Source organism: Microcaecilia unicolor, chromosome 5 (assembly GCF_901765095.1).
Source record: "Microcaecilia unicolor chromosome 5, aMicUni1.1, whole genome shotgun sequence".
In the NCBI taxonomy this organism is placed as follows: Eukaryota; Metazoa; Chordata; class Amphibia; order Gymnophiona; family Siphonopidae; genus Microcaecilia; species Microcaecilia unicolor.
Window position 1 is genome coordinate 85,426,491 of NC_044035.1, and position 132,226 is coordinate 85,558,716.

Sequence of the window (132,226 nt, forward strand, 5' to 3'; positions counted from 1 at the left end):
AATCACTTAAACCTTGATTACCTCAAGCACAAAAAATCTTAGGCCCTAATGAAATAAACTGCTGATCTCAGCACAGTTGTTTACTTGCAATCAGGACCGCACCAACCTTCAGACATGTAAAGCAGCTCAAGGATTCCTATTCCCCCTCCCTCTCTGTGGTATCCAGCACCTCCCCACTTTCCTATTCCCCCTCCCCCTCTGTGGTATCCAGCACCTCCCCACTTTACTAGTCCCCCTCCCCCTCTGTGGTATCTAGCACCTCCCCACTTTACTAGTCCCCCTCCATTGTATCCTGCATCTCCCCACTTTCCTATTTCTCCTCCCCCTCTGTGGTATCCTGCATCTTCAACCCGAAGGTGCTCAGCGGCTTCTCTAGGTTGCATTGCCCCCTCTGTTGCAGCACTAGAATGCCAGTCAGCATGTTGCCAACACTTGTTGAACTCTGTGCAGGTCCTTGAGCATCTGCACATGCTTGAGGCCCACTAGGTTCTGCCCCTTCTGAAACGCGAAGTTTGGAGGAGTCAGGACCCATTAGGACTTGGGTATGCAAAGGACCTGTACCGAGTGCAAATGACTGTTGTGTCAGCAAGATGACCAATATGCCTGTGCTGCTGCTGAACGGGTGAGGCAGACTAGGGAAGTCACAGAACATTTTGAGGGAAGGATGGGGAGATGTTGAACAAACATTACATTCAGAAATTTAGAACAAGGGCAGTGTTGGGGAAACTTTTACAGTCTATGCCCTGAAAATGGCAAGGACAAATCAAGAGCAGGTATACATATGAAGAATCACATACCATATGTAATGAGTTTATCTTGTTGGGCAGACTGGGTGGACCAATCAGGTCTTTATCTGCCATCATCTACTGTGTTAAACATGTTTTCTGTAACTGTGCCACCTAATCGCCTTATTGGTTGGGCTAGCCCTGCTTCCAAGGTAAAAAGTATGTTGGTGCATGGAGGAAGTGGAAGGAACAGTGCTTAAACCAGAATAAACTACCACACTCTTAGTGCAACAAGTAAATGCATGCTACTCAGTTACATACAGAATCACTTGTCATGCAAGAATGTTTTCGTTTTTATTCTCCAAATTACAGCAGAAACCTTATTTCACTTTCAGAGGTAACAAAATTTTTAAAACATCCATCAATTTCAATAAGAAGTTTAAAAACAAAACAAAAAAACATTAGATCCCCAAGTAAGGAATTCATATTTCCCAGGTAACCCCTTGGCTCAGGCAGGTTCTTGAGAAGCAAGACTCCAAACATCTGACACCTCTACAACAAACCAGTAATACCTACCTGGTCTTAAGTGCATGCTTTCCAGCACCTTCTTGGAAAATGGCAGCTGTTCGGCTGAAGTTAAGCTGGCATCCTTAACCACTGCCCTTTTCCAAGATTGTGCTTCCCCAGGTCCATGGAGAAATTATTGTGGAGATGCCAGATTTTTAGGGACTTGCTAAAGTACCTACTAGACCAGATATGTCCTATCTTGGGGATCCAAAAGCTAAATAAAAGTTAGGTAGAGTTAGAACTTAATGTGCTTACTTCAAAGTTAAAAGTAAAGTTTATTTCTGGTTTAGTGCAAGTTTTACTCTCCACTGCTTTTTTGTATATATCTAGCTTATTAGATCAGAAGCAAAACTAAACAAAAAAGTTAAAAACTGTATGAAAAATAAAAATTGCGAGAAATATTGTAAGCCCTTTAGATCAGGGCACTATCTACTGCACTTGTATCTAAATTTGTTTTCAGCTTAGACTTGTAAAGGCAAGTAAATATAATTTAGTATTATGACCAGCATTCCAATTTCATAATAAAAGCAGAATTATTTTGCTAAGTAAACTTTCAATATCGATTTCAACAGATGCAAATAAATTACTGATCTCCTATAATTAGAATAAATTGTATAGTTTATATATAACACAAAAATTAATTTTGCTACACAGAAACCAACTAAATTACACGAAACAGAAGCAAGCAATACCTTAAAACACACCACTTAAACAGTGAGGCAACGAGATTTTGTAAACCTCTACAGATATGAAGACTTGGTGCATTTATTTGGAAGACCTTGAATATGACGGAAACCAGTACTTAAATTCTTTTCACAACCGTACATCAAACACTGCAACCTTGCTGTCCATACACTTGATAAGCCATGATTTCTTCAAGATGTGACAAGTACAAAAAGTGATTTTCCCCTTGAACTTCCAAAACCTCTGCTTAGGTGTAGAGTAATAAACCTAATAATGATCAGTGCAATGACCTGAAAACCAGGGGAATTGGGTTTGATTCCCACTGCAACTCCTTGTGACTCTGGGCAAGTCACAAGCCTCCAATTCCCCTGGTACAAAATAAGTACCTGTATATAATATGTAAACCAATTTGACTGTAAACATAGAAAGGCAGTATATCAAATCCCACCCCTTTTCCATTAAGTTAATAGCCTCTGGAAATAAATGGCTCAATTGAAACCAGTATTCTACAGATATAACGGGAACCAGTAATCTACTGATATAACAGATCAAAAATAAACAAGTTACAAGATGTCAAATTATAGAATGCTATTTAGTGGAAATACACATTTAAAATACATTCTCATCATAGTTGCACCCAGTCATTGGCTCTAAGATCTTGGTAGCCTCAAGACTGCATGTAGTTGGCAGGTCACTGTATGTATATACACACACAAAAAGCAGGCAGGAATCTTTTCTTTGGCTAAAGTGAACCTTACTCTTAACATTTTAAGAAAACCACTATAGTTAAATGGCCCGCTCTTACCAATAAAAACTACCATCATAAGTACATAAGTACATAAGTAGTGCCATACTGGGAAAGACCAAAGGTCCATCTAGCCCAGCATCCTGTCACCGACAGTGGCCAATCCAGGTCAAGGGCACCTGGCACGCTCCCCAAACGTAAAAACATTCCAGACAAGTTGTACCTAAAAATGAGGAATTTTTCCAGTCCATTTAATAGCGGTCTATGGACTTGTCCTTTAGGAATCTATCTAACCCCTTTTTAAACTCCGTCAAGCTAACCGCCTGTACCACGTTCTCCGGCAATGAATTCCAGAGTCTAATTACACGTTGCGTGAAGAAAAATTTTCTCCGATTCGTTTTAAATTTACCACACTGTAGCTTCAACTCATGCCCTCTAGTCCTAGTATTTTTGGATAGCGTGAACAGTCGCTTCACATCCACCCGATCCATTCCACTCATTATTTTATACACTTCTATCATATCTCCCCTCAGCCGTCTCTTCTCCAAGCTGAAAAGCCCTAGCCTTCTCAGCCTCTCTTCATAGGAAAGTCGTCCCATCCCCACTATCATTTTCGTCGCCCTTCGCTGTACCTTTTCCAATTCTACTATATCTTTTTGAGATACGGAGACCAGTACTGAACACAATACTCCAGGTGCGGTCGCACCATGGAGCGATACAACGGCATTATAACATCCGCACACCTGGACTCCATACCCTTCTTAATAACACCCAACATTCTATTCGCTTTCCTAGCCGCAGCAGCACACTGAGCAGAAGGTTTCAGCGTATCATCGACGACGACACCCAGATCCCTTTCTTGATCCGTAACTCCTAACGCGGAACCTTGCAAGACGTAGCTATAATTCGGGTTCCTCTTACCCACATGCATCACTTTGCACTTGTCAACATTGAACTTCATCTGCCACTTGCACGCCCATTCTCCCAGTCTCGCAAGGTCCTCCTGTAATCGTTCACATTCCTCCTGCGACTTGACGACCCTGAATAATTTTGTGTCATCGGCGAATTTAATTACCTCACTAGTTATTCCCATCTCTAGGTCATTTATAAATACATTAAAAAGCAACGGACCCAGCACAGACCCCTGCGGGACCCCACTAACTACCCTCCTCCACTGAGAATACTGGCCACGCAATCCTACTCTCTGCTTCCTATCTTTCAACCAGTTCTTAATCCATAATAATACCCTACCTCCGATTCCATGACTCTGCAATTTCTTCAGGAGTCTTTCGTGCGGCACTTTGTCAAACGCCTTCTGAAATCCAGATATACAATATCAACCGGCTCCCCATTGTCCACATGTTTGCTTACCCCCTCAAAAAAATGCATTAGATTGGTGAGGCAAGACTTCCCTTCACTAAATCCGTGCTGACTTTGTCTCATCAGTCCATGTTTTTGTATATGCTCTGCAATTTTATTCTTAATAATAGCCTCCACCATCTTGCCCGGCACCGACGTCAGACTCACCGGTCTATAATTTCCCGGATCTCCTCTGGAACCTTTCTTAAAAATCGGAGTAACATTGGCTACCCTCCAGTCTTCCGGTAAATATTTCTGATTTAACATTTCTACTGTCACTACTACATTTATATAAGAAAATATTTAAAATCAGACATCTTTTTAGCTAGTTCAGTTATCTGAAATAAAACTCATTTCATTCTCAAAGAATAACTATAAAAGAAGCAAACAAAAACAATATGAAAATGCAACTGTGAAGAAAAAAAACAACAAAAAAAGAGTCTTAAAAGGTATTCGTTTTAAATAATGCACAAATTCCTGGAGGAAATGTCCATAAACAATTAAGATAGACTTTGGGAAAGTCACTATAGAGGCATATTTTCAAAGCCTTCCAAAGTTCCATAGAAACCTGTGAAACTTTGGAAGGCTAAGTGCTTTGAAAATATGCCTCTATGTCCCTGGGGTTAAGCAGCAGACTTGCTACTTTTTGGAATGCTGCCAGGTGCTTGTGACCTGGATTTGGTCACAGTTGGAAACAGGATACTGGGCTAGATGAACCTTTAGTCTGACCCAGTTAAATTTAAAAAAAAAATGCCTAAATATAATTTTAAACATGAATTATTTTTGCCATTATCTACCATGTTACCTAAAATCTTTTCAAGCTCAACCATTCATAACTGACAAATGCAACTAAACATGTAAATTAAAAAAGTGAATTTCTAACTATACTACCACCTTCACAGTGCCTCAGAATTAAGACTAACACGAGTTACAACTATAGCATTCAAAGGATTTATGCTTATTCTATTAGGGCCCTGTTTACAAAGGAACACTAGCGTTTGTTAGCTCATGCTAAAAATTAGCGTGTGCTGTGTAGGCACCCATAGGAATATTGTGCGCACCTACAAAGCACACGCTAATGGACGCTAGCGCACCTTTGTAAACAGGGCCCTTAAATTGTCTCTTTGAAAATCTACTAGAGCAAGATTTATACTAACATTTCACTAAACTAAATGTTTTAAAAATAAAGTGGGTGACAAAGGCAGATTATAAGGCAACAACAACAAAAAAAATTAAAGAGTTCAGCCTCTTTTTCAGTATTTTTTTGCATTCATCTGACAAGCACGTAAGAGAAAACCTCCAAACTGGAACTTTAAACTACCCACACCTAGGGGTCCTTTTACCAAGCCGCACTAAAAAAAGTATCTGGCGCTGGTTATCAACATGTGAGTTTTCCGCACACTACAGCCACTTTTAGCATGATAGGAAAATGGCCACCTCACCATATTGTTGTAATGGCCATGCACTAACTCCCCCCCCCCCCCCCCATTTACTAACCACACAGCAACACCAACACAAGCCAAAGTGAATGGGCTGTGTCATCATTAGTGCACCACCAGCCTCTAGCACATCTTAGTAAACAGGGGGGGGTAAATATCCCCATTAGCGTGTGACCATTACTGTAGGAGCCCTTACCACACCACCTATTTAGGAGGCGGTAAGGGCTCCTGTGCTAATCAGGTAGCACACGGTAATGTGCCTGTGCTACCCGATTTAACGTAGGCACGCTTACTCTCTGCCCATGGGCACACCTCCCACGCTGGAAAATAATTTTTTTTTCAGTACAGTATTAGCACATGCTGAGCAAAACTACCACAGGACACCTCAGCTCATCCCACAAATGACCTTTTAGCACACGGTAAGCCCAAGTTAGGCCCACCCAACCTCACTAAAAAGGGCCTCAAAGAAAAGAAATGTTGCAAAGTTATTTATAAAGTCCTGTGAAATACCCAACTGTTCAAAAAGTAACTGAAAATATCATTTAACACTTCATATAACATATTTAGCACACGCTTATATTAACACTACATTGAAAATATAACTGAATTAACGGACCTGATTTTTACAGTATGAATTTACAGTTCACACAACTAAATTATTCAACAGAAATTCACATTTATCAATATTATGAGAACTAAATGGTCATTTTCAAATCATAGGATCTATAAATATTTTTCTCTTAATAGTTCATAATTTTATACATACATTAGGTTTTAAGACAGCATACCACTAACAGTGAACTTGATTTTAACTTTCATGTAGCAAAACCTGACCCAGCAATACAATTACCAAAATAAACCAGTCAGCAAAACAACACTACACAAATAACAAAAAAGCTATACCAAGTTTGTATTAAAAAAAAAGTATTGCAAGATTTATTTTTTTTTTACTTTGAGGACTAAAAATCTATGTAATTTTGTAAGTCTGTGCGCTTTGGAAATTAGACTTTTAGTCTTTCCACACAAAAAAAAACACAGCAAGTGCATACTGCAAACCATAATTCTGATATACTTAAATATAAAATTCCAAACTAATATGTATTTAACAGCAAATACCAAGGAGAAAAAAACAAAAACCCAAATACTAATAATCAAGTAAATTAAAAAGGTAGTAATTGATGCACACAAAACAAGTTCTAGTTAGCTGCTTCTTTCCAATAATTACTTACAAAAACTCCTTCTGCAATTATCATCTTCCTATTTCTGAAAGTTCCTGAATTGTCAAATTAGCTTTAAGTATCTACTTATGTGCTACCAAGGAAACGAAATGAAATCACTGCAAGGTTCTGATGCAACACCAATTTTCATTTTGATTTGATCCATATTCATAATCTATGGCCTAGGTTCACCGACTTCGCATAATTAGGCCTCTCATTTTAGGAGCTAGCAAAAGACACACACTTTTAATTTACATGGCAAAATCGTCGATTTTAAAACACAATGGTCTTGGACCAGTGTTACAACCAAATGCATACGAGACCATTATACACTGACAGCTCACACTGCCCAGACTTTCTATTTAAATGAACACACCCTTAAATGCCAATCAACGCCAAACAAATCGTGCAAAAATAGAATACAAAAAGCAAAGTCTAATATAAGTTTTTTATTACAATCCTGCCCCAATCTAGAAACATGAACCAGAACCAAATAAATCGATCGGAGGGGAGGGGGTTGCATGGGTAAAGGGATACAGGTCAAGTCTAAATCAAATCCATCCTCTTGGTATCTCCTTTTGTTTCTGCTAACCATTTCTTTGATAATGGCAGTCATGTCTGGGAAACTGGTGCTGGCACCTCTGCGGTGCGGCGGCGGCGGCTCGGCTCCCTGGCCTCGGCGCGCACGGGGCCTGCGTCTCTCAGCCCAAGGCCCGGCCTTGCAAGACGGAGAAGCCCAACGGCCTCTTCTTCCAGGAGCTCGCTTCGGCCGCCCAAGCCTCGGCCTCTCCTGCCACCGCCGCCGCCGCCGTCTTTAAGGCGAAAGGAGTGGAGAGGAGAGCTCCCCCAGTCCACTCGCTGAGCCCCCCAAAAGAGGGGGCCGGAAAAAGATGGGGAAGAGCAACCGCGGCTCACACAGCGTAACACCAGAAGAGAAAAATGTCTTGATAATAACTGTCAAAATATCCACAGAAGTTCCACGTCGCTGCTGTTACAACTTTTCCTCCACCACCAACCGATACCACTTTCCGCGTAAGATCCGGGTGAAAAACCGCTAAAGGCCTGCAAGAGCGGGCGCTGGCGTAAGAGAGGCCGCCCGCCACTCATCTCCCTCACACCAACTCCTCCACTTCCATCATGGCTTCCGCAAGCCGAACAGAGAAAGAAAAATCGAAAGCTCCACCAACACAATCCCTCCGCCGGTCCGACAAAGTAGTTCCGCCACATCATCTCCCGCCTCCTCGGAAACCGCTACCCCAATCCGTGCCTCCTCCGCCCTCTCATTCTCACAGTTCCCCTGCCCCTACAGCTCTATCCATGCCCTATTCAGTTTCAGGCGGAGAGATCAAGGGGGCTTTAAAAAGGATGTTGTTTTGTACTGATTTGGGGTTTTTTTTTTAAGAGCAGATGCAGAAGTTCTAATTGTGGTGGAGCAATACAATTAACGTTTCAAAAAGAACTATACTCCTCCTTTCTCTAGGTCACTTGGACCCTAACTAGGGAACTTTGTGGACTTTTTTGTGGCTTTTTTTTTTTGCATTTATTGTAGTGTGCGATGTTTCATTCTGTTGTTGGCTGATGTCACAAACATAGGTAGTAGCGCCTGTCCTAGGGGTGCACGCATAGCTCGCACTGACCTATAGATCTTCGGGACCATTCTCATCACATGTATGTGTCTCAGCTCTCGTTTTTAAAGAAACGTCAACAAATGGGCAGTGTCCGAATTTCAAAAGCAAGAATTCATCAACTTGCTAAAAACTGTGGACAAAATTATGATAAAACTAAAAGCGACTCCAAGCGTGGTAATATAAAACAATCAACGACAGAACAGCATTAAGACCTAGGGCCAGGCCCGAAGGGAGGTATGAGGGCTGCCTCTTACTAGGGACGTCGAGCTCGTGCTTGTAGAAGAAGCGGAAAAGTAGGGGCACAGGACCCGGGCGCCACCTGCCGGTCTGCGGCCAAACCCCCGCCCCGAAGTCGTGCGGTAGCACGGAAATCTGAAGGGGTGGGGGCTGAGGTCACTTGTTGCTAATAAGAGAAGGGTGATCGGGTGTGGTGCTGAGGATGGAACGGATCTTCCTAGGCGCAGCTTCCACGCCCCAAGCACGGCGAAAGAGTGGGGAGTAAAGCGAAGTTGTGCTTCTCATTTAATTTCCACGTGGCTTTGTTTTTAAGGTTTTTCCGGTTACAGATGCACACATTTGCATGTACTTTAAGAACATAAGAGTAGGTCAGACCAATGGTACATCTAGTCTAATATCCTTGCTTCCAACTGTGAGTGATATACTCGATCAATGACTTACTTCTGTCAAATTTATATAAGGTACCATAGGTGTATACAATATATAGTTCTTGGGTACCTAACCAAACTCCAATAGACCAATTCTTCAATCAGAAAATTTCACATATATATATTCTTCAAATTAACACCTTTCACTTTCACGTTTACTTTCTTTAACTTTTTATATAGTGACCTCAGGTGCTCATCGCCAACAAAAAATTTTTGGCAATGTAAACAGCAACCACCCTGTTCATCGGTTCACTTAATTTATCTTTTAGATCTTTTTCCGATCGGACCCAGAGGTTCTACTGTCCGACATGCATGTTTTGCTCAGAAGCGAGCTGTCTCAAGGACATTCCCCCCTGACTCTTTTAGCGCCAGCTCTGCTATAATTCTTCGGGACCAACCCCCCACAAAGATTTGCGGCTGGTGCTAAAAGAGTCAGGGGGGGAATGTCCTTGAGACAGCTTACTTCTGAGCGAAACATGCATGTCGGACAGTAGAACCCCTGGGTCCGAACAAAAAAAAGATCTAAAAGATAAGTTAATTTATATATATATATAACATTTCAATAAAAAATGGAGAAATACAATTAAGTGAACCGATGAATAGGGTGGTTGCTGTTTACATTGCCAAAAAGGTTTTGTTGGCGATGAGCACCGCTGAGATCACTATATAAAAAGTTAAAGAAAGTAAATGTGAAAGGTGTTAATTTGAAGAATATATACGTGAAATTTTCTGATTGAAGAATTGGTCTATTGGAATTTAGTTGGGTACCTAAGAACTATATATTGTATCCAACTGTGAGTGGCCAGGTCACAAGTACCTGGCAGAAACCCAATTAGTATCAACATTTCATGCTACCAATCCCGAGGCAAGCAGTGGCTTCCATGTCTAGCTCAATAACAGACTGTTAAATAATTTAGTATATACGTAGAAATCACTTTTTTTACATTTGAAAAAGTAACAGTTTATGGATATGGTTTTTCATTTTGGATTGCATTTATTACTTTATATACCACTTTGTACATGGTGTTAAAGTGGTTTACAAACAAAATACATTGGTAATAGGTAGTATATAACAATATTGCCTACAATCCAAAAGCACAGGTTCTACAAAAATTAATTAAAACATTGCTGAAACAGCCAAGTTTTTAAAACTTTTCTCATGCCTTTGCCCTGTTTTTACTCTTTGTTTCTTTTTTTACTCTTTGGCTGGCTGGCTGGCTGGCTGGCTGGCTGGCCTCTTTTCCTTGTTTCTAAATCTCTCCACTTTCTTCCCTGTATGCCTAATAGTTAAGCTGGCCCTGCAGTCTAGAGGTGTGGGGGAATTATTTTTTTTCTTCCAATTCCCTTCTATTCATCTTTCCCATTTCTCATTCACCTAAGCCATGGCTAATGCATTCATTCCTTACATTCTTATTAGTTGGTCCCAATTCCCTCTCCTTTCCATCCCATATAGCATAATTGTATGTTTTGTCCATCGCTACACCCAGGTTGCAAATAGTGTAGGAGAATGTAATGTAACCAGAGGCTAAACTTGGGGGGGGGGGGGGTTGTTTTTTTTTAACCTTTGGGGGTCCTGAAACTAAATTATTTAAGTTCCTGGGAGGTCTGGCTGTGCCCATATCAATGGCAGCATTAAAGAGCTGCGAATAACACTTGTACGTGTTAGTGCATGCATGGAACTGAGCCAAAATGCAGGCAACAATGCCTCCGAGCAGAATGGGAGTGTGGGGGGGTGGGGAGGGCCTGCAGGAGCCTGAAGACGGCGTGAACATTTGCGCCTTCCACGGACACCGACAGGGACACCTGATGTAAATAAAAGTATGTTTAAAAGAGAGGAAGAGATCTGGCCAGCAAAAATATATATGTTGGGGTGAGGTGGTAGATGTAGGTGGAGGAAGTGACGTCACCTGTAATCTGCTATAATATGCACAGCCGATGGCGGATTTAAAATCCACTATCATTGCGATACAACAGGAGTTGCATAATGATGTCAAGGGTATACGCAAATCCATTGAGGGTATGGTCCAGCGTCTCGAATTTGAGGAGCGAGTTATAGACTATGATGGCGACATCTTATCTCTGAAGAAACGCTGTACTGATTTGGAAACTAAACAGGAGGACCGTCTGGCTAAGCTGGAAGATGGTGAGAATAGAGCCAGGCGTAATAACTTACATGCTTGGGGCATACCTGAGGCACAAGGAGATCAATCTGTGGAAGTTCTAATGCAAAAAATCTGCCATCAGTTTCTGCGCGCAGCCAACCCCGGGGCTGAACTACCGGCGATAGATTATGAACATGTGCATAGGACCCTCGGCCCAGAACCAGCGAATTGCCCACTGGATATTGTGGCTTACTTCCTCCGCCACCCAATAAATGAGCATGTCCTTCGAGCTACTAGACAAGTGGGTCATATCACTTGGGACAATGCCAAAGTAGAAATCTTTGCAGATAATTCACCTATTACATTGCGCAGGCGCAGAGACTTTTGCAAAGTGATGAGATGCCTTGCCTCCCATAATATTCGGTATAGGTGACTATATCCCTTTGGCCTATCGTTTGCGATACAAAATCAACTCCATACAGTTACCACACTACACGTGGCCCAGACCATACTAAAGGCACTATGGAAGGAGCAGATCATGGAAACTCAGGGAGTGACAAAATGGGTGCCTCGGGCCAAAGGTGTCATTGGGGCAACTACAGCGAGGTTCTGTGGCTACCTCAGATAGCCCCACTTGACTGTCTCTGTGCTCCATCTTTGATGGCTATCGGTACCAATTTTCACCTATATACTTGTGTGAAGTTGCTCTCTGTGATTTTCTCTGTATGATCTTAGCAATGCAAACGGGAATACCGATTGTTTGTTTGTGGGATATTCCTGCTGGAGAACTTGCGACTTGTCTGTAATGAGGGGAGGGGAAAAGACCTTGTAAGCTGTATTCTCTTGTAAGGCCCGATTATGCTGAGCCCTTTTGTTGGATTGGGAGTTAGGGGAATGGTTGGAGGGTTAGGTATAAGGGATAGCTGTGAGAGTGGGGGAGATGGGAGGGATGGGTTGGGGTATGGGGATAGAGCTATTTCTATGTTTTCTATTCTCGGGGGGGAGGTATGCTGGGGCGATAGGAGGATAGGTTTCTGACTTTGGAATTACAGTTCTTGCAACATTAGTAGTTTTTTTGTTATGTCCTTATCAGTTAATCAGCTGGTTCTTTTCACCTTGAATGTGCGTGGACTTAATACTCCCTGCAAGTGTCAGCTGTTATTTAAAGAGGCTGAACGATTACAGGCAGGAGTTGGGTTCATTTAGGAAACGCACCTTCGGTTGAAACCTGAATACCTATTATGCCATAAAAAGTAACCCCATATATTTATGGCATCAAATAGATCTAATGCCAGAACTAACGGAGTGGGGATCATTATTGCACGTTCCCTTAATCCAGAGGTGCGAGAGAAATCTGGGAGGTATATTCTTCTGAAAGTCCTCTTGGGTAAGTCTCTCTACACCTTGGTCAACATCTATGCACCGAATTCAGAACAAAAGAGTTTTTACCTGGAAATTGAGAAATTATTAGGTTCCTATTTGGAGAGCCAGTTGCTCATAGGGGGCGATTTCAACCTGACTCCTGACCCATTTATAAATAATTCAGCTGGTGGGATTCACTATGGTCATGCAGATAGGAGGTAACTGAAAAAGCTGTTTACTAATTTGAATCTGATAGATCCCTGGAGGCACCTTAATCCCACGACACGTGATTATACTTGCTATTCAGGAGACCAGGAGTCCCATTCCCGCATTGGCTTTTGGGTTGATAGGTGCCTCACTCATCACTAGATTGCATTGAACCTTGTCTATGGTCCAACCACGCACCAGCCTGGATCTCGCTGTCAGAGTCCTTTGACTGCTTTGGCCAGCGATATTGGAGGTTTAATGATGGACCTCTCGGAGATCCTCAGAATGTTGCCCAAATAGAAACAGCTATTAAAGAGTGTATTACCTTCAATGACTTGCCTGAGATTTCTCCAGAAGCTGTCTGGGAGGGTTGAAGTTTGTCATTCGGGGGCAGGTGATCTCATTGGGAGTCTATAGGCGAAAGCAAAGAGCCCAAAAGCACGCAGAGTTAACCAAAAGATTGGGAATTCTTGACCAGCAGCATAAGCAGGGTAGAGGGAACAAGACTATATTGGCCAAGCTGGAATCTATACGCAATTCTATTCAAGAATTAGACTTGGAAGATATAGCCGAATGCCTGCAAACTCTGCAGCAGGAATATTTTGAAATGGATAACCGGGCAGGAAGGCTATTAGCTTACAACTTAAAACAGAGACAGATAAGAAACTTTATTCCAGTTATCCCGGATCTGGCGGGTGTTGAGCATAGGGATTCCCCACACATCAGTTCTGTCTTTACTCAATTCTATAGGGATCTCCACACCCCGGAGTCCAGTCCAGCACAACAGGAGGTAGACCAATATCTGGCCCAAGTGCAGCTTCATAGTTTAACGTAGAGGGAGGCCTCTCATCTTTCAGAACCTATTACAGAGGAGGAGACTTTAAATGCTATTAGGTCACTATCCACTGGTAAGGCTCCAGGCTTAGATGGCTTTTCCAATGGTTTCTATAAATGTTTTCGCACCTTATTGGTGCGCCCGCTGACAAGATTGTTCAATAGCTTTCATCAAGATGGTATGCTTCCTTGTTCATGGCGACTGGCTGGAGTGTCACTGATCGTGAAGCCTGGCAAGAACCCCTCCTGCTGTGGTTCTTACTCCCTATTGCATTGTTAGGTACAGATTACAAGATTTTTATAAAATATTAGCCACGCGCCTCCAGTCCTACATGCCCAGATTAATTCAGGACAACCAAACGGCTTTTATAATGGGTCACCAAACTTTCGATAACATCAGACGAGTGTTACATGTGCTGTCCTTATCCTGCAAACAACATGTTCCTGCACTGGTACTGGGAATCGATGCTGAAAAAGCATTTGATAGGGTCTCATGGGATTTCTTATCTAAAACCCTTAACCAAGTGGGGATAACGGGTCAGTTTCCAACCTGGGTAAAACTCTTATACACTAAACCCTTATCCACTCTGCAAATTAATGGGGCCTATGGAAATAGCTTTGAGCTTTTTCGAGGCACCCATCAGGGACGTGCCCTGTCACCTTTACTGTTTGCTTTGGCTATGGAACCACTAGCTGAGCTGATTAGAACTAGAGTAGATATAAAGGGTATCCAAGGAGGAGGATGCAACACCAAAGTGTTATTATTTGCTGATGATATTCTCCTTACCCTGATCGATCCCCAAGTATCGCTCGCAGGGGTGATGGAGGTCCTAGTCGCTTATGGAAGGGTCTCTGGGTTTAAAATCAATATAATTTAATTAAATCAGAAATTCTAAATATTTCCCTAGGGAAAGAGTCCTCGGATTGGATTCGTGCCCACTACCCCTTTGGGTGGGTGGGAGAATCTTTGAAATATCTAGGGGTCCAGCTCATGGCCAAGAAGGGGAATCTCTATGCAGCCAATTATCCACCGCTGTTACAAACACTATGGGAAGACCTAGATAGATGGGCCTCCCTTCGTGTTTCCTGGTTGGAGAGGGTTCAAGCGATCAAAATGATGGTGTTGCCCAAACTCTTATACCTGTTTACAGCGCTCCCTATCACTCTCCCAGATGTACTTTTTAGGAAACTGCATCGAAAACGTTTCCAATATATCTGGTGACGCAAGCCACCTAAAGTCCCAAGATCTGTGATGTTTTAGTTGAAGGCTAATGGAGGGATGGCAGTTACTTTCAAAGTTACTACTTAGCAGCTCAAATGAAATACATGGTAGCCTGGCAGAGGGACGCTCATAAGAGTTGGGTACAGATGGAACAACACATGCTGGGAGAGAGACCTTTGGCTTGGATCCCTTGGTTATCTATGGATGAGTTACGGGTGCTATGTAAGCGGGTTAACTCCATCATTGCTGTACCTATCTGGATTTTGTTGTGCACTAGAAAGCGCTTTTTTCCTGGGAGGTCCTATTTCTAAACTACACCGATCTGGGTAGTGGAGGGTTTTGAGCCGGGTAGATCAGATATTCGCTATACCCTCTGGGCCGACTCTGGTTTATCCCAGTTGGGCCAGATAGTTGAAGAAGGGCAGGTGGTTCTCTTTTCAGCCCTAGAAGAAAACTTTGGGGTGCATAAGGAAGATTTCTATCAATATAGACAAATATCTAATTTCATACACCGACGAGCACTAAGACATCTCAGCCAGGACACTACACTGATGGAAAGGGCAATGCAGGGGGGTAGTGGCAGGGGGAGTATCTCCAGATTCTATTGAGCCTTGCTCCAACAAGTTGCCCCCCCCCCCCATTAAATATGTCCAGAAATGGGAACGTGCCTTAGGGCGAGATTACCCCAAACAAAAACGGGAACAAATATATTGCAGGTTGCTTAAGGTTTCTATAGGAAGTAATATGGTAGAAAATGGGTATAAAATGCTATATATGTGGTATCTCGCCCCAGAACGTTTACATAAAATATATCCCTCCTCTTCTGGTCAATGTTGGCGTAATTGTCGCTTACGAGGGACTTTTGTATATAGCTAGTGAGACTGCCCCCAAGCACAGACCTTTTGGATAATGGTTTTTGAACTTCTTCAAGATATTTTGGGTGTACCAATCGAGGCAAACATGGGATGTGGACTTCTGCATATTAAAACTGCGGATCTACCAAGGAAATATTGTAAACTAGCTTTTAATGTCATGATGGCAGCCCGCTTAGCTTTGGCATCTCTCTGGAAACAACCATAGACCCCTACACATTAACTTTTAATAGCTAAAATGGACTTTGTCTGCTGTATGAATAAACTGACAGCACTTTGCAGGAACCTGGGACCCCTTTGTGAAATGGCGAACTGGGGTGCCACAACAATAACTTGCTGTTTGAAATGTCCTCAGTTTTCCATCCTACTGTCCTCAGGGAGGGTGGGGAGGGGGGAGGATTAATTCCACGGGAAGTGTTAATTAGGGGAGGGAAAGTTTCTGGGGGGATAATGTAATGGTATCAGTTTAATTGTCAGGATTATTGAAATATATGTAGCATGATGTTGTGTTGGATCAGATACAAATATATAAGAATATAAAAATACAATTTTAAAAGACTTATTGAAACTGCAGCAGAAACTGGCTTTCAGTTCAAGCCCCTCTTACCCCTCCCTTTGGGAACATTTAAAAGGACAAAAGGCACTACTTCAGAAGTCTTCAAACTTCCTCTCCCCCTCCCACTTGAAGGACTGGTAACAAAAGCATGACTAAGGTGGGCACCTGAAGGCTCATCAAGACATCTCCACCAGCAGACAGAGAGTCTGGAAAAGTGTAAATCCAGATACTGAAAACAAAGGAAAACCATAAACAAGGCATTTGCTTGTTAATTGCCTCAGATATGTATATCTGCCCCCTCCCATCAGCTATCAGACATGAAGACGCCAAGACATGTGCAGAAAGGAAAGACTTATAATGTGATCATGTGAACAGACTACGATAACCATAATGCCTTGCAAAATATCCAGTGCAAACCAGGAAGCAAATGATCCAGGACATGCACCCACCATGCTTCTCTGCTAACTATAAAAAGCCTGGAAATAGCCCAGCTCGTCTCTTGGGACCTGCCTCTTTCTTTGGGATCTGCTGCTCTGGGAACCTGTAGCTTGTCTCCCTGCTGGGAAGACATCCCTGCAACCATGTGCTCATCAATCTGCTGGACCACAGCATGCTTGTAACAAGGACTGTAACCTGCTTATAATCGAACGAGAAAAACGCCCAAGTTCCGACCTAAATCGGGAGATGGACGTTTATCTCACAAAACCGAATAAAGCGGTATAATCGAAAGCCGATTTTTGGACGTTTTCAACTGCACTCCATCGTGGATGCGGACAAAGTTGATGGGGGCGTGTCAGAGGTGTGGCGAAGGCGGAACTGGGGCGTGGTTATCTGCCGAACAAAGATGGGCGCATTTCACTGATATTGGGAACAAAGTATGCGTTTTTAGCTAGAATTTAGGACACTTTTCCTGGACCCTGTTTTTTCACGAATAAGGCCCCAAAAAGTGCCCTAAATGACCAGATGACCACTGGAGGGAATCGGGGATGACCTCCCCTGACTCCCCCAGTGGTCACTAACCCCCTCCCACCACAAAAAAATGATGTTTCACAAATTTTTATTTTCACCCTCAAATGTCATACCCAGCTCCCTGGCAGCAGTATGCAGGTCACTGGAGGAGTTGTTAGGGGGTGCAGTGGACTTCAGGCAGGTGGACCCAGGCCCATCCCCCCTACCTGTTACAATTGTGCTGCTTAATGCTTATTAGTCGTCCAACCCCCCCAAACCCACTGTACCCACATGTAGGTGCCCCCCTTCACCCCTTAGGGCTATAGTAATGGTGTAGACTTGTGGGCAGTGGGTTTTGAGGGGGATTTGGGGGGCTCAACACACAAGGGAAGGGTGCTATGCACCTGGGAGCTCTTTTACCTGTTTTGTTGGTTTTGTAAAAGTGCCCCCTAGGGTGCCCGGTTGATGTCCTGGCATGTGAGGGGGACCAGTACACTACGAATCCTGGCCCCTCCCACGAATAAATGTCTTGGATTTATTCGTTTTTGAGCTGGGCGCTTTCATTTTCCATTATCGCTGAAAAACAAAAACGCCCAGCTCACACATTGTTGAATAAAACATGGGCGTCTATTTTTTCGAAAATATAGTTCGGTCCGCCCCTTCACGGACCCGTTCTCGGAGATAAACGCCCATGGAGATAGGCGTTTTCGTTCAATTATGCCCCTCTAAGTCAACCTAAAAACCTTTGATTTGAACCTGTTGCTTTGTTTTATGCACAAATTCTCTGTAACAATCCTTGAAGCTATCTCTCGCTTCAATATTTGTATTTTGAATAAACCCTTTTGAAGCTAAAAATATAGTCTCTTTGTGTTCTGAGCATATGGTATCTTTTAAATTTATACTGATAGCGCATGGACACTCTTAAAACTTAGTGCCAAGGCCGTGCCAACAGGGTAAGTGTGGTAAGCACCGCAGGGGGGCGCCAACTTCTGGAGGGTGCCACCGCGGTGCTTACCCTCGCCGCTTACCACAGCTCCGCTCCGCCCTGGGGGCTTTAAATCTTTTACCTCCGACAGTTGCAGCAGCTGAGCAGTGTCAGTGAAAGCGCTGCCGACGTCTCCAGCCTTCCCTGCTCATTTGTTCCCTCAGTGTCCCACCTTCTTCTGACGTCATTTCCTTACGAGGGCGGAACACTGAGGGACCGAACGAGCGAGCGTGAAGGGAAGGCTGGAGACATCGGCAGCGCTTTCACTGATGCTGCTCAGCTGCTGCAACCGTCGGAGGAAAAGGATTTAAAGCCCCCAGGGCGGCGTGGAGCTGAGGTAAGGAAAGGGCAGAGAGGGACATGGATGGGAGGGCAGGGCCCAGGGAGAGGAGAAATTGCTGGAAATGGAGGGGAGGGGAGAGAGGAGAATTGCTGGATTTGGATGGAGGAGGGCAGAGAGGGACAAGGATGGACATGGATGGGAGGGCAGGGTCCAGGGAGAGGAGAAATTGCTGGATATGGAGGGGAGAGAGGAGAATTGCTGGATATGGATGGAGGAGGGAAGGGCAGAGAGGGACATGGATGGACATGGATGGGAGGGCAGGGTCCAAGGAGAGGAGAAATTGATGGAAATGGAGGGGAGGGGAGAGAGGAGAATTGCTGGATATGGGTGGAGGAGGGAAGGGCAGAGAGGGACAAGGATGGACATGGATGGGAGAACAGGGCCCAGGGAGAGAGGAGAAATTGCTGGACATGGAGGGGAGGGGAGAGAGGAGAATTGCTGGGTATGGATGGAGGAGGGAAGGGCAGAGAGGGACATGGAGGAGAGGGCAGGGCCCAGGGAGAGAAGAAATTGCTGGAAATGGAGGGGAGGGGAGAGAGGAGAATTGCTGGATATGGATGGAGGAGGGAAGGGCAGAGAGGGACAAGGATGGACATGGATGGGAGGACAGGGCCCAGGGAGAGAGGAGAAATTGCTGGACATGGAGGGGAGGGGACAGAGGAGAATTGCTGGAGATGGATGGAGGAGGGAAGGGCAGAGAGGGACATGGATGGACATGGATGGGAGGTCAGGGCCCAGGGAGAGAGGAGAAATTGCTGGACATGGAGGGGAGAGAGGAGAATTGTTGGACATGGATGGAGGGGAGGGAAGGGAAGACAGAGGAAGGAGATGCACATGGATCGAGGGGAAGGGAGAGAGAAGAAATGCTGGGCATGGATGGAGGGAGGAAAGAGAGAGAGGAAGGAGATGAGATGAGGGAAAAGGAAGAGAGGAGAGAAACTGCACATGGATGGAGAAAATAGGCAGAAGCTGGATCCACTGGACAGTCAAGTCTGCGGAGGACCCAGCTTTTACTTATGGATATAGAGCAAGAAATGAAGAAGAAAGGAGGAATGGAAAGGAAGCCCTGGAAACGGAGTTAAGAGGACAGATAGCAGCAGAATCAGATACTGGGCCAGCATGATCAGAAAAAGAAAGTCACCAGACAACAAAGGTAGAAAAAAATAATTTTATTTTCATTTTAGTGTTTGGAATATGTCCACTTTGAAAATTTACATCTGCTATCTTATTTGCAATGTATAGCAATTTGTTTCTAAGAATACTGCTGACAATTCCTGTCAGTGTGGCAAGTGGTGAGCGATCATGATTGCTATTGAGAATGATATATGTGCCCATTTAGATATCAAAGATTTAATTACTAATTTCGTAAACATGAAAGCACGAAAAGCTAAGTGGTTGTAAACCCTCTATTTGTTGAGCAATCCCACAAAGATGCACTCCATCTTTCAACTCCTATTTCCTTTGCATCTTGTGCCACACGGGGCGGGGGGGGGGGGGGGGCACCAACTGATAGTCTGCAGGGGGGCACCAGAGACCCTAGGCACAGCCCTGCTTAGTGCCATGCTCTGAGCACATAATTTTAAATCTTGCAGTACATGCTAGTGAAATTACAGAAATATAGCATTTAATTCCTTTGTATTCTTGCAATTGTAAATCATTCTTACCTTATAGGTAAGTGGTGGAGAAATATTAGCGAGTGCTCTTAAAATATTCCCTGCTCTTTGTTCTTAAATATCATATTAGGACTGTGACAATTTTGTAACATTTTTAATGGATATTAAGAACATTTAAATTATTTCATGTAACAGTAAGAAGAAGACGACTATATAGGGGCGCATTTTGAAAGCAGTTAGACTTTCAAAGTTCCATAGGTTACTATAGAAGTTTGTAAGTCTAAGTGCTTTGAAAATATGCCTCCGCATCTTGCTTTGAATATGGGTAATAGCATCATGCCAAAGAGTTATGATTTGAAGTTTAGACTGCCTAGCAAGATATATTGCATAGTGACATTTCCGTTTTGTCTTGTTCCTGATTGTATTTTGGGTTTCATCCTTTAATAAAAACTTTTGCATTAAAAAAAAAGATGTGGCAGATGTGCACTGTGACCTTTTTGGTGCTGTGTCTGTGCTCAAAAAGTTGATAAATATTTGTCACCCATATACAGTGAATTTGAACTTTAAAGGTTGGGATTTTTGTGTTGTTCTCATTAGAACCTCCTAGTAACATTATATCTGGGATTAAAAACGAACACAAAATTTATTTATTTATAAAAGCTGTGGTTTTATGTATGTTTCAGTGACGCTTCAGTTTCAATGTTATGAGAGCAAGAATCTGATTGGGCAAGGTCACATAAGGATCTTTTTATGGGGAAGATTATGGAGATCACAAGGGGAAGGAGGTTGAGCGTTTTTGTGTGTGAGGCTGTAAGAACTGAAAATATTTAAAAATTATCATATTTGGTTAAGATTTGAGAGAAAATGTAAGATTAAGGGAAGAGGGATATTAATTTTATTTAAGACATATTTTTCTTAAACTAATATAAGTTGTTAGGTTGGGGATTCCTAGCGTATAGATTCAATAGATTAGATTCAATGTTGTAATTCTTTATATTGTTACTATGTAAGCCGCATTGAGCCTGCCATGTGTGGGAAAGCGTGGGGTACAAATGTAATAAATAATAATAATAATAGAGTCACTGAGGGGAGTGACTGAGAGGTCCCAGGGTGGAAAGAAGCCCAGCCCATGGGGAGGGTATATGGAATAGATGCAGAACTATAGTACCCTTGTTGGGTAGCGTGAAAGTTCTGGGAGGAGTTATGAGGAAATAAAAAGGGAGAAGAAGAGCAGGAAAGGGTCTTTGGTTGCCTGCAAGCCCCTGCCAAGTGACCTGAAGAAGGAAAAGGGGGGATCTTGAAGTGCCATCTTAAGCCTGGGCTGAAATTAAGGAGCAATAATTCTCCTACTCACAATAACCATTAGTCTAACCCAGTAAGGCTGTTCTTATGTAACTGGTGAAGGAGCCAGAGCTTCAGGCAGATTGGGGAGTCTGACTCGTATGCAGGGTTTAGGGCAGGAAGAAGCCTGCTCAAGGCTAGGGTGCATCCTGTGAGGTACACCCTTGGAAGGAAGACAGCCATAAGGGACTGTGCTGCTGCTAGTGGAGTGATTCAGTGGAAGAACAGCCCCTGAGGTTACATCTGGCTTTCAGGATAGGCATGGACAGGAGTGCTTGTTAATATGTAAATAACCCTGACTAAAAATCCCCTGTAAATACACCTGTGAAAAAAGTGGTATAGGTGTTCCCCAGTTTGAGACTGTTTTAAATAAGAGTTTACAAAATTGACTGTGGTGAAGAATTATTGAAGTTGCAATCTGCTTGTTGTGGAAGTTACAATAAAAGTTGAGTTTGTTACTAAGCCTTCTGGAGTGCTGCGTGGTTCCTGGACTGAACAGCTGAGTAGAACCCAGAACTGGAAAAAGTGTCTCCCAAACCCCTGGATCACTATTCCAGACCATTGACCCATCCCAGCTTGACTGTAAGTGGACTGGAATTGAGGTGTGTGATAAGAATGGCCTGAGAGTGAGCGGAGACTGAACTGTGAAGTTATGTTTTGTTTTGTTTTTTTTCTGGCCTGGGGCTGGAGCTAGCACACAGGTGAGAAAGACCCGGTTACACAAAGTTAATGTAGAAACTGCAATTTCCTTGTCATCAAGCAGATGCAGCCATTTCAGATGGGTTGTGTCCATCAACCAGCAGAGGGAGATAGAGAGCACACTTTTTTCAGTGCCTCATACCAGCTTACTCCACTGCCTCTCTTCAGTATTCTCTATCTCCCCTAGCAGAGTGGCTGTAGCTTCTTCGAGCTCCATCTAAAATCTGCCTGGAGGTTGCTCCTGTGCTTTTGCCAGTTGTTAGCAGGGGTGTTGGAGGCTATAGCAGCTTCACTTTAAAGGCACATAGGTTCGTTCGCCCTTTCCCTGCCTTACCCATACCTCCGTGGATGTGGACACATTGCTTAGCTTTCCCTGTCCTTCCCCACCAACAGTGGATGCAAGCACATAGGTTCGCCCTTTCCCTGCCTTTCCCACTCACCTGAGCCTCCGGAGTTCTATTTACCTCTGCTTTCCTCACAGCGTTAAAAAAAAAAAAAAAAGTCGCGACGTTAGAGCCAGCCCGAGCATGGCGAGCGACGATTCTTCGCGCTCTGAGCTGGCAGCGGGCGCCATTTTGAATTTACCACATGGCACGACCTCCGCTGAGACGGAGAGTCCTGAGCCCGGGGAGAGGCCTCGGAGTGAGGCTGATATGGGAGCTACTAGCCCCGGCAGAGATCCGGGTGCCCAGGGTGAGTTTTTCTCCCCTGATTTTGTCTTATTAATGCATAAAGCATACATGCTTAAAAGAGCTCTCCCACAAAGCCCGGCATGGGCCTCTTCTAATGCCCCCCTGGTGGATTCTAACCTGGGTATGCCCTCTGAGGAGTTATTCCCTGATAATTGGCAGAATATGAAGCGCAGAAGGGCTCATTCCCCTTCAGAGAGTGCTGCCAGGGCCGGTCTTAGGCAGAGGCGACCGAGGCGGCCGCATAGGGCCCCGCGCGGCCCGCCTCAAGTCTGCCTCGCCTCTCCTACCACCGCCACTGCTCGCCTGCCCTCCATGTCCAGCGACGCGACTCTCCAGTCCTCGTTCCCCTGCTCCACCTCCCTCCAGCCGTCTGAGCCCCTCCCCATCTGAGCCCCCCTTGCCCAACCCGCCAAATGACCCTCGTCTACCACCCGACCCGCCGGCACCTCACCTGACCCAGCATTTTTTAAAAAGCTACAAGCGGCAGTGCCTCCTCGCATCTGTAAAAGAAGAAAAGTTGCTTCGTCCATTGGCCGGCCTTCCCTCATGTCCCGCCCTCTGATGTAACTTCCGCAAGGGCGGGACATGAGGGAAGGCCGGCCAATGGACGAAGCGACTTTTCTTCTTTCACAGACGCGAGGAGGCACTGCCGCTTGTAGCTTTTTTAAAAATGCTGGGTCAGGTGAGGTGCGGGCGGGTCGGGTGGTAGAAGAGGGTCGTTTGGCGGGTCGGGGAGGGGGGCTCAGGTGGCTGGAGGGAGGGGGAGCAGGGGAACGAGGAGAGTCGCGTTGCTGGACATGGGTGGAGGGCAGGGGGCACAGGAGGGTCGCTGGACATGGGGGGATAGCAGGGGAGGGGGTTTCTGGACATAGGTGGATGGCAGGGGAGGGCAGGGGGCACAGGAGGGTCACTGGACATAGGTGGTTGGCAGGGGAGGGGGTTTCTGGACATAGGTTGAGGGCAGGGGGCACAGGAGGGTCGCTGGACATGGGTGGATGGCAGGGGAGGGGGGCTTCTGGACATAGGTGGATGGCAGAGGAGGGCAGGGGGCACAGGAGGGTCACTGGACATGGGTGGATGGCAGGGGAGGGGGTTTCTGGACATAGGTGGAGGGCAGGGGGCACAGGAGGGTCGCTGGACATGGGTGGATGGCAGGGGAGGGGATTTCTGGACATAGGTGGAGGGCATGGGGCACAGGAGGGTCACTGGACATGGGTGGATGGCACGGGAGGGGGGTTTCTGGACATAGGTGGATGGCAGGGTAGGGGGGTTTCTGGACATGGGTGGATGGAGGGGAGGGGGGGTTCTGGACATGGTATGGCATGGAGGGGGTTTCTGGACATAGGTGGATGGCAGGGGAGGGCAGAGGGGACAGGGGGGGTTATTGGACATAGATGGATGGCAGGGGGGACAGGAGGGTCGCTGGACATGGGTGGATGGAGGAGAGAGAAGAAATGCTGGACATGGATGGAGGTGAGGGAAGAGTGAGGACAGAGATGAGGTGAGGGAAAAGGAAGAGAGGAGAAAAAGTGCACATGGATATAGAAAATAGGCAGAAGCTGGATCCACTGGACAGTCAAGTCTGTGGAGGACCCAGCTTTTACTTACGGATGTAGGGCAAGAAATGAAGAAGAAAGGCGGAAAGTAAAGAAATAAATGGAAAGGAAGCCCTGGAAATGGAGTTAAGAGGACAGATAGCAGCACTATCGGATACTGAGCCAGTATGATCAGAAAAACAAAATCACCAGACAACAAAGGTAGAAAAAATTATTTTATTCAGGATTTATTAATTGGAATATGTCAGTTTTTGGAAATGTGCATCTGTGATATTTTTCATGTACATTTCAATTTTTGTAGTATTGCTGCATGCTGAGTCTGACTTCTTGAGGTAACTTTCCATTTCAGTATTTTGCCTTCATGTATTTTTCAGGTGTGATCAAGGAAGGTGCAGTATTCTGCTAGCGTATAGTTTGAATCCCTTTTTGTTTGTTTTTTTTCACTAGGTTGTGCACTGGTGTTTTAGAGCCAGGTGTAATTACAGTTGCCTTTCCACGCCACGCATAAGGTTGTAGCTCATTCTGTCCTTGGAATTAGTGCTGTTTATGGTTTGTTAAGGTTATGAGTGTGTTTTTGCACAAGTTTGTGTATAGTGTTTTGCAGTGGAGAGATTGTGTGTTGGCCTTACTAAGGTGGCACCAAACATCAGAAAGGGTGTAGAGCCTAAATCATGACACACTACCTCTAAAAGGGTGTTTTGTGGCTCTGCATGAGAATTGTGGTATTATGATCCCTTGCTAGCTTCATATTGTTGACGGTCTGCATTTTCCGTATGGCTGGTATAATGGTGTATAAGGTATTAATTGTGACAATTTGTTTTTACTTATTTGTTTTCTGTGTGTTGTCAGACAGTTATGGATGACAGACAGAGTCGGAGTCTTCTTGAGTCAGAGAGCTGTGGTATATATTTTAAAACAATTTTAATACCTTGGTGGTCTATATGTTTTTATATTGTACATTATATTTCACACATCACTTTATTTTATTGTATATCTTTTCATTTCATTTTTATTTTATTGCATATATGGGTTACAGAGTAATAGGGGAATTTGAAAGTACTGAATCTTTTCTTAATATTTTTCCTTTATTCTCCTTTGTTATGAGAATTGGAACTACTAATTGTAGTGGACTTGAACTGAATAATTTCTGGGGAGGGGAGGTTTCATGATAGCATTGTGCTTATTATTTCAATCAGTTTTTTTGTACAAGTTTAGCTTCATTTGTCTTTATTTGAAATTTCATAAATAAAAAATGTTCTAAAAATGGAATAATCTTATCAATGGGGTGGAGCTAGGGTAGGGGCGGGGCTACAGTGGGGGCGGGGCTAGGATGGGGCCCCACCATATTGGTCTGCATAGGACCCCGCACTTGCTAAGACCGGCCCTGAGTGCTGCACCTCCATTCCCCCCCCGTCCCCCGAGGTCGGGCTGTGAGGATTTGGAGGACTCTGGCAGGCCTTCATGGTCTGAGGAGCCAGAGTCTGGTGCAGAAGTGACTCAGGATCTGGACGATCCCTCCGCGGTGAGGATTTTCCACCGTGATGAGCTGCCAGCGCTTATTTCTGATGCCCTGCAGGCTCTCTCTATTGAGGACCCTGCCAGTGGCACAGCCTCTTCTGTGAATCCTAGGATGGCTAGTACCAAAAAGCCTGCTCGAGCCTTTCCTTTGCATGACTCCATCCAAGAGCTTATTTCGGCTCAATGGGCTGACCTTAGGGACCTTTGAAAGTTTCCAGGGCTATGGGGCAATTATACCCTCTGAGTGAGGAGCATATGGCTCGCTTTGCTATGCCTAAAGTGGATGCCCTAGTCACAGCTGTGACAAAGAGAACTACCCTCCCTGTTGAAGGAGATGTTGCCCTGAAGGATATTCAAGGCCGTAGACTGGAATCAGCACTTAAACGGTCATTTGAAATTGCAGGTCTCACTATTCGGGCGTCTGCATGCAGTTGTTATGCTGCTAGAGCCTGCCTGGCTTGGTTCAACAGGCAGTGGAACAGCCCGGTGATGGAGCGGAGCCCTTTTCAGATGTGGCTCCGCGGATGGAGTCGGCCTTGCCCTTTATGATATTGTCAGAGCTTCGGCTAAACACATGGCAGTAGCAGTGGCAGCTCGCCGTCTTCTTTGGCTACGGCATTGGGCGGCGGACATGGCCTCTAAGCAAAGGTTGGTGAAGTTGCCCTTTCAAGGCTTTCTCCTGTTTGGTGAGGAGTTGGAAAAAATTGTGAAGGGCCTGGGTGAGACTAAACCCCAGCGCTTGCCCGAAGATAGGCCTCGGCCTTACTCTAAGGGTGCGGCAGTCCACTCCTCTTACAGACCTCGCTTCCGTGAAGCTCGAAGGTACCGCCCGGGGCGTTCTGCTGGGCTCACTTCTCATGCCCGTTTTCAGCAGAGGAACTCCTTTCGCTCGGACAAACGTTCCACAGCCACTGGCTCAAGGCCTGGAGTTCAGGGGCGACCCTCTCAATGATGGTGCGCTGGCCCTCTCCTCGAGTCCTGTCATCGGAGGACGTCTTTCCCTCTTTGCCGAGGAGTGGGCCAACATTTTCTCAGATCAGTGGGTCTTGGACCTGATCAGAGACGGTTACAGAATAGAATTCGACGCCCCTGTAAGAGACGTGTTTGTGGATTCCCGATGCGGTTCTGCCGCCAAACGGGCGGTGGTAGAGGAGACTTTACAAAGTCTGATTCAGATAGGGGCCGTGTCCCCGGTACCTCCCGCCGAACACGGCTGCGGCCGCTACTCCATCTACTTTGTGGTGCCGCGAAAAGGAGGGTCTTTTCGCCCTATTCTAGACTTAAAAGAATTAAACAAGTCCCTGAGAGTGCGGCATTTTCACATGGAAACCCTGCGCTCCGTCATTGCGGCGGTACAGCCAGAAGAGTTTCTCACGTCTCTGGACCTGAAAGAAGCTTACTTGCACATTCCAATTTGGCCCCCGCACCAGAAGTTTCTGAGGTTTGTGGTGATGGGAAAACATTTCCAGTTCCGGGCCTTGCCTTTTGGCCTCGCCACAGCTCCCCGCACCTTTTCGAAGGTTATGGTGGTAGTAGCTGCCTTTCTAAGGCGAGAGGGTATTCGGGTTCACCCGTACCTGGACGACTGGCTCATTCGAGCAAACTCTGCTGCAGAGAGTCAGCATGTAAGAGCCAGAGTGGTCTCAGTACTTCAATCTCTGGGCTGGGTCGTCAATTTGGCCAAAAGTCACCTGACCCCCTTGCAGTCTCTAGAATATTTGCGGGCCAGGTTCGACACAGCCTCGGGGTATGTGTACCTACCCGAGCAAAGGCGGTGCAAGCTTCAGAATTAGGTCCGTCTGCTCCTGAGGATGCCCCGCCCGTGAGCTTGGGACATTGTCCAGCTGCTTGGATCGATGACGGCCACCATGGAACTGGTGCCTTGGGCGAGAGCGCACCTGAGACCTCTACAGTATGCTCCACTCCAAAGATGGTCTCCAGTATCTCAGGATTACCAATGCAGACTCTCTTGGCTCCCTGCGGCCCGACTCAGCATGGAGTTGTGGCTCTCAGACAGCATGCTGCGGCGAGGAATGCCGCTGGCGCTCCCCGATTGGTGCCTAGTGGTGACAGATGCCAGTCTGAAAGGCTGGGGTGCACATTGCAAGGGGAAGCATGCCCAGGGTCTATGGACACCCGAGGAGTCGGAGTGGTCCATCAACCGCCTAGAGTTGAAAGCGGTGTTTCAGGCGCTTCTGGCCTTTTGAAGTGACCCTGGAAGGATTGGCTGTCAGAGTGATGTCGGACAACACGACAGCAGTGGCCTACATAAATCGACAAGGCTGCACTCAGTGTAGAGCTCTAGCTGCACAGGCCGAACAAATTTGCCACTGGGCCGAGCTGCACCTACAGTTTCTGTCGGCAGCTCACATTGCAGGTCAGAGCAACGTGCAAGCCGATTATCTAAGCAGGCATCAGATCGATCCAGCGGAGTGGGAACTTGCAGACGAAGTGTTCCTGCAGATATGTGCCAAGTGGGGCAAGCCCGTGATCGATCTAATGGCGACAAGCACCAATGCCAAAGTCCCGTGCTTCTTCAGCAGACAGAGAGATCCTCGCGCGGCGGGGTTGGATGCCTTGGCTCAACCCTGGCTTCCGGGCCTACTGGATGTGTTCCCTCCGCGGCCCTTGATAGGGCGAGTGCTCCTGCGGATTCGGCTGCATCCAGGAGAAGTGGTTCTCGTCGCCCCAGATTGGCCCAGGAGGCCTTGGTATGAGGACCTCCGACAGATGCTCGTAGAGGATCCCCTTCAGTTACCTCTGGTTCCCAACCTGTTGTCACAGGGTCCGGTGACCATGGAGGACGCCGGCCGATTTGGTCTTATGGCCTGGCGATTGAGAGGGCGCAATTGAGAGGTAGAGGCTATTCCAATAAAGTAATTACCACTCTCCTGCAAGCCCGCAAGCATTCCACTTCCGTGGCTTATGCTAGGATTTGGTGCCAGTTTGAAGTCTGGTGTGCTTCCAGAGAGATCACACCCCTGCGGGCTCCTGTCTCGCCGATTCTGGACTTTTTGCAGGATGGTGTACAAAAAGGCTTGGCCTATAATTCCCTGCGGGTGCAAGTGGCAGCGTTGGCCTCCCTGCGTGGCAAGGTTGAAGGCGTGTTTTAGCTGCTCATCCGGATGTGGCACGGTTTCTTAGAAGGGTGCTTCGGCTCCGTCCTCCCGTGCGTGCACCTTGTCCAGCTTGGAACCTGGGGCTAGTGCTGAAGGCCCTTCAGGGTGCTCCCTTTGAACAGCTTCGGCGTGCTTCAGAGAAAGATTTGACACTGAAGGCCATCTTGTTAGTGGCCATTACTTCGGCGAGACGGGTGTCAGAGCTCCAGGCGCTGTCCTGTAGAGACCCTTTTCTGCAGTTTTCAGAATCCGGGGTCACGGTTCGGGACCGTGCCTTCCTTCTTGCCTAAGGTGGTTTCAGCGTTTCACCTAAACCAACCTATTTTCTTGCCCTCCTTTGTCGAGGAGGAGTTTCCAGAATCTTTTGGGCAATTGCACCTGTTGGACGTGCGCAGGACTCTGCTGCAGTATCTGCGAGTTACTAACTCTTTCAGGACCTCTGATCATCTGTTTGTTTTGCTATCAGGTCCTCGCAGAGGGTCTCCAGCGTCTAAAGCCACTATTGCCTGCTGGCTTAAAGAATCTATCTTTTCAGCTTATTTGCTTGCCGGCCGGCCGGCCTCCGCCTGATGCCTTTAAGGCACATTCCACTAGAGGAATTTCCTCTTCTTGGGCTGAAACTGGAGCACTCTCTCTTCAAGAGATTTGTAGTGCAGCAACATGGGCTTCTAAGCTCTCTTTTGCCCGACATTACAGGCTGGATGTGGCTGCCAGGAGGGACGCACATTTTGGAGAGCAAGTGCTGGCGCGTGGTGTGGCTTGTTCCCACCCTATCTAGGGATTGCTTTGATACATCCCATCTGTAATGGCTGCATCTGCTTGATGACAAAGAAGGGAAAATTAGGTTCTTACCGTGATAATTTTCTTTCCTTTAATTATAGCAGATGCAGCCGTGATCCCTCCCTGTCTGATGCTATCTGCTGTAAATCTATTTCAGGTTCTGTTCGTGTTTCCTGGAGATTCCGTCCTTGAGAGAAAGTCGGAAAACAGTCTTCAGGATTCTTGTTCAATTAAAGGAGGATGACTTAATTCCCTCCAGTTTCATGTTTTGGAGGATGAGTTTATTCCCTCCGGGAGGATGAGTTTATTCCCTACAGTTATGTCTCAGTGGAGGATGAGTTTATGCCCTCCGGGAGGATGAGTTTATTCCCTCCATTCTGAGTTAATGCCCTTTATTGTAGGGCCATCGTTCGCTGTGAGGAAAGCTCATGTTATTCCCATTACGGTTTGCCATACTGCTTTGGAAGCTTCAATTACTGAAGAGAGGCAGTGGAGCAAGCTGGTATGAGGCACTGAAAAAAGTGTGCTCTCTATCTCCCTCTGCTGGTTGATGGACACAACCCATCTGAAATGGCTGCATCTGCTATGACTAAAGGAAAGAAAATTATCACGGTAAGAACCTAATTTTCCCTTAAGCCAGGACTTGCAAATGGTCTGAGTGAAAGGAAATCTTGATCTGGTTTAACATTAAATGCCTCAAATAAAAATAAAAGTGATTTTCAGAGAGTGCCATTGAGTGAAGATGTGTAATTTAAAAGTGATGTAAGTGTTGTTGCACTGTAAAGGCATTGAAGGGCTTTTTATAAAAATATTGCTGAGCATTTTTATAAGAAGAAGCTATGGGATCCTTTTACCAAGCTGCACTAAAAAGTGTCCAGTGCTGGTGGCAGCGTGTGGGTTTTCCGTGCACTGCGGCCACTTTTAGTGTGGCAGTAAAGTGGCCACCTAGCCGTATTTTTTTGTAATGTCCATTCACTAATTTCGCCATTAGCGTGTGGCCATTACCGCGGGAGCCCTTACCAACACCTATTTAGGAGGCAGTAAGAATTCCCACACTATTTGGGTAGCACACAGTAATTTGCTGGTGCTACCCATTTAGCACAGACATGCCTAATCTCCACCCATGGGCACACCTCCCACACTGAAAAATAAGTATTTTCCAGTGTGGAATTAGTGCGCGCTAAGCGGAAAACTACCTCGGGACGCCTCAGCATGTCCCACGACAGTGCACTTTTAGCAGTAGGCCTGTGTTAGGTTTACTGTGCCTTAGTAAAAGGGTCTCTATGTGTGAACACTAGTAATTAATCCTGAAAAGGATTGAGCAGGATTGTAAGCAAATTTGCCAACTCATCTGTTATTTTAGGGGGGGGGGGGGGGGGGGGTCTGAGTCTAAGCTTTTGGATTTTGCTTCTCAATCTGTTTAAAAATACCCTAGAACTGGAGGCACTCCAGCCAGCCAGTTAGGTTTTCAGGATATCCACAATAAATATTCATGAGAAGGATTTGCATGCAGTAAAGGCAGTGCATGCAGATTTCTCTCATGAATATTCATTGTGGATATCCTGAAAACCTGACTGGCGGGGGTGCCTCCAGGACCAGGTTTAGGAACCACTGCCCTAGAAGGAAAAAGGGGCTTTTCATTTCAACTTTTAAGTTATATACAGTTTTCTAACTTCTGAGGAAAGAGGAGATTTACGGGCATTTGTAACTAATAAAAACAGAACAATGTTTTAAAAACAGTGGCGTAGGAAGGGGGGGCGGTGGGGCGGTCCGCCCCGGGTGCAAGCGCTGGGGGGGGGGGGGGGGTGTCGGCTCACTGGTTCTCTGCTCTTTCTGCCCCGAAACAGGTTACTTCCTGTTCCGGGGCACAGAAAGCAGGGAAGCAGCAGAGCCGACGCAGCTCCCAGTGACTTGCACTGGGGGCGGATCGGCCCTCCCGCCTGCCCCCCGCTGCAAGGTAGGGTGCGTTTCGGGGGGGGTGTTCCAGAGGGGGGGGGGGCGCCGTGCCCTGCACCCGGGGGGGGGGGGGGGCGCAGCGGCGACCCGCCCCGGGTGTCAGGCACCCTCGCTACGGCACTGTTTAAAAGTAATGTGAAATTTAAGGAATTGTCTTTTGTTTTATCCAAAGCTTTTCTGACCTAAGCTTGGCTAGCTTTGAAAAATAAAAAAAGCGAAAACTATATTTTCCTTCCAAAGTAAAAAGGCCACCTCTTAAAGGAGGTCAGCTCAGAGTTTTGATTGTTGTATGTGAGTGCACCTTTAAGACAAATACTTATACTTTCTTTCCAGAGAAAGCCTGCCCAACTGGAGGAAACTAGAATAGTGAAGGGAAAAAAAAGTAAAGTATAGAAAAGGAATTCTAGGGAGGAAATTAAGAATTAGTGGTTTATTTCAAGTAACCAGGTTGTCTCACAGTGTAAGAATCCTGAGACTTCTATAGGAACACAAAGAGGGGCATAATTGAACGAAAACGTCTATCTCCATGGGCGTTTATCTCCGAGAACGGGTCCGTGAAGGGGCGGACCGAACCGTATTTTCGAAAAAAATAGACGTCCATGTTTTATTCGACAATTTGTGAGCTGGGCGTTTTTGTTTTTCAGTGATAATGGAAAATGAAAGTGCCCAGCTCAAAAACGAATAAATCCAAGGCATTTGTTCGTGGGAGGGGCCAGGAGTCGTAGTGCACTGGTCCCCCTCACATGCCAGGACACCAACCGGGCACCCTAGGGGGCACTTTTACAAAAACCAAAAAAAAGGTAAAAGAGCTCCCAGGTGCATAGCACCCTTCCCTTGTGTGTTGAGCCCCCCAAATCCCCCTCAAAACCCACTGCCCACAAGTCTACACCATTACTATAGCCCTAAGGGGTGAAGGGGGGCACCTACATGTGGGTACAGTGGGTTTGGGGGGGTTGGACGACTAAGCATTAAGCAGCACAGTTGTAACAGGTAGGGGGGGATGGGCCTGGGCCCACCTGCCTGAAGTCCACTGCACCCCCTAACAACTGCTCCAGAGACCTGCATACTGCTGCCAGGGAGGTGGGTATGACATTTGAGGGTGAAAATAAAAAGTTGTGAAACATCGTTTTTTGTGGTGGGAGGGGGTTAGTGACCACTGGGGGAGTCAGGGGAGGTCATCCCCGATTCCCTCTGGGGGTAATCTGGTCATTTAGGGCACTTTTGGGGGCCTTATTCGTGAAAAAACAGGGTCCAGCAAAAGTGCCCTAAATTCTAGCTACAAACGCATACTTTTTTTCCATTATCGGCGAAAGGTGCCCATCTCTCCTCGGCCGATAACCACGCCCCAGTTCCACCTTCGACACGCCTCCGACACGCCCCCGTCAACTTTGTACGCTTCCGCGATGGAGTGCAGTTGAAAACGTCCAAAATCGGCTTTCCATTATACCGATTTATTCGTTTTTTGTGAGATAAACGTCTATCTCCCGATTTGGGTCGAAATCTAGGCGTTTTTCTCTTTCAATTATAAGGTGGAAAGGCAATGCACACATTTACAGACAAGCAGATCATTTCTGTTTATTTGTTTAAAGTTAATTACAGGTTCCTAGCTGGATTCTTCAGCATCTGGAAGAGAAGAAGGGCCCCAAAGTTAATGAAGAAAGGAGAAGAAACAAAGTTTAAAGAGAGCTGGAAGCAGATAAGTGCTGTGGTCAACTACACTGCACATACGTCACACTTGAGGACCTTTCCGGAAAACAAAAACACTCAAGATAGTTTTCTGATCCACTAAAAAAAAGGGGAATTAAGTAAAGTTTAAGTTTTATTTGAATTTATGCTTACCTGACAGGCATTGCCATTCACTAGTGGATCCAGCCACCTAGAGTAAAAGCAAGCCAAAAGAAGGAGAATTGGTTCTTAAGGGTTTATTTATTTATTCTTTATTTGTTACATTTGTATCCCACATTTTCCCACCCATTTGCAGGCTCAATGTGGCTTACAATGTACCGTCCTGGCATTCGCCATTCCAGAATAAAAGTTACATTTGGTATTACATAAAGAGCATGGATGACATAATAGAATTGAGTAACCAGCTATATAAAGAAAACACATTCAGAATATCAAGTGGTGATGCGTTACAGTTCCTATTAAGGATCATTATGGTATGCTTTGCTAAAGAGATAAGTCTTCAGTGATTTACAAAAGTTGATTAGGCTGTGAATTGTTTTCAAGTCAAGTGGCAATGCATTCCAGAACTGCGTGCTCATATAGGAAAAGCTGGATGCATGTGTTAGTCTGTATTTTGGTCCTTTACAGCTGGGGAAGTGAAGATTTAGGAATGTGCGTGCTGATCTTCTAGCATTCCTGGGTGGCAAGTCATTAAGGTCTAACATGTAGATCGGGGCATCTCCGTGAATAATTTTATGAACCAGGGAGCAGACCTTGAATGTAATACGTTCTTTGAGTGGAAGCCAGTGTAGCTTTTCCCTTAGGGGTTTGGCACTTTCGTATTTTGTTTTTCCAAATATGTGGGTTAATGATATTGTAAGGCAAAGCAGAGTATAGAAAGAAGTGTTGGTCTGAGATATATTCATACTTACCTTATATGAGGTGAAAGGACTCCTGAGTAAAAGTTCTAGAAGCCTATAGTAAATATAAGAAAGAAAGAACACATATACTGTGAAAATTAAGTTAAATTTATTTAAAAGGGAGTTGATGCTTAAAATAAGTTTTTGTTCTACCTTGTATTTTGAAACTTTGGGGCCCTTTTACCAAGATGCAGTAAAATGTGGCCCATGGTAGTGTTGGCACGTAGGATTCCTGCATGTCAGGCCACTTTTTACAGCAGCGGGGAATTTTTTTTTTTGTGTGTGTGTGTGAGTTAATGGCCATGCATTAATATCAAAATTAGCACACAGCCATTTACTGCCTCAGCCCTTACTATCACCTATTTAATAGACAGTAAGGCCTCATACGCTAACCTGACAGTAATTGGGCAGCGTGTGGCAATATGCCTGCGCTGCCTGATTATCGCCAGGAACGTCTACTCCTCACCCCCTCCACCAGAAAAAATTAGTTTCTAGCACGGGAAACGGCGCACGGCAAAATCAGAACTACTGCTGGGCCCCTGGGTTCACCTGGCAGTAGCGCTGTTTTGCCTTGAGCTACCCACCCAGTAGCAACCTGCCTGACAACCTTAAAAAGGCCCGTTAGAGTGGTGGAGTGGTTCATGCACTGTCTATGTCATCCTGGGGTGGTAGCTTCAAATCCACCTCTCCTTCTGATGCTGCCTGTCTGACTTCAGTGCAGCCTCTAGAGACCCATTTTGCCTCATATCCCATATGAACATCTGGCTAGAGTCCAAGTTTTCTGCATGTTCTCTGCATTGTAGATAGCTGTTGTAGAGTGCTACTACTACAGGTTGGTGTTTACAAACCGTGCTTCATTTTCAGCAAGTCAGCTCTGTAGTTTTGCATGGTCTGGACCTGATAGTTCTCTGCTGTGACTAGGTATGACAGTACCGTAGTTCTGTGAGCGTCTCTTAAATGTCTCTAGGACTACAGTGTGGTGTGGTCAGTTCAATACAGAAATGTCATGCATACTGCATTGGCACAGGCTCCCTAACACTATACTATGTCCATATCAGAGATGGCCTCACTCTTATCTGAGACATCATGGATCTTGTTTTGGTGGTAGTCTAAGGATAGATTTGGAGGTCAGGCTCTGACTTAAGTTAAGAGATTTGCCTTTCATACAGATGGTTTTCAGTTTGCCATGAATGATGAACATCCATGCTGTGGTTGTCGAGATGTCCAGAACACAAAAACCACCAAGAACCCTCAAAAATGGGACAAACGCTTTTATTCCACTGTGTAGGCTTAGCATATCTACACAGTGGAATAAAAGCATTTAACCCATTTTTGAAAGCTCTTGGTGCTTTTTGTGCTCTGGATTCTGTTCTGTACCATGAACCCTCTCTGTGTCATATGCAAAGAGATATCAAACATATAAACGGCAAGTGACCGACTCACCTGCAAATGCGCAGTAGAGTCGGAACGCTGAGACTGTAGAAGTCCAAGCCCCGCCTCCACCAGCAGTACAGCCCAATAGGGAGGAGGGGTTGGACATGGGCATGGAAATCAGAGGAGGAGGGATCAGGGAGGGAAGGAGGGGGCGGAATGAGGGAAACAGACCCTGGGGGGAGGACAGGGGAGAGAGCAGGGTTGGTGGACGGGGGGAGGCCATAGGAAAACAAAAAACTAGCCCGTTGTTACGGGCTTAACGGCAAGTCAGCACATAGCCTGCAGAGTCATGGTCTCGCACCAAGAATGATCAAGGTAGTAGGCGTACAGATTGTCATCAAATTTCTTATATTTGTGAGGAGTGTGTCATTTAGTTGTGCTCCAGCATGCTGGTATTGGAAGTTGGATGCACACATACAGCAATATGTGGTATGATAGAAAGCACCTTTATGATTAGAACCAAGTGTCAGATATACTGGCTCTGGACCTTGTGTGCAGATGTGACCCTGGATTGATTCTAATCTTACTACCAATTTCACATCTGTGAACCTATTTACACTCTGAAATCTGGAGCACAGATTGGCCCTGTAGCGGTTTCACCTTTGGCCACGATATCCCTGTCTTATGTGCAAGGACGGTGAGCCCTTAGGTCCCGTAAGGCCCCGAGGGACCTTAAAGAACAGCCGTGCAACCCCAAGTCTTCACCCGCGGCAACCGCCGTTCACCAAGGGTTGAGCCCCCAGCTGCAGGCGGTCAACGGGACTTCAGGAACCGCGGGGTGCCAAGCTGACCCGGACAGGGACCAGGAGAGCAGAGGGCAGATGGAGAACGAGAACATCCAATAACAGTCAAAGTTCAGGGCAGGCAGCAGACAACGAAGTCAAGATCCAGCAAGAGGTCGAGGCAGGCAGCAGACAACGAAGTCAAGATCCGGCAAGAGGTCGAGGCAGGCAGCGAGCAGGGAAAAAACCAGGAACAGTCCAGAGGTCAAAACCAGAGGAACACGAAACACAGAGGAACACAGGAACAAAATGGAAACGGGCCTCGGGAACAGAACCTGAAGCAAAGTTCTAACTTAGTTCTCTTCCTTAAGTACTGTTCAGCATCAGCCGCCCCGCCCCCGCAGGTGTAGCCGACCAACTCGAACCTGGCTATTGACAGAGCCCTTCTGATTGGCTCTGTCTGCCCAATCCAGCACCTCAGAGGTGGAGCTCCGGACCCCCGCGCCCGGGAGAGACGAGGACGCCGGGCATCGCGCCTCGGCACCGCCTCCTCCCGAAGCGCAAACACCGCCCCCACAGCTGGCGACCGCGAGACCGGCGGCCGCAATCGTCGGCCTCTGGCCTCGGCCCCGGATTGGGCGGTCATCACCGCAGCGGGCCGCGGCTTCCGGATCGTTGACCCTCGCCGAAGTGGATGCCGGCTCCCGCCCCCCGCGGCAGAGGAGCCGGAGGGAGCTGCGGACGCGACAATCCCTACTTTGTCCAATTCTGCCAACCACACCAGGCAAGTTGAAATCTCCCAACAGTAGCACCCCCTCTTTCTTACCAATCTTTTGGTTATCTTCTATCAGATCCTTGTCCAGCTTCTTCATTTGTGTCGGAGGCCTGTAGATAACCCCCGTGTGGATACAGGTTCCATCATCTCTTTCTAGGACAATCCATAATGTTTCTTTCTTTCCCCAGTTTCCCCGCTTTTCAGCGGCTCTGATATTGTCTCTCACATACAGCACCACTCATTCACCTCTTCTGCCCTCCCTATCCTTCCTAAAAAGATTATAGCCTGGTATGGTCACATCCTATTCATGGGAATTATTGAACCATGTCTCTGTAATAGCAACAGTATCCCAGTTTTCTTCATACATCAGGACTTGCACATCTTGAACCTTTTTATTTAGATTACAAGCAATGTAAGATCATCTCTGTCATGCTTATTGATTGTGTATATCCTGACAACCTGACTGGCAACAGCTACTCCAGGACTGGACTTTGAAAACACTCCTCTAAGAGGAGGAAGTAGTGCATCTCAACACCTAAATTGCATACAGATGATCAGAAGCAAACGCTGGTGCTAGAGACTGTTAGCGCCATACTAGTGCCTGCGTTTGCTACTGCCCCTGTAATAAAAGTGAATTTTAAAGATTGTTTTTCAACTCTGCCTTGACTGACCAGTGCACTTGGGGTCTGTATTTTGGATTAGAAGTAATTCTGTTTAAAAATGATTGTTTAACTTTGTGTGAAAATAAGTTGGAATGTAGAAAATAAGACACAGTTCTAATTAATTTGGTATGTGAAGGGGGCGGTGGAGCCTGTTTCGAGTTCAGACTGGCTACCTGGACTGAGAAACATGTGATCATTGGAGCAACAACTCCTAAGCAAATACACTCATCCCAGGGGTGTAGCCAGACAACAGATTTTGGGTGGGCCTAGGCAAGAAGTGGGTGGGCACCAAATGTTCTCCCCCCCCACCACCAAAAGACATCTCAGCTGGCAGGAAAATGCTTCTTTCTACCTTGGCAGTCTGCAGCAGGCATGCGCTGAAAACTGAACATGCGCAGGTGCCAATATTGTGGATAGTAGCATTTTCATTACCATCAGGGGGAAGTCTTCAGCTGGTAGAACATGGGATCTGCACTAGCTACTGCTAAACGTGTGCTGCTGCTGGGTGGGCCTGAGCCCTAAGTGGATGGGCCTTGGCCCACCCAGGCCCACCTGTGGCTACGCCACTGACTCATCCACCATCATCGCACTTAACCCTGCCTACCTACCAAACAGTTCTTAAATACTTTTAACAGTCATAATGTCTTTAAACTGTTAGTTGAATAGAATTAAAAAATCCTACTTATCTGCAGGAATGTAGATCTCAAAACACATGTTCAGGTGCAATAGTGTTCGTTCAGGGGTGGCTTCAAAATCCCAAATGTTCACCACAACTCCATCTAAACGTTCTTCTCAGACATTATGCTTGTTAAAAGTATTTAAGAACTGTTTGGTAGATCACAATGCACTGGGTATGAATACTAATTATTTATTTATTTATTAATAAGTATGTTTAAGAGATTATATTATTCAAAATAATTTTTTGCTTTTTTTAGTTAAAATTTAATGCAAGGAAGTGCAAAGTGATGCACTTGGGGTGCAGAAACCCAAAATAGAGTTACCGGATAGGAGGAGAGAGATTAGAAAGCTCGACTCAGGAGAGGAACCTTGAGATGATGGTGTCTGAGGATCTGAAAGTGAACAAACAATGTGACAAGGCAGAGGCCATGGTCATAAAGATGCTGGGCTGTATCAAGAGGAGAGTAAAGAAATAAATGGAAAGGAAGCCCTGGAATTGGTGTTAAGAGAATAGATAGAGAGCAGCAGAATCAGAGACTGGGACCAACATGATCAGATAAATAAAGTCACCCCCTTCCTCTGATGTAATTTCCTGTTTTCGCGAAGGCAGGACACTGTGAGGGAAGGGAAGGGTCGAGGTGAGCCTGCTTCTTTCACTGTTGCTGCTTTATTTATTTATTTATTGCATTTGTATCCCCCATTATCCCACCTCTTTGCAGGCTCAATGTGGCTTACAGAGTGTTGTTATGATGCAGTCATTACATGATCTTAGATACAGTCGATAATAAGCAAAGGTAGGTAATTTAGATGTAGGTGCTAGGTAGGTGTTGTGAGAGGTGTTTTAGATGCATCTGAGTAATCTGGGGAATAGTTAGTGAGGATGTCCTTAGTAGGCTTTTTTGAAGAGATGTGTCTTCAAAGATTTGCGAAAGCTGGTTAGGTTGTCAATTTTTTTCAGGGCCATGGGTAGTGCGTTCCAGATCTGTGTGCTTTTGTACTCAAAAGTAGTAGCGTATGACTGTTTGTATTTAATTCCTTTGCAGCTGGGGAAGTTCAAATTGAGGAATTTGCGGGCCGATCTTTTGGCGTTTCTAGGTGGTAGGTCCACTAGGTTTAACATATAAAGAGGGGTGTCTGCGTGGATGATTTTGTGGATGGTTGTGCAGATCTTGAACTCAATTCGTTCCTTGAGTGGTAGCCAGTGTAGTTTCTCTCTTAGCGGTTTTGCTCTTTCGAATTTAGTTTTGCCAAAGATGAGTCTGGCTGCGGTGTTTTGGGCTGTTTGGAGTTTTTTTAATGGTCTGTTCTTTACAGCCTGCATACAAAGTGTTACAGTAGTCCAGGTGACTTATTACTAATGATTGTACTAGGGTGCGGAAGATGTTTCTTGGGAAAAAAGGTTTTATTCTCTTGAGTTTCCACATTGCGTAGAACATTTTTTTCATTGTATTCTTCGCGTGGGTATCGAGTGTGAGGTATCGATCAATGGTGACTCCAAGAATTTTCAGATTCTCTGAGATAGGGAGAGTGCAGTATGGTGTGGTTATGGTAGGGTAGTTGTTTGTGTTGTATTGGGAGGTGAGAACTAGACATTGAGTTTTTTCTGTGTTCAATTTTAACTGGAATGAGTCCGCCCAGAGGCTCTGGTTGATCTCGTTGGTTATTTCGTTTAGGTTACTTTTGAACGGGATGTTCTTTGATTTTGAAGTAAAACAGATGTAAACGCAGGGTGGCAGGAATAAAAAGGGGGCTGTTGTGGGAGAAGAGGGCAGGCAGGATGGGGGCTGGAGTTGGAACTGGAACTAGTAGCAGCTGAGAAGGGGGCTAAGGCTGGAACTTGGAGGCTGAAAAGGGGGGCAGGTAGGGGCTGGGGCGAATTGCTGGACATGGATGGGGAGGGGAGGATAGGGGCAAAGGAGAATCACTGGACATGGATGGGAGGGGAGGGCAGAGGAGAGAGGAGAAATCACTGGACATGGATGGGAGTGGGAGGCAGGGGAGAGAGGAGAAATTGCTGGACATGGATGGGAGGGAAGTACAGGGGAAAGAGGAGAATTGCTGGACATGGATGGATGAAGGGGAGAGAGGAGAGTTGCTGGACATGGATGCATGGAGAGGAGGGCAAGGGAGAGAGGAGAGTTGTGTGACATGGATGGACGGAGGGGAGGTCAGGAGAGATGCTGGACATGGATGGAGGAGAGAGAAGACAGAGAAAGGAGATGCACATGGATGGAGGGGAAGGGAGAGAGGAGAAATGCTGGACATAGATGGAGGGGAGGGGAGGGCAGAAGAGATGCTGGACACAGATGGAGGAGAGGGAAGCGAGAGGAAGAAGATGCATATGGATGGAGGGGAGGGAAAAGAAAGGAAGAAGATGCATACTGATGAAGATTAGGAAAAGGGAAGAGAGGAGAAAAAGTGCACATGGATGGAGAAAATTAGGGAAAAATTCAATCTACTCTATACCTCCTCCAGTCAAGTTCATGGAGGACCTAGCTTTTACTTATGGATGTACAGCAAAAAATGAAGAAGAAAGGAGGAAAGTAAATAAATGGAAAGGAAGCCCTGGAAACAGAGAAGAGAACAGATAGAGAGCAGCAGAATCAGAGACTGAGACCAACATGATCAGATAAACAAAGTCACCAGACAACAAAGGTAGAAAAAAATCATTTTATTTTAATTTTAGTGTTTGGAATATGGCCAATTTGAGAGTTTACATCTGCTGTCTTATTTTGCAATGTATAGCAATGTGTTTCTTTCTGTTTTTCTGGTATTGTGCTACATGCAGAGTCTAGCTTCTTAGGATTTCAGGTTAATTTGTTAAGAATCTCTCTCATGAATATTCACTTTGATTATCCTAAAAACTTGACTGGCTGGGGTGCCTCCAGGACCAGGTTTGGGAGGCTCTAAAGGCTCTAAACTCAATCCTCAACTTCACCACTTAGAAGGACACCTGCCTTCTCCCACACTTCCAGTTAAGACAGGGCAGTGTACCCACTCCTTCACTGACAGGTTCTGTGTCTGTCAACTCTTAAAGGGCGAATGCCATTCCTTTCACTTATTCTAGCTTTAGCATGGAAATAGAAATCCAGAGCTCCCTCCTGTGGCCACTCCTAGACAGGACACCACTAAGAGCCATTGTAGATCAAGTCAAAGCTTCTCTTTATTGGCTGGCTTCCTTTGTGAATAGAGGTTGGGTTTAACCATTTCTGTTAGCTAATCAGCCTCCTCCATTCTTGTTTTAGGTCCTGTCTTCATGTGTTGTCTGTATTTTGTTACAATGCTACTTCAAAAAGTGATTATTTTCAGAGTCCACAAGGATTAAATTATTCAATGTACAAGACTTTTGCCCTGTGTCACATCCAGTGCATTTTTTCTAGCAAAAAAGGTGCCAGTACTCAAATGCTAGGCAACCCTTCAGGGGTGAGGTGATCGCTGAGGGACCCACCCCACAATAGCTAGGTCCCTTGCAACGAGTCACAGAATCTGTGATAAGGCAGAATTGGTGTGTAGAGCCTGAGCTCTTTCATTTAAACTTGGGGTCCATGGGTCAATTTTAGCAGACAATAGAAAAGGTGCCGGTACTCAGTACCCCCAAGTACCCCCTCAAAAAAAGCCCTGGTCACATCCCCCTACATTTATTTTCAACAAAGTCAACAAGGATTAAATTATTCATTCTCAAGGCTTCTGCCCTTTTCACATCCATCTGCATTTATTTTCAAAAGTGTCCATGAGGATTAAATTATTCATTCTACAAAGCTTCTGCCCTGTATCACATCCCTCTACATTTATTTCCACATGTATAGGATCATGTTCAGAACGGGTTATCTGTCCCAACATAGTAATCATCTATCAAAACTTTTAGCTGTTACCAGAAAGTAATCAATTTTTGAGTGCACCATAGGGAATCAAACATAATCCTGTATATCAGAGTGTCTAATTCTCCAAACATTCAATAAGGAGAAGTCTTCCATTAAGCCAGCTAGTTTTTCTTCCCCTGCTTCCTCTGCCCTGACCTAACCATCTCTTCCCATACCAACACATTGAGGTCTCTTCCTTTTATCAGTGGGAGTCAAGTCCATCCCAGTATCTTAGTCATGGACCCCTATAGGGCATTACAAATTTGCCCAATGCTGGATCTGAATTTCAGCAGCCAACACCATACCCTCCATATCTTTCCAGACTCTTAATGGCACAGAGATTGTATTTGTCATAAATAAAATAGCCACACCAGCACTGTTCTTTTAACACAGGAAAAAAAATCCCCTCTCCCAACCAGGGTGTCTTCATGCCATCTCCTCTCAGAGGTATTTTCTGTGTTAAATCTTTCCTAGCACTGACATTGTCTTAGGTAGCTGCATACCTCAAACATTGTACAATGTAATTTTTTTTAAGTCTAAGGGCCCTGTTTACTAAACTGTGCTATAGGCGCACTAACGTTTTTTGTGGGCGCTAAAAATTAGTGCATGCTAACACTAACGACATCCATAGGAATATATAGGTGTCTCTAGCATTAGCGCGCATTAAAAACGCTAGCGTGCCTTAGTAAACAGAGCTCTAAGTTTCTTTATTCAAAGATTTTGCAAAATACAAAAAGAAACAAGAAACAGCAATACAAAACATCAACTGAAAGCCTTGGCAATGTGGTACACATTATACATATAATATTATAATATAATATAATTAAGTAGTATCTTGAACAAAAGAGGATTACAGGTGACCATGTATTTGTGAATTTGTGTATCCTATTACATTTCTTTGCTAGATAGGCTTCAAATTTATACATGGTGCATACTAAATTCCACCATTGATTACAATAGATATTGGATAAGTTCTTCCACGAGTTTAAAACAGTTTTTATTTATTTATTGCACTTGTATCCCACATTTTCCCACTTATTTGCAGGCTCAATGTGGCTTACAGAGTCCTGTTATAGCATAGCCATCCCAGGGTACATAATAAAATTGATGATATACAGAAGTCAGGGAAAACAAGAGGATCTGGTCAGGCGTTTATAAAGAGGTAGATAGTAGTTGTGTCACAGTTAGTTATGGGATTTCCTGGTAGGCCTTGTTAAAGAGGTAGGTTTTCAGGGATTTACGGAAGTTACTTAGTTCGTTGATCGATTTCAAGTGAGTTGGGAGCGCATTCCACAATTTCGTACTCATGTAGGAAAAGCTGCTCGCGTGTGTTAGTTTGTATTTTACTCCTTTACAGCTGGGGAAGTGTAGATTAAGAAATGTTCGGACAGATCTTTTAGGATTTCTGGGTGGCAGGTCAATGAGGTCCATCATGTACGATGGGGCATTTCCATATATGATTTTGTGAACAATCGTGCAGATCTTGAATGTGGTACGTTCTTTGAGTGGAAGCCAGTGCAGTTTCTTTCTTAGTGGTTTTGCACTTTCATATTTTGATTTCCCAAAAATGAGCCTAGCTGCGGTATTTTGGGCTGTTTGGAGTTTTTTGATGGTCTGTTCTTTCCAACTGGTGTAGAGAGCGTTGCAGTAGTCCAGGTGGCTTAATACCAATGACTGTACTAGTTGGCGAAAGATGGTCCTTGGGAAGAAAGGTTTTACTCTTTTTAGCTTCCAAATGGAATGGAACATTTTCTTAGTTGTGTTTTTCACGTGGTTATCGAGTGTGAGATTTCGATTTATGGTGACTCCAAGAATTTTCAGAGTATTTGAAACGGGGAGGGGAAAGTTTGGTGTGGTAATGGTAGTAAATTTACTTGTTCTATGTTGGAAGGTGAGTATAAGGCATTGTGTTTTTTCTGCATTAAGTTTTAGCTGAAATGCGTCCGCCCAGGAGTGCATGATTTGGACAGAACAACCAGAGAAGTCCAAAGTATAGTAATAAGGACTTCTTTCTCTTAGAACCGCTGAAGGACTCGTATGGCAAATGTTGGCAAGTAGAAAACATGTCTTGGGGACGTCCTTTGGCGGTTCTGGAAGATGGGTGTCCTTTTTTACTATACTTTGGACGTCCCTGACTTGGGCATTTCACACTGCAATAATGGAATGTCTAAGGATGTCCATACTATTTTTCAATTATAGCTATCTGATTTTGGACGTCGTAATTCATACTTGGACGACCAATCGAAAATGCCCCTCTTAGTCAACTTTAAGCTTGGTAATATAATTTTTAATAGCACTTTCTCAGTTATTACCAGTGCGTACCAGCACCTTTTTTTTTTGCTCTCCCCCGCCCCGTGAGTCCATGTCCCGCACGCAGTGCCAGCCCCCATTTCCGGCCGCTGCTGCTTCTCCTGTTGAGCAGCAGCGGCTGCTACACAAAGAAAAAGATTTTAAAATAAACTTCAAACCTGGCTGAAACGCGGCACCCCGGCACTGTAGACAGCCATTAGGCATTGGCTGTTGCCCCGCAGCCGCTCCTCCTCTTGCCTCTACGTCACTGCGCTCCTCCGGGGTCTTCCTCCAGGGGCAGTGACGTAGAGGCAAGAGGAGGAGTGGCTGCGGGGCAACAGCCAATGCCTAATGGCTGTCTACAGTGCCGGGGTGCCGCGTTTCAGCCAGGTTTCAATTTTTTTTTTAATCTTCTTTTTCTTTGTGTAGCGGCCGCTGCTGCTCAACAGGAGTAGCAGCAGCGGCCGGAAATAGGGGCTGGTGCCGCATGCATCGCGACTTCGCGCCGTTCGCGGGAAACTTGGCAGGGAGAGGGAAACCAACAGAGGGAAGGATTGGGGAGAAAGAGAAAGAGGGAAACCAACAGAGGGAAGGATTGGGGAGAGAGAGAAAGAGGGAAAACAACAGAGGGAAGGATTGGGGAGAGAGAGAAAGAGGGAAAACAACAGAGGGAAGGATTGGGGAGAGAGAGGGAAAACAACAGAAGGAAGGATTGGGGAGAGAGAGAGAGAGAGGGAAAACAACAGAGGGAAGGATTGGGGAGAGAGAGAGAGGGAAAACAACAGAGGGAAGGATTGGGGAGAGAGAGAAAGAGGGAAAACAACAGGGAAGGATTGGGGAGAGAGAGAGAGAGGGAAAACAACAGAGGGAAGGATTGGGGAGAGAGAGAGGGGGGAAACAACAGAGGGAAGGATTGGGGAGAGAGAGAAAGAGGGAAAACAACAGGGAAGGATTGGGGGGAGAGAGAGAGAGAGAGAGAGAGGGAAAACAACAGAGGGAAGGATTGGGGAGAGAGAGAGAGGGAAAACAACAGAGGGAAGGATTGGGGAGAGAGAGAAAGAGGGAAAACAACAGGGAAGGATTGGGGAGAGAGAGGGGAAAACAGATGGAAGGATGGGGAGAGAGAGGGAAAAACAGATGGAAGGATTGGGGAGAGAGGAGAAAAACAGATGGAAGGATTGGGGAGAGGGGAAAAACAGATGGAAGGATGGGGAGAGAGAGAGGGAAAACAACAGGGAAGGATTGGGGAGAGAGAGAAAGGGAAAACAACAGAGGGAAGGATTGGGGAGAGAGAGGGGAAAACAGATGGAAGGATGGGGAGAGAGAGGGAAAAACAGATGGAAGGATGGGGAGAGAGAGGGAAAACAACAGAGGAAAGGATTGGGGAGAGAGGGGAAAAACAGATGGAAGGATTGGGGAGAGAGGGGAAAAACAGATGGAAGGATGGGGAGAGAGAGGGAAAAACACAGATGGAAGGATGGGGAGAGAGAGGGAAAAACACAGATGGAAGGATTGGGGAGAGAGGGGAAAAACAGATGGAAGGATGGGGAGAGAGAGGGAAAAACACAGATGGAAGGATTGGGGAGAGAGGGAAAAACAGATGGAAGGATGGGGAAAGAGAAAGGGAAAACAGATGGAAGGATGGGGGAGAGAGAGAGAGGGAAAAACAGATGGAAGGATGGGGAGAGAGAGAGAGAGGGAAAAACAGATGGAAGGATGGGGAGAGAGAGAGGGAAAATGGAAGGATAGGGAAAGAAAGAGGGAAGACGCTGGATGGAAGAACGCAGAAAGAAATAGGGGAGACACTGGAAGGATGGGGAGAGAAAGCAGAGCTGCTGGATGGAAAAGGGGAATAGAGAAAGACTGGCGAATAAGAGGAAGGGGCATGGGAAGAACAAGGGTGAGGAAAAGATGAAAAGCCACAGGTAGATGAAGGAAATTAAAGAATGGATAGTAAGAATGAATTAAATCTGGACAGAGAGAGAGCCTGAAAAATATTGAAGAAAGCAAAGAAAAAGGAGACAAAAATGACAAATGGCACAGAAGAGTTAAGCGAAAACAAAGGAAAGGAGAATCACAGACTGGGACCAATATGGAAAGAAAAACAGTCACCAGACAACAAAGGTAGAAAGAAATCATTTTATTTTAATTTTAGTGTTTGTAATATGTCCAATTTGAGAATTTACATTGGCTGTCTTATTTTGCACTGGGTATACTGGAGCTGTAAGAGCTTACAGAGATTATTTATAATGAAAAAAAATCACGTTATTTTTTTCTCCTATAGTACTGTAATATTTTCAATGATGTCTGTGTATATGCGCCATGGCTGGTGTAGGGGGTGTGGTTAATGTGGGTGTGGCTATCATAGGGATGGAGCCATATGTGGTGACCCCGCCCATAATGAGTACCGGCACCTTTTTTTGTACAAAAAAAGCACTGGTTATTACGCAAATACAAATAAAATTATAATGGTAATTATACGACCGTGTCTGCCTCTTATGGTAGTTAGGATAACCTGGTCCTAGAGTTACCCAAGGCAGTCAGGTTTGTCAGGATATTGACAATGAATTTTCATGAGAGAGATTTGCATACAGAGGAGGCAGTGCTTGTTATGAAATGCTTTGAGTCCTACTGATCTGTACATCTGTTGCAAACCAGCCAAGTCTCCCACATTCAGCGGGAAAGTCTCTCGCTGAGACACCGTTGGCAGCTCCCCTTCCACCCTGTATTCTTTTTCTGGCCACTGCTGCTTCTCCTGTTCAGCAGCAGCGGCTGCGATCAAAAATAAAAATAAAAAAAGCAAGTGCGGGGCCGCAGCAGCCTTTGGGCATGGGCTGTCGGCTCTGCAGCCGCTCCTTTCTCCTCTCTCTGCCCCAGGAGGAGCAGGAAATTGACATTGACTTCCTGCTCCGCTCTGGGGACAGAGAGAGGAGGAGAGAGGAGCGCTGCAGAGCCGACAGCCCATGCCTGAAGGCTGCTGTGGCCCTGCGCATGCTTTTTAAATTTCTTTTGTTAGCTCATTTTTTTTGTCACGGCTGCTGCTGCTCAACAGGAGAAGCAGCAGTGGCTAGGAAACGAATATCAGGTGGAAGGGGGAGCGGGAGGCAGGAGGTAGAATAGAGTGGAAAGATGGGGAGAGAAGGAGGGGACATGGAGAAGGGCTGGAGAAAGAGAGAGGCTGCTGAAGATAAGGATGTGGAGAAAGGAGAGGGGATCCTGGCTGAGAGCAGAAAGAGGGAAGACGCTGGAAGGAAGGGTAGGGAGGAGAGACATTGAAGGATGGGGAGAGAGAGGGGGACATGAAGAATGGAAAAGGGTAGAGAGAGACACTGGATGGAAGGATCGGGAGAGGGGGTAGATGGATGGAAGGATAAGGAGAGAAAGAGGGATGACAGATGGAAGGATGGGGAGAGAAAGAGGGAAAACGGATGGAAGGATCGGGAGAGAAAGATGCTGGATAGAAAGAGGGAAGATGCTGGATAGAAGGCTAGGGAGAGAAAGAAAGAAAGAAAGAAAGAAAGAGGGGAGATGGATGAAAGGATGTAGAGAGAAAGGGGAGAGACTGGAAGGATGTGGAGAGAGAGAGAGGACACAGAACAGAAAAGGGTAGAGAGATAGAGAAACACTGGATAGGAGGGGAGAGACAGAGAGAGAGACAATAGGTGGAAGGATCAGGAGAAAGGGTAGATAGGTGGAAGGATGGGGAGAGAAAGAGGGAAGATGCTGGATGGAAGGATGCAGAAAGAGGGGAGACACTGGAAGGATGAGGAGAAAAAGAGGGGAGCTGCTGGATGGAAAGGGGGGGAAGGACAGAGTAGTGGGTGAGGAAAAGGTGAAAAGCCATAGGTAAATGAAGTAAAAAGAAGGAAATTAAAGAATGGATAATAAGAATGAATGAAATCTGGACAGAGAGAGAGAGGCAGAAAAATATTGAAGAAAACAAAGAAAAAGGAGAGAAAATGACAAATGGACAAGAAACCCTGGCAAGAGAGTTAAGAGAAGACGAAGGAAAGCAGAATCAAGAGACTGGGAGCAACACAATTAGAAAAAGTAAATGGCCAGACAACAAAGGTAAATAAAATAATGTTATTTTTAATTTAGGATAAAGTAATGTGGTAGCTGTGTTAATAACGTTTAATAAATGCAAGTAAAACACAAAATATAAAATAAGGTGATACATTCACTGATTTTAAAACATTTTTGATTAGCTTTCAGAGACCAACACTTCCTTCCTCGGGTCAGGAAAGGATACCATAACAGCATTATACTGACCTGAGGCAGGAGGTTTTGGTCTCTGAAAGCTAATTGAAAAGGGTATTAGGCTATTAAATAAAATATTTTCTGAAATGACTGTGGGTTAGAGGTATGCCAGGGGGTGGGGCCATGTAGAGTAGGTGGAGCCAATGTAAAGTGGGGTGGGGCTAGGGCTGTACTAAAATCTCCCTCTCAAAAATTGGGATCCCTTGGCAGCTCTGCTGTTGTGTTATTTTGGCAGTAGAAAGTCAGGTGGGCTTATAGGGAGGGAGGGGAATGGTTCTTGGGATATGTTCTCTGTAAAAGTTTTTATTGTGCCATGTTGGAGGTTTACTGTTTGGATTAGTCACTGTTGGAAACAGGATGCTGGGCTTGATGGACCTTTGATCTGTCCCAGAGTGGCAATACTTATGTACTTATGTTTTTTCTTGTTCTGTATGAAGCTTATCAACCAACATGTTTTGCTTTTAATAAAGATGATTAAAACATAAAAATAAGTTTTGGATGTTACTGAATTCTATTATTCTGTCTCACTGTATTTCCAGTTTTGGCACCATATAAGCCATTACAAGAACAAAATATAAGAAAACCAATGGACTACATTAGGGGTTTATAGCCCATTTAATTATGTTTCAACAAATAAGAGATCTGTTTGACAGAAAATATTTTTATTATTTTGAATTATAAACCACTTGTCCCTAAACCATGCTCAAACAACAGAATAATCAATTTGTGTATCTAAAAGTTAAACTTCTACAAAACAGATGAAGATGTGATTTCATGTGCCCGAATGAAAGGAGAGTTTAATTCTACTTCCATTTAATTTCAATATATTCCATCATCTTTATAACACCAGGCTTCCCAAGGCAGATTCCCATCAGGAAACAGGATATTTCCACTGAAATTTGGCTATCTGTATGGTATACAGTGTATTTATTTAGTTTTTAGTGTAGAAAAAAAAGCACAAAATACAGAGTTTAAAATTGCTGTTTCTACCAGCTATAATAATTTTTTAAGCTGCTTTAGTGGTATTCAATTGTTATTTTATGATATTTATATCTACATATAGGAAGCTTTCAAATAAATTAAAAAGCTGTCCAATAAGTAAAACAAAAAACTTTTGTCCTCCACCTTTTAAGGCACTGCCTATTGAAACAGTTTTAGACTTGTTACAGATGGACCAACAATAAAAAAAATCAAAAAACGAATGAGGATGCAGCAGCTCATAGGTTTGCTTGCTTTGTTTTCAGTAAATGGGGATGACGGCTGCGCTGGGAAAGGGAAACTTAGATTGTCCTAATTGGCTTCCTTGCTTACAGTGAACTAGATAGACTCACTTCCACTCCTGTTTATTAAACCTCCTTGAAACCTCCTTGTCTCAATCAAACCTACTTGCATGCGCCAGTAGATCAGGTGACCTTTGATGCTGCTGGAACGTGTATCAGTGTGCCCTTGGTATAAGCTTCGATTATTATGGACATACTACCGCGCTTTCCTTTAACGCAACTTCCTGTTTCCGGCAAGGCGGGATGCTGATGGAGAGGGAAGTTATGTGGTGTGTGTAGTAGTATATCATAGGAGAGAGGGCATCGGAGAAGGAAAGCTGTGGGATTTTTAGTGGGCGACCTCAGGTATGAGTTTGATCGGGGTTGTGTTTGAGGGAGAGGTGTCGTATCGCGGAGAAGGAGGAGAGTGGAAGATACTGGGAGAGATGGCCGATCCCCGAATGCATGTGAGGAGACCGGTACCCCTATCGCGTGTGAGAGTATGGGTACAGTCGAATGCGTGTGCCTCTTTGCGATCCGTCCTTTACTTTTTTCCCCCAAAAAGAAACCGTAGTATGTTTTGGTGGTGGCTTTGATTTTTCTTCATGACGATCACGGATTCATTGTGTTCTCTTTGGGATGTACCACTGTTTTCAGTGGTGCAATATGTGACATTTCATAAAAGTTGCATTTTATACAGTGGGTAAATGTGGTATTGTGCTCCAACTTACGGCTGGTTTTTGTGAATTAAAGTTTACGTATGATTTTAATAAGGTTTTTAATTGTCAAAAAGGTGAAACCAAAACATGTGAACTAGGATTTACATGAATATACACTAATGTTATTTAAGCGACTGGATTAGCTGTCAGTAGGCATGTTAAGGTATTGGAGTTTTAGTTTGTGCGTTTTTAATACTGAAAAGTAATTCTTGTGTCAACAGTAAAGTTAACTCACATTTCTGGGGTTAGTGTACTAGTTTATTGTGCTGTGCTAGTGTGGTTCTCGGTGTGGAGGTCCAGGATGTGGGTCTCTAGTTTTCAAAGCAGCGTGGCCATACAGAGTGTAGTGTAGATATGGAGAAGTGCAAAGATCACTTTTAGCTCACTGTTTCTTCTCATTGACAGTGGTGGGGCTGGAGACGCCAGTGGGTGAATCACACAGGACACAGCTATATTCAGTCCTGTTAACACTGGTCCCAGAAATGTAGACTAAATTTGAGTTAGATGTTGGCATGCTTGGGTTTTTTTTTTTTCAGGTGGTATTAAGTTCATGTACCTTTTTTTGTTGCCTGCTAAAACTGACAAATGAAAGAGCCCAGACCTTATGCACCAGAGAATGTGCCCCCCCCCCCCCCCCCCCGCTTTTCCTGGGGAAGTAGCGTCTTTAGGAAATCCTTGCATGTTCAAGAGAAAACCTTGCAGATTTGTTCCTGTCTGCAGGAGAATGTGGATGCATGTGCTGCAGCCAGCACATTATAGCCCATTAAAAAGTGGGAGATATTGGCTGCAGAAACTGAACTGACCAGACAGACAATAAAGGTAGAAAAAAAAAATAAAGTTTTGGTTTAGTGGTTTGACTATTCCAGCTTGGGAATCTGAATGTGCAGCATTTGATATTTTATTTTGCACAGTATAGGAGGATTTCTGTTTCTATTTTTCTAGTGCTGCATTACATGCGGAGTTGGGTTTCTTGGAGTTTTCCAGTTTAGTTTTTGTCTGCACACTTCTGTTTTTCTGATTTTTGGTCATTCTGAATTTGGCGAGACTTTAGCCGTGTTCATCAACTGTGACCAAGGTAAAGTATTTTTCTAGCATGATATTTCTGTGTAGGGATTTATAGCACTCTGGCTTGTTCTGAACAAAAGGTGTGTTCTGGTGTAATATTTGTTTTTAATTAATTTATTTTTTTTTATGTTAGAAGAAAAAAAAATCACTGGCTGTAGAGTCAATTTTTCAGGCCTAAAACAATAGCTAAGCACTGGAGTATCCAATCCAGTGCTCCTCACTGAGAGGGATGCTCCCTCGGGACCCCACTCAGCAGTTGTATTGGTGTTACTGTATTTAGGTTGGTAGGTTAGTAAGTGTATGTGTGGAACAGCATTGTGAATGGGTGAGGTCAGTTAAGAAAGGAGTGGCGTAGTGGATGGTATGGGGTTATTAGGTGAATGGAGAGTGGGTCGGGTGAAGGGTAGAAGTGTTGAGTAGGTGGGTGTGGGTGGGTCTTGGAGTAGTCTCTCTCTGATTTGTGGGAAGATTTTATGCAGTTTTCAGCCCCCTCCCTGCACCCACACTCTGTACACCTTTTGAGCATCCCATACTCCATCCATCTTTTTTCCAGCCCCCCCTCCCTGCACCCACACTTCACCTTACAGCTCCCTCCCTATACATGGATACCATCCATATTTTTTCCAACCGCTTCCCTAAACCCACTCTTCATCCACCTTTTAGCCCCTCCCCCCCCCCGTACAGATACCATCCACTTTTTCCAACCTCCCACACTCCAACCATCTTTTTCCAGTCCCCAGGCCCGCACTTACCAGTCCAGCACGTTGGAAGTTCCTCTTTGGGGCAGGAAAGAACGCCACTCTTTCCTGCCTGCTGCCGCTGTTCTGGCCAGTACCCCCCAAGGAGGTTTAATAAGACTTATTAAAACTGCTTGGTGCCCGCTTCTTCAAAATGGCCACACGAAGCTTCTCGTGGCAGCCTCACGAGATTGCTCTTTGCAGTCTTGGTGGCTGTTTTGAAGAAGTGGTGGCACTGGCCAAAGTGGCGGCAGCGGGCAGGAAAGAGGCTCGGGGGGAGATAAACCAGCTAGCCTGCCTTCTTAATTATCCCCATTACCGCAGGATAAATTGTGTAGTACCGTGTGAGTTTTAAAAATTGGTGGGAACTACTATCTCTCTCCCTCTGAGAGCACTGCACGTGCCAGTGGATCATTGACCTCTGATCCGACTGTGCTCATCACCCAACTCAAATTCTGGGCAAAAAATGCAAATCCTGCTTGGCTAAGAAATTTTGCACAAATTCTGTGTTGTGCAGAATTCCGCCAGGAGTAGATAACAGAACTCTAACAGAAATATTCTTGACTTGCATTAGCAGACATGCATGACCTTGCTTTCACGTGCAAGCATGTTGTACTAAGAACAGGACTGTGCATCGGATCATGCTCCTAGTCTTAAGGGCTGCTTTTTCCCCTCTTGCATTTACCATGGGTGGGGGAGGTAAGGCTGAGGCTGGTGTAGGAGCTGTGAGCGCATGTTGGCTCATTGTTCTGAACTAGGTATGGTTTTCCTGATAGCTCTGTTCTGCTCCCCTCTGCTCTTGCACCCATTAGATGGGTATGTGTGGGTGGGATGAAGTAAAGTTTCCTAATTCTGGAGGTTGTTTTCCAAGCCCAGTAAGGATACAAGCTCTGTATTTCTAAGAGAAATTTCATGAGAATTAGAAATTTATGCCCACCCAACTTTCCTAGTTAATATTATGAGTGTTCTTTGTCTTGTTTTTAAGGATTGATGGTCAACATGGTACATGCTGAAGCCTTTTCTCGTCCTTTAAGTCGCAATGAAATTGTTGGTTTAATTTTTCGTTTGACAATTTTTGGTGCCGTGACGTATTTCACTATCAAGTGGATGGTAGATGCCATCGATCCCACTAGAAAGCAAAAAGTAGAAGCTCAAAAACAAGTAAGTTCTCCACATTTATACTGCTGTTTAGAACCTGAATAACTACCTTCATGAAAATATCAGGCAGTGCAAGGGAGATGGATTGTTTCTAGTTGTCCATACATAAAAAGAAATTTCATGCTGTCAGGACCAGGTGGTTAGGATACAGGAAGTGTTTATCTCCAGTAGCCATGTTAATTTACATAAATAATTGTGCCATCCAAATCATTATACACCAGAATGAGAATCTGCACCCTTAGGTCCTCTTTGAGAATGGCAGTTTTCCTTGGCAGATCTTAAACTGGAGAAGGCAAAATGATTTATGTTTGGTGCTGAAGCCATCTATTAATTTTTCTTTGCCCAAAAAGATCTAAGAAAAGCGACACCACCTTTTGTATGGTTTTATATTTCAAAATTAAACAAATGAGCCTCAACTGCCCAGAGCTGATTTCAAGATACATCTTGAACAAATATATACACATCTTATTGAAGGGCTTCTCTCATTGGCCCCATTTAGTGAAATGCAAAAACCTCGCTGGAAAACAACTCTAACCAAAGAGAGAAAAAACAGCTGAAGAAAAAAGATAATTCACCAATGCTCTATAACTCCATAAATTAATAACAAACTTTGTGGCATCCCTTTAACTTGGATTTCCAATAATATAACAAATATAATTTAAATCATTTAATAGTTCCAAAGAATTGTTGTGGCATGCCCAAAAAAACTTATTTGATGGTGTATGAATTCACAAAGTTCCTCCTCCTGAGGTCAGAAAACAAGGGGAACCCTTGTGGGGGTTTAGGATGTCAAACGGGGCTGCTTAGTATTGTATAAAACAAGTGGAAGTGAATTGAAAGACTTTGAGGGGCATTTTCGAAAGGGACGTCCAAGTTGCGATTTGGACGTCCTTGCAAAACAGCGAAATCCAGGGGCGGGGAAACCTATATTTTCGAAACAAGATGGACGTCCATCTTTCGTTTCGAAAATACCGTCAGAAACATTCAAATCCTTAAATTTGGATGTCCCTAGACATGGACGTTTCTGACTTTCGGCGATTTTCGAAACCAAAGATGTCCATGTAAAAAATGTCCAAATGTAAGCCATTTGGGCGTGGGAGGAGCCAGCATTTGTAGTGCACTGGCCCCCATGACATGCCAGGGCACCCTAGGAGGCACTGCAGTAGACTTCATAAATTGCTCCCAGAAACATAGCTCCCTTACCTTATGCCAAAACCTATTACCCACAACTGTACACCACTACCATAGCCCTTACGGGTGAAGGGGAGCACCTATATGGGTACAGTGGGTTTTGGAGAGCTCGCTGTTTCCTCCACAAGTGTAACAGGTGGGGGGGGGGGGGTATGGGCCTGGGTCCTCCTGTCTGAAGTGCACTGCAGTACCCACTAAAACTGCTCCTGGGACCTGCATGCACTGTCATGGACCTGAGTATGACATCTGAGGCTGGCACGACATTTTTAAAGATGTTTTTTGAGGCTGGGAGGGGGTTAGTGACCACTGGGGGAGTAACGGGAGGTCATCCCCGATTCCGGTGGTCATGTGGTCATTTTGGGCATCTTTTTGTGCCTTATTCGTAAGAAAAACAGGTCTGGATGAAAATGTCCAAGTGTTCGTCAGGGACGTCCTTGTTTTTTTTCGATTATGGGTCAAAGACGTCCAAGTGTTAGGCATGCCCAAGTCCCGCCTTCACTACGCCTCCGACACACCCCCTTGAACTTTGTCCGTCCTTGCGACGGAGTGCAGTTGGAGACGTCCAAAATCGGGTTTCGATTATACCGATTTGGATGTCCCTGGAAGAAGGACATCCATCTTCTGATTTATGTCGAAAGATGGATGTCCTCTTTCAAAAATGAGCCCATTTGTGAACTCACACACCTTCAGCAGTTTTTTTTGGGCATGCCACAACAATCCTTTGGAACTATCAAATGATTTAAATTATTTTGTTACATTATAGGAAGCCTAAGTAAAAGGGATACCACAAAATTTGTTGTTAATTTTTGGAGTTATAGAATACTGGTGAATTAGCTTTTTTTCTTCAGTGTTTTTTTCTCTCAGTGATGAGTTGTTTTCCACTGAGGTTTTTGCAATTCACTAAATGGAGCCAATGAGAGAAGCCCTTTGATGAACTGTACATGTATGTTCAAGTTGTATATTGAAATCAGCTCTGGGCAGTTGAGGCTCATTTGTTTAATTTTGAAATATAAAAACATTGTCGCTTTTCTTAGATCTTTTTGGACAAAGAGAAATTAATAGATGATTTAGTTAAGCATTTGCCTTCCAAGTAATTTTTTGCTTGTAATCTAAGGTACTGCTGAAGTCAACCATTTCCTTTTTATCTAGGCAGAGAAATTAATGAAGCAAATTGGTGTGAAGAATGTGAAGCTTACAGAATATGAAATGAGCATTGCTGCCCATCTTGTAGACCCTCTCAGCATGCAAGTAAGAGCCATGATCCTAAAAATTTGTTTTCCTTCAGCAGAGGGCCACATAAATTGATGATTGTGCATGGGGGGGGGGGGGGGGTAGATTTTAAGTTTTATGCTTCTATAATTGTTTCCTTAGTGTATGCAGCAGATGAATCCAAGAACTGGTGGGTTGTGTCCATCTACCAGCAGGTGGAGATAGAGAATACAAAGCTGAAGGCAGTGATACCAGACGGCCAGCTCCTCCTTCACCTCAGTACATTATTATTATTATTAGCATTTGTATAGCGCTACCAGACGCACGCAGCGCTGAACACCTGACACAAAGAGACAGTCCCTGCTCAAAAGAGCTTACAATCTTAAGTACATCTCTATCTCCATTAGGTGGTGGACGGCGCTTCAGCAGCTCCTGGATTTGTCTGTTGGGGATACTACTACTACTATTTAGCATTTCTCCTGGGTCCTGTGGGCCAGTTGAGTTTAGGGGTGTCTGGTGGTGTCGACTTTGGGGGCATACTCAGTCTTCTGGGTCCCTGCTTCACCCTTCCCCCCTTGCTTCCTGGTCTTTAGACCTCTAGCCTTCCTCACCAGTAAAAAAAAAAAAAAACCAACCCAAAACAAAACCAAGAGAGCTCCTTTGCCTTCATTTGGTATTAAAACAAAACAGAAGAAACAAGATTTCTGACAGGACCGGGCAGTACAGGGTTTCCCTGTCTTAGTGCTGTGCTTTGTCTGTGTGCCGGTTAGGCAGCAGGCTGCTGTGTCTGCGGGTCTCTGGTTCTCCTCCGGAGACACCTGCTGTTCGGTGAGTCCCTGCCTTTCTCTTTCGGCGCAGGGGTACCGTGCTTTAATGTGGGTGACGCTGGCGTTTGAAAGCTGTTCCTGCTGCGGTAGCAGATGCTGTGCAGCAGGATTCTGTGTGGTGGCGTGTTTGAATGCTGGGGAGGGAAGTGCTGAAGTTCCCTTTCCCCGAGCAGCCTTTTCCCGCGCTAAAATGGCGAGAACACGCGCCTTTTTGCTGGCATGGCCCGCTCTTTTCTCATGATATCAGCTCTGATCCTTTCCCGCCCTGCGGCCTTGATGTGGGCAGGGGGGAGGAGCGGCTTCTCCTAAAGGACCTTGTATTCTATTAGAGACTGCTGGTCCAGGAGATTCCCCTTTATTTTCTCCAGCCTTTGATTTCCTTTACCAAAATCACTGTTGAGTCAGAAACTGTTTGCATGTAGCTGGGGCAGTGGCACAAATTCTTCTCAAACTGCCCCCTCTATGCAAGGGGATCCAAGGAAAGAACAGAATTATTTTAAGCTGTTTCTATATCTTCTGAGCAGGATCTCCTCTGCTCTGGGACCCTTAATTTGAACCTTTCTTCTTAAGAGAGCTTGGCCTCAGTAGCCCTTTTCGTAATTGGGGGAGTTTTTATGCCCATCTCGGGCAGATAGGTTCTAGAGGGCTAAGTTTTCCAGAAGGAATCTGATGGTCCTGCGATGTGCCTTGTTATTTTCGGGATGCATGTCAGCCACTGGGGGCTTCTTTGGGGCAGAGGATTTCTGACCTCCCTGACCCCCCGAGTTCATTCTGCTGCTCTGTATGCCTATATATTGCAGAAATCTGCTAGGGGAGCTAACAGTTCCTTTTTAGTTCAGCCTTTGGAGTTTTCTGGCTTGTTTCTGGTCTCAGTCTCTTCTGATGGACCCTGCCCCGAAGAGGGGATGTTTTCTCTCCAGCTGAGCAGTAGGGTCCATTTCTCCCCTGTTGTCCTCTGTTTGGAGGGAGTCTTTTCAGGGCAGTCCCTTTCTGCACAAAGGCAGCAAGAATCTCCTGAGCTGGAAAGCCATGTTTGCCTAAGTGGGTACATTGATAGCAATAGGCCTCACTGTGGCGAGTTTAGATGTTCTTTTAGTGCCTGCGTTGACTAAGGCTTTTCCTGGTGTGGGAAACAGTGAACAGCATCAGAGCAGGGCTCCTTGTATGTTGGGCCTGTGAAAGGGCCTATTTAGTGTTTTTATTTACAGACTTTTCTTTTTCTGTCCCCTCAGTTTTTGTCTGAGGGCAGCTGCTTGAACAGCTTGGAAGTTTCCCTCCTTCCTTTGTGAAACTCTTTTTATACTGGCAGTACAGGCATTGCCTATGAGCACACCACCCTGGGTGTGCCTGATCGCTGATCCTGGAAGCACAGCAGGGTTGGGCCTTGCTGGTTTCTACTTGGATGGGAGACTGCCTACGAATACCAGGTGCAGTAGGTTTTCTTTTTTTTTTTTTTTTTTTTCTGCACCTTTTGCTCCTTTACAATTACAAGTGGGAGTTTCTAGGCTTAGTTCCTTTGGCTCCACCTTTCTGTGGGAAATGTTACATATTGTTATTTTCTGGGGCTAGTGCTCTGGTCTCCATGATAACCATGGAACCTCAGTGCTGTTGTCATGGGGGCTTTTGCTCCAGGTGCAGTAGCTTCAGCAAAATAGTTATGTTTTTCTGGAAGATGGTTGGCTTTCAGCCTGAAGGTCACAGGTTTAAGGCTGGTTTGTGTATCATATAGCCCTCAGCTTCTTTTCTGTGGGGTATATTTTACTTCCTTCTCTCATATTGCTTGCCTTGACATGCAGTTCTTTCCATAGCTGGGACAGTTTACACTAGGCTACAGTGCCAAAGGTTAGCAGTGGTGTTTTCCCACAGCAGTTCTGCTCTTCTAGTTTTGCTGTCTGACTCTGATCAAAATATTGCATTCCAGCTCCAGCTTTTATTGCACTTTTTCTTTATATTGGACAGCTAGCAATATTCAGAGCTACTTCAATGTAGCCTGCACTTCAATTTTCCCTGCACTTCTGCCTTAGAAAGCATTTATTTTCTTTCCTCTTTGGCCCCATCATCTGCGATTTCTCTGTTTGGCCGTTCTGAGCCCTCATGTTCAGTTCCAGGCTTTTCCTGTCGGCATGGCTGTGGTTCCATTCACCTTTTCCTAGGTTTGGGAATTTTGCCGCTTTCTCCACAAGAACAGCATCAGACTGCACCTCACTGTAGATGAGATCCGAGAGTTTATCTTCCCGGGTCTTCTTGGAATCCTTGAGCTGGGTGGTCACCCTTCAAATGGGCCACCTTGTCCCATTCCAGACAGCTCTGGAACGATTTTTTTTATGACCGAGGACTGGAGGATCTAGGTTCAGACTTGGGTGCGCAGTCTGCTCAGGGAGCTGAGTCCTCGGATCTGGCTATGCATTCATGTCTTGGGCTCTGTGGCGGACACTTTGGAGATAGTGCTGTGGGTGGTGCTCATAGACAACATCTACAGCTCTTGCTTCTCGATGGGTGGTCTCCTGTGTTCCAGGAGTGTCAGCAGTGTCTTCTGTGGCTGTTCTCAGTACGCTGGCGCATGAACTGGTGGCTTCGCAATTCCTCCCTGTGGAAGGGATGCCTTGGCACCTCCGCAGTGGATGGTGGTGGTCACGGATGTGAGTCTCTCTGACTGGAAAGCCCTTTGCCTCCTCCGGGGTGGTGGATGGCACAGGGGACGGTGTAGCCGATCTCCTGCCTGGATCTGCTGTTGGTGCTGTTCGTCTTCTAGCTTTTCAGGACACATTGCAGGCCAGGCGGTGCTTGTGCCGTCTTCCCCCGCCTGGACCTGCTTTTGGTGCTGTTCGTATTCTAGCACTTCAGGACACGTTGTGGGCTAGGCGGTGCTTCTGCCGTCGGAGAAGATGAGGTGGTGGCTGCTTCTTCAACAGAGTGGGACTCGGAGTCAGACTGTGGCCATCAGGGCGTGTCGCTCCCATGGAATGGGCAGAGGACCTCGTGTTCCGTTTCTACGTGGCCCACTTTGCGGGTTTTCCTACGGTAAGTTCTCTTTTCTGCCATCTTCTGGTCTCGGCAGAATGGTTATTCTGCACCAGTGCTTCTCCAACATGGCCTCAGGTAGAGAGCTCCGTAGGTAGATCTGATGGCGTCCCGGCTGGACGCCCAGGTGCCTTCTTTCTTCTGTCATCGGAGAGAGGGTGATTTGGCAGGGCTGGTTGTTCTATTGCATCCTTGGCCGGAGGATGTTCTTCAATAGTGTTTCCTCCGTGGCCTGTCTGTGGCCGAGTTCTTTTCAGATCGCTCTCCGCCGGGGTCGAGTCATTCTGGTAGCTCTAGAGTAACCAAGGCACCCTTGGTATGTAGATATAGTGAGGCTCCTGGTGGTGCCTTTGTTTTGGATCCGCTTGACTCCGGGTTCTGGGTCTGCTCCTGAGTGGATGATCCCTCTCGCTTTGGTCTTACGGCCTGGTGTTTTGAGAGGTCGACTCTGTGGAACAGAGTTCTTTGGACGCTATGGTTACTGTTCTGTTGCGATCTTATATGTGATCCACGGTCCACTGCAACCGCTTATTCATAGGTGTTGAGGATTTTTTGAGGCTGGTTGCGGCCCATGCTTGGTCTTCATTGTGGGCGTCTGTTCCTCAGCGATTGAGTTCTTTCTGCAGGATGGGTTGCAGAAGGGCCTGACCTGGCCTTGCACTCGGAGGTGGTGCATTTCTTGCAGAGTGCTTTGCTCCGCCGCTGCTGCGACCTTCTCCCTGAAACCACGTTCGTATTCTCCGAGTCTAGCTTGGGGTTCCTTGTCTACCGAGCATTGCTTCGGACTCTTTTTGTTCCTTTGCTGAATGCTTCGCTTAGGAACTTACAAGCAGTGTTTTTGGTTGCCAATTCTTCGGCACTCAGAGTGTCTGAATTTTTAGTGCAGCCATTCCGAGCTGTTTTTTCTGCAATTTGCTGAGTCTGGAGTGACCTTGCTTTCGGTTCCTTCTTTCTTTTCCGGCTGTGGTTTGGCTTTTCTTTTTCAGCCTCTCTTTCTTCCCTTCTTTCGGGAGGGGGATTTTCACATGGAGTATATGGCGCTTCATCTTCTGGATGTTCAGAGGGTTCTCCGGTATTTACTACTACTACTACTACTTAGCATTTCTATAGCGCTGCCAGGGTTACGCAGCGCTGTACAATTTTAGCATGGGGAAGGACAATCCCTGCTCAAGAGAGCTTACAATCTAAAGGTTACAAACTATGTAGTCAGTGTAGGTAACTTACAACTTATGTAGTCAATGTAGGTAGCTTACAATCTAAAGGTTTTAAGCTATGTAGGGAAGGTGGTTAGGCGCCAAAAGCAAGGGAGAAGAGATGGGCTTTGAGTAAGGACTTGAAGATGGGCAGGGAGGGCGCATGGCGTATGGGCTCGGGAAGTCTGTTCCAGGCATAAGGTGATGCGAGGCAGAAGGGGCGGAGTCTGGAGTTAGCAGTGGTAGAGAAGGGTACAGATAGTAGTGATTTGTCCTGAGAGCGGAGGTTACGGGTGGGAACATACGGGGAGAGGAGGGTAGAGAGGTAAAGGGGGGCTGCAGATTGAGTGCACTTGAAGGTCAATAGGAGAAGCTTGAACTGTATACGGTAGCGGATCGGGAGCCAGTGAAGCGACTTGAGGAGAGGGGTGATATGAGAGTATCGATTCACGCGGTAGATAAGACGTGCGGCGGAATTTTGGACAGATTGAAGGGGGAATAGATGGCTAAGCGGGAGGCCAGCGAGAAGAAGGTTGCAATAGTCAAGACGAGAGGTAACAAGCGAGTGGATGAGGGTTCGGGTGGTCTGTTCAGAGAGGAATGGGCGAATTTTGCTAATATTAAAGAGGAAGAAGCGACAGGTCTTAGCTGTCTGCTGGATATGGGCAGAGAAGGAGAGGGAGGAGTCGAAGATGACTCCGAGATTGCGGGCTGAAGAGACGGGGAGGATGAGGGCATTGTCAACAGAGACGGAAAGTGGGGGAAGAGGAGAAGAGGGTTTGGGTGGAAAGACAAGGAGCTCGGTCTTTGCCATGTTCAGTTTCAGATGCCGGTTGGACATCCAGGCAGCGATGTCTGAGAGGCAGGCCGAAACTTTGGCCTGGGTTTCGACTGTGATGTCGGGAGTGGAGAGATAAAGCTGGGTGTCATCAGCATAGAGATGGTACTGGAAACCATGTGATGAGATCAGCGAGCCCAGGGAAGAGGTGTAGATCGAGAAAAGAAGTGGTCCAAGGACAGATCCTTGAGGAACCCCAACAGAGAGCGGGATGGGGGTGGAAGAAGAGCCATTAGAAAATACTCTGAAGGAGCGCTGGGAAAGGTACGAAGAGAACCAGGAGAGGACGGAGCCCTGGAACCCGAATGAGGACAGTGTGTCAAGAAGTAAATTATGATTAACGGTGTCAAAGGCGGCCGATAGGTCGAGGAGGATGGAATAGTGACCTTTGGATTTGGCAAGGAACAGGTCATTGCAGACTTTAGAGAGTGCTGTTTCTGTCGAGTGTAGTGGGCGAAAGCCAGATTGAAGCAGATAGAGGACGGCCTGAGAGGAGAGGAAATCAAGGCAGCGGCTGTGGACAGCGCGTTCAAGTAATTTGGAGAGGAAGGGTAGAAGAGAGATGAGGGCGGTAGTTGGAGGGACAGGTGGGGTCAAGTGAAGGTTTTTTGAGAAGTGGTGTGACTACAGCATGCTTGAAGGTGTCAGGGACAGTAGCAGTGGAGAGAGAGAGAGGTTGATGATGTGACAGATTGAGGGGATAACTGTAGGAGAGATGTTGTTAAGCAGATTGGTGGGAATGGGATCAGAGGAACAGGTGGTACACTTAGAGGAAGAAAGTAGGTGAGCAGTGTCCTCTTCGGTGATCTCAGGGAAGGAGGAGAAGGAGGCCAGGTTGGGTTGGTTGAGGGAGTGGGTTAAGAAGTCACAGGGAGGAGAAGGCTTGGAAGTGAATTCAAGGTTTATCTTCTGCATTTTATCGCGGAAGTAGTCAGCTAGTGTTTGAGGAGAGAGTGAAGGGGGGGGGTGGGAGCGGAGGGCACTTTAAGTAGGGAGTTGAGGGTGGCGAAGAGGCGACGAGGGTTGGAGCCAAGAGAATTGGTTAGTTGAGAGTAATATTCCTGTTTGGCAAGGAATAGGGAGGACTGGAAGGAGGAAAGCATGAATTTGTAATGGGTGAAGTCTGGCAGGGTGCGAGATTTCCTCCAGAGTCGTTCAGCAGATCGGGTGCAGGAGCGAAGGTAACTGATGCAAGGGGTTAACCAGGGCTGAGGATTAATGCGCTTAGTGGGGCGAGAGACAGATGGTTCTAGGGTGTCCAGAGCAGTGGAGAGAATTTCATTGTAGGTAGAGACAGCCGTGTCGACAGATTCAGAAGATGAGATGGAAGGGAAGAGATTGGAGATGTGAGAGGATAGGGTAGGGGGGTCGACAGCTTGGAGATTCCTGAAGGCAGTGGTTATAGTTGGACGAGGTTGAGGGGGAGGGTGGTGAAGTGTGAGGGTGATTAGGTGATGATCTGAGATTGGAAGGACTGAGGTGCAGAAGTTGGAAGGTGAGCAGGCAGAGAAGAGAACGAGGTCTAGACAATGGCCATTACGGTGAGTAGGGGTGGTAGAGCATAGTTGGAGGTTAAAGGAGGATGTCAGAGAGAGGAATTTAGAAGCGTAGGAGTTGGATGGGTTGTCAACGTGAATATTAAAATCACCAAGAATGAGGGATGGAGATGAGGGATCAAGAAAGACGGTGAGCCAAGCGTCGAAGTCAGTAAGGAATGAGAAGAGGGGCTTATCAGGGGGGCGGTAGATGACTGCAACTCTGAGTGGAGTCGGGTAGAATAGCCGGATGGCATGAGTTTCGAAGGATGAGAAACAGTGAGACTGTGGCAGGAGGAGGGGTTGGAAACTACAGGAGGGTGAGAGAAGAAACCCAACGCCTCCACCGCGTGCATCTGGGCAGGGAGTGTGGGAGAAAGATATCCTCCATGGCATAGGGCTGCGATTGGGGCAGTGTCATTAGGGGTTATCCAAGTTTCAGTTAAAGCAAGCAGTTGAAGGGAGAGGGAGATGAATAAATCGTGGGTGAAGGAGAGTTTGTTGCATACTGAGTGGGCATTCCATAGGGCACACGAGAAGGGGAGGGAAGTGGGGGGGAGAAGGGGAATAGGGATGAGATTGGAGGCATTCTGGGACCGGTTACGTGGATATGGAGAGGAGAGGTGAGGGGGACCTGGATTGGGATTGATGTCACCTGCGGAAAGTAGGAGAAGGAGTAAGAGAGTGCGGAGGAGGGTGGGGGAGGAGGGTCGACGAAGATGACGAAGACGGGATGTGTTAAGGAGGAATGGGGATGGGTTAATGGTGGGGAGAACGTGTAAAAGGTTGAGAGCTAGGAATGATGAGGGGGGCAGGAGAGCTGGGGAGTGGACGGGAGGGGACAAGGGTGGGCAATGAGTTCCTGAGGTAGACAGTGGCGGGGGAGGGGGGAAGATGTTAGGAAGGGACAGGGCGATGAAGAGAATGTGTATAGGGGCCATAAGTAGGGCTAAGGTGGGTGCGGATAAATGTGAAGTGGCTAAGGTGATAGGAGTAGAGGAGGAAGGCAGGAAGGCTAGGACTGGGACAGCAGGCAACAGCTAAGGCATAGGGAGTGATAGTGTCTAGAGGAATTCAATCAGCAGTTGGGATAGAGTAAAGGAATTCAGTCAACAGTTAAAGAAGGTGTTCAATATGCATCAGAAGTCGAGGTAACAACTTGAGGATTTAAACATTAACATTAAAGCAGTTCAATCAATAATTAAAGTAGATTACAGTGAGATGCAGCTAAGCCAAAATGCTAGCAATATTGCAGATTGAAGAGCGGCAATTAATAAAGCAAATAAAATGAGGATTTGCGGTGAAGTGCAGTTTAAGCCTCAAAGTCTACAATATTGCAGAATTTAAAAAGCAATTAGGTAGTAGAATTTCAACATGATACAGAGCAGTAGGATTTTAGGTAGCGACTTGAGTCAATGAAACAGATGACTGGGACAGGCAGGGATCCGACGGACTGGGAACAAGCCGGAGCAGGTATCTGGAACAAGCTGGAACAGGCAGGGAGAGGCTGGATCAGGTGGACAGGAACAAGCTGGATCAGGGAGGAGCTGGATCAGGTGGACTGGAACAGGCTGGTGCAGATGGACTGGGATGAGCTGGGTCAGGCGGGCTGGAACAGGCTGGAGGAGGCGGACTGGAACAGGCTGGTGCAGATGGACTGGGATGAGCTGAATGAGCTGGGTCAGGCGGGCTGGAACAGGTTGGAGCAGATGGCTGGAACAGGGAGAAGCTGGATCTGACGGACTACGGCTGGAACAAACAGGGAGAAGCTGGATCCGACGGACTACGGCTGGAACAAGCAGGGAGAAGCTGGATCCGATGGACTGTAGTAAGCTGGAGCAGGTAGTAGGCGGGTTGGAACAAGCTGGAGTAGATGGCTGGAACAAGCAGGGAGAAGCTGGATCCGACGGACTGCAGTAAGCTGGAGCAGGTAGTAGGCTGGTTGGAACAAGCTGGAGTAGATGGCTGGTATAAGCAGGGAGAAGCTGGATCCGACGGACTGCAGTAAGCTGGAGCAGGTAGTAGGCTGGTTGGAACAAGCTGGAGTAGATGGCTGGTATAAGCAGGGAGAAGCTGGATCCGGCTGGGTCAGGCGGACTGCGGCTGGAACAAGCAGGGAGAAGCTGGATTCGACGGACTGCGGTAAGCGGGAGCAGGAAGCTGGAACAAGTAGGGAGAGGCAGGAGCAGGTAGTTGGAACAAACAGGGAGAAGCTGGATCCGACAGACTGCGGCTGGGCGAGTTGGGCGGCAGGACTGGAGCAGGTAGGTGGAACAAGCAGGGAGAGGCAGGAGCAGGTAGCTGGAACAAACAGGGAGAAGCTGGATCCGACGGACTGCGGCTGGGCGAGCTGGGCGGCAGGACTGGAGCAGGTAGCTGGAACAAGCAGGGAGAGGCAGGAGCAGGTAGCTGGAACAAACAGGGAGAAGCTGGATCCAACAGACTGCGGCTGGGCGAGCTGGGCGGCAGGACTGGAGCAGGTAGCCGGAACAAGCAGGGAGAGGCAGGAGCAGGTGGCTGGAACAAACAGGGAGAAGCTGGATCCGACGGACTGCGGCTGGGCGGCAGGACTGGAGCAGGTAGCTGGAACAAGCAGGGAGAGGCAGGAGCAGGTAGCTGGAACAAACAGGGAGAAGCTGGATCCGACGGACTGCGGCTGGGCGAGCTGGGCGGCAGGACTGGAGTGAGCTGGAGATGGCTGGAACAGGTGGACTGGAACAAGATGGGGTAGAGGAGAGCTGGGCAGCAGGGCTGAAACACTCTGGAACAGGCTGGATTAGGTGGGCTGGAATGTTGCAGATGTTGCGTGTTTTTCAGCATTCAGATCTTCTCTTTGTTTTCGTTGCTGGTTCTTGCTGTGGGACGGCAGCCTATGGTCTGATCTGATTTTTTTCTCGTTGGATTGCAGATAATTTGTGGATTTTTTTGGAAAGGTTGCATCCCGCCAGTGGCATTCCAGGTTCATTTCACGAGTTTTCTATCTACTTCTTGGGCGGAACGGGTGTGCTTTCACTATTCAGATGATGACTTTGCAGCGGCGGTTCTGTCTCGGGGAGTGGCGACTTCCCACCCTACTTAGGGATTGCTTTGGTACATCCCACCAGTTCTTGGATTCGTCTGTTGCATACGCTAAGGAAGGTAAAAGTATGCCTTACCTGCTGATAATTTTCTTTCCTTTAGCAACAGCAGATGAATCCAGGATCCCGCCCTTTGTCAGCCATGCTTGTTTTGCCTTTCTGTTCTTGTTCTGGTCTTTAGTTTCCAAAAAAAAAAAAAAAGGAGAAGAGGCAAGAGAACAGAAACCACTGAAGAGGACTCCATCGCAGTTGTGGTTTCTCTTAAGTCAGACTGACAAGTTTCTGTTTTGTATGGTTGGTGAGGAAGGCTTCCTGGTTTCTTGTCTGATTCTGCTTGGTGATGAGACATGTACTGAGGTGAAGGAGGAGCTGGCTGGTATCACTGCCTTCAGCTTTGTAATCTCTATCTCCACATGCTGGTAGATGGACACAACCCACCAGTTCTTGGATTCATCTGCTGCTACTAAAGGAAAGAAAATTATCAGCAGGTAAAAGGCATAATTTTACCATACTGCTTGGAGGAGGAAGTGATGTCACAGACCCGAATGGCAGCTTGAAAACGGAGCTCCCAAACCTCTGCCAAGAATTAGCTTTATTAACAGCTTTCATCAACGCTATATCACATGTGGTGCACTCCCGACTGGAGGGCATGGAATACTGCATGGGTCATGACTGCTTCACGGACAAGAGAACTCGATTTACAAGCTTATGCATTTCAACGGAAGGCGATGTCTCCGACTGCACACTCCGAGGAACATGGCGCCCGGGCAGTGGAAAATCAACAGCTCTTGCCGGATAACTCTTTGTCCAGTGAGATTGGTGAGGAGCCCTTACAGCAGCATAATTCATGGACCACACTATACACTTGGCTTCAGGAGATTGGATCAGATTTAAAGGCAATGCGCTAAGATTTGGCAACGCTGGGATCAGACCTCCGTGGAGAAATAGCGGAACTGGGTAACCGCGTGGCTGAAATGGAAGTGGGCATGGAAGAGCATGCAGAGTCTCTAACTGTGCTTGAACAACAGTTACAGGATCAAAAACGTGAAACCCGGTATCTTCTAGACAAGGTGGAAGATTTGGAAAATCGGAGTCATCGCTCCAACATACGGGTTCGCGGGCTGCCAGAGTTACCTGAGTATTCAGATTGTGAAGAAGTTGTGCAGCACCTCGCGGCCCATCTGCTTTCTGATGCTGATAACCCCCGTACACCTGCCTCCATTCGTATTGAGCGTGCCCATCGAGCCTTGGGGACGAGAAGATCAAATATGCCTAAGGATATTGTGGTATGTTTTACTGAATTTAAATTGAAGGAAGCTGTGATGCACAAAGCGAGGGCGGCTAGTGTGGGACAGTTACCCAATAGAAATGTACCATGATCTTTCAACTACCACTCTCAAGCGGCGGAGTGAACTATGGCCCAGATGCATCAACCAAACGTAAAAAAAGCAAAATCGTTAAAGCCATTACCGAATTTTAAAAAACGAACAATGCTCCAAAAAAACAAGTCGCATAAGTTCGGTGCGGTATTGTAAAGAACGATGCATCAATCCCCATCGGTAATCGGCTCCTAAAGCATGCGCAGAGCAGCCAAGCGTTATGCTGGCTGCTCTGCGCATGCCAGAAACGTCAAAACAAACAAAAAAAAGAAAACAACACAAACACATGGCTCCCCGCTTTCCCCTGCATGTCTCCACAAACATAAAGGATCGGGAGGGGGCAAAGGCGCTCATCAGCAGCGTCCTGTATGGATGGCCTTGCCCCCCCCCCCCTCCCGAGGTCGACGCTGCTCCCCGCTGCTCCGTGTGTGAAATAAAAGCTGTTAAAAATCTTAACTTTTGCAGTGCCGGGCCCCCCCCTCCTTTCCTGTCTCTCTCTTCTACTTCTGTATCCAATGCTCCGCCTCTTGCCATCCTCCGCCTCCGTGCCCCGCCCCCTGAGTTCGTCGTCGCCGCTCCCCCCCTCCACCGGACCCCCCCTCCGCCATAATGGCCGGTGCAGTGCTTCCCACCTATGTTTGAAGGCGCTTCACAGGTTGGATCAGCTGTTCGTTGATCGCTTCTGTCTCCTCCGACGTCTTTCTCCTTCTTCTTGTGCCCACCCTCCTCTGACGTCAGTTATCTACGTAGGTAACTGACGTCAGAGGAGGGCGGGCAAAGGAAGAAAGAGAGAGACATCGGAGGAGACAGAAACGATCGACGAACAGCTGATCCAACTCGTGCAGCACCTTCAAACATAGGTGAGAGGCGCTGCACCGGCCATTATGGCGGAGGGGGGGGGTCCGGTGGAGGGGGGGAGCGGCGAAGACGAACTCAGGGGGGCGGGCACGGAGGCGGAGGATGTCAGGAGATGGAGCATTGGATACAGAAGGAGAAGAGAGAGACAGGAAGGGAGGGGGGCCTGGCACTGCAAAAGTTAAGATTTATAACAGCTTTTATTTCACACACGGAGCAGCAGGGAGCAGCGGCGACCTCGGGGGGGGGGGGGGGGGAGGGGGCAAGGCCGTCCATACAGGACGCTGCTGATGAGCGACTTTGCCCCCTCCCGATCCTTTTTTAATTTTAGTTTCATTTTTTGTTTTTGGTAGAGGGAAGTTCGGTGGCAGAGGGAAGTGGGGGAGCTCACTTTTCTTTTTTAAACGTGTTTTTTATGGTGCAGGGGGCAGTGGGGAGATGACAGCTCAGGCCTTAACGACAGGTCTGAGCTCACGTTAAATTTCTGCCGGTAAATGGTTTGTTGCAATCGTCGGTATGCTTAGTGCATTTTGAATTGTCCTAATTTCAATGGTAGTTTCTCGTTTGCATTCCGTTTTCGTTAGCTGCTAGCGTGGTCGGAAAATGGCCTTTAATGCATGCTATGTTTCAAAATTTCCTCGTTAAAGGGTTGTTAAAGGGTCGTTAAAGTTTTGTGCATCTAGGCCTACGTCCCCTAACCCACCGATTACAAGAGGAGGGGATTCATTATAAGTGGCAGCACCCTTTTGCCCTAGTGGTTTACAAAGAGAGCAAACAACGCCGAGTGACCTCGCTGGAAGAAGCACAGGAATTCCTATCTACCAGAGATCAATCTGATCCGCCTGCGAAGCATCAGCAGCTTGGCTGACATCGGGTATTGTAAGGTCTCCACCACCGGGAGACTCTTGGAAAAGTCTCCTGCACCGGGAGACTCTTGAGTCCCTCGGCCCTTTAGCTGAGCTGTGTGCTGTAATCCACTGCTAAAGATCACAAGGCAATCCACAAGGTCAGATCATTATACTTTATTGTAATCCCTTTGTGTCAACTGCTCCTCCAAAGGTAGTTCCCACCACAGCATTTCTCAAGAAGCATAGCAGTTCAACAGCATAGTATTCAAAACAAAACAAAAAAACCCCAAAAGGTTCCCAAAATCTCAGCAGTTCATATAAAGCAGTTATGCTAAAGGGCAGGTAGTAGTAGGGGGTGACTTTAATCTCACAATAGACCTGTCGCTAGATAATTCAACAGGGCAGGTGCATTATGCCAGGCGGGATAGAACCATATTTAAAAGCTTTATGGCACGCTGGGGGCTGGTTGACCTCTGGCATGGGAATCATGGTTAAGAGAGGGACTACACTTCTCCCCTAAATATAACACCTTCTCTAGGATTGATCTTTGGCTGGGGGACGGGGCTATAGCAAGCACTCTGCAAGCAGTAATCATTGAACCTCGCACATGGTCTGATCACTCCCCAATGGTTTTGACTCTGGGGACAATAAATATACCTAAGGGCCCTAGATATTGGCGGCTCAATGACGCGTTATTACAAGATCCACAGAACATTTCTACTGTAGAGAAATATATTATGGAATGTTTAGAATTTAATGACCTTGGAGATGTAGAGCCACTCACTTTGTGGGAAGGCCTAAAAGTAGTCCTTCGTGGACGCATCATAGTGCTAAAGGCCCATCTTACTAAAACCTGGGCTGCTCAGGAACAGATCCTTAGAGGCAAAATAACACAGTTGGAGAAATTGCACAAGGCAGATCCCTCTGATTTTTTTTTTTTTAATTGCATGAAGTCTTTATTTACTGTTAAGACATATCACAAAATCCATCCAACAGTTTGTACAATACTCTGCATATTGAGAAAAGCAAACAATCCACATCACCTGATGTACCTTAGCCAATAATTTTAACAGCCAGTTACCAAACCACAATGAACTTCAAGGTGTTTTTTTTTTTTTTTAATTTTAACAGCCCCAAACCCCTCCCCCTTCCCTCCTATCACCAACCTTCCCCGGGGGGATCCTCTAGACACATACTTCCATTAATTGCCCATAGATTACACTCTTTTCACGTTGAACCCTGAGATTGAAAGATCTCCCGTACCGATTGCCATTAACTCATCTGTTGTTTTCGCTCTACTAAGAGCCTTTCCATTTCACAGACGTATGCCATTTTATTGAGCCATCTCTTGATTGAGGGGACCCCTCATATTTCCATTGAGAGGCTATGACCACTCTAGCTGCTCCAACAGCATGTCTCACCAACGTCTGCTGACTAGGCTTTAACCCCACTACCTTCACAGAGAACAGAAAAATTTCAGGAGCCCAAGTAATAGAACACCCAACCTATCTCTGCAGCCTACTATGAACTGCTTTCCAGAACACTCGAGCTTTTACACATGTCCACCACACATGTCCCATTGTTCCCCTTTGGCCACATCTCCTCCAACATAAGCCTGAGGTTGCAGGATAAATTCTGTGAAGGCGATCAGGTGTTAGGTACCATCTACACAGTACTTTTACTGCGTTCTCCTTTAGAGGTACATGAATCGACACCATCCTCGCCCCCTGTTCAATTCTTTCCCACTCCGCCTCCCCCAGGGCCACACCAATTTCCCTCCTCCAGCTTTCCCTATGCTGGCAATACCGTGGAGACTGTGCACTGATGCATTTATATAAGATCCCTCTGATTTTAAGAGAGCTGATGCCCTACATCAGCTTAGATTATAACTTAATGAGGTTCAAATGGATGAGCTTTCTGCCCAGTTGCAGCGGGTGCAGCAGGAGCATTTTGAATTTGGTGATAAAGCTAGTCGGTTATTAGCTTGCAAATTAAAGAAGCGAGCCCAGCGTAATCGTATCTTTAATATCAAGAACGCCTTGGGGGTACAATGCACTCTACTGGAGCAACTTCAGGAGGCATTCTATGAGTATTATACAGAGCTCTATCTATCTATCTGAAGTAACACCACCTCAGGTGGCCATTAATGCCTACCCCCAGGAGGTCAGTCTTCCGCAGCTGTTGTAGGGAGAATCAGCATTGCTATCTGCAGCCATAACCTTAGAAGATATTGAGTGGACAATCTCGGACCTTCCCCATAATAAGGCCCCTGGCCCAGATGGATTCTCCACCAGGTTTTTTAAATTGTTTGCTAAGCAGTTGGCTCCTATTTTGCTGAGAGTATTCACTTCATTTGATATAGCACAGGAATTGCCCTATTCCTGGAGACTAGTGGCTGTCATACTGTTGTTGAAACCGGGGAAAGATCCACAACAATGTAGCTCGTATAGACCAATCTCCCTCTTAAATACAGACTATAGTAACATAGTAGATGACGGCAGAAAAAGACCTGCACGGTCCATCCAGTCTGCCCAACAAGATAAACTTATATGTGCTACTTTTTGTGTTTACCTTACCTTGATTTGTATCTGTCATTTTCAGGGCACAGACCGTAGAAGTCTGCCCAGCACTAGCCCCGCCTCCCAACCACCAGCCTCGCCTCCCACCACCGGCTCCACCACCCAATCTCGGCTAAGTTTCTGAGGATCCATTCCTTCTGAATAGGATTCCTTTATGTTTATCCCACGCATGTTTGAATTCAGTTACCATTTTCATCTCCACCCCCTCCCGCGGGAGGGCATTCCAAGCATCCACCACTCTCTCCGTGAAAAAATACTTCCCTGACATTTTTCTTGAGTCTGCCCCCCTTCAATCTCATTTCATGTCCTCTAGTTCTACCGCCTTCCCATCTCCGGAAAAGGTTCGTTTGCAGATTAATATCTTTCAAATATTTGAACGTCTGTATCATATCACCCCATGTTTCTCCTTTCCTCCAGGGTATACATGTTCAGGTCAGCAAGTCTCTCCTTATACGTCTTGTAATGCAAATCCCATACCATTCTCGTAGCTTTTCTTTGCACCGCTTCAATTCTTTTTACATCCTTAGCAAGATACCGCCTCCAAAACTGAACACAATACTCCAGGTGGGGCCTCACCAACGACTTGTACAGGGGCATCAACATCTCCTTTCTTCTGCTGGTCACACCTCTCTCTATACAGCCTAGCAACCTTCTAGCTACGGCCACTGCCTTGTCACACTGTTTTGTCGCCTTCAGATCCTCAGATACTATCACCCCAAGATTCCTCTCCCTGCCTAACACATACATCTCTCGTGGATTTCTACTCCCTAAGTGCATCACTTTGCATTTCTTCGCATTGAATTTTAATTGCCAAACCTTAGACCATTCTTCTAACTTCTGCAGATCCTTTTTCATGTTTTCCACTCCCTCCTGGGTGTCCACTCTGTTACAAATCTTAGTATTTTTTTTTTTTGTTACATTTGTACCCCGCGCTTTCCCACTCATGGCAGGCTCAATGCGGCTTACGTGGGGCAATGGAGGGTTAAGTGACTTGCCCAAAGTCACAAGGAGCTGCCTGTGCCTGAAGTGGGAATTGAACTCAGTTCCCCAGGACCAAAGTCCACCACCCTAACCACTAGGCCACTCCTCCACCCGCAAATAGGCAAACTTTACCTTCTAACCCTTCGGCAATGTCACTCACAATATATTGAACAGAATTGGCCCCAGCACTGATCCCTGAGGCACTCCACTACTCACCTTTCCCTCATCCGAGCGAACTCCATTAACCACCACCCTCTGGCGTCTGTCCGTCAACCAGTTCCTAATCCAGTTCACCACTCCGGGTCCTATCTTTAGCCCGTCCAGTTTATTTAAGAGCCTCCTGTGGGGAACCGTGTCAAAAGCTTTGCTGAAATCTAAGTAGATTATGTCTATAGCACGTCCATGATTCAGTTCTCCGGTCACCCAATCAAAGAATTCAATGAGATTCATTTGGCACGATTTACCTGTGGTAAAACCATGTTGTCTCAGATCTTGCAAATTATTGGCTTCCAGGAAATTCACTATCCTTTCCTTCAGCATCGCTTCCATTACTTTTCCAATAACCAAAGTGAGGCTTACCGGCCTGTAGTTTCCAGCTTCTTCCCTATCACCACTTTTGAGAAGAGGGTCTACATCTGCCAACTATAAAATTTTTATAAAGATACTAGCCCGCAGATTTCAACTTGTCCTTCCTCGGTTGATACACGAGGACCATGTGGGATTTATTGCGGGTCGCCAGACTTATGATAACACTAGATGCCTGCTGCACCTAATCTAACAGGCGAGAGATGATCAGGTACCAGCGCTGTTACTCTCAATTGATGCTGAAAAAGCATTTGATCGGGTGAACTGGTCCTTCCTGTTTGCTGTGTTGAAGCTTGTGGAGATAGGGGGGCGCTACTTGGCGTAGCTCCAATTGCTGTATGAAAACACGTTAGCAACTCTAAAAATAAATGGCACATATACTAAGACTTTGGAGCGCCATAGGAAACCCAGACAGGGAAGTGCAGTTTCTCCACTACTTTTTGCTTTGTCCATTGAACCACTTGCTAGCTTGATTAGGGGGAATCTTATGATTAGAGGTCTGGTTAGGGGACGAAGGAAACATAAAATCATGCTGTTTGCAGATGATGTGCTCTTGACCCTGTCTTCCCCGGAGTCCTCACTGCAACAGGTTATGGAAACTATTACACAATATGGTCAATTATCAGGGTTTAAGATCAATATCACCAAATCGGAAGTCCTTAATCTTACGGTTCCTCCACAGGAAATCTCTCAGCTGAAAGCTGCCTTCCCATTTGTCTGGGCAGCCAAATCTATTAAATACTTGGGGATCTCTGTAACTCCCAGTGTTGAGGGCTTATTTTCAGCTAATTACCCTAAGAAGATTTTAGAGCTTTTTGCGGAGCTAGACAGATGGGAAGGACTGACTGTATCATGGACGGGGCGTATTTATGCAATCAAAATGATGTTGCTTCCTAAATTACTGTATTTATTCTTAGCTCTCTCGATCCCAATACCTCGCAGTTTCTTTGTACAACTCAATTGAAAATTGTTTGCTTATATCTGGCGGAAGCGTCCACCCCAAGTGCGCCGAGCCATGATGTTTCAGACATCTGCTAGAGGGGGTATGGGAGTCCCTAATTTTTATCTGTATTATCAAGCGGCTCAGCTGAAAATATTAGCAGATTGGACCCTGGCCACCACCAAGAAATGGCTCCATTGGGAGCAGGCCTAGTTGGGGACCCGTTTCTTGGGGGATGTCCTGTGGCTACCGGGGAGTGATCTATTGGCTATAATCTGGAGTGTCCCAATGAGGGTGGGTCACTCGCTCTGTACCTGGTACTATATTCGGCAACAATTCTTCCCGGATCGGAAATATTATTTGCAGACAGCTATCCACTGGGCTCCGGGTTTTCCCTCAGGCTCCTCAGAACCGATATATAAACGGTGGGCTCTAGCTGGTTTGTATACTCTTGGTCAGGTTTGGGCTAATGGGAGGATACTTAATTTTGAAGAGCTCCAAGAGGAATATGTGCTGGTTGAGAGTGACCTTTTTTATTATAGCTGTCTGCGAGACTTTATCCATAGACGGGCAAGGGAGGAACTGGACCTAACTGAAACAGCATTAGAGCAGGCCCTGCGGAGTGGGGGGGGGGGGGGGGGGTAGAGGAAGTGTATCTCATATATATTTAGCTCTTTTGTTTTATACTAACTCCCAATTATATTATACCAATAGATGGGAGACAGCATTACAGAGCACCCACCCGCTGGAAAATTGGTCGAGGGGGTACAGATTCTTGCTCAAACCATCATTAGCTCAGCCTTTGGTAGAAAATGGCTTTAAAATGTTGTACTGGTGGTATTATACCCCTTATAGGCTACAGCAAATGTATCCCAAAGTATCTGCAGACTGCTGGCGTAACTGGTGCTCGGGGCACATTCTTGCATATATGGTGGTAGTGCCCGGTGGCCCAGGCTAACTGGAAACAAGTGATCCGGTTGGTCCATCAATTATTGCAACAACATAATCCTTGAAAAGCGGGATATTGTCTGCTACATTTTAAACCTCCTGAGATTCGTATCTCCCAGCATAAGCTTGCAATTCAGTTTTTTGTTGCTGCAAAGTTGTCTTTGGCACGGGCTTGGAAACAACAGACTTTACCTTCTATGCAACTCATATTGCACAAAGTGGACTTCCTATACCAAGTGTCGAAACTTACTGCAATGAGAAGAGGCCACCTGGTGATGTTTAAAAAACTTTGGCAACCCTATGAACAGTCAAAAGCACAGTTGTCAGCGCCACCATGATGCCTTGGGGAAGGGGGTGGAGGTGGGGGAGAATTAGATGACTAACCAGCTTATTTTCGAAAGAGAAAAACGCCTATAGTGCGACCTAAATTGGGAGATAGACGTTTGTCTCGCAAAGGCGCCCAAATCGGTATAATCGAAAGCCGATTTTGGGCGTTTCCAACTGCACTCCATCGCAGAAACGAATAAAGTTGACGGGGGCGTGTCGGAGGCGTGGTGGAGGCGGAACTGGGGCGTGGTTATCAGCCGAGGAGAGATGGGCGTCTTTAGCTGATAATCGAAAAAAAAAGGCGTTTTTACCATGATTTTGGGTCACTTTTTTTGGACCCTTTTTTTTCACGAACAAGTCCCAAAAAAGTGCCCCAACTGCCCAGATGACCACTGGAGCGAATTGGGGATGACCTCCCCCGGACTCCCCCAGTGGTCACTAACCCCCTCCCACCAAAAAAACCCCCCCCTTTAAAAACTTTTTTCCCAGCCTGTATGCCAGCCTCAAATGTCGTACCCACCTCCATGACAGCAGAATGTGTTCGATCCTGTCACAGCCTTTCCCTGGGTCAGATGTGGCTCTCGGGTGCAGTACAGGGTCACATCAGCATTGCATTGTGGTGGGTGTAGGGTATTGGGCTCCGTGATTTCATTAGCTTGTGTTACAGTCTCACAATGTTGGTAGTTGGTAGGCTCTTCTCCCATGGTGCTTTTCCCCCTGCCTACTAGGTCAGAGTGTGCCCTGTTGTGTTTCCTGTTGTAGTCCATGCGGTAGTGGCCATTTTTGTAAGCCAGTTTTAGTTCCCTTTCCTGTGTTTTTCACGTTAGACAATTTAGTTCTTCCCTTGAATGTGGCTGAATGAGGGCATTGTACAGCATTCTGCCAGTTCTGACCTACTGCTCATCTCAGTACCAGGGAGACTCGTTGCCAGTGGGGCACAACCTCTGATCTGCAGTTAACTGTGAGTAAAGGCGGTTATTCCAATATAGGACGTTTTCGTAGAGATTAGTCTTCAGGTGTCAACTGGTGTGCCAAAGTTATATAGCAGCAACCAGTCCTAGAGGCCTGCATGTATGCAGGTCCCTGGAGCACTTTTAGTGGGTACCGCAGTGCACTTCAGCCAGGTGGCCCCAGGCCCATCACCCCCACACCTGTAACACTTGTGCTGGTAAATGGGAGGCCTCCAAAACCCACTGTACCCACAGGTAGGTGCCCCCTTCACCCCTAAGAGGTATGGTAGTGTTGTACATTTGTGGGTTTTGGGGGCGGGGGGTTGGGTGTTCAGCACCCTTGGAAAGGGAGCTATGCATGTGGGAGCTTTTTCTGAAGTCCACCGCACTGATGTAGGGTGCCCAGTTGGTGTCCTGGCATATCAGGGGGGCGAGTGTACTACGAATTGTGGCCCCTCCCACGACCAAATGGCTCGGATTAGGACGTTTTTGAGCTGGGCGTTTTTAGTTTCCATTATCGCTAAAAAAAAACAAACGCCCAGCTCAAAAATGTCCATTTTTTTTCGAAAATACGGTTCGGCCCGCCCCTTCACGGACTCGTTCTCAGAGATAAACGCCCATGGAGATAAGCGTTTCCATTCGATTATGCCCCTCCACGTGTATTAGCTTCTGTATGCGACAACAGTTTTCAGTTATGTTATGTATGGAACTACAGAATTTTCAATAAAACTTTCAATTGCAAAAAAAAATTTAAGATGAGATGATCCACAATTTGTGTGATTAGGTTTTGTTGTTTCATTTTACTTTTAACTGTAAGCGTCAGAGGTAACTGAGTAAAAGTAGTATAAATTGGTGAAATTATTACCCTAGTAAAAATAAAGGTAGCAAATATTTCCTTTACTGCTTTACAAGTAAAAGTGACAAAACCTTTAAGTACAGTAATTAGTCACACTTAGTTACTGTACAACACTGATAAAGAGATGGAACAGTTTGCCAGTGGAAATTCAAGGAAACCTGTAATAATTACACACAGAGGCTCCTCAGTTGTGAGAATGTGAGGTTGAAGTCTTACTTTCATTTTATACTTTTGAGATTGTCACTTCTTTGTTTCTAGTGCTGAATGAGTTTAACATGTTTTTCAGAGAGCTAGATTCTCTAACTAGTTTTTTGCTTGTCTGGATTTTATGCCACAGGTGACGTGGAGTGATATTGCTGGTTTAGATGACATTATTAATGACCTGAAAGACACAGTGATTCTACCTATTAGGAAGAAACGTTTGTTTGAAAACTCTAGGCTGTTGCAGCCTCCCAAAGGTAAGGCCAGTCGTACTGCAAATAAATATGGATGTTCCAGTGATGGTTGTATTGTGGTTAGTAAATTCTGTTTGCAAGGTATACCCCTAGGAAATAAACCCCTGAAATTCAGAGGTTTTAAAGCCACTGACCACTGCAGGCTGAATCTAACCCTAATATTCAATGCCAGGCTCGTGTCCGGTCATCTGCCAATCCAAAAGTTATGACAAAAACAAGAGGCACTAATCTGCCCACTGAGAAATCAACGGGATAAAAGCAGAGTTGGAGCATGGTGAGAAGTGGAAAAAGTGGTTTGGTTAATTTTTTTTAATCACTTCTTCTTTTTTTTATTCATTCGTTTCTGTGGTTTTTATGTGATCTGCTTTTATCCTGTTGAATCCAAAAGTTATGTACAGGCTGGCTAATGTTCAGAGCTGGCACCCACATAGCCAAATGGGCAAAAATAGGACTGCCTTTTGTTTGGTTTTGTATGCCTGCTTAGCTATGAGGACACAGGCACTGAGTACAGCCAGTGTGCCTGCATAACTGTTAGCTCCTTCCTGACTGCCCCAGCACTAGCTGCGCAGTACCGCGGTGGTCAGAGGGACTATTTAGCGGCATTCTGTGGCTTGCTGAGGGGGTTTAATCGGCTCTTGCCTGCTTAAACCTCATTGAATATTGACCCCAAAGATTTTACTAGTATGGAGACTGCAGTTCTTTCCTACTGTCACTAGGAGGTCTACTTCAGTTTTTTAAAATGAGCTGAGAAATGTAAGGAAAACATAGCACAAGCACAGGTGTTAAACTGAAAGTTGCTGCTTCGATTTCTCCACACAACTAACTAGCCTAACATCTTCATTGCTCATGTAGTCATGGGAAGTATGTTGTGATTTTCTGGGTCATTTATTATGTGACTTTTGGACTTTAATAACCTGAATCCCAGGCAGAGTCCAGAAACTACTTTGCCTTGTGTTGCTTATCCGATATACCCTGAATAGTTATGTTCAGAAAAAAATCAAAATTGTGTAAAATTAATAGCTTTTTATTTATTTATTTTTTGCATACTGTTTTAATGTGCTAGTTTAACAATGCATAATCTGTGTGAAATGTCACTTATTTTATGCCTGTTTTATAAAGGCCGCCATCCAATTGGTTGGAATAAAAACACAGAAGTATGCGAGGTAACCAACCAATAAATTATTGAGATGGACTATCATAATAGAGGTTTGAAGCATAGTCCCCCCAATCAATTAATATCATATTGAACTGATAATGGCCTAATGCTCTATTTTGTTTTTTTGTCGCATATATGCAAATACAATCAATAAGATTATTCAGCATTCCCATAGAAACAAGTCTGGAAAGGTGTACTCCTTTTTGGAGTACTCAAGTTCTAAATGTGTCTGCCTTACCTACTGCTTAGTGTACTTGCTGTTCATGATGGAGACAGACTGCATTCAATGTCTTCTTCCCCAAAGATCACACACAACCTGAAAAAAAAAATAGTGTAGATGCTCTTTCCATCTGGTGTCAAATTGCATACCACTTAAAATGGACAAAGAAAAAGCGTGGGCATGGCAGTCCACATGGTGGTAAAATATATGGGGGCTTTTAGCACATCTACTTCATGGTAAATTTCAAACAAGGTGGGCTGTTTCTCTTTGAAATTTAGTGTAACATCTGTGTGTTAAATGGTCACATGTTATACCTGCTGTTTAGCATGGCAACTGAAAGGGACAAATAGTGTGTGAAAGTGTCATGTACTCTTGCTATTTGTCCACCGGCCCAAGTAACATCTCTGTGAATACTACCTCACAATCCAGGTAAGAATATGTGTACCAAGGAAGACCATACCCACGTTTAACTGGATTGAGAGGTCTTTTACTAAAGCTTATCTCGAGCTATCTGCAGCAGGGCCCATTTTATTCCTATGGGCCCTGCTGCAGATAACTCGACCTAAGCTTTAATAAAAGACCCCCTGAGTGAGGGCACTTTTCAAATGGTTCATTCTTTGAAAATTGCCGTTCAATAGATTGGATGACTTTAATTTTGAATATTGTAAACCACCTAGACTTGTCCTCAAATTAGATGGTATATAAAGTCGTATAATAAACTTAATAATCCAGAGTCTTTCCAAAACATGAAAATCCTGTCAAACCTATGTGATATCAGAGCATGAGCTCAAAAAGGCTACCTGTGTATGCACACATTTGTGTGTTTATAGACAGTAATAACTTAAACTGGTTACCTACCTATCTTGATTTTTGCATATAATTCCGGAGCTGTTTATTGTGAGATAACATCGTATGAATGCACAGAAGCACTGATATTCCAGTGCATGATTCATCCCTGAACTGATTTACTGCAGTTATAAAATTGTTATAGGCTTTATTTCTAAATTAAACTGAACTTGAAAAATATTTTCCCATTACAAAAATAGTTATCCTTTCCTTACAAAATTATTTTTCTTGAATCATTCTGTTTACAGAAGACTGTAAGTATAAAGACAGCCATCCTGAGTTTACAGACACTATAACGGAGCATGTTTATTGTTTTTCAGGGGTTCTCCTGTATGGCCCTCCAGGATGTGGTAAAACTCTGATTGCCAAGGCTACCGCAAAGGAAGCAGGCTGTCGGTTTATTAACCTTCAGCCTTCTACGCTGACTGATAAATGGTATGGGGAATCCCAAAAACTGGCTGCTGCAGTTTTCTCCCTTGCGATGAAACTGCAGCCTTCTATCATCTTTATTGATGAAATAGGTAAAGTATGATGGACTTTGGGGCCAGCGTTAAACATGATGGTGGTGATGATGATTATGCTCATGTCGAAGCATCTCTGTCTGTGCACTGACATCTATCACTATGTATTTTTGTTGTAATTTTGATTACCATCTCCTAACTTTAATTTTCTAGCTGGTTGACTTTAGGCTTTTAGGCTTTATCTTGTTTATTTGCTTTGAGTCCCATCATACCTAATTTGAAGTAGAATGTGAAGTGATGGATAAAGACTGTAGTACTATTCCTGGATGGATGCAAACCATTCCTTCCAAATAGATCCTTATTGTTCCAGCTGTATTCCTATTTACCAATAGATCGAAAATCACCTCTCTTCAATCATAAATTGAAGTCTTTGTAGGGACAACTCTCCTTTATGATCTCCTGTGAAGATACTTCTCCCATTATTCTTGCCTTTTTCTTTTGGATCTTTGTGCTAGCTTGACATCAGTTAAGTCATTTGTGTATAGCATGTCTGTAGCTAACCTCTGGTCTTTCTTTGCCCAGTACATGTATTTATTTCATGAATATAGCTAATCTAAAGTCCTGATTGAATTTCAGTAATACATAATATGATCATAACATCACAATACAACATACTGTATAAAGTATCAATAATGTATACAATAAAAAAAAGCAGTAACTTAAAACATAATTCCCTTTAAAGCTATAGGTGGCACAGCAGCAGCCTGGTAGTCTCATTCAAAATAGGTTTTCTACAGTGAGAACCTTAAACTCATCTACCATCAAAGAAGGCTCTGTCCAAAAAAAAAAAAAAAAAAAACCAACAACCTTCAACTGATGTCTTCTGTTTCTCAGCTGGCAATGGAAGGCAGCTATCATATAAACAGGAACGATGTAGTTTAGATTTCTTTCCTCCCCACCAAAAGCTCTCTATTACACTAGACAGTTTTTTCAAGTCTTTCTGTAAAACATGGATGGGTAGGGCTTGAAAACATAAAGCCATTAAGGCAAAATGGACATTTGGAATAGACTGATCTGACCGCTAAGGGTTAAAGGCAGATGGTTCCAGCTTTCTAATTGATGTTTAGACATTTCCATTAAATGGGTAACGATAAGAGGACCAAGAAACATAGTATCTATCGGAAGAAGAATCCCCAAATAACAGAAGTGATCCCGAGAGACCCAAATCCCTCTCTACCCTGTCCTGTATTGCTATAGCCTCTGACTTCTGAAGGTTAAGAGTAAAAACGGAGAAATGTTTGTATTCCTGAAACTTTCCAAAAGAACTGGAAAGGATTCTTCAGTATTAGTTATGTTTACCAACAAGTCATCGGCAAATGCTACAAGACTCCCTTGCACATCCCTTGTAAATGTATCCAAAGTTAAAACAAAAGAGGGAGGGGCTAGGGGACAACCCTGCCTAGTACCTCTGAGAACTCCTCAGAAAGTTGAACGTGTACCCAAATTCTTGCTCTTGGGTTAGCATATGAGGTTTGAAGTGCTTGAGAAAAATGGCCCACTATACCATATTTATGTAAAACTTGAAACATGAAGTCCCATTGTATGCAGTCAAATGTTTTTCTGCGTCGAAACTAATAAGTAAAGGAGGACTGCTAGCCTGCTTGACTTGTTCCAAGGAGACCAAAATTCAACAGTTTTCACTCTGTAATGATCCCTTACAAAGCCTGGTTTGGAATCTAATAAAATTAATGGTAACACCCGTGCTAAATGGTTTTCTAGAATCTTAGCTAATAGTTTGGCTTCTGAGCAGAACAGTGTGATGGGTTGATTAGATTCCGGGAGCAGTGGGTCTTTTCCTGGTTTGGGGAGAACTGTTATCTGGGCAGATGCCTAAATAATCACAGAGTTGGAGAGGGATTTTCAGTAGAAGTGGTAGAACCCAGCTTTCTGAGATCCATTCTACCCTCACAAATAGAGAACAAAACTAGATACCATACGGCCTTTGTCTCTTTGTCAGGTGAATTTCACATTCTAATAATTGTACAATACTTTGTTAAACCGATGCAAATTCACCAAGAGTGTGATGAGCAGAAAGTATGTAATTTGATTTTATTTTCAATATTATCCTTTTTTGCTGCCTCCTGCCTTTACTTGTTTCTTGTGACCCCAGAGGGTTTGTTTTGTGGTATATTATGTTTTTGATTCTTTTGTGTGTGTGTGTGTGTGTGTGTGTTTTTCTATTAGACCTTATTTTTTATCAGATTGATTATTTGCTGTATTGAGGTACCACAAATGGCTTATTGTTTTATATATTTGAAAATATAAAAATGCATATGGAGTAATAATTTGGATATTGGATTGCAGTTATCAAAATTTCCTTTTTTTAATTGTGTAGATTCTTTCCTTCGAAATCGCTCAAGTTCTGACCATGAAGCAACAGCCATGATGAAAGCTCAGTTTATGAGTCTCTGGGATGGTCTAGATACAGATTTCAATTGTCAGGTATGCTGAAGATATTATAACTCCTATAGTGGTTGGTGGCTGGATAATACCATATAGAGAGCCAAGTTTGTACCAGAACTTAGCTTCTGTTCCATAGACAAACCAGGGATGTTGCAGAGGCAGTATTCACATCCTAGCGGTGGGTTGGGTGAAAGGGAGTAGACTGAAAGGATTCTCAGTCACTGCACAACAGTAGCCTGTAATGGCCAGACTGAAGATGCAAACAAGTGGAGAGAAATTCAGCATGTGGCCTCTGACGACCGTCACTATGATGGTTAGAAGAAGGGAAAGGTTTGTAGGGAGGGGGGTGGGGTGGAAACCTAGGGTTGCTTTGAATGAAGGTACATTGCAATATAGACTAACAGAGCCCTGTTTCAAGCTGAGCAGGAAGCCCAAAGAAGCAGGCCTTATGACTCAGACAACCTGAATATGAAGCAGCATAGTGGCGTGTGAGGGAATTATTTTACCTAGGGCTAAAGTAGGGGAAAAGTGGAGTGTTTGTAGCTAGTGATTCCTTTTTAATAGGGCTAACAAAAAGATGTTGTAGTATATGACTTCCCTTCCCCTCTCTAGGCTGCATTGTCAGGTGGTTCTAATAAAGCACTTATAAGTGATTTAATGTGACAGTGTTGTATGATTTGATTTTATTGTAAACCTCTTTGACACTTCATCGTATTGAGCAGTAAATCAAATTGTTGGAGCATCTTTCTGATGTTGGACTTAAACAAATGGTATGTATTAGTACACAAACACTATGGAATATTTTGGATCATGTATTGAAGGATATGGAATAAATGCTAGAGGTGGTTAAGACAAACGAATTGTCTTAGACTGATCATTCTTGGTAAAGTGGGTTATGCCTAATGCTGAGAGAGGGAAAATGGATTATTGGTTAAGTGAGGTTATTAGGGAAGATGTGGCTTTTGTGTATGAAGAAATTCAGTGAGAAATTACATGTTTACCCCTGGATTTGGCAGGTAGTAAATGGAATGAAATGATGCAATCTTTAAATGATTGTGTACTGCTAGGATGAGTTTGTACACTGAACCCAGTTAAAGCAATACTATATATTATACATGCACAGAGTACAGCATTTTGAAAGCAAATGGTTAAAGGAAAATGCACCAGAGATTAGAAGAGTGTCTGTGGGGATATTTCCAGGGATCAGTTACTATGTAACTTTGTAAGTCTAAGTGCTTTGAAAATATGCCTCTAAGTCTAAGGAAATAAACATATCTAATGAAGGTACCGGAATTTAGAATGTCCTTTTATTACTCTTGGTAAGCCATACAGACCACACAGTGCAAGTAGAAAAGGATTTATTTACAAATACAATTGCAAAACAAAAGTGTAAACAGAAGAAAAGTTGTAGGACGAGTTTAAACATACCTAATACAAATATACAGGATGATAAACACATCCCCTATGGGCAAAAGTCACCTGAAGAGCCCAGCTGTCAATGATCGCAAACTTTAAGGTAAAAACTGTATGACCTTAGTCTGTTAGTATTGGGTCATCTCTTCTGTGGTGGTAATCTTCTGTTGTTATTTCAGTGGATGTTGTGACGTAGAGTGTTGATGATCTTGATGAGTGCTTGAACATGAAGATCTTTGTGCGTTTTGCAGGTCTGGCTTGTATACAAGTTCTTATCAGAAGTGGCCTTCAAATCATGATGCCATAATGACAAGCAATTGATCTGTGCCCTTTTGTTGTAGTTATGGCAAACCACAAGAATGTCTTCGTCATCCTAGATATCCTCCCAATTTCTGGGGCTTCAAGCAGTCTGGGGCTGCATAAACTTATCCAAATTTATCTGTATACCTCCAAACTGAACCAGATGTGTCTCTAGGTTGACAGTGTCAGGGTCACGGCCAGAAGTCCTTCATAGATGCATGGCAAGCACCAGTCTTTCAGGCACAGTGTGTAGTGTAGTCAGATGACATAAGCTAGCACAGCAGTTTGAAATAAGTTATCATCTGTGATACACTGATTACAAGGGTCTTTACCCCCTATATGGCAGATTTAGCAAAGGATTTATATGATTGCAGAAGTGAAAGAAAAATACTATGTGAGGAATCACATAATTTAAATCTTTAAGACTAAAAAGTTATTTCATTTCAATGGGGATCTTTCATTAATGTCGGAGGGAGGGGTAGGGAAAAAGTTTACCATCAAGAAGAATTGTTATGTATGGAACTTAGCAGAGGAAAAAGATCAGGGATAAGGGAATGAACGAGATAGAGGGGATTTTCTTGAAAGGGGTGAGGAGGGAGAAGTTTTGGAAAGAGGGGTCAAATCGTAGAGAAGGTGATGGGATGCTTAATCCTTCGTTAGATCCTATTCCAAATAATTTGGTAAAAATGATTGATCGTGGAGTGTTGTTATGATCCACTTCCAACTCGTTAATGTTTGTTATTAGAACAGGGTTATGTTTTAGGAGAAGCAAAGCAAACGTTTGTCAGGCAAGTCTTGAAAAGTGAGGGGTTGGATTGTTTGAAAGTGAAAAACCTATAGACCAATAATGAATGCTGCATTATTAAAACCGTTAAAGAGAATCTGTTATGAGTAGGTAAAAGCTTATGTAAAAGGAAATGTATTGCATATCTGTCAATCTGGTTTTAGGATTAATCATAGTACAGATACCGTTTTGATAAATTTGGTGGATAGTATCGAGAGACAGGGACATTTTCTTCTTCTCTTGATATCTTTGGATCTACTGTCTGTATTTGATACTATTTAGGAAGTGTTTTGCAGGAAATTGGTCTATGTGATGTAGCGTTTCAATGGTTCTGATCTTTTTTTGGAAAAAAGGGAGATTGAGGGGCCCTTTTACTAAGCCACGTAAATGTCAGTGCGCGCCAATTTGGAGTTACTGCCCGGCTCTTGCAGTAATTTCCTTTTTGGCGCGCGCCCGATACGGGCGTGCGAAATACAATTTTTATTTTCTGGTGCTCGTCTGCTAAGTGCGCCAAGTGGCATTTGGCGCACACAGGTCATTACCATCCGGTTAACACATGAGACCTTACCGCTAAGTCAATGGCTGGCGGGTAAGGTCTCGGACCCAAAATGGACGTGTGCCAATTTTTATTTTGCCGCATGTCCATTTTCTGCAAAAAATTTGTAAAAAGGCATTATTTTGCAGGCGCGCTGAGAAATGGATCTGCACGCGCCCAAAACATGCGCCTACACTACTGCAGGTCATTTTTCAGCGCACCTTAGTAAAAGGACCCCTGAGTTGTTTAGGAAAAGAAGGCTTCAGAGGATTGTTTGGCTGTGTGATATTCCACAGGAATCGGTGCTCTCCCCACTGTTCCATATCTATCTGGCTCACTTTGGGACACAATATAGAGGGGCATATATATGCAGATGGCATTTAGTTGCCTTGCCATACTGACAGAGACCAGTAAAGGGCTGCTTGAGGAAAAAACGGATTGGTATATTAAGAAACATCTGTGTCTTTAAGAAGGTGTTCTGGTTTAGCCAGAGGGGGAAGGACTTGAGTGTGGCCAACTATCATGAATTACAAAGTTTAGACCAGTGGATTTGTTCAAAAGTTTGGTTGTAAAAATATATCGGAGTCTGAAATTTACTAATCAAATATGTGCAGTGGTGAGGGCAGCATTTAATTTATGTTCTACATGTTACAGTGGATTGGATCATTTTTGAAGAAAAAAAATGATGATGACTTTGATTCATTCTGTGCTTGTGAACAGGATTAATTATTGTAGCATGGTGTACCAGTGTCTTCCAGATTTTGGTTTAAAACATTTACAATGGGTGCTAAATTCCATCACAAAATAAATATGTTGCAAAGGCTAGTGCAATCATGTGACTGTTGCTGGAGTCCCTACATTAGTAACATAATTTTTGATTGACTATAAGTGTTTGAAGAGTGGCTGGCCAGATTATTTTGCAAAGTTGTTGAAGCAATGTAAGGCATTAAGAACCTTACATTCTCACAGCAGATGTCCTTGGAGATTTCAACTAATCTTGAGGTGAGCCTTTAGTAGTAGTTCATATTTATGGAAGTTGTATCCCCAGGAAATTAGTAATGAGACCAGTTATTTAAGATGTTGGCTATAATTTGGCTTTTCCAGCAGGTTTTAAAATTATTTTATCTTATTTTTCTGTCATTCTGTTACTATTGACATAATTTTGATTTTTTTTTTTAATTTTGTAACCTGTAGACAATATGTATAACTTTCAAGGTTCCCAGTTGGCTGAGATGCAGAATATCAAACCCTAAAAATAAATGTGTTTTTGCAGATGATGATTCTTTTCTTGATTTCACAGCCTATTCTAGATGTCTTGGGACCCGACTGGATGATGGCTTTGTTCTGTTGTATAATTTTATTTTTACTAAGATGAACAACTACGTTTACTTATATCTCACTTTGGCTATGGTTCCAGGATAACTAACCAAAATGCATCCCCTGGCAATTTCCAAATGCTCTGTGAACAGGTTAGCTGCAGGTCATCTTTCAAACAGTGGAATGATGGTACAGTGCTGTGTACATCATTTAGTACACTAAAGGCAAGCAAATATGCCAAAAAGAGGTGGCCCTGTGGCACGTAAAGAGCTTTTTATGTCCAAATCACAGAATTGAAATATTGTTTTCCTAGTTTGCTTTTCTTAATGAAGAGAAAATTTGTGCATGTTTTATTTTAAACTTTACTGTGTTGTTTGGGGTGGAATGAGGAATCATTCAGAGTGATAGTCCATAGTTAGATTTTTTTTTTTCAACCAGAGTTTTTTATTCTTTCTTTGCATCATTCTGATTTCTGATCCTAGGATTCTCTGTTTGCTATTCTTTTTGACTCTGTGGATTTGTCGAGCATTGTAAAATTAAAAATTCAAACCCTCAAATTTCAATTTCTTGGTTGCACGCTGGTAACTGTCATCCGTAGCTAATATCTGTGTTGAATTCAAAGAAGGATGGTTTTAGTATTGGTCAATGAAGAAATCCGATGGATAGAATGGGTGGGACAAGTGAGCTTTTTCTGCTATCATTTACTATGCATATGTAATGGCTCGTTAGCTTTTCTCCTGTATTTTGCAGACTGCAGAAAGATGTTATGTGTAGGACACATGAATCCGTTGAGCTTCGAACACCAGGGTAGTAGTTCTGTAAATAAAGTACTAATATTTATGTGGCAAATATACAGGTAAATGACTAGAATACTGGCATATATATGCATATAAATGTTGAAAATCTGCTTACATACTATTCTGTAAATACACTGATATCTTACTTGGCGTACATTTGACAGGTGAGCATACACAGATGAAGTCTGAGTGGGACTCGCTTATGCATGTGACAGACTACTACTATAAGTTATGCACCTATCTGATATCTAGATGCAGTTTACACCAGCTCTGTGGCTGGTGTAAGTGCTTACACGTATATACCCAGTTAGAGTAATATGCTATATAAGAAAGTAGGTGCTTACTGTCCTTCATAGAATAGGCCCCATTAGGTGCTTAAAGTTTGTCTCCTTTTATAGAATTGCCTACCAGCTAACTAAATCCTGAGTATACTGAGAAGTGTTTACTGAAGATTAAAAGCTAGCATGCCAGGAACAGCTTTATTATTTTGAAAATACATATTAGCATGCTATAACAAAAGGTTGCTTTAACAGGGAACTTATTACCACTTGTGCCTCCTTCCCCAGGGATATGAAATATCTTTCTCTCCAGAGCATTGACACCATCCTTCATGCCCACTATGTAAAACCTCACAGGAGCACTGACACTCTAGACTCATGGGGGTAATTTTTTATAAAGCTTTTTCTGCATATAAAGTCTGTTATAAACACAGAAAATGGCTTTTAAAATTGTGTGAATACATACTCATGTTAAAAGTGCATGCATATACACGTCTGTGCGTGTTTTATTGTGCAATCTATGCATAGAATTCCTAGGGTATTAATGTGGGCGAAGCAAAGGTGGGATTGTGATGTACACACATATTATAAAATACATGTGGATGTGCACACAATTACACCTTTTGGAGCAGGTGTTAATTTGTGGTCGGCTTTTTGTGTGCTATTGGGCCTGGAGTTTAGGAGCCTATTTTATAAAAGCACATAAGCACCTGTGCTGCAGCTAGACACCTTTTTGGACTTCTCACATAGGCATCCTGTTACAAAATCAAGCCCTTAGCCTTATACTGTGGAGATCTTTTTTCACTTGAATGGAATCTTTCTGGAAGGCTTTGCTCATGATGAGTCGTAAATAGTTTGAAACAAATTTGTATGTTGATAGGCTCAATTTGTTTCCATTCTTGCCTCTCTCAGCATATGCTTAATGTATGGTTATAGGAAATCCATACTGTGAAACAAACTGTTCATAGTTTCTCAATCCTCCTATAGGTGATAGTCATGGGAGCAACCAATCGTCCTCAGGATCTGGACACTGCAATAATGAGGAGAATGCCCACGCGTTTCCATATCAATCAGCCTGTAAGTGGGCACATGGCTTCCATTCTCAGTACACCACTCTGAAGTGCTGCTTACAGCCTACTACACCAACCTGTATTCCCCTGGCTCCAATGCAAGGACGCTGTCTGCACGGTAACGTCACCACATTGACTTGCCAGTAGCTGTCCTCTAGCACCACACTTTCAGCAATCAAGTAAAGAAACTAGCAAGCCTGGTACTGTTCAGTTTTTTTTGGAATGGAGGGCACAAGACAGTGAGAGGAGGGAAGATTGCATGTTCTATTTATTTTCATTCCTATATTGCACGCTCTTAAGGATTATTTTTTAATCATAAGGGAAGAAGGGTTGAACTTTGCCATCCTGCTGCTTTGGAAACCACAATTAATTATAACATTGGTAGTAGGATATTACTTTTCAATGGCTCCCTTAATGAACATTAACAACTGGAAAACAAAACATGTTGATAGTTTCCTAAAAGCTACGTTAAAATCAACACATAGCATCTGACAGTGACAATCTGAAATAATAGACCTTTGGGGTTTGGGTTGGCTTCATATCTCATCACTATCTCAAAATATCACTCCATTTAAAATACTTTTTTTTTTCAGTGTATATAAGGGTGGGGGTATCATCAAACTCTACTTTTATCAGGCACCTGCTCAAAAACCTTTTGGTACAGACCAGCTGTTGCCCTTGGGGGAGTGGGGGTGGCCCTATGGGAGGGGTTGGAGGAAGCTTTTGCTGAACGGGAAGATATTGGGAGGGGGCCATAGGTGGTATTGGAAAGCTATGTACTGAGGGGAGATACTTCAGGGAGCAGGAAATATGTAATTGGGGGCATTGAGGGGGGGTGATTTGTGATGAGAGGGCCCATTAGCAGCCAATGGCAGGAAGGCTGACCTTTAACTTAGATTGTCCAGCTTCTTTAACAATCAGCCTAGGAGCATTGGGCCACGGCTTAGTGTCCTTATGCTCTTGACCAGAAAAAAATATTGTCGGCTTTATGCTGGCATTCTTTTCCCCAGGAATAATGCAGCTTGTGGTATTTACCAATTTCCAGTTTTCCAGGCTGTCGGTTTTATCTGTAAACTCCTGACAGTCCTGTTTCTGCTGATCTACTTTAGTTTTTGATCTGGTCAGTGTCCCTTCGTGTTTGGTCTCTGCCTCCTCTGCTCATACTCCCACCTCCCTAATGTTGCTATGAATGTCATAAATCTTTTCCAGCACCTCCCCCCCTTGTGGCTCAAAATCCATTGGCAAAACTCCTTTATCCTGCTAGCCATCTCCCTACCATCCACATTTTCAAGCATGGCCTTTCTGTCTGAATTGGCCGGCAGTATACTCGCAGGGGAGTTTGTGCGATACATTGCTTCATCTCCTCTCAAGCTGACGTATGCTGCCTGTTTGCTGCTTCTGACATTTTAGATTTGCTGGCTTTTTCAATAGGGTTGATGTTATTCCCCCCCCCCCCCCCCCCCCCCCCCCGATGCTGGTACTTTTTGATGAAATGAATTTGACTGTAATATTCATGTAGAAATGACAGTGTGTGGATGCACCAAGATAAACATAAGGGTAAATGATTAAATATGTCACGGCTGGTCTGGACCAGGATGGCTTTTTCGCCATAAGAGTTTTGACCTGGTTCGGGTTAAAGTAGTGTTTGGTGATACCCACACATTTTATGTATACACAGAAATATACAATGAAAAAATATGTTAAAGAGAGCGGTATTTTGCAATGGTGATGATGAGATTTTTGGGCTCACCTTCATTGGTATAGATCAAATTATCCATATTTTCCATTTTTTTCTTTTTTTTTTTTTTGTTTCTTTTTCATGCAAAAGTATGACTGTCACAAAATTGTGTAGGTATGAAAAGCTGCTTGTATATCAGAGCTATTGAGTTAGAAAGAAAATCTGCCAATGGTCTGTTCAGACAGCATAATTTAATGCGCAGTGATCTAGTTTTTTGTTATGATTTACTCTGCAATAATTTTCTCATTCACAGGCGTTGAGGCAGAGAGAGGCAATCTTAAAACTGATCTTGAAGAATGAAAATGTAAGTAAAACATTTTTGTTAATTTTTCTGTGTTCTTGTGTCAGTGAGGTCTTGACTGCTAACATGGGAGTAATTTATTATTTGTTATCACTGTAATGTTATTCTGTGTACTCACATTTTGATTGTGATAATGCACCATATATACTTGAATAAAAACTGAGAATTATATTTGAGTCTCTTTTCACTCCCCCCCCCCTCCCCCCCCCCGGTTATCAGCATTACAGGCGTTCCTACCTCTGGCAAACGCTGACAAAGAAATGCGTGTGCTGGCTAGTGCAGGGCCAACATGGGACTTTCTTTGTCAGCATCAGCTGGAGGTAGGAACCGCTGTAATGCCAGCAATCAGGGGTAGGAGTGATGGTGTGGAGGAATAAATGCCGGCAACTCTGAGACGAGGCAAGGGGAGTGTGGAGGAAGAAATGCTGGTATTTTGCCAGAACATACCCTTGAGGGTCAGTGCTCCTGGTGTAAAAAAAAAAGCCATCATACTGCCAGCATTTAGAACAGACCCTATGTGTGGCTCTGGTATGAAACAGGCAAAGCATATTGCAAGCTTTTCACAGCCGATGAAATAAATGCTGGTAAACCGCAGGGAGAACAATTTTGCCCATATCAGGAGGAAGAGAGCCAGTTTTTAACAGCCCATCGAGATCATCGAGTAACCAGTTTACTGCGTCCATGGATTTGAGTAGGTATTTTGGGCATTGATCCAGGGAGCAGTTGGCTCGGGAACATTTCAACACTATGATCTTACATCCTCAACTGTTAGTGGTTGAAAAGATTCCCAGTATTGGTCAGTTTTGAGTCCTTGGATTGTAGGATCTCCGGTGATTGAGGCTGAACTACGGTTTGGACTATTTTTCTTTGTTGGAGTAGCTTTAGATAGTTCAGACCTAATTTGGAGGATTTTATTGCCGAAATGATCAGCTGGTGAGACTGTTTTCTGTGATTGTTAGTGGAAGCTATTTTTTTTTTAACTAAGGAGAAAAGCATTTTTGTTGTCAAGGTCATCTTGACCTATTAGGCTGCTATAGTACTGATGTTTTGAATCAGCTGCCTTCTTTTTGTAGCATCAGAAGGCAGACTTCTATTTGAATTTGGATTTATCAGTAGTATCTTCTTTCTCCATTGCTTTTCAAGGCATTGACGTTCCCTTTTTAGGATGGATAGTTCCTCTGTAAACCATGGTGAATTTCTGGGTGTCTTGACTTTTTTAGTAGTAAATGGAGCAATTTTGTCTAGTATAGTTTTCACCTTGGTATCCCAGCGGAATTTGATCGAACCATGTGTAGGAGATGAGGTAGTTAGGGAATCTGTTAGATCAGACCAGAAAGCGACATTGTTGATTTTACCTCCCTTTCCTAATAATTTCTAGCATTCTGTTTGCTTTTTTGGCTGCTGCTGCACACTGAGCAGATTTCAGCATATTATCTACTACGACACCCAGATCTTTTTCTTGAGTGCTGACCTCCAAGGTGGACCCTAGCATCAGGTAACTATGATTCAGATTATTCTTTCCAATGTGCATCACCTTGCATTTGTCCACATTAAATTTGATCTGCCTTTTGGACGCTCAGTCTTCCAATTTCCTAAGGTCTTCCTGCAATATTTCACAGTCCGCACATGTTTTAAGAACCTTGAATAGTTTTGTATTATCTGCAAATTTGATCACCTCACTCGTCATTCTGATTTCCATATCATTTATAAATATGTTAAATAGTACCGGCCCCAGTACAAATTGTACACCCTCCTCCATTGAAAGAAATGTCCATTTAACCCTACCCTTTGTTTTCTGTTGCATAACCAATTCCTAATCCACATCAGAACCTTGCCTCCTTATCCCACGGCTGTTTAATTTTCCCAGGAGTCTCTCATGAACTTTATAAAAAACTTTCTGAAAATCTAGATACACTACATCAACCGGCTCACCTTTATCCATATGTTTATTCACGCCTTCAAAGAAATGAAGCAGATGAGGCAAGACTTCCCTTGGCTGAACCCATGCTGACTCTACTGTGTCCCATTAAACCATGTTTGTCTACATGTTCAGTAATTTTATTCTTTATAATAGTTGCCACTATTTTGCCCGTCACGGACTTCAGGCTTATCGGTCTATAATTTCCTGAATCACCCCTAGAACCCTTTTTAAAAATCAGCGTCACATTGGCCACCCTCCAATCTTCAGGTACTACAGACAATTTTAACAAAAGGTTACATATTACTAACAGCAGATGAGCAATTTCATGCTTGAGTTTTTTGAGTACCCTTGGATGTATTTATCCGGTTCATGTGATTTACTACTCTTTAATATGTCAATTTGGCTCAGTACATCTAGGAGACCTCCCTCCTCCAAGGCAGCACAGGGGCTGCCAGACTGGAGGTGGGACTTCTCTACAACATCCCTGTAGGTCTCCTCTATGTACCTCTCCTTCTCCCTCAGCTCCACCAAGTCTGCTACTGTAGCCTCAAGAGAAAGGACCCTTTCTCTGAGAGCTAAGAGCTCTTTGCTTCGGGCACACACATATAACTGTTCACCAGCTGGGAGATAATAATACATGTGACATTCGAAGCGAAAGATTGGATAGCACCCCTCTCACTGCTGGACTGCTGACCCCATCTTATTATTTTTGAGCTTTTCAATAATTTAAAATTTGCTGGTGATCAAAGGTAAGCATAAAGTACAAACAATGAGATAAATTTGGAGATAGGCAAATTAAATCTGTCTATAGCAGTGATATGATACAATATTAAAAAATGGCTAAATTAGATCTTACCTGCTAATTTTCTTTCCTTGAGTCCCTCCAGACTGGACACTTGAATATATGCTCTCCTGCCAGCAGGTGGGAACTGAGAACTATTTTTTTTTGTTTTGTTACATTTGTACCCCGCGCTTTCCCACTCATGGCAGGCTCAATGCGGCTTCCATGGGGCAATGGAGGGTTAAGTGACTTGCCCAGAGTCACAAGGAGCTGCCTGTGCCGGGAATCGAACTCAGTTCCTCAGTTCCCCAGGACCAAAGTCCACCACCCTAACCACTAGGCCACTCCTCCACTGTATATAGCATTCTGTGCAGCCTAGCTATGGTCAGTATTTTCTTAACAAAACAGTGAATCTAGCTCCCCAATAAACACTAGGAGAAACTCAACATATCGCACATATTTGAAGTATCAACTAAGCGGATTTACAAACAGAGAAAAATAAAAAAAGTTCAACATTGTTTAAAACACATATCTATATAGCTATTTACAGCTGAGACACTGGGCAGGATCTGCACTGGCCTAGAGGGACTCAAGGAAATAAAATTAGCAAATAAACTCTAATTTAACCTTCCTTATCCTTCCAGACCAATCCAGAAGCTTGAGAATGTACCAAGCAGTATACAGGAGTCCTCTGACAACACACAGACTCCAAAAGCAGCATCTTGCTGTGCCTGAACATCTTACATGTAACGTTTGACAATAGAATGCATTAATGGCCAAATGACCATCTTGCAAATCTCTTGAAGTGGAATTAATTAATGTTCTGCCCAAGATGACACTTGACCTCAAATTGAATGAGCCTTGAGAATCACGAGAACCGCTGTGCCTGACAAAATGTGCACTGAAGCAATTTGCCTCCTTAATTCAGTATGCAGCTGTAGCCTTTGAGACTACATCACCCTTCCTGAGTCCACCAAAGAGCACATAAAGTCTGACTTCCTAAGTTCACTTTTCCTTGGCGAATAACAGTGGAACATCTTCCCCACATGCAACTTATGACCAGAGTGTCTAAAGATCAGTAAGGAGACCAATTGATTAAGGTGAAACAAAAGAACTATTTTAGGAAGAAAAGAAGGAGTTGGCCTAAGAACCACTTTTCTCCTCCAAACAGGACAAAGTCTACCACTCTGCCACCCTTCTTCCTGACCAGATAGTGGCTTTCTTGAAGGTAAGATCTTTCAAGACAGAGTCCTGTATCTTCTAAAGGAGCATGCAGCAAGGCTGATAATACTAAGTTAAGATCCAAGCTGGATGCCTGGGTGGTCTGAGTAATTTCACCCCTTTGAAAAACCTCACAACATTAGGGTGTGCTCCTAAGATCCAGCCCTGCACTGAACCTTGGTAATATGACACTGCAGCTAACAAAAGAGATGAAAGTGCCAAAATCTTATTGAAAGTGTGCTGTAAGAACTCTAAAAGATCTAAAATAGAATCTGTTAAAGGGTTACCTGATGATCCATATATCAATTTTCAAAAATCTTCCAGACCCTCATTTATGCTAAGGATATATAGGATTTCTTGGAATGCAATAAAGTCTCTATCACTAGAGCAGTGATTCTCAACTCAGTCCTTGGGACACACTCAACCAGTCAGGCTTTCAGGATCCCCACAATGAATATGCATAAGATAGATTTGTATAAAATAGAGGCAGTGCATGCAAATCTCTGATACGTATTCATTTTGGATATAACATCAGGGCATGCTAGAGAGGTAAAATTCCTTCACAAAGTCAAGGACTTACAGCTGGTACAGGAGCCAACGAGGAGGAAACATTCTAGACCTAGTCCTTAGAGGAGCTCATGATGTGGTGTAGGAGGTAATGCTGCTGGGGCTGCTTGCTAACAGTGATCATAACATGAGCAGATTTGATATCGGCTCTGGAGTAAGTACACACAGGAAATCTAATAGGTTAACATTTAACATTCAAAAAGGAGACTATGATAAAATTAGAAGAACGATGGAAAAAAAACTTAGAGGAACAGCTGCGAAGGTGAAAGATTTACATTAGGCGTGGATGCTGTTTAAAAATACCATCCTGGAAGCGCAGGCCAAATATATTCCATGTATTAAAAAGGAGGGAGGAAGACCAAATGACAATTGGCATGGTTAAAAAATGAGGTGAAGGAAGCTATTAAAGCTAAAAGAAAATCTTTCAGAAAATGGAAAGATCCGACTGAAAATAGTAAGAAACAGCATAAGGAATGGCAAGTCAAATGCCAAAGCGCTGATAAGGAAGGCAAAGGGGGACTTAAAAAAAAAAAGATCGTGGAGGAGGCAAAAACACACATTTTTTTTTAGGTATATTAAAAGCAATAAGCCAGAAAAAGAATCAGTTGGACCGCTAGATGACCGAGGGGTAAAAGGTATATTCAGGGAAGGCAAAGCCATAGTGAAGAGATTAGATGAATTCTTTGGTTCAGTCTTCACCGAGGAAGATTTGGGAGAGATACCTGTGCTAGAAAAGATATTCAAAGCTGACGAGTCAGAGAAACTGAATGAAATCTCTATAAACCTCGAAGATGTAATGGCACAATTTGACAAATTGAAGAGTAGCAAATTGTGTGGACCAGATGGTATTCATCCCAGAGTACTTATAGAATTGAAAAATGAACTTGCAGAACTATTGTTAGTAATATGTAATTTATCTTTAAAATCAAGCATGGTACTGGACAATTAGAGGGTAGCTAATGTAATGCCGATTTTTAAAAAAAGGTTCCAGAGGTGATCTGGGAAATTATAGACCAGTGAGCCTGATGTTGTTGCCAGGCTAAATGTTAGAGACTATTATAAAGAACAAAATTACAGAGCATATTCAAAAGCATGGATTAATGAGACAAAGCCAACATGGATTTAGTGAAGGGAAATCTTGCCTCACCGATCTATTAAATTTCTTTGAAGGGGTGAAAAAATATGTGGATAAAGGTGAGCCGCTCCAGTCGATATTGTGTATCTGGATTTTGAAAAGGTATTTGACAGAGTACCTTGTGAAAGACTCCAGAGGGAATTGGAGAGTCATGGGATAGGAGGTAGTGTCCTATTGTGGATTAAAAACTGGTTAAAAGATAGAAAACAGAGAGTAGGGTTAAATGGTCAGTATTCTCAATGGAGAAGTGTAGATAGTGAGGTTCCCCAGGGGTCTGTGTTGGGACCGTTGCTTTTAACATATTTTTAAATGATCTAGAGATGAGAGTAACTAGTGAGGTAATTAAATTTGTTGATGACACAAAGTTATTCAGAGTTGTTAAATTACAAGAGGACCTTATGAGACTGGGAGACTGGGCATCCAAATGGCAGATGACGTTTAATGTGAGCAAGTGCAAAGTGATACATGTGGGAAAGAGGAACCCGAAATATAGATACGTAATGCAAGGTTCCACATTAGGAGTCATTGACCAGGAAAGGGATCTAGGCGTCATCGTTGATGATACGTTGAACCCTCTGCTCAGTGTGCTGCAGCAGCTAAGAAAGCAAATAGAATGTTAGGTATTATTAGGAAAGAAATGGAAAACAAAAATGAGGACGTTGTAATACCTTTGTATTACTCCATGGTGTGACTGCACCTAGAATATTGTGTGCCGTTCTGGTCACGGCTTATAGTGGAATTAGTAAAGGTACAGAGATGGGCGATGACTTCACTTTGAGGAAAGGCTAAAGCGGTTAGGGCTCTTCAACTTGGAGAAGAGACGGTTGAGGGGAGATATGATAGAGGTCTCTAAAATAATGAGTGGAGTTGGAACGTTAGAAGTGAATCGCTTGTTTACTCTTTCCAAAAATACTAGGACTAGGGGGCACGCAATGAAACTACAAAGTAGTAAATTTAAAACAAATTGGAGAAAATATTTCTTCACTCAGCCTGTAATTAAAACTCTGGAATTCATTGCCAGAGAATGTAGTAAAAGTGTTTAGCATAGTGGGGTTTAAAAAAGATTTGGATAGTTTCGTAAAAGAAAAGTATATAAGCCATTATTTAAATGGACTTGGGGAAAATCCACTGCTTATTTTCTAGGACAAGCAGCATCCTATATAATAAAGCTCACCTCCAACGTTCTGAGGCTGCCTGGTGGCTTCTGTTGGTGGTGTCCTTCATGGAGTAGATCGTGATGTCAGGGAGAGGGGAGGAGCCACGAGTGTCCAATGTGGAAGTGGAGTAGGGAAACGTCAGGGAGAGTGGAGGAGCCGCAAGTGTCCAATGTGGAGTTGGAGGAGTAGGGAAACGTCAGGGACAGGGGAGGAACCACGAGTGTCCAATGTGGAGGGGGAGGAGTAGGGAAACACGCTCCGCATGTTTTCCTACTCATCCCGCTGCCCAGGAATCTGAACGGAGCGCCAGCGAAGGCCAACGGTCTGCGTCCTCCTCTCCTGCAACCGATACCATGGGACATTGTCAGGTAGGCAAGATGGCCGACAGGTAAGGAGCCTCGCAACGGGCTCCTGAAGTTCTGAGGAGTTGGACCCACCTGGACCATCCTCTGCCGTACCGGACCGCACCGGAGCTGTGTAGGAACCAGGTGGTAGATCGCTGGACCGCGACTGCCTCACCGACCTCCGGCGCGAGTGACCGACCCGAGGCTGATTGCGTGGCCGCGTGGTCGTGACCTGTCCCTCGCCTTGCCGTCCGGCCGTCCCAGGACTCCCGCTGCCTCTCTCTGCCGGGGCCCAAACACTCGAGGGACCCCGGACTTCAGAGTCCCGCGTCGGCGTCTGCAGTGCACGCTGAGCCCGAGGTCCTGTGTGCCGCCGCTGTGCTCCCCGGCCGGAACTGCCCGGACGCGCGCTGCGGTTCGCAGGGCCTGGACGCAGTGCATGGACTGAGACGCTTGCTGGCCGACCAGGGCGTGGGGGACGGCGGCCGAGTTCGGCGGCCCTTGTGTGGACAGGGGAGGAGCGTCCATCGGTGACCACTACTGTACCCAGCGGCCCTACACTGCGGGAGATCCCCGTGTTTCAGCAGGGCGAGTGCACAGAGGTCAGGAACCACAGGGCGGCATCTGTCTGGGAGGCTGATTCCCCCAGAGCTGCTGCTGCACAGCCATCGGAATGCTCGAGCCCAGACAATTTTTGCAACTTGCCTCCACCTGATCCGGCTTCTCCCTGCGTGTTCCAGTCCGCCTGATCCGGTTCTCCCTGCCTGCTCCAGTCCGCCTGATCCGGCTTCCTCCTGCATGCTCCAGTCCGCCTGACCCGGCTTCTTCCTGCCTGCTCCAGTCTGCCTGATCCAACTTCTTCCTGCTTGCTCCATTCCGCCTGACGCAGCTTCTTCCTGCATACTCCAGTCCGCCTGATCCAGCTTCTTCCTGCCTGCTCCAGTCCGCCTGAACCAGCTTCTTCCTGCCTGCTCCAGTCTGCTTGATCCAGCTTCTTCCTGCTTGCTCCAGTCCGCCTGATGCAGCTTCTTCCTGCCTACTCCAGTTCGCCTGATCCAGCTTCTTCCTGCCTGCTCCAGTCCGCCTGATGCAGCTTCCTCCTGCCTGCTCCAGTCCGCCTGATGCAGCTTCCTCCTGCCTGCTCCAGTCCGCCTGATCCAGCTTCTTCCTGCTTGCTCCAGTCCGCCTGGTACAGCTTCTTCCTGCCCGCTCCAGTCCACCTGGTACAGCTTCTTCCTGCCTGCTCCAGTCCGCCTGATCCAGCTTCTTCCTGCCCGCTCCAGTCCGCCTGGTACAGCTTCTTCCTGCCTGCTCCAGTCCGCCTGCTCCAGCATCTCCCTGCTTACTCCAGTTCGCCTGATCCAGCTTCTTCCTATCTGCTCCAGTCCGCCTGATCCAGCTTCCTGCTTGCTCGTTCCAGTTCACCTGATCCAGTCCGCCCGATCCTGCTCTCCCTGCTTGCTCCAGTCCATCTGCCTCAACCTGTTCCAGTCTACTTGATCCAGCGTGTTACAGCCTGCCTGCTCCAGCTACTCCCTTACTCCAGGCCCTCTGCTCCAGCCAGCTTACTCCAGTCTGCCTGATACAGCCTGTTCCAGTCCGTCTGCTTCAGCTTGTCCCAGCCTGTTCCAGTCTGTCTGCATCAGCTTGTCCTAGTCCGCCAGCTCCTGCTTCAAACCACTCCAGCCTGCCACTCAACTTGACTACTAGCCAATCATTGACTTACCACCAATCACCTGACTGTCTACCACCCACCCTGAAACCCGCCTGCCTCCCAGCCCATCTTCCTACCAGCTCATCACTCTCCTGCCCGACTGCCTACCCTCACCTGCCTGTCTTCCAGCCCACCTACCTTCCCTTTGAACACCTCAGTCACTACCCATGGCCCCCATTCACATCCTATTCCTTGCCCTGTCCCTCCCTAATCTTTTCCCCCTCTCACCGCTGTCTTCCACACGATCTCACTACCCATCCCTGTCCTCTTCCGCCCTCCCCTACCTACCCCTGTCCCCCACCACCTCACCATCCCTACTGTCTTCCTCCTCCTTCCTAGCTCTCAACCTTAAACACCTCCTTCCTGCCATGAACCCTTCCCCTTTCCTCCTAAGTGCATCCCGCCTTCGTTGCCCTTCCTCACCCACCCTTCTCCGCACTCTCTTGCTCCTTCTCCTGCTATCCGCGGGTGACATCAATCCCAACCCAGGTCCCCCACACCTGTCCTCGTCCTCATCTCATCTATGCAAACGATCCCGCGATATTTCCAATCTCATCCCTATTCCCCTCCTCCCCCCCTCCTCCCTCCCCTTCTCGTGTGCCCTGTGGAACGCCCACTCAATCTGCAACAAACTTCCCTTCACCCACGATCTCTTCATCTCCCATTCCCTTCATCTGCTCGCCCTAACTGAAACCTGGCTCACCCCGGACAACTCTGCCTCAATCGCAGCCCTATGCCACGGAGGTTATCTTTTCTCCCATTCGCCCCGCCCAGTCGGCCGCGGTGGCGGCGTCGGACTACTACTTTCGCCCGCCTGCAGCTTCCAACCTCTCCACCTACCTCAGTCTCACAGCTTCTCATCCTTTGAAGTTCACTCCATCCGTCTATTCCACCCACTGCCACTCAGAGTTGCAGTCATTTACCGCCCCCCTGATAAATGCCTCCCATCCTTCCTTACCGACTTCGATGCCTGGCTTTCCGTCTTTCTTGAGCCCTCATCCCCATCCCTCATTCTCGGTGACTTCAACATCCACACTGATAACCCTTCCGATTCATATGTCTCTCAGTTCCTCACTCTTACCTCCTCCTTCAACCTCCAACTGAGCCCCACCACCCCTACTCACAAATCTGGCCACTGTCTTGATCTCGTCCTCTCTTCTACTTGCTCACCCTCCACTTTCTGCGTTTCACCTCTTCCTCTCTCCGACCACCACCTTATCACATTCACACTTCAGCACCCTCCCCCTCAATCTCGCCCAGCACTAACTACTACGTCCAGAAATCTCCAGGCTGTTGACCCCTCCACCATATCCTCTACTATCTCTGTTCTCCTCCCTTCCATCTTGTCCTCCACATCTGTTGACAAAGCTGTCTCCACTTACAATGCCACTCTTTCCTCTGCTCTAGACGCCCTTGCACCGTCCACCTCCCAGCCCACAAGACGTACCAATCCCCAGCCCTGGCTGACCCCTTGCACCCGATACCTTCGCTCCTGCGCCCGTTCGGCTGAACGCCTCTGGAGGAAATCTCGCACCCTTACTGACTTCATTCACGTCAAATTCATGCTATCCTCCTTCCAATCCTCCCTATTCCTCGCTAAGCAGGACTATTATATCCAATTGACCAATTCCCTCAGCTCTAACCCTCGTTGTCTATTCGCCACCCTCAACTCCCTCCTCAAAGTGCCCTCTGCTCCCACCCCCCCTTCACTCTCTCCTCAATCTCTGGCACACTACTTCCGTGACAAGGTCCAGAAGATCAACCTCGAATTCACCACTACTCCCTCTCCTCCTCTTCAGCCTATATCTCACTCTCTCATCCAACCTACCCAGGCCTCCTTCTCCTCCTTTCCTGCTATCACCGAAGAGGAAATCGCCCATCTCCTCTCCTCCTCGAAAGCCACCACTTGTTCCTCTGACCCCATCCCCACTAACCTACTCAACACCATCACTCCTACCATCACCCCCACCATCTGTCATATCCTTAACCTCTCTCTCTCCACTGCATCTGTCCCGGACACCTTTAAGCATGCTGTGGTCACTCCACTCCTCAAAAAACCATCACTTGACCCTACCTGTCCCTCCAACTACCGCCCCATTCCCCTCCTACCCTTCCTCTCCAAGATACTTGAACGCGCCGTTCACAGCCGCTGTATTGATATTCTCTCCTCTCATGCCATCCTCGATCGCTTCAATCCGGCTTTCGCCCCCTACACTCAACAGAAACGGCACTATCTAAAGTCTGCAATGACCTATTCCTCGCCAAATCCAAAGGTCACTATTCCATCCTCATCCTCCTCGACCTCTCCGCCGCTTTTGACACTGTCAATCACAACCTACTTCTTGACACACTGTCCTCCCTTGGGTTCCAGGGCTCTGTCCTCTCCTGGTTCTCCTCTTATCTCTCCCATCATACCTTCAGAGTACACTCTCATGGTTCGTCCTCCTCCCCTATCCCGCTCCCTGTTGGAGTTCCTCAGGGATCTGTCCTTGGGCCCCTTCTTTTTTCAATCTACACCTCTTCCTTAGGCTCCCTGATCTCTTCTCATGGTTTCCACTATCATCTTTATGCCGACGACACCCAGCTTTATCTCTCCACACCAGAAATCACTGCGGATACCCAGGCCAAAGTCTCGGCCTGCTTATCCGACATTGCTGCCTGGATGTCCAACTGCCACCTAAAACTGAATATGTCTAAGACTGAACTTATTGTTTTCCCACCCAAACCCACTTCCCCTCTCCCTTCACTCTCTATCTCAGTTGATAACACCCTCATCGTCCCCGTCTCATCTGCCCGCAACCTCAGTGTCATCTTCGACTCCTCCCTCTCCTTTTCTGCGCACATCCAGCAGATAGCCAAGACCTGTCGCTTCTTCCTCTATAACATTAGCAAAATTCGCCCCTTCCTCTCCGAGCACACCACCCGAACTCTCATCCACTCTCTCATTACCTCTCGCCTTGACTACTGCAACCTACTCCTGACCGGCCTCCCACGTAGCCATCTTTCCCCCCTTCAGTCCATCCAGAACTCTGCCGCACGTCTTATCTTCCGCCTTAACCGATATACTCATATCACCCCTCTCCTCAAGTCACTTTACTGGCTCTCAATCAGATACCGCATACAGTTCAAGCTTCTCTTACTCACCTACAAATGTACTCGATCTGCGGCCCCTCCGTACCTCTCTACCCTCATCTCCCCTTACGTCCCTACCCGTAACCTCCGCTCTCAAGACAAATCCCTCCTTTCAGTACCCTTCTCCACCAACTCCAGGCTCCGCCCCTTCTGTCTCGCCTCACCCCATGCCTGGAACAAACTCCCTGAGCCCATACGCCGTGCCCCCTCCCTACCCATTTTCAAATCAATGCTCAAAGCCCACCTCTTCAATGTCGCCTTCGGCACCTAATCACTACACCTCTTCTCAGGGAAAACTTATCTACCCCAACTTGACATTTCGTCCTTTAGATTGTAAGCTCTTCCGAGCAGGGACCGTCCTTAATTGTTAATTTGTACAGCGCTGCGTAACCCTAGTAGCGCTCTAGAAATGTTAAGTAGTAGTAGTAGGCGAGAAGCTCGTGCGCGCACTGCAGCACGTGGGAGCAGGGAGCAGGACTCGGATACCGGCGATCACGCTGATCGCGGAAAACCTTGCTAGCACCCGTTTCATTGCTTTCTGAAACGGGCCTTTTTTACTAGTAAAATATATTGTTATGGGATCTTACTAGGTACTTGTGACCTGGATTGGCCACCACTGGAAACAGAATGCTGGACTTGATGGACCTTCGGTCTGTCCCAGTTTGGCCATACTTATGTACTTGTGATCGTCCAACAAGCCATGAGTACTTCTTGCCCTTTCAGAGTCTGCATCTCCAGGTTCCTCCTCAACTATAGCTTGCAGTTTTTTAGACAGAATTTGAACCTCCAAACATAGATTTAGTAAGATTTAAACCAAGGTCAGCCATCAGCACAGCACCCCTACTTAAAAAACAAACCCCCCAACAATGTTACAGAAAAACAAACTCAGGAGAAAATACCTCGGAAAAAGACTAAACTTCTCCTTTATCTGAACCTCCAGACCGGGCTTCAGAATTCAGTGACAGGAGAACCAGTGGACCCTCTGCTGACACTGACTATTCCAAGGCAGCTGCACACAAAATGGCCGAGTTTCCCCACCAATATCAGGCATCTTGCACTTGGTGTAGGCAATGCCTCATCCGAGGAGGACCGAGGAAAATCAGTTTTCTGCCCCGCAGAAATGTCCACCATTGAGGGGACACAACAGCTAAAAAAGAATACCACAGACATTTGGGTCAGAAACCCCTTGGTGTTTCAGCAGTACAGCAAGAGTCGCAGTTTAAACAACACTGCCCACGCTCTGCTAACCCAGGCCCTAACACCCAGCTTAAAGTGTTCACTGAAGCTCTCATTTACCAGGGTGAAATATTCCTCCTTGCTTCAATTAACTTGTTATCCTTCTGAGCCCCAAGAGCCCCTCTATAAATAAAAGAGCCTAATTAGACAGCAGACACACTGTGTTCTGTCACCATTCAATATCATTTTTTGTGTGTGTGTCTGCTGGAGGGGTACTCACCAAAGGGGCACTCAAGGGCCCCTTCCCAGAACTGGGGAGACCAATGCATAACAACCTAATTCTCTGGGAGGGAGGACAGGGGAGGGACCTGGGAACCCCCGGTGTAACACCCAAGACACAGACAATCCACTGAAAACCTCAAAGCAAGTGCCATCACAAACAACAAAAAAAAAAATGTACCTCTACCTACCTGAGTGATCAGACAGCACAAAACATCTCATCAACCATTTGCTGGAGACTGAGAACTTCCTAGCTGTTGCTAGGCTACACAGAATGCTATATAGAATATCATAATTCAGTAGTTCTCCGTCTCCACCTGTTGGCAGGAGAGCATATACCTATGCATCTGGACTGGTCTGGGTGTACAATAAGGAAACGCATATTAAAACAGCACAGTAGAACATTCATATAACAAATATAATGTCAGCAGAATATAAATGAAGCACCTTAATAGGCAATGCAATAGAACAAGAAACAAAAGAGAGAAAAAAAAAACCCCAAACAGAGCTCTGTTTGTAGAAAAAGGTTGTTTATTGCTGTACAGTAGTCACATAAAAACATGATATTTTGCCAGCAGGGTGCATCAGGGGTAACTGTTGTATAATGAACAATTTCTTTTCTGAAAGAATATAAATCATTTAAAATTTCTCAATCTAAAGATGATTTGCCTTTACCCTAGAGTATGATACACAAATTGCAGCAATATGTATCCATTCAGGATTCTTTTGTTATGGCATTATTACATAATGGTAGCAGAACTGTAGTTGACACCTATGCAGCTGAACAGTACTGTCAGCTTCACAGTTCACAGCATAAATCATATGTTTTAAAATTCAGGGCTTGGGCCAAACAATTGCTAGTTAAAAGTACAGGTAATGCATTTTAAAATAGTATGGCTTGAAAATGTGTGTGTGTGTTAAAGATTTAAAAAATATATATAGCTCTGAATATTATTGTCATCTGCTTATCTTTATACATTTAAGTAGGATCACATAAACAGCTGCCTAACAAATGGAGAGGAAGTGGCCAAGTGCTTAAAGCAGTGGGATAAGAACCAGGGAAGCTAGGGTTTGAATTTCACTCTCGCCAGCAATGTTTGTGACCTTGGGCAAGCCATCGTTTGCTACTGCTTCAGGTGTTGACAAACTGTAAACTTCGTAGGACAGGGAAATACTGTATCTGAATATTTATCTCCATTGTACAGCACTGCGCACAACCAGTATCTTCTTGGAATACATGTCTTTCTTCATAGCACCTACAACAATGTGTTTTTGTTTTGTTTCTGTGCTTATTGCCCGGTATTTGAAATGTAAAGATTGTTTTTCCAACTTTGAAACATCTTTTTGTCTTCCCTTTCAGGTGGACCAGCGTGTGGATCTGCACGAAATTGCTAGAGAAACAGATGGATTTTCTGGAAGTGACTTGAAAGAAATGTGTCGGGATGCTGCGCTTCTCTGTGTCCGTGAATACATTCGTTGCTCCTCGGAAGACAGGTGGGCATTGGCAGAATTATACCTCAGGTTTGCCACATACTAAATGAATGTTGGTTGGAAATCAGATTAGTGACTAGAAACAGTACAGCATGCAACATCCAAGGCTAGATTCTGTTTGGCCCTTGTTTGAACTTTTCTCTGAAACTAGGAATCTACTTTACATATCATGTCTGGTATGAAATTTGGTTTGAGCTTTGTAAGCAGTTGAGTTTGTTCTTTAAAGCTGCGTGCTGTCTCGACATACACTTAAGGTGGTCCTAATTTCATTTTTCACATTCTAGACAGTTTTCTATATCACTTTCTTCAGGTTTTGCAGTTTATTTTAATATTATTTTCTTGGTTGGATTTTACATTTGATCATTTGCCAAGTCTGAGCTCAAGTCTAGTTAACAATGAATTTACTGTTCCCTTAAGCGTTTTTGATTTCTAGGTTAACTGTGCTGCTTATACTAGAAGTGGAAAAGACTGCTGTCAGTCTAGGCATAACTTGTCATTGAGGCAGCCCCTCTCAATGTGGGTTCAAATACTGAATTCTTCCCCCAATGCCAAAATGACTTCCTTGCTCTTTTCTTTCCCTTCCCCCTCCCCAAACAAGCAGGCAAACTACACTAATGACTTCCTTGCCCTTTTCTTTCCCTTCCCCTTCCCAAAACAAGCAGGCAAACTACACCAATGGCTTTCAGGTTGATGCTGCTCACAGGAGCAGGAAGCACTAGTCATGGTGACGGCAATTCTGCCTTAGGCACAGGATTGGACATGCTCTTGTAGGTCAGCCAGAGGGCCTCTTTGGAACTCTTGATACATGTAGAAATGAAAAAGTGCATGAAAAATGAGACATGATGAGGCCTGCAAAGAATGCAATCCCAGTCTTTCATGCAGTTTAAGAAGTGTCTTAGACATTGCAGAATGTAGACAGTAATGATGGGGCTGATTGACTGGGCTGCTTCTCTTGACTATTGTTTGTTTGTTTATGCCAAAATTATTTTGCACGGATTGTCAATTAGTGTATCGTTTCTTGAACAGCTTTGTTCTCTATTTGGAAATTTCCTTTTTTTCTGACAGTTATGAAAGGAGTGTTAAGGTTGAGAACAGAAACATAACGTAATAACATAAGCATTGCCATAGTGGGACAGACCAAAGGTCCATCAAGCCCAGTTTCCTGTTTACAACAGTAGGTAATCCAGGTTACAAGTATCTGGCAAGATCCCAAAAGAGTAAAACAGATTTTCTTCTGCTTCTCCTAGAAATAAGCAATGGATTTTCCCAAGTCCATCTTAATAATGGCTTATGGATGTTTCTTTTATGAAAATTATCCAAACCTTTTTAAAACCCTGCTAAGCTAACTGCTTTTACTACATTCTTTGGCAACGAATTCGAGATTAATTACACATTGAGTGAAGAAATATTTTCTCTGATTGGTTTTAAATTTACTACTTTGTAGCTTTGTGTGCCTCCTAGTCCTTGTATTTTTGAAAAGAGTAAACGAGCAACTCAGTCTACCCGTTCCACTCTAGTCAGTATTTTATAGACCTCTAAAATATCTCCCCTCAGCTATCTCTTCTCCAAGCTGAAGAGCCTTAGCCGCTTTAGCCTTGCCTCAAAGGGATGTCATCCCATTCCCTATCATTTTTGTTGCCCTTTTCTGTACATTTTCTAATTTTGCTATATGTTTTTTGCGATTCTGTGACCCGAATTGCACACAGTATTCTAAGTGTAGTCGCACCATGGAGTGACACAAAGCCATTATTATAACATCAGTTTTTCTATTCCTAATAATTCCTAACATTCTATTTCCTTTTTTAGCCTCTGCTGCACACTGAGCAGAGGGTTTCAATGTAAAATCAAACAGGTCTTTTTCCTGATTGGTGAGTTTGGAACCTTTCATCACGTAGGTATAGTTTGGGTTCCTTTTTCCCACATGCATCACTTTGCACTTACATTAAATGTCATCTGCCTTTTGGATGCCCAGTCTCATAAGGTCCTCTTGCAGGTTTTCACAATCCTCTTGTGATTTAACAACTTTGAATAACTTTGTGCCATCAGCAAATGTAATTACCTCACAAGTTATGCCCATCTCTAGATCATTTGTAAATATATTAAAAAGCAGCAGTCCCAGCACATACCCCTGCAGAACACTAGTGTCTACCCTTCTTTATTGAGAATGCTGACCATGTAATTCTATTCTCTATTTTCTATCTTTTAACCAGTTCTTAATGCACAGTAGAACACTACCTCCTATCCAATGACTTTCTTATTTCCTCTGGAATTGTTCATGAGGAACTTTGTCAGATTACTTTTGAAAATCCAGATGCACAATATAGACCAGCTCATCTTTATCCACATTCACCCCTTTAAAGAAATGTAGTAGATTGGTTAGGCAAGATTTCCCTTGACTAAATCAGTGTTGACTTTGTCACAGTAATCCATGCCTATACATGTATGCTTAATAATTTTGTTTTTTATAGTAGTCTCTATCATTTTTCCCAACACTGACATCAGGCTCATTGGTCTGTGATTTCCCAGATTACCTCTGGAACCCTTTTTAAAAATTGCCATTACATTGGCCACCCTCCAATCTTCTGGTACCTTGCTTGATTTTAAAGATAAATTACATATTACTAACAATAACTCTGCAAGTTCATTTTTCATTTCTGTCTGTACTCTGGGATGTATATCATCTGGTCCAGACAATTTTCTACTGTTTAATTTATCAAACTGCCCCATTACATCTTCCAATTTTACAGAGATTAGTTTCAGTTTCTCTGACTCATCAGCATAGAATAGAAATGGTATTGGTATCTCCCCCATATCTTTCTCAGTGAAGATCAAAGCAAAGAATTAATTTAGTTCTCTGCTATGGCCTTGTCTCTTCCCTGAGTGCCTCTTTTACCTCTGTCATCTAGTCATCCAACCGATTCTTCTACCAGCTTCTTGCTTCTAATATACCTAAAAAAGTTTTTTATTATGTGTTTTTTGCCTCCAACTCAATCTTCTTTTCAAAGTCTCTTTGCTTTCCATATCAGTTTGACTTGCCATTCTTTATGCTGTTTTTCTATTATCTTCAGTTGGATCCTTCCATTTTCTGAATGATGTTCCTTTAGCTGTAATTTGGCCTTCCTTCCACCTTTTTTAACATGTGAAATATATCTGGTCTGGGCTTCCAGAATGGTATTTTTGAATAACATCCACACCTACGTCTGATGTAAATTTTTTACCTTTGCATCTGCAGGATCAAAGTTCAAAGGTTCAGTTTGTTTGATATATCACTTATATAATAAAAGTCTAAACAGTTTACAGTATTATGATAAAATAATATGGGCATTTTTTAAAGAAGCCTTTTTCCAGTCATTCTTCCACATTGCTTTTTTTTTTTGTTTTATTCCTTCTGTGTTTTTCTCTAGAAATTTTCATGGTATGCTTATGTCAGAAGTTCTATATGAATGTTTCACAACAAATAAAGCGCAAATGGGGTTCATATTCTCCTTGGAAGAAAGACACATAAGAGGGAGGAGAGGGATTGGCAGTCTAAATAGGGGCTGTGTTTGAGAAAGGGGTAACTTTGTGTGCATGTGTGAAAGAAACTGGTGTAACCCTGGTTTCCTCCATCAGTTCTGGGTGCTGGCTAGCTCTGGGGTCAGGCATCCCAAACCAGGGCCTACAAAATGTACATTTTTCTGTGATGAGCTGTGTGCAGGTTGGGGCTGGGCTACTAGTTTTGCAGGTCTATGTGAATTTCCCTTCTCACCCGACTCCACCTTCTAGAATACTCTTCACGCCGGTATCTGAGCTAATGAAAAACTCTTTACTGAAATGCTGCAACCTGCAGATGTCAACTGCAACACCTCTCATTCAACAACTGTTCCTAATAATAATAGAGGCCTTGGTAACTAAAATGATGTGCTTTTCTGAAGCTTCAAAGTGTTTACAGTAACTGTCCAATCCTTTCTCTCCTTTACCTATTCCATCCAGCAGAATAATCAGAGGCTGTGGCTTGTCTGCTTGCTTCACTGGCAAGCGTTCCTCTGGACTTTTCCTCCAGCTGCTGGACCTCCTCAGGACCGTACCTTCCTGTTCATCCGTCCTTCTTTCAGAGGTACTATTCCAATCTGCTCCCTCTCCCACTCTTGAGCTCGCCACTTAGTCTCTGCTCTTCCAGCAGGGACTACCAATTTTTTATCGGCTGCAGGATATCCCTTCTTCTCTTTTGTCCTGTTAGAGGTGCAGGCAACCAATGACCTCATTTTCAGCAGTATAACAGTTTTTATCACATCCTAATTCCAACCCCGCCCCCCACTATATTATATCTGCTTTCAATCAGTTATTTATATCCATTCCCAAACAATATACCCCACATCATTACCAAAAGTCCCCCATAGTTCCTCTTCCCTCCTATTCAGAGGAGTTAACGTTTCGCTTTAGTAATCCCCTAATCTCCTGGGGAGTCCATCCAGTTTTTATCCTGTGCACTAATAGTCCAAGGGATTACACTGGTTTTGTGGCTGTGTGTATAAAAGAGGGGTCGGGGGTCATGTGAACAGCAGTGAGTGAAATTGCTGAGCTCCTGACACTAGCCTACATACATTTATCAATTTATATGTTCCATCAAGACCCTGGGATCTCAATTATGATTAAAGAAGTGACTAGAATCCCTGCAGGTGCTGTGAACAGATCAGGGCTGCAGACCAGAGAAAACGGTGAAGAGCATTGTCTTAGAGAAGTAGGCTATGGGGATAATCTTACAACAGGTCAACCATATGTGAAGGCCAAGTTAGGTGCCTGTTTCCAGCCTATTTTATAGAGACAGAGGTGCTTATGTGCCTTTATACTAGTGGCAAAGCAGCAGAGATTGCCATTAGAATGAAGCCACAGGGAGGTTGACGACCTGTGTGCTCTGTAAGGTGGCTGGCTGGAGTCCGTGGTTAGAAGATCAGGTGCTGCTGGAGTCACCTGTGAATAGGAGCACCCTGATGTCAGCAGAGGACCCATATCGGATCATCTAAAAGCTCAATAGCGTCTGTGGCACATGGCTGCAGTGACATGACCTAAGGGGCACACCACTTTGGAGCATGGAGGGGCTGGGGACCCTATTCCTGCATTCTCTTCGTGACTGTGAGTACTTTGTTTTTGCCTTGTTATTATGAGGAAGAAACGCAAGGTTAAGGAGACAGTGCTCACTTCCAAAGATAAGACTGTGGTAGGTAGATTGTAAGCTCTCTTGAGCAGGGACTGTCTCTTCTTCATGTTCAGTTGTGAAGCGCTGCGTAAGACTGGTAGCGCTATAGAAATGATTTGTAGTAGTAGTAGGCAGAGTCGTATCTGGACTTCGGCGGGAGTGGGGGGCAGAGCCAGAGTGAGGGGACACATTTTAGCGCCGCTGCCCCCCCCCCCCCTGCTGCCCGACCCTCTCTACCCCCTCCCTCCGCCAACCCTCCCCCGCTGCCGTTGCCGCCTACCTTTGCTGGCGGGGGGCCCCAACCCCCGCCAGCCAAGGTCCTCTCTTCCGTTGCAGCAAAGCTTCCTTCAGTTTCAAATTGTGAGTCTGATGTCCTGCACATTGTACATGCAGGACGTCAGACTCAGAACAGGAAGCTTTGCTGCAACGGAAGAGAGGACCTCGGCTGGCGAGGGTTGGGGTCCCTTCACCATTCCTTAAGTCCACAGTACTTCAGACACAGGAAATCTTGCCTCTTATAACTTCCTGATAACCCAACCCTTTAGTGTCCAATGTTCCCATAATAAGCCATATAAGAACAGATTGATGGGAACATTGGACACTAAAGGGTTAACCCTGAACTGCCTGAACTCAGTATTATAGGATGATAAGCTTCTCAGACAGTCAATACATCTCTATCTCCAGCAAGCAGATGGACGGACTTGCACAAGCTCCTGTTCTATATTGTGTAGTTCAGTAGAGCTTGAGGGTGTTAAGAGCTGACCGGTGTCCACCTTTAGGGGGCGTGCCTGGTGGTACTGAGTCCCCCCCCCCCCCCCCCCCCCAATACCCCTAAGCCCCTAGCCAGCCTCTGTTCTCCTTCGTCACAAAGTTTACCAAAAAATGTTTTTGGTAGATTTAGGCTGCTGTGTCTTGGAGGAGTTGCCTTAAAGGTATATTGCTGGCACTTGGACAGAGCCCTGGGTCTGGGGCCTATGCTGTGTTTGGGTGAGTGTGCCTTTAATTTTCTAACTGCCTTCGGAAGATTGCAGTTCTTTCATTTTCGTCAGGATGGCTGCAGAGACAGTGAAGTGCTGTTCCCACTGTGGAAAGAGAGCAGTATCAAGGCTGTGTCTGGCAGGGTTCTCAGAGCCTGTAGAGCTAGAGAGCACCTCTCTCGTTGATGGGCAGGCGTTTTCCCCAGCAGGAGACTCGCAGGCGCACTCACCACAGCACTGTCACGGTAATCGCAGCCTTGTTGAGAACTTTTAAAGAGGTTCATGTGCCTAACATTTGTCAATGCGTGAGATATTCAGTGCTTGGTATAAAGGAAAAACAGTTTCCTTCTTTTAGGGTCTATTGCCTCTGTCTTGTCCTCATTGCAGAAGGGATAAATCCCCCCAACACTAGCTCCAAGCTGGTGGTAGGTTTCCAGTGTTAAGAGCAGGTTTTGTGTGCTGTTCTCTGAGTACTGGGAGGGAATAGCAAATGACCTCATTAACATCCATTTGACTGCATTTAAATAAAATGTGCAGCCATCTGTGGTATTCATGCTGTTTCCTGTGCTAAAACCCTCTGAACATTCTGCGCAGATTAGCACTGATACTAGTCCAGCGCTAATCGGCTCTATCACCAGTATTAGGTTCTGAGCATCGAGGTTTGGGTCAGGAACTCTGCAATGCCTTCCGTTTTCCATAGATAAGACATGATATTGATGTACTATTTATGTGTTTTATTTACAACATTAAATGGATGTTGGACCATGGTTTTCTAACTTTTTAAAACATTTTTAAATTTTGTTCACACCCTTTTCAGTAGTAGGTCAAGGTGAGTTACATTCAGGTATTTCTCTGTCCCTGGAGGGCTCACAATCTAATTTTGTAACTGAGGCAATGGAGGGTTATTGGCCAAGATCACAAGGAGCAGCAGAGGGATTTGAACCGGCCACCTCTGGATGTCAAGACTGGTGCTCTAACCACTAGGCAACTCTTTCACTAATTAACAACTTTACTTAATCCAAGCTGCAGTCACAAACAAGAACCTTACCTAAATGCAACTATTGTGACCCGCCATGATGCAGCCTGTGGGCTTTGATATAGCATTTAACTTCTACATCAGACTTATAACTCCTCTTCAGCTTAATCCAAAATACCTTTCCCAAACAAGTAGTATTTTTTTTTCCTTTTCAGTTTGTCTGTCTTTCCTTTCTATAGACAATACAAGTTGATGTTTTTTTGTTGGCTCCTCGTTTGCAGCTTCTGGCTTGTGTTTCTCTCACAGACCTAAACCTCAACCTTTAATCAGGAAGTTATTTTTCTTGGGGGCCCTGGCCAATAACATTCACAACCCTCTGACATAACTTCATATCTGGGTGCATTTCTAATAGAACTGCAGTTACCTATCCCAGCTTGTCTATCTGTTCCCCAGCACCGGCTATCTGCCTATGTACTTGCTAGGTGAATGCCTCTTTATGGCTTCTACGTGGTGCCTTTCACAGCAAAAACGTTGTTTTTCAGCTTTACAAAACTTTGACAGTTACTTAATTCCTTTAGTTAATACAACAGCATTCTTTCCAGCAGGCTCTTACCTACTACTACTACTACTAACTAACATTTCTAAAGCGCTACTAGGGTTACGCAGCGCTGTACAATTTAAACATAGAAGGACAGTCCCTGCTCAAAGAGCTTACAATCTAAAAGACAAGAGAACAATCTAAAGACAAGTGTACAATCTATGAGAGTTGATCCCCACTCCATTTCACCTCTTTGTTTTTTTTCCAGTTTTGCTGCTTTTCGTCTTCTGTGACTTGCTCCTTCTCTGGAAACAGTCTGGATTTTTTTTTCCCTTTCATCAGCAAGCTGCTAATGGGTTCCAGGTGTTCGGTTTTACCTTTACCTATGTTCTGAACCAATGCTTCTTTCTCTACATCTCCCAGATTGCTTGTCCCGAATATGACCTCACTCCCTCCCAGTTCAGTATTCAGGGACTATATCTTCTAACACTCCCATGAACTTGCTTCCTTCCAGAACTCTCCTGTGTTCTCTAGAGCTCTTTCATCACTAAGCTAATGTATAACTAGTGACATGATGACCATCAGGCTCATTTTCGAAAGAGAAAGACGTCCATCTTTTGACACAAATCGGAAGATGGTCATCCTTCTCCTAGGGTCATCCAAATCGGTATAATCGAAAGCTGATTTTGGACGTCCCCAACTGCTTTCTGTTGCAGGGATGGCCAAAGTTCAAGGGGGCATAGTGAAGGCGGGACTTGGGCGTGCCTAACACATGGACGTCCTCAACCCATAATGGAAAAAAAGGGCGTCCCTGACGAGCACTTGGATGACTTTACCTGGTCCTGCTTCTCTTACGACCAAGCCACAAAAAGGTGGCCCAGATGACCACTGGAGAGAATCGGGGATGACCTCCCCTTACTCCTCCAGTGGTCACTAACCCCCTCCCACCCTCAAAAAAACATCTTTCAAAATATTTTTTGCCAGCCTCAGATGTCATACTCAGGTCCATCACAGCAGTATGCAGGTCCCTGGAGCAGTTTTAGTGGGTGCAGTGCACTTCAGACAGGCGGACCCAGGCCCATCCCCCCCTACCTGTTAAGTTTGTGGGGAAAACAGCGAGCCCTCCAAAACCCATTGTACCCATATCTAGGTGCCCCCCTTCACCCATAAGGGCTATGGTAGTAGTGTACAGTTGAGGGTAGTGGGTTTTGGGGCGCTCAGCAGACAAGGTAAGGGAGCATTTTATGAAGTCCACTGCAGTGCCCCCTAGGGTGCCTGGTTGATGTCCTGGCATGACAGGGGGACCAGTGCACTACAAATGCTGGTTTCTCCCACAGCCAAAGGGCTTGCATTTGGTCATTTCTGAGATGGGCGTCCTTGATTTCCATTATCGCCGAAAATCAGAAGCGACCAAGTCTAGGTACGACCATCTCTAAGGACGACCAAAATTTCAAGATTTGGGCATCCCCGACCGTATTATCAAAACAAAAGATGGATGTCCATCTTGTTTCGATAATACAGGTTTCTCCGCCCCTTCGCGGGGACGTTTTGCAAGGACGTCCTCAACAAAACTTGTGCGTCCCTTTCTATTATGCCCCTCCACATGTCATTGAGTTCTCAAGTTTCTTCAGTGTCCCTCAGAAGAAGGGAGATGTTCCTCTAAAGTGTCTTGCCAGATGGATCAAAGAGACAGTTACCTAGGCCTATTCTAGTAAGAGCTTACGGATTTTGGAGGGTCTACAAACTCATTCTGCAAGGTTGCATGTGTCCTCTTGGTTGGAAAGTCAGTTTGTTCTGCTGGAGGACATTTGCAGTGTGGTTACCTGCTCTTCCTTGTATTTCTGTATGCACTACTGGATGGATTTGCAGGCCAGCAGAGAAGACTGCTTTTGAGGCAGGAGTATTAAGGATGGCATTTCCTTCCTGTCTTCTAGTCTAGAAAAAATAGGGTGAAATATAACTATGTATTTATCTCCTTTTGTTGAGTCCTAATATACCAGTCCAAAACCCATTCAGGAAAACTGTGACACATTTATGTGATATTGGCAGGAGCATCCCAGAGGAAGAATTGGAATTCTTCACATTAGAGGCCCTTTTGGGAATATTCGTTTATAATAAGTTTGTCATGCAGAGAAAGGAATGGATATATTCTGAACTTGTCGACTGGTAGCCCTTGTTTTCTGCCTGCCTGATTTTGATGTAGATATATTAGCAGGCTGCTGCATCAACCTGTATAAGGGAGCAATGTATGCTATGATCTTTTATTTTCTGTTTATATTTGCTAGCTGAGGGATATAAGCTAAACACATGGACTAGGCTATTAGAACTCAAGGGAAGGAAATTAACAAGTAAGGTTATATGTCACCTAAGTGGAGCTGGCTTTATTGATGTGGACCCTTGTCCATAGGGAATGAAGTTGAAACAACTAACTTTATATAACCCAGCAAACCACTTTCTCATGGTGATGACTTTTGGCTTTGCTCACTATTAACTTGCCACATTTGGACAGCTGACCTTCATATTCCAAACCTCTGTCTCATTTCTCTTGAGCTACTCGTAGTTCTGATCATCGGATAAAACACAGCTAGTGTCAGTGAAAGGAAGAGGAATGACCTGCTTTGAGGAATAAACTTTTTTTTCTAAGTGTTTGCTTTCTGCAGAAGCTTTGGTGTTTGTTACAGCCAAGTCAATATTTAAATGCCCCCACCCAAGTATGAAGCCCATAATCTCCTGGATTCTATATATGGCACCCAATGGATGCTGATCGAAAATGTGTGCAAAACAAAATTGATTAATAAGCCAATCGGTGCCAGTAATTGGGTGCTAATTGGCACCAATTTGAATTTCTGTGCACATCTTGCTACGTTCTAATCTATAACAATGTGCACCCAAATCCATAGCGGTCAACCCAAAAAGGGGTGGCCATGGAAGGTGCATTGGCAGGTCAGGTGCATTCCTAAAATTTGTGCATTTGCGCACAGTGTTATAGAACAATGTTTCCCAAGTCTGGTCCTGGAGTACCCCTTTGCTAGTCACGTTTTCAGGATACCCACAATGAATATGCATGAACTTGATTTGCTTGCAATGCCTCCGTTATATGCACATCTCTTTCGTGCACATTAGTTGTGGATATCCTGAAAACCAAACTGGCAAGGGGTACTCCAGGACCAGATTTTGGAAACACTGTTCTAGAATACTGGGAATGTGTGTCCAAATTGGGCGCTGGGAATTACACTGGGTTTCAGTAAACATAAGTCCTGCTGGCACTCAAACTTGGGTGCTGAAATCGGCACTCATTGCTATTATATAATGGCGCTCATCTTTGAGCGCCTATTATAAAATAGCATTGAGCGCTAGTTTTTGAGAATTATTGAAAACTAGTATAAAAGGCCCGTTTCAGGCAGCAAGGAAACGAGGGCTAGCAAGGTTCCCCCCCTACCCCAGTTTCAGACCCCTTCATCATTCCCCCCCTCCCCCCCAGGTCCAGTCCTGTCCCTCCTGGTCTGAGTTCCAGATCCCACCTCCCTGCCTTCCTCCCTCCGATTTCCGGCCCCCCCCCCCTCGGAGTTCCCAACCTCTGTTTCCCCCCTTCCCGCCGGCAAACCTCCCCAGCCGCCGTTGCGTACCTGTGCTGGCGGGGGACCTCAGCGCCCGCCAGCCGAAGTGTCCTGTTGTCGGCTGGACGGCTTGAATGAGGACCCGCGGTGGAATCAGTTTGTGCTTGTGCGTCTGACGTCTGACGCACGCACAAAAACAGATTCCACTGCGTAATGCGTCGTGACGTCAGCGAGGCTTCGGAGACCCAAAGTTACGGACACAGGCAGCCAGGTTTTCGAACGTTGGCGGTGAGAATTATATAGGACTAGTAAAAAATGCCCGTTTCTTAAGGAAAGGAAACGGGCGCTAGCAAGGCCATCCCCCACCCTCCCTCCCTCGCTGTTCCAGACTCCGCCCTCCCTTCATTTTCACCCCCCTCCGTGTTATGGACCCCTGTACCTCCTCTTCTGCAACCGTCCAACGCCGCCGTGGAGTACCTGTGCTGACGTGGGACCCCAACCCCCGTCAGCCGAAGTCCTGTGCTGGCCTTCGCGGCGTTGCTTCCTTGGTGATCTGTTGAAGTTCCTCTGCATGCGTCTGACGTCAGACACACGCAAAGGAACTTGAACAGAAGATCATTGAAGAAGCAACACCGCGAAGGCCAGCAGAGGACTTTGGCTGATGGGGGTTGGGGTCCCCCGTCAGCACAGGTACTGGACGGCGGCAGGGGACAGGTTTTGGCGGAAGGGGGGGTACAGGGGGCCGTAATGGGGGGGGGGGGATATTGAAATCGGAGGGAGGGCGGAGTGTGGAACTCGGTGGGAGGTGCGTGAGGGGACACGGGTTGTTCATGGTTGTCGGGTGGGGGTGTGGGTTGGTGATGCGGTGAGGGGGGGGTTGTGTTGCCCCGCTCCCTGCCACTTCGAAGTGGCAGGGAGCGGCGCACTGACAGCTGATTCCCAGGCAGGGGGAGGAGTACCTACTCCTCCCCTTGCTTTGTAATCAGCTGTCACTGATGTCACTGACGTCAGTGCGTGCCTACCTAGCAGACCACCTCCGAGGGAGGCACGGTCCCAGGCACATTAGAACGTTGGAGGTGAGAATTATTATATAGGATATATTTTAACTGAACTTATTTAGTGCCACTAATTTGAATGTCTGACATATCTTGTATGAATAGTCTGGCTGATTTTTGAATCGATTCTACGTACCTTGTGTGAACTGCTGTGGGTTGAAACTGTCCTATAATTTTATGGAGTTCTTTTTCTGGTGATGATTTGATTATTATAAATATAATGTAAACTGTTCTGACTTGCTCTGCAAATAGATACGGTATAAGAAAATTAATGATATCGATATAGGAAAATTAATAAACGATATACAATTTACTGAATTTAGCCCAATATGTACATTAGTGTGGCCAACTTCTAATTTATTTTCTCTCATTTTAGCCATGATGAAGATGATGATGAAGAGATTCGACCAATTCAGCAACAAGATCTATACAAGGCAATTAAAAAAATGAAGAAGTCGAAGGATACAGCCTTTCAGAATGTTTTAATGCATGTTAGTTTGGATTGACGCTAATGACCACTTTACTGTGTGTAGTTTGACTTGACCAGTTTTGGGAAATATATCTCATGGTTTAACTAGTTTTGGGGAAGGAGGTAATCTCATATCTCATAAGAAGGGAATTAAATACTTCTGAGCTTTTTTTTTATATATGAATTTCTAAGTTATTGAAATTCAATAGCTGTTAGGCAAGGCTTGCATGTATGTACAAGATCATGAGGCAGATTAAGAGTTTTTAAATTATTCCTATTCTATTCTGTTTACCAGTTCATTGTTGCAGCCTTAAGTTAATAATAAGTATTTTGTGAACTGGTAAAAGCTGTTTTATAAGTAAAATATGATTTATTATCAGCTCATGCACAAACAGGAATGTAACTTGAAATTCTTCAGTGAGGCAGGAGTAGTCAACTTTGGTCTTCACAAGCCACAAACAGGCTTTCAGATATTCACAGTGAATGTGCATAAGTATCTGCATTTTATACAGATGTGTATCTTATACATTATCATTGTGACTATCCTGTAAACCTACATGAGGCCCTTGAGAGGCCAGAGTTGTCTACTCTTCTTTAGTTGCTGGGGATCTTTTTTCCGGCCAGGTCGGGATGGTTGTTAGTTTTGTTTTGTTTTTTTAATCATAATCCACTAGGATCAAAGTATTTCAACTAAGGCAACTGCCTGAGCCATAGCTATGGTCATATTGAGTATGTACATGTGTAGGTATGTATGTATATAATATATACAGGGAACATTTCATTTTAAGGAGTTGAGTACGTGCCTATGTTTCAAGAGTTTGACACAGTGCATTCCTGACAAATAAGTCATAGGTGCAATAAAAACGGATGTAATTACTTGAAGTGATGTGTTCCTTTTTATATTTCACATCTACAAAGGCTGGATTGTGTGATAGGCAGGGTCTTATGATGTGAAAAGAATAGGGATACATGGAAAATATACTTTTTATTTGACAATACGTGATTGCCATGATTCTACCCTTTGTACATGTGAAATATATATTAATCTAGATATGGATGTATGATATAAAGTTTAACTTGGAACTTCTCTTTGTATACATAGATTCTCCATTGGACATTACCAGGGTGTATAGCAAATCAAAGATTAAAAGATCAAAGTGTATTGAACAAATTACTTTTGTTTTCTATTTTTCTTAAAGAAACGATGCTTTTTTCATTTGTGCTCTAAGATGATAAAATACCAGTACATAAGTACATAAGTAGTGCCATACTGGGAAAGACCAAAGGTCCATCTAGCCCAGCATCCTGTCACCGACAGTGGCCAATCCAGGTCAAGGGCACCTGGCACGCTCCCCAAACGTAAAAACATTCCAGACAAGTTATACCTAAAAATGCGGAATTTTTCCAAGTCCATTTAATAGCGGTCTATGGACTTGTCCTTTAGGAATCTATCTAACCCCTTTTTAAACTCCGTCAAGCTAACCGCCCGTACCACGTTCTCCGGCAACGAATTCCAGAGTCTAATTACACGTTGGGTGAAGAAAAATTTTCTCCGATTCGTTTTAAATTTACCACACTGTAGCTTCAACTCATGCCCTCTAGTCCTAGTATTTTTGGATAGCGTGAACAGTCGCTTCACATCCACCCGATCCATGCCACTCATTATTTTATACACTTCTATCATATCTCCCCTCAGCCGTCTCTTCTCCAAGCTAAAAAGCCCTAGCCTTCTCAGCCTCACTGGTGATTTAAAGTGTGTGGAATCTTGGTAAAAGACCAATAAAATAGATGATGTATTACAATGAACTTGTGAGACCACATAGAAGTGGTTTAGCCAGACAGCCAATTTTGGGTGGGCCTGAGCCCAAAGTAGGAGGGCACAAAATTTTCTCTGCCCCGCCCTACCCCCACCTCAAAATATAAATTACACTTTCTCTGAAAGTAGCCAGAATTCCCTTTTACCAAGCTTGACAGGCAGCAATAACATCCCTAAGCCACTGATGCCGGCACCCCATGCATGTTTGGTTGTTGGTGGCTCAAGGATGCTGTTGTCGAATGCAGAGCTTGGAAGAAGGGAGTTCTGGCTCTCTTTGGATGAATTTCACAGCTGGGGATGCTTAGGGATCCCTACCAGCTATACAGCAAAGGCCAGGATCGATGTTAGCTGTGCTAATGCACAGGTCAGAAAATAAAGGAGAGTCCCAATCTCCACACTCAAGCAACTAAATTACTGAGTCTTAAAATTTGCCCCTTACTCCGTGGTTAAAAACTCCAAGTTACATGGAACATAAGGATTGGATTTGGGACGTTCAAATTTCAGCAGTGTTTTACAAAAGGTTCTTTCTTGCAATATTCAGTTTCAATTTATGCCCCAAACCCCCAGTTCTGAACCAAAGTAACAATCAATTTAATCCATATACCCCCAGGCATAGATTGTCCAATATTCAAAAGGGTTTAACCGAGCACACGATATTTAGTAGCACTTAACCGATTAGTGCTGCTGAATCTTGACACTAACTAGCCATCATCTATCTGGTTAGTTTTGGGGTGGGCTAGAAACGGAGCCTCTACTTAGCCAGTTGGTGATTTTCAGTCTGCTAAGTAACCACAAAGTTCGGACAACAAAGAGTGTCCTAACTTTGTGTGCTAAAGTTAATGGGGCACGGGTCTGAGTATTGGCTGGTGCTTGGTTAACTTCCGAGTGACTGCTGCTACCTGGATATTCAATGCCAGGAGCTGCACATGCTCTGGCACTGGATATCCGAAGTCAGTTCAGTCTGTGCTCTGAGTGGCTTAGACGCCACTTACTGCCACGGGCTGAATATCGGGTGGAGAATTTTCACAAATAGTGTAAAAGTTGTATGTCATCAGCAAACATGTAAAATCTTACATAAACTTCTCTTACTATACTTTCTGAAGAAAACAAAAGCAACATTAAAAAAGGTAGGATGACAAAAGTCAATGATCTATCATTTCTGTCTGCTATCTGCAGCGGTTGATTAAATAAAAATGATATGAACCAGTTTAAAACTGACCTTCCTATTGCCAAAGGCTTACGTTTTTCCCAAATAGGTTATCGTTAATAGAATAAAAAGCTGCAGATACAATTAAATAAACTATTAGAACATCATGACTAGCACTCATTTCTCAAAATAGATAATGAAAGATTAAGATCAACACAATTTCAGTAATAGAACCATGTTGAAAACCCAACCGAGGAGTGTAGTTACTAGGCTGCAGTAAAATATTGCATTTCACTACAGCTTAATTTACTGTAGGAGTTACTACCCAAATTATAGCTACGTCATGCAAGGTTCCAAGTTAGGAGTTACGGACCAAGACAGGGATCTGGGTGTCGTCGTTGATAATACACTGAAACCTTCTGCTCAGTGTGCTGCTGCGGCTAGGAAAGCTAATAGAATGTTGGGTATTATTAGGAAAGGAATGGAAAACAGGTGTGTGGATGTTATAATGCTGTTGTATCGCTCCATGGTGCAACCGCACCTTGAGTATTGTGTTCAATTCTGGTCGCCGCATCTCAAGAAAGATATAGTAGAATTGGAAAAGGTGCAGCGAAGGGAGACTAAAATGATAGCGGGGATGGGACGACTTCCCTATGAAGAAAGACTAAGGAGGCTAGGTTTTTCAGTTTGGAGAAGAGACGGCTGAGGGGAGACATGATAGAGGCATATAAAATAATGAGTGGAGTGGAACAGGTGGATGTGAAGCGTCTGTTCACGCTTTCCAAAAATACTAGGACTAGGGGGCATGCGATGAAACTACAGTTAGTAAATTTAATACAAATCGGAGAAACATTTTCTTTGCCCAACGCATAATTAAACTCTGGAATTCATTGCCGGAGAACGTAGTGAAGGTGGTTAGCTTGGCAGAGTTTAAAAAGGGGTTAGATGGTTTCCTAAAGGACAAGTCCATAAACCACTACTAAATGGACTTGGGAAAGATCCACAATTCCAGGAGTAACATGTATAGAATGTTTGTACGTTTGGGAAGCTTGCCAGGTGCCCTTGACCTGGATTGGCCGCTGTGGTGGACAGGATGCTGGGCTCGATGGACCCTTGGTCTTTTCCCAGTGTGGCATTACTTATGTACTTATGTACCCTATGATAACATCACAAGTCACATTATTTTGTTTTCATGGAGACTTCAATTATTTTCATTAGCATGTAGGATAAGCAGCATAAAATGTATTGTACATTTTTGGGATCTTGCCAGATATTTGTGACCTGGATTGGCCACTGTTGGAAACAGGATGCTGGGCTTGATGGACCCAGTATGGCAATACTTAAGTACTTATGTAGGTGGTATATGAAAACTTTTATAAACAAATTTACCATTTAGTTGGGTAGTAAACAGTATATTAAATATTTGAAGGTTCAGATATGTGGTAATGAACAGCAGCTTTATGCACTTAAATATAAACCTTTCAAGTGAAAAGATGTTTTTTTGAAAAGCTTGTATTTAAACATAGAAGAATAGTGCTGATATGTGTTTCACTTCAGTGTTTGCCTGGCACATGCACACAAGCTGTGCTTACTGCAAAGCTCTTGTGTGCATGTGCCAGACACTTTCCTTCCCCTTACTTTCTGTCTCACAGCATGCATATAATTTGAATTCCATTATCTTTGAGCATTGGAAAGCTATTTTTCTGCACTGTTCCTAAGGTATGGGGCAGGTGCTGTTTCTTTAGTGCCTGAGCTTTGAGCATCAGGGCTTCAGTCAAGTGAGTTTTCAGGATATTCACAATGAATATGCATGCAACAAATCTGCATGCATTGTCTCCATTTTATGAAAATCTATCTTACGTACATTCATTGTGGATACCCTGAAAACCTGATTGGCTGGGTGTGTCCTGAGGACTAGGTTGAGAATCACTGTTTTAGACAGTGGTTATAATGCTGTCTGACCAGTTAATGCGTGCATACCAGGCAGGAGTGTTGGGAGGGACGGTGCCATTAGGCATTTCTAGTGGTACTTCAGACAAGATTACTACTTTTTGCATCACGATCAGAGAGACTATCAAGGATGCAATCTTAACAGTGGATGTGCTGTGGTCCCCATTCATTCGAGAGCAACTGGTTTAGACAAACTGTTGGAAGATGTCGATAAACTATTAGCTAGTTATTATTATTATTGTTACATTTGTACCCCGTGCTTTCCCACTCATGGCAGGCTCAATGCGGCTTACATGGGGCAATGGAGGGTTAAGTGACTTGCCCAGAGTCACAAGGAGCTGCCTGTGCCGGGAATCAAACTCAGTTCCCCAGGACCAAAGTCCACCACCCTAACCACTAGGCCACTCCTCCACTCCAGTGGTTAGACTTGGGATAGCCATTTCTTTTCTTTTTTTTTTTTAACATTACATTTTTATTGAAAAACCAAGGAATTTGAGCATAATGTATCCAGTACAGATTATCGTATAAAACCTTCAAGCCACACAACCTATACTTGTAATCTTAAAAAAGGTGCAATCCAAGGTACTAAATACCCCCACCCTAATCCCACCCTCTCAGAACCTTTAAGAATTCTGGGTTAAAGTAACAAAATGAGTCCAAAGGTCAGAAGCAGGGTCATACTGGCCCAGTCTCTTATCCGTGAGTTGTTCCATTTCTCCAATCAATGATAATGTCAAAGTCCAGTCAAAATCAGTAGTTCCCACTGACTGCTTCCAGTGACTTGCTATAACACTTTTGGCAGCTGCCAAACACATTGTCTTTAAGACACCGCTGCCACTTCAAGCCACGTCTGTTACACAATCCCAACAAACACCATTGTGGTTCACAAGGAAAAGGGTACCCGTATGAGCAGCGATATGAGAGGCCACTCTCTCCCAGAAAGACTTTTATCTGCCCACAGGACCACCAAATGTGCATAAAGGTTCCAGTCCCATCCCTACAGCGCCAACAGTTGTGAGGCACCTTGGGAAACATGGCATGAAGTTGCACAGGCATGTGAGAACTTTAAAAGCATTTTCTTTCAAAAGCACACACAGTGAAGCTTTTTTAACTTCCAGAATTACTTTCCATTCACTCACAGTAAACTCCACATTCAAGTCCTGTTTCCATTGAGACATATATGCATATTTCTGAAAGTCAGTGCCCCTAATAAACTTATAAATAATGGAAATAGTTCCCCGCATCTTTCCCACAGACCTCTACAGATTTTCAAATTGTTCATATTCATCTGGATCATCTCTCAACCACCCCTGTTTGAGCATATAGTGTTTAATCAGACTCGAGTATGGGCATATGAAGAAGATACTCTAGACTTCCAAAATCGGAGCCTAAGAAAATCCCACAATATTAGCAAATGGCGGACAAATGGGTTATCAGTTAACTGGCTATATACCCTGGAGGGAAGGGATGCTCACAGAAATGCTTTTAAAATATAATCCCTTACATAAACTTGATCCATAAGTGCCACAACTGTCTGTTGTGCCTGGCTCCAGGTGGAGATGAGTTTCAGCTGAGCTGCCCAAGAGTACCATTCCAAATTTGGCACTCCCCAACCACCAAGGTCCTCCGAACACCACATCACTTTTCTGTTTAATTGCAGTGTGTTACTGCTCCAAAGGAAACTTGAGATATTCCTTTACAACTTCCTGAACTCCACCTGAGGAACTAAAATTGGCAATGTCTGAAACAAAAACAACAACCTGGGCAAGATGTTCATTCTAACAGCTGCAATCCGACCCCACCAAGACAACCATCTACCTCTACAACTCGCCAAATCTCTGCAAAGTTGCCAAAACAAGGGGACATAATTCAGAACAAACAACTGGGAGATCTCACAGGGACCCCTAAATATTTGATACTGCCCTGAGGAAATCGAAAGGGGAAAGCCTGGGCTAACGATTCCCACTCCTGTCAAGTAAGAGAAACACCCATTAATTCTGATTTATCATAATTTATCTTGAATCCTGACATCTTACTAAAATTGTTTAATTCACATAAAAGCACTGGTAAAGTAAGACCAGGGGCCCGTACATAAAACAGGACATCATCTGCAAAGAACGCCAGCTTAGGTTCTTTATCACCAACTCAGACTCCTTTAATATCCGCCAACGACCAGTCCTCTGGGCCAAGGGCTTATCTTTGGGTATAGCAGCAAGAGATGGATCTACATTTTACGATCCTGCTGGGTATTGTTGGAGGCAGATGGTGAGCTTGATGGACCTTTGATTTGAGTTGGAATGGCATTTCTTTCATTTGAAAGTTCATAGACATCTATGTTCATAATACTATATTTCACATGGTGGTGGCCTAGTTTTCTCCCCTCCCCCCTTATTTCTGTTGATTTGTGCTGGACTTCTGTATGTCTTGAGGAGTTGATTAGACAAGATGCATTACCTTCTTAATTCATTTGCTCTCAGACCGTATGAGGCAGATACCCCCCCCCCCCCCTTCTCAGTATTCATATTCAAGGGGGATATATCTGTTTCAAGACTGTGCTACTGGTAACACAAACAGTACTGCTTCTGCAAATAAACAGTCCACTCAGTTGCTAAAGTACCAAAGTCAAGCCTTTAATTACAAGAAAATTAATAACAGAAAATAAGTGTCATACAAATTCACTTTCTTATATTTTATTCGAAATAAGCAAAGTTTCACTACCTTTCACTTACTACAGATAATTTTAAGAGTAATCACATTCAAAGTATCAAGTCCTTACGCTGGCACAGAGTAACGTCACAATTTATTTTAATGCAGTGAAATCAGTAAGCTAATTAACTTGGCTCTTTGAAATGCTTCTGGGTTCGTTTCTTGATGCCAAACTAAGCACACCTGCAGGATTATCAGGATTTCTGCATTGTACTAGCTGTATCCCATTGCTAGAAATCTGTCTCCAGTAACCAGACTCAAAACTAAAAACTGCAGGTGAGATACAACACTTTCAGGAACTGAAGCAAAAAAATAGCAGAATTAACCAGTTTCTCCTCACTATGCAAGCTTCTGTGGCAATTCAGTGTCCCAGCTATTTCTGGGGATCACCCTGGAAACACTGCTTGCCAGGGCTAGATTTAAACTTTTGGTGCCCAAAGGCAAGACCACAGATCCTAGAGAGTGGAGGAAGGAGGAGGTCAGAAATCCCAGGGACAGGAGAGCCAGAAGACGAGCAGAGTGGTACAATGGCATCCCTTTTAAGCAGCAATGTTTTCTTCAGCGCTGAGGAACTTAATTTGGAGAGCCGAGCGCATCAGGAAATTGGGTGGGGGAAGCCAGCATTACCCCGTGTCATCCCACCAGAGTCCCCCATATCCACTGGATAGTCTTATATTGTGACTGATGAAATTCACACAGGAAGAACTGTACTACTGTGACATACAATTGTGACCCCTGATGCAGGCTTATGCCGAAACATAGGCCCTGTCAGGTCCTCCAGTAAAATTTGCTGCCTCCAACTCCTGGCTCTGTCTCATTAACTTAAAATAATTAAAGCCAAATGCTCATAAAGTAATTGTAGATATGCGTGCTCATTCTTTGGAAGAGAGTCTTATGTCTCACTTGTTCATACGCTTATAATCACTGCACACTGTGTCCATTAATTCAATATCATTTGTTAACATAATATTTGAAAATTCAAAAGTGCTTCAAAACAACTTAAATACGCTGTGTCTAGAACAAAGTGAGCCCCCTAAACATTTTGCAATAACAGCCTCGAACCTGCACTGAATTAATTAAAATTTTATATGCACAAAGTGACATCTATTTGCGTCACTGACACCAAATTACAAAGGAATCACTCATCCCTTTAAAGAGATTTTTAATTTTTACAAACTGCTGTCACAAATCTCAGTTTCTGAGATGACTTAATTAATTACTCACTGATGTCATCCATGATGTCATTGCGCATTGATAAAATGTCAAAAGAAGTTTGAGTTTTAATTGAAAGAGTCCAGATCTCAATCCGGTGGACTACCAGATTTGGGAGATTTTGCAGGAGTGAGTCTTGCCGCCAGATCCGTGACGTCAACCATCTGAAAGAACAATTGAAGAGTGGTGCCACTTTGATCAGAGTATCATTGACAGAGCAGTGAACCGGTGGCGGGATCGACTATGTAAATATATTTGTGCGAAAGGGAGACAGTTTCAACAGATTTAAACATTCGGACTGTTCAGGTTGACAGCGACTGTGTTGGAAACTCTTAACTTTTGGGTAGTGTTATTTAAAATTTGATATCTCAGTAACGTTAAGGTGGATTTCTTCAAAAGCACATACCATTGTTTGAAATAGATGTATCTTTAAGCATGTAAAATGTTAATTAATTCAGTGCAGGTTTGCAGTTGTTATTGCAAAATGTTTAGGGGGGGCTCATTTTGTTTTCCATATATATATATATATATATATATATATATATATATATATATATATATATGTCTGGAAAACAAAATGAGCACCCCCTAAACATTTTGCATATATATATGATAAAGGCTCATCAGAAATGCAATTTCTCACCATAGAGTCATTCACTGCAGTTTTTCTTTGATCCATCATGTTTACTCAACATATTTTGATTGTAGAACTTTCACTCCCATTGTAATCTTCTCTAGTATATTTCAAACTTTATCACAATGAATGTTCTCTCATTTTATCAATCACCAATGTTGATTTTCTTACTTTAATAAGGAGAACTTTGTGCAAACACAATCAGCTGTTTCAAAGCTTGTCCCCTTAGACCGTGGCTCACACTGGATTACTATCCCCTAATAGTCTTTATCATATTCACTTTTAAATCTTAGAGCTGTACTGTGTCTTCTAGTTCAAATACATCACCTCTTTGTTCACTTATGACTGAGTTCTACATATAGGGTCTGACCTATAAACTGAAGCTGGTCCTTTTGTGGCTGAAATTGAGACCCTATCTGGTGTGAGAACAAGGTTAAACCCCAGCCATTCAAACCCAATGAGGATGTAGTGATTATTGGCAGACGAGGGATGAAACCCCCTGCAAAAAGTTAAATAATTGTTAGACTGTCTCTGCCATCAGGCTATACCAGTGGTTCCCAAACCTTTTTGGTTCACGGCACCCTTAGTGTCTGAGCAATTTTTTGTGGCCCCCCCCCCCCCCACCCAGTCACAGGTCTCCACACCCCCGCCCCGCCACACATCATCCAATATTTCTCCCTCTCTCCTCCATGCACCATCTCCCCCCCCCTAAACCATGCCCCCTTGTAATCCATTATAATCCATTTTTTACCTTGTTTCTGGGGATAAGATGAAGAAGAGCTCGGAGCTAAGCACAGGAGGGAGACAACATAATGTCCTGCAGCCCCGGCCTCCCTCCCCGACAGCAGAGTAATGAGCAGCCAGGGTCCCGGGGCAAGAGCAGGCCTCCAAACTTCCAGGCTGTCGGCATCAGCAGTGGTGTGTAAGGGCTGCCTTCAGCCTGCCCTGAAAGCTTTCTTTGTACAAGCACTTCCTGTTCCCACTTAGGTGAGATGCTGTACAAAGAAGGCTTCGGGGGTAGGCCAAAGGCAGTGCTTACATCGCTGCTGGCAGCCTGCAGAGGGTGCATGGGCGGTGCAGAGAGGAAGGTGGACGACACTGCAGCAATCTTTGTTCCAGTGCTCGGCCCGCAGCACCCCTGTGAGTTTGCCGTTGCGCACTGGGGTGCCGTGGCGCACAGTTTGGGAAATGCTGGGCTATACAGTCCCTATAGCTGATCTGATTAACTGTACAGAGGCATTTCCACCAGTTTTTTTTCCTGCTTATTATTCAACTCCCTGTGCATCCTGGCATTTGTCTGATTCTGACCCCTGTCTTGTCGAGTTACTTGAAAATTTTGAGATATCTCTATTGTTTGATATATAACAGTTTGATATGCTGATACCAAAATATGTCTCATTCTCTATCTACGTGTCTAATAATTTTATGGACATTTTCTTCAGGAACTTGTTCAAACTTCTTTTGAACCTTTCTATGTTAGTCTCCTGGACCACATCCTCTGGCAACAGTTTCCACAACTTAATTGTGTGCTGCATGACAGAATACTTTCTATGATTTGTTTCTAATCTGCTGGTTGTTCATTTCATGGAGTATATGGGGGCTACTTTTACACAAGTGGTTTTCAATATTTTTTCTTAAGAATTTAATTTAGTTCTCATTTTCAGGGTGGCCAGAATATACAAATTAACCTGGTTCATAGTTCAAATATGAAAATATCACTTGTGAGTATTTGTTATATATATCCTGGAACACAACAGTAATATACAAGCGAATCTACTCTTGCAGAGTGTAGGATATCAAAAAATGAATAGAACGGGGGGGGGGGGGGGGGGGGGGGGGAGGGGAAGGGAAGGGACCTCAGACAGGTGACAAGCAGCAAAATTGCTGAAATTACTCATAGAGGGTCACCGTAATTCAGTCATCGGTCTTCACCCAACCTCCTCCCTTAGTGTGGAAAAATATATTTTCTAAAGACTTTTTTATAAAAATATGCTACATCCACTATGTATAACAAAACTTAAAGGACATAAAGCACAGTTTCGCCGGTGAGGCTTCTTCAGGGGAAAGGACGCCCAGTTAAGAATCACTGCTCAAATGGCAAATAGTTGAGTCAAATTGCCGGCCTCACTAACGGCTCAAAATAAGGCTGCTGCATGTGTGAGAGAGATTTAAATAGTTTCTCTTTGGAATTTCTGATTCTGACACCTCTCTTGTTAGAGGCAGACAGTGCCAGTTCAGTTATGAAGACTATTGAATGTCCCATTCTCCTTCCCTTTCACCTATCATATCCTTGTCTACCTTCCCTATTCTAGTTCATTACGTTCTTTTCACATGTCCTTTGTAATGCCTTTCATAATGTAAGTAGTTATGATCATCACAATTTATAATACTGTTCCTACATTTCCTTGTTTTTACTGTATTCTTTACCATGTAAGATGCTTTCTTTTACTATGTAAGCCGCACTGGACCTGCTGTATGTGGGAAAGAGCGGGGTACAAATGTAATAAATAAATAAAATGAAAAATTCAGAATAGCTGGCAACTTCAGACAACAGCATGTATGCATAAAGAAAGCTTTTACCACACTGTAACACTGGGTATATTATGATTTTTCCAGTACTATACCATTCAAACTGGCCAAGCAGAGCAAAGTGGTATACATACTAAAGCTTGAAATGAGAAAAGAACTCCAATAAATGACTCCTTTTCTGCACAGTGTCCATCAGTTTCATGCTGGAAAGATTTATTTTATACTTACAGGTAGCTTGCAAGCATTTCTTACCTGAATATAAGAAAGCTGAGGTAATGCAGGGACCCTTTTACTAAAGTGCATTAAGATTTGGGGTTAATGCGGCTTCATGTGGGATTTTCTTGTGTTAACTTTTT

At 44.6% G+C, this 132,226-nt stretch overlaps 1 protein-coding gene across 4 annotated transcripts; it reads left to right on the forward strand.

Annotated features, from left to right (window-relative positions):
* Nucleotides 1–50,517: 50,517 nt before the first annotated feature.
* Nucleotides 50,518–121,039, forward strand: ATAD1 (ATPase family AAA domain containing 1). Of its 4 annotated transcripts, none has more exons than XM_030203075.1 (11): nucleotides 50,518–50,725; nucleotides 51,920–52,052; nucleotides 53,765–53,940; nucleotides 56,278–56,376; nucleotides 78,414–78,534; nucleotides 81,074–81,274; nucleotides 83,610–83,716; nucleotides 90,089–90,178; nucleotides 92,163–92,213; nucleotides 106,998–107,131; nucleotides 119,784–121,039. In XM_030203075.1, the coding sequence occupies exons 1-11, from the start codon at nucleotides 50,627–50,629 to the stop codon at nucleotides 119,911–119,913; spliced, it is 1,341 nt and encodes a 446-aa protein (XP_030058935.1). In that variant the 5' UTR covers nucleotides 50,518–50,626; the 3' UTR covers nucleotides 119,914–121,039. The 4 variants fall into 4 exon arrangements, with proteins under 4 accessions (XP_030058935.1, XP_030058936.1, XP_030058937.1 ...); XM_030203076.1 differs by having other exon boundaries at nucleotides 50,518–50,624; XM_030203077.1 differs by lacking the exon at nucleotides 51,920–52,052 and having other exon boundaries at nucleotides 50,518–50,624.
* The last annotated feature ends 11,187 nt before the right edge of the window (nucleotides 121,040–132,226 follow it).

What these genes read in the sequence shown, in the direction of transcription:
- ATAD1 (XM_030203075.1), top strand. Translation starts at nt 50,627, where the DNA reads ATGAGTTTGATCGGGGTTGTGTTTGAGGGAGAGGTGTCGTATCGCGGA. An exon ending in GTTCATCAACTGTGACCAAG is followed by an intron (nt 52,053 to 53,764) that starts GTAAAGTATTTT and finishes CTTGTTTTTAAG; the next exon opens with GATTGATGGTCAACATGGTA. An exon ending in GCTGTTGCAGCCTCCCAAAG is followed by an intron (nt 78,535 to 81,073) that starts GTAAGGCCAGTC and finishes ATTGTTTTTCAG; the next exon opens with GGGTTCTCCTGTATGGCCCT.